We start from the raw sequence: 143,302 nt of genomic DNA on the forward strand, positions 1-143,302 counted from the left end.
GGGGGGATATAAAATATACCAAATGTTTCTTGAATTGTTAGCACAAGTGTATATGTGTATGTATCTAGTCGAGTTTATATGCAGTAGTGCTCACTTGTTTTCTTTCATTTTATTACTTAACTGTATTTCATGTAAGTCATTGATATTAAATATTGATTTTACAGAGGGGTGGTAAGAGTTTGGTTTGAGATTTTCCTGTTAATATTTGGATATTTTTCTTGCATTAACAATTTTTTGATTAGAAAAGCAGAATAAAATGTGCAAATTAGCTTCATTTATAGTTTGTTATACTCCTTCCCTCTAATACAAATATTTCATTTCTAACTCTGAGTGTAAGTGCATAATTTAATAATAAGTGTTTCTGCTCACAAATGTCCACGAGCACAGACATGCACGCAAAAACTGCGTGACTCCTCGCTGGCTGTAACTCACCGCGCGTGTTCACCTGGAACGTCCTCTAAGAAGACGTGTGACCATTCTGATAGCCGTCTGTGTCTGCAGGTGAATGAGTGAAGCTACATAAACAGTTAAATTAGCATAGCTTACCAGCCGTAAACCCGACAACAACACAGTGGGTGAGGGTCGGAGGGGGGGTCGCTTGACATTCTAACTTTAAAGGAAGGATTTTAACAGTATTTGCTGTGGGTTAAAGCAGTGGACCAGCAGGCTACATGTTTGAATCCAAACAAGTTTCACTCAATCCCAACAACTGAGGATCGCCATTGTATAGCGGTCGCTAGGGTAACGTCACGTCGCCGTCATATCGGATGTGGGCGGGGCTTAGCGCTAGAATCCCTTTGATCCTTTCATGTCTTGTGTGACATCACCTTGGTAAAAGTCTATAAATAGAACCATTTGCACAGGGTTAGTCACAAGGTAAGTTTAGTAAGAGGGAGTAAGAGGCATTAATGTCTGAGACACAAACTCAGCAACTTACACAAAATTCAGAATCAAGTCCAGATTGTAAAAAAGTTATATCATTTGAAAATATGAATTCTGCCATTGAAACAACCGATGCGATTCAAAGCTGCGCCACTGAAGACGACTCTGAATGTAGTGTCGTCCCTGGCGTAAACATTTTACGGAGCGACGAGGGGAAATCGAAGCACTGTGTGTGCTACCCTCAGTCATGCAACCAGCAACAGAATCCGGGGGATCCAGAGTCAGTTGATCTCCAGGAACCTCCGGTGTCAGAAGAACAGCTGCTCGTTAAAGAGCTAATAAATGCTGTTATTACACGTGCCTCCAAAGAGGCAAAGGTGTCGCCATCGGAAATGATTCAGCAGCGCCTCTTCACAGCTCTGTGGGCACAAGTTGAGCAAAAGCCTCTCAAAATCACACACAGGGGGATTAAAAAACTTGAAAAGGTGATTTTTAAAGACATAACAAAGCGGCTGGACATTAGCCCTGATCTCGTGATCATTGCGCTAGCCGTAGGTCAGCCGTACCTAGAGGTGATCATTTCCATATTTGAAGATCACCTCTTCCGTAAAAGCCTGCTGGCAAGGTTCTTCTCGTGGTGCGTTAGAGCCGAGGATGACGAGGACGAACAAACTAAAGCCATGTCTGAAACACGTTTAGAAGAATTTAGAAGTAATATATTTCGGATACTGGAGAAAAAATCATCATCTGGCATTAGTGTCAGCGATTATGATGATGATGAAGAAGAACATGTGAGCGCACTCATTGATGCTGTGCTCACACGAGCTGCAAATAAATCGCACTACAGACCTTCTAAAAAACTCCACAGGTATCTGTTAAAACACGTGTTGTCTGACAACAGGATCAAAGATCTGCATATACATGAAAAAAAACTGAAAGATCTGGACAGGGCCATTTACAAAGAGCTACGTCAGAAAACATTCTGTAAAGAAAAACATTTACTGATGTTACTGAACGACGAGGACCCAGTGTTGAGAAAACTGACGGTCGATATCATTAAAAATCACCTGATCGACACTATGCAGAATCCAGCCCTGTGTGATGCTGAAGAGGCTGAAAATTACAGGTTATCTGTAGAAGCCTGTATCAAGAAGGTGGTGACACGTGTCAATAAAAATGTCAGTTCACCTTCCTCTACTGAAAAAGTTGATGCCATCACCCAACGGCTGTTCATAAAACTCTGGCCTAGACTTAAAAAAATCAAAGTTGATAATGTGATGTTCATCAGTGATATGGTTTACAGCTCTTTAATACAGAAATGGAAAGAGCCAGATGTCATACTGACATTCATGGAATTAGACCATGAATATGCAGATGATATAATTATAAAGGTTTTCAAGGAGCATGCCATCACTGTATTGGAAAGTGAACATTTCATGACAAGCTTCTTTCTCTGTGCGGGTCATGCTGTATGGATCGCAGGCAGAAAATACTTGGTTACTGTTATGTAAGATCCTAAAAGTAGATTCTGTTCATCTGGACGTAGCATTTTCAGTTTCAATTTATTTAACATCTAATCGAGTCATTTTAAAAACCCTTGACCGGTCGAGGCAGATGGCCGTTCCTCACTGAGCCTGGTTCTGCCGGAGTTTTCTCCCTGTTAAAAGGAAGTTTTTACTCCCCACCGTCGCCCAGTGCTTGCTCAGAGGGAATTGTCAAATTATTGGGGTTTTGTGCCATCTAATACACAACTTATCGTATTGGGCACTCTAAATGTATTTTTAATCAATAAAAAGATCCAAAAAAGATTATATTGTGAATTCTGCGTGTTTTCATTGTCACACAAATGTATACATTTTCAGCTTAGACTGAACGTGTTTGTTTGTCATTCCTTTCAAATCAAAGATTTTAGTAGCAATTATTGTATTAAAACATTGCACAGGCGTTTTACTCTGATTACACAAACCTTATGTAGGAGTAGGTCACAGATAAGAGGTACTAATTTGTAAATTTGACCTCTGACCTCACAGAGATCAAATGTGACAGGATATTTGTGCTGTAATTTTCAGACTGTAAGGATTATTTGTATGTAAACTATAATTTCATATTAAGAATCCACATCAACACATTCTCACTCTCAAAGTGTAAAATGTTACACTATAGGTGACAAATCGTCAGTATGTTACGCTTTTGGCCACCCAACATGTCCCTGTGTTACTTGTTCGGAAAAATGAGGAAACATGAGAACCATTTCGAATCAATCTACACGTGTATGTTTATTTTACTGTAATTGCTTTGGAAAACACTATCTAACACGATTAGGTTATGATACGGGTTAGGATTAAGGTTAGGGTTATGGCTGGAATACACAGCTGGAACGTGTATTACACCGGGAGCGTCATTCTATTGGATGTCATCCACAATCCGGCGCGTATCAAATGGATGCGGAAGGTTACCTTTCACGTGTCTATGGGACACCTCGGAGCGCGACTAATGGTCGGTATGTTACACGTCGGGAATGAGAACGGGCTGTCCACATATATTGGTATGTCATCTACTAAATTTTGCCAATACAAACAATGGCAGTAATGAATTAATTCATCAATATAATAATTAATATATATAAATATAAAAACACATTTACAAAAAAAAATTATTCACTGTCTACTTTAGCAGAAGGTTTCTAGCTGAAGATAGTTTAACCAGCTGTTTTGCCAACACCTTCATCTTTATCATTTAGCATCATTTTAGAATATAATACATTACTGTAGATCAGGGGTCCCCAATCCCAGTCCGCGAGGGCCGGTGTCCCTGCAGGTTTCAGATCTCACCCTGGGTCAACACACCTGAATCACATGATTAGTTTGTTACCAGGCCTCTGGAGAACTTCAAGACGTGTTGAGAAGGTAATTTATCCATTTAAATCAGCTGTGGTGGATCAAGGACACATCTAAAACCTGCAGGAAACCAGCCCTCGCGGACTGGGATTGGGGACCCCTGCTGTAGCTCAAACAGCATATGAAGCATTTAAATTCAGACCAACCTTGTAACCGTATAACACCGATGGGGAACAATGTGTTCTGCAGAATACTCTTGATACTTTAAGAGCAATTTGCCAATAATACAGATTCATGTGTAGTAAGGTGGTTTCATTGCTACTTTTATTAAAGGAGTGCTTCTAAAAATTGAGGTGGTCATCTCCGCTTGCATTTCTGTAAAAGCCACAGCATGCCACCTTGGATGAGAATATGCATTCTTAACATTTTGCTGTCACAGTTTAGCTGTTTTCATTTCCACTGACACATCAGCTCCTAAGACCACAATACTACTACCAAAGTACTACAAGGATCCGGAAAAAAGGACAGAGGGGGGATATAAAATATACCAAATGTTTCTTGAATTGTTAGCACAAGTGTATATGTGTATGTATCTAGTCGAGTTTATATGCAGTAGTGCTCACTTGTTTTCTTTCATTTTATTACTTAACTGTATTTCATGTAAGTCATTGATATTAAATATTGATTTTACAGAGGGGTGGTAAGAGTTTGGTTTGAGATTTTCCTGTTAATATTTGGATATTTTTCTTGCATTAACAATTTTTTGATTAGAAAAGCAGAATAAAATGTGCAAATTAGCTTCATTTATAGTTTGTTATACTCCTTCCCTCTAATACAAATATTTCATTTCTAACTCTGAGTGTAAGTGCATAATTTAATAATAAGTGTTTCTGCTCACAAATGTCCACGAGCACAGACATGCACGCAAAAACTGCGTGACTCCTCGCTGGCTGTAACTCACCGCGCGTGTTCACCTGGAACGTCCTCTAAGAAGACGTGTGACCATTCTGATAGCCGTCTGTGTCTGCAGGTGAATGAGTGAAGCTACATAAACAGTTAAATTAGCATAGCTTACCAGCCGTAAACCCGACAACAACACAGTGGGTGAGGGTCGGAGGGGGGGTCGCTTGACATTCTAACTTTAAAGGAAGGATTTTAACAGTATTTGCTGTGGGTTAAAGCAGTGGACCAGCAGGCTACATGTTTGAATCCAAACAAGTTTCACTCAATCCCAACAACTGAGGATCGCCATTGTATAGCGGTCGCTAGGGTAACGTCACGTCGCCGTCATATCGGATGTGGGCGGGGCTTAGCGCTAGAATCCCTTTGATCCTTTCATGTCTTGTGTGACATCACCTTGGTAAAAGTCTATAAATAGAACCATTTGCACAGGGTTAGTCACAAGGTAAGTTTAGTAAGAGGGAGTAAGAGGCATTAATGTCTGAGACACAAACTCAGCAACTTACACAAAATTCAGAATCAAGTCCAGATTGTAAAAAAGTTATATCATTTGAAAATATGAATTCTGCCATTGAAACAACCGATGCGATTCAAAGCTGCGCCACTGAAGACGACTCTGAATGTAGTGTCGTCCCTGGCGTAAACATTTTACGGAGCGACGAGGGGAAATCGAAGCACTGTGTGTGCTGCCCTCAGTCATGCAACCAGCAACAGAATCCGGGGGATCCAGAGTCAGTTGATCTCCAGGAACCTCCGGTGTCAGAAGAACAGCTGCTCGTTAAAGAGCTAATAAATGCTGTTATTACACGTGCCTCCAAAGAGGCAAAGGTGTCGCCATCGGAAATGATTCAGCAGCGCCTCTTCACAGCTCTGTGGGCACAAGTTGAGCAAAAGCCTCTCAAAATCACACACAGGGGGATTAAAAAACTTGAAAAGGTGATTTTTAAAGACATAACAAAGCGGCTGGACATTAGCCCTGATCTCGTGATCATTGCGCTAGCCGTAGGTCAGCCGTACCTAGAGGTGATCATTTCCATATTTGAAGATCACCTCTTCCGTAAAAGCCTGCTGGCAAGGTTCTTCTCGTGGTGCGTTAGAGCCGAGGATGACGAGGACGAACAAACTAAAGCCATGTCTGAAACACGTTTAGAAGAATTTAGAAGTAATATATTTCGGATACTGGAGAAAAAATCATCATCTGGCATTAGTGTCAGCGATTATGATGATGATGAAGAAGAACATGTGAGCGCACTCATTGATGCTGTGCTCACACGAGCTGCAAATAAATCGCACTACAGACCTTCTAAAAAACTCCACAGGTATCTGTTAAAACACGTGTTGTCTGACAACAGGATCAAAGATCTGCATATACATGAAAAAAAACTGAAAGATCTGGACAGGGCCATTTACAAAGAGCTACGTCAGAAAACATTCTGTAAAGAAAAACATTTACTGATGTTACTGAACGACGAGGACCCAGTGTTGAGAAAACTGACGGTCGATATCATTAAAAATCACCTGATCGACACTATGCAGAATCCAGCCCTGTGTGATGCTGAAGAGGCTGAAAATTACAGGTTATCTGTAGAAGCCTGTATCAAGAAGGTGGTGACACGTGTCAATAAAAATGCCAGTTCACCTTCCTCTACTGAAAAAGTTGATGCCATCACCCAACGGCTGTTCATAAAACTCTGGCCTAGACTTAAAAAAATCAAAGTTGATAATGTGATGTTCATCAGTGATATGGTTTACAGCTCTTTAATACAGAAATGGAAAGAGCCAGATGTCATACTGACATTCATGGAATTAGACCATGAATATGCAGATGATATAATTATAAAGGTTTTCAAGGAGCATGCCATCACTGTATTGGAAAGTGAACATTTCATGACAAGCTTCTTTCTCTGTGCGGGTCATGCTGTATGGATCGCAGGCAGAAAATACTTGGTTACTGTTATGTAAGATCCTAAAAGTAGATTCTGTTCATCTGGACGTAGCATTTTCAGTTTCAATTTATTTAACATCTAATCGAGTCATTTTAAAAACCCTTGACCGGTCGAGGCAGATGGCCGTTCCTCACTGAGCCTGGTTCTGCCGGAGTTTTCTCCCTGTTAAAAGGAAGTTTTTACTCCCCACCGTCGCCTAGTGCTTGCTCAGAGGGAATTGTCAAATTATTGGGGTTTTGTTTTGTGCCATCTAATACACAACTTATCGTATTGGGCACTCTAAATGTATTTTTAATCAATAAAAAGATCCAAAAAAGATTATATTGTGAATTCTGCGTGTTTTCATTGTCACACAAATGTATACATTTTCAGCTTAGACTGAACGTGTTTGTTTGTCATTCCTTTCAAATCAAAGATTTTAGTAGCAATTATTGTATTAAAACATTGCACAGGCGTTTTACTCTGATTACACAAACCTTATGTAGGAGTAGGTCACAGATAAGAGGTACTAATTTGTAAATTTGACCTCTGACCTCACAGAGATCAAATGTGACAGGATATTTGTGCTGTAATTTTCAGACTGTAAGGATTATTTGTATGTAAACTATAATTTCATATTAAGAATCCACATCAACACATTCTCACTCTCAAAGTGTAAAATGTTACACTATAGGTGACAAATCGTCAGTATGTTACGCTTTTGGCCACCCAACATGTCCCTGTGTTACTTGTTCGGAAAAATGAGGAAACATGAGAACCATTTCGAATCAATCTACACGTGTATGTTTATTTTACTGTAATTGCTTTGGAAAACACTATCTAACACGATTAGGTTATGATACGGGTTAGGATTAAGGTTAGGGTTATGGCTGGAATACACAGCTGGAACGTGTATTACACCGGGAGCGTCATTCTATTGGATGTCATCCACAATCCGGCGCGTATCAAATAGATGCGGAAGGTTACCTTTCACGTGTCTATGGGACACCTCGGAGCGCGACTAATGGTCGGTATGTTACACGTCGGGAATGAGAACGGGCTGTCCACATATATTGGTATGTCATCTACTAAATTTTGCCAATACAAACAATGGCAGTAATGAATTAATTCATCAATATAATAATTAATATATATAAATATAAAAACACATTTACAAAAAAAAATTATTCACTGTCTACTTTAGCAGAAGGTTTCTAGCTGAAGATAGTTTAACCAGCTGTTTTGCCAACACCTTCATTTTTATCATTTAGCATCATTTTAGAATATAATACATTACTGTAGATCAGGGGTCCCCAATCCCAGTCCGCGAGGGCCGGTGTCCCTGCAGGTTTCAGATCTCACCCTGGGTCAACACACCTGAATCACATGATTAGTTTGTTACCAGGCCTCTGGAGAACTTCAAGACGTGTTGAGAAGGTAATTTATCCATTTAAATCAGCTGTGGTGGATCAAGGACACATCTAAAACCTGCAGGAAACCAGCCCTCGCGGACTGGGATTGGGGACCCCTGCTGTAGCTCAAACAGCATATGAAGCATTTAAATTCAGACCAACCTTGTAACCGTATAACACCGATGGGGAACAATGTGTTCTGCAGAATACTCTTGATACTTTAAGAGCAATTTGCCAATAATACAGATTCATGTGTAGTAAGGTGGTTTCATTGCTACTTTTATTAAAGGAGTGCTTCTAAAAATTGAGGTGGTCATCTCCGCTTGCATTTCTGTAAAAGCCACAGCATGCCACCTTGGATGAGAATATGCATTCTTAACATTTTGCTGTCACAGTTTAGCTGTTTTCATTTCCACTGACACATCAGCTCCTAAGACCACAATACTACTACCAAAGTACTACAAGGATCCGGAAACAAGGACAGAGGGGGGATATAAAATATACCAAATGTTTCTTGAATTGTTAGCACAAGTGTATATGTGTATGTATCTAGTCGAGTTTATATGCAGTAGTGCTCACTTGTTTTCTTTCATTTTATTACTTAACTGTATTTCATGTAAGTCATTGATATTAAATATTGATTTTACAGAGGGGTGGTAAGAGTTTGGTTTGAGATTTTCCTGTTAATATTTGGATATTTTTCTTGCATTAACAATTTTTTGATTAGAAAAGCAGAATAAAATGTGCAAATTAGCTTCATTTATAGTTTGTTATACTCCTTCCCTCTAATACAAATATTTCATTTCTAACTCTGAGTGTAAGTGCATAATTTAATAATAAGTGTTTCTGCTCACAAATGTCCACGAGCACAGACATGCACGCAAAAACTGCGTGACTCCTCGCTGGCTGTAACTCACCGCGCGTGTTCACCTGGAACGTCCTCTAAGAAGACGTGTGACCATTCTGATAGCCGTCTGTGTCTGCAGGTGAATGAGTGAAGCTACATAAACAGTTAAATTAGCATAGCTTACCAGCCGTAAACCCGACAACAACACAGTGGGTGAGGGTCGGAGGGGGGGTCGCTTGACATTCTAACTTTAAAGGAAGGATTTTAACAGTATTAGTGTAACACACTTAGAGACAGTGTGCGCACCGCGGATGACGTCAGTGCGCACACTGTGTCTGAGGAGGATGTGCGGAAGTGCTTCAGGAAGGTGAACGCACGCAAAGCTACTGGTCCGGACGGGATTCCCGGCCGCGTCCTCAAGTCATGCGCGGCTCAGCTGGCTGGAGTGTTCACGCACATCTTCAACCTTTCCCTCTCTCTGTCTGTAGTCCCAGCCTGCTTCAAAATGGCCACCATCGTCCCTGTACCCAAATCCTCCACCATCTCCTCATTGAACGACTGGCGACCTGTAGCCCTGACCCCCATCGTAAGCAAATGCTTCGAGAAGCTGGTCAGGGACTTCATCTGCTCTGCACTACCCGACTCACTGGACCCTCTACAGTTTGCATACCGCCACAACAGGTCCACTGATGATGCCATAGCCCTGACACTACACACTGCCCTGTCACACCTGGAGAAGAGAGACACGTATGTGAGGATGCTGTTTGTAGATTACAGCTCAGCATTCAATACCATCGTTCCCTCGAAGCTGGACAGGAAACTGCAGGATCTAGGACTGAGCAGCTCCCTCTGCAGCTGGATCCTTAGCTTCCTGTCTGACAGACGCCAGGTGGTCAGACTGGGCAGCATCACCTCATCCCCCATCACACTGAACACTGGTGCTCCACAGGGGTGTGTACTGAGCCCTCTCCTGTACTCACTCTACACCTACGACTGCACAGCCACTAACAGCTCCAACATCATTGTGAAGTTTGTGGACGACACTACAGTGGTGGGTCTTATCACCAACGGTGATGAGACGGCTTACAGGGAGGAGGTCAGCGCCCTGACCCACTGGTGTCAAGACAACCATCTCACCCTCAACGTCGCAAAGACAAAGGAGTTGATAGTGGACTTCCGGAGGTGCAGAGAAGTACACACCCCCATCACCATCAACGGCGCTGCTGTGGAGAGAGTGAGCAGCTTCCGGTTCCTTGGTGTACATCTGGCTGAGGATCTTACGTGGTCAGTACACACAAACAAAACAGTGAAGAAGGCGCAGCAGCGCCTCTTCTTTCTCAGGAGACTGAAAAGATTCGGCATGAGCCCCCGCATCCTCAGGACCTTCTATCACTGTGCCATTGAGAGCATCCTCACTGGATGCATCACCACCTGGTATGGCAACAGCACCGCCTACAACTGCAAAGCTCTCCAGCGAGTAGTGCGGTGCTCTGAACGGATAATTGGAGGTGAGCTTCCCTCCCTCCAAGACATCTACAGGAAGCGCTGCCTGAGGAAAGCGGGGAGGATCATCAAGGACTCCAGTCACCCCAGCCATAAACTGTTCAGACTGCTTCCATCAGGAAGGAGGTTCTGCAGCATCCGGTCCCGTACCAGCAGACTGAGAGACAGCTTTTTCCATCAGGCCATCAGACTGCTGAACACGTCATAGACACCTCAGCTTCACTACTGGAACTTCAACATTATGCACTCCACACTGTATATAAATGCCACTTGTTTTGCACATATTCAACTCTGTATATTTTATATATTTTATTATTATTATTATTATTATTATTATTATTATTATTATTTTACTATTTAATTTGTAAAAATGTGTATACACACACACACACACACACACACACACGTAGGAAAATATTTAGTATACACATCCAGAAATGCATACACTATTATATATTGTACATATATTTATTAGTGTCAGGTTGGCCATTCTTGTATTTTGCTCGTTTGTGTTGTTGTGTTTGCATATCTCTGTTGCTTGTGGGGCTCGCACACAAGAATTTCACTCGCATGTGCTGTGCCAGTGTGCCTGCACATGTGATGTGACAATAAAAGTGATTTGATTTGATTTGATGATCATTTCCATATTTGAAGATCACCTCTTCCCTAAAAAAAAGAAATCTACTGCCAAGGTTCTTCTCGTGGTGCGTTAGAGCCGAGGATGATGAAGACGCAGAAGCTAAAGCAATTTCTGAAACACGTTTAGAAGAATTTAAAAGTAATATATTTCCAATACTGGAGAAAAAAATCATCATCTGGCATTAGTGTCAGCGCACTCATTCACTGTAAAAAATCAAACTTGCTTACAGTCATTTCTTTCACAATTCAACAATAAAAGCTGAGTTGCCCCATAAACTCAAATACATTAAGGGTTTCAACTAATCCTTTAACGTTTTGGAGCAAAAGTTGGTCTCAGATGAACTTTATTGCTGGCAAAATGAATGAATTCAAGTTTTACATGAGTTGAAGCTGTTGGCGCCTTTCTGTGCCTGAGCACGCATGCGCATGTCATATTTTTGGATACTACGGGGTCTACGATGCACTTTTGCAAGGACTGAAAGCCACCTGGCCGTCTGCCTTAATGCGAACACGAGGCTTTTTACGCCAGGAGCTGGATGCAGCTAAGGTGTTCATCTCAACTTTCTGAAGGCAAGTACTGTTTCTTTTAATGTGCATTTATATGTGTTTACTACCTCATTTAAGATCCCCCCTAGACTGTTTTACTCAATCGTGCTGCTTGAATGCCCTCGTGAGCAACTTTAATGTTTTCCATCATGAAATAGTGCTTTAAAGTTTTCGTATAAAAATCGCCATGTCACAAAATAATGTAAATCCGACAAGCATCCCTTCCAAACAGGCGCGCTCATGTCTGACAAGCCTCCACGACACCCCCTACGTGTATTTCATGTAGGGGGTGTTCGCCATACCACCGAACGAAAGAAACCCGACAAAATAAGCTAGCTCGCTCATGGCAAACCCCCCACCGCTTTTTAAAATAAATAAATAATTTCGGGGGCCCCCGCTGCCATGTTGTTTAATTTGTTCAAATCATATTTAGCCAAAAAAATGTGGTTTAGTTTCTGTGTGAACGGGGTGGTGGAGTCCTCCACCGAGAACACTCACGTTAACTTTATCGAGTGGGGGAAAAAAAGTTAGCTTGTTTATATTATGCTAACATAGCTGTGTCGCTAGCGGTCACGTAGCACATCATTATATACCAGCTAGCCCAACTTCAGTAACCCTACAAACGTCACTGCTGTTTAGTTTCCTGTCTTCATTTATGCTGGAAGTGATAACAGCTGTAGGGTTTAATTTGTTTCCAAAACCCCGCAGTCAGGACATGCTATATTGTATTTAGATAGAAGCTAGCGAGCTAACTCCCTGCTAACTTCTAACTCCGTTAAATGTCATAAATTTCGTTTTCATGGGTGCCTGGATGTTAAACTCAATTGTTACACCTGGTAGAACAGAACGCTGATCATTTTATTAAAGATGAAAGACTTTAGACAGTTTTTCAACTCTCAGTAATGCCATAGTGATCGTTTGACATGTGAACCTGCAGCGGAGTTTAGGTCCAGACACGGCTAGTGACGTCAGACTGAACAACCGGATTGAACGAGGAGGACCCAGAATCCAGCCCTGTGTGAAGCTGAAGAGGCTGAAAATTACAGGTTATCTGTGGAAGCCTGCATCAAGAAGGTGGTGACACTTGTCATTAAAAATGCCAGTTCACCTTCCTCTACGGAAAAAGTTGATGCCATCACCCAACGGCTGTTCATAAAACTCTGGCCTAGACTTAAAAAGATCAAAGTTGATAATGTGATATGGTTTATAGCTCCTTAATACAGAAATGGAAAGAGCCAGATGTCATACATATTCATGGAATTAGACCATGAATATGCAGATGATGTAATTGTAAAGGTTTTCAAGGAGCATGCCATCACTGTATTGGAAAGTGAACATTTCATCACAAGCTTCTTTCTTCATGCTGTATGGATCGCAGGCAGAAAATACTTGGTTACTGTTGTGTAAGTCCCTAAAAGTAGATTTTGTTTATCTGGACGCAGGATTTTCAGTTTCAATTTATTTAAGTAATTATAATAAAGGTCAATCAAATGGACCAATATGGCAAGGCCATGATGATCCACTTGGTAAAATAAATCCGTTTGGCATCTTTCTTGGCCTTAAGACAACAATTCTGATGGCTAAAGATCCAAACGGGACACAAGAAAAAAACAAAACACGTGTTGTCTGACAACAGTATCAAAGATTTGCATATACATAAAAAAAACCTGAAAGATCTGGACCGGGCCATTTACAAAGAGCTACGTCAGAAAACATTCTGTAAAGAAAAACATTTACTGATGTTACTGAACAACGAGGACCCAGTGTTGAGAAAACTGACGGTCGATATCATTAAAAATCACCTGATCGACACTATGCAGAATCCAGCCCTGTGTGATGCTGAAGAGGCTGAAAATTACAGGTTATCTGTGGAAGCCTGTATCAAGAAGGTGGTGACACGTGTCAATAAAAATGCCAGTTCACCTTCCTCTACTGAAAAAGTTGATGCCATCACCCAACGGCTGTTCATAAAACTCTGGCCTAGACTTAAAAAGATCAAAGTTGATAATGTGATGTTCATCGGTGATTGTCAGGGTCCCTGAGCAGTTATGAATTATATTATTATTATTGTTATTGTATGTATATTTGGTGTTGCTTTCCTTCTCCCTGTGTGTGTGTGTGTGTGTGTGTGAGTGTGTGTGTGTGTGTGTGAGAGTGTGTGTGTATGTATATGTGTTTCAGTGGGTGCCTTCAGGCCTGGTGGGTGTGGCCCTGCTGATGGTCTGGCCACACCCGAAGCCACACACTTGCTGCTGGTCAGGCCTCGTCGGGGGAGCTACTTGGGAGAGTCTTGGAGCTCCCACCGACGCGGGATCATTTCGTGAGTCTCCACGTTAGTCAACAAAAACATTGCACAGGCGTTTTACTCTGATTACACAAACTTCATGTAGGAGTAGGTCACAGATAAGAGGTACTAATTTGTAAATTTGACCTCTGACCTCACAGAGATCAAATGTGACAGGATATTTGTACTGTAATTTTCAGACCATAAGGCGCACTCAAAATCCTTTAATTTTCTCAAAAACTGACAGTGCGCCTTATAATCCGGTGCGCCTTATGTATGAAGTTTAGGTCCAGACACGGCTAGTGACGTCAGACTGAACAACCGGATTGGTGTTAGAATTTACCATGTCAGCCAATCAAAAAAATGATATGGCAACATGCGGCACTTGGTTGTTTAGGGAGAAGGTGCAGTTTTAGGAGTGACACCCGCGACGGAAAGCAGCGAGCAAAAGAAAGAGAACGCAAGTTTTCATATGTGAGACATTAGTGATGTTTAGCGTTTTTGGAGGCTAGAGTTAGTGTGTAGTGTAGTTATTGTTTTGTATTGTGTCAGTTATACTGCTGAATGTCACATTTGCTCCAAAAAAGCCATCAAAAGCAGATTCTAGTGTAAACGCTGTTCCCACAGGGAAAACAGGACTGATACACCTCCTGTTGTCAGACCTGCAGGGTTTAGGCCTGTGCTGTTCTCTTCTGTCTTATACTGAACACAAACTTTTTTTTTCTTTTTTTCTTTTTTTTTTGGACCGGCACAAATAATTTGTGTGCCTTCTTATTTGCTGCAGAACACCTGATTGTTCTGTAAATAGATTTAGATGGTTATATAAAAAATGCCTGAGGCCTTGGCTGCATTTTTAGGTAAATAGTACCATATAACTTTGTTTGCAAAACTTGTGCATGAACCTGAAGTTCCCAAATTGATATAAAAAAAATTTTTTTTAGCAACACTAAATGCGTTTTTAAAACAAAATGTTAGGTTTCAAGTTTAGGAGAAAAGTTGCTTCAACTAAGTTATCCATCAGAACCTAAAAATCTAAATGCAGTGGGTTGCCTTGAGTTTAAGTTTTCGCAACAATTTTTTATTTTTGTATTTATTAATTTTACAGTGTTGATGCTGTGCTCACACGGGCTACAAAGAAATCGCACTACAAACCTTCTAAAAAAAACTCCACAGGTATCTTTGACGAAACACCTGTTGTCTGACGACACAATCAAAGATCTGCACATCAATGGAAAAAAATCTCGAAAGGGCCACCTAAACATAATATATAATGTTCTGACTGAGAGACGTTTTGAAAAAATTTAAACGTACAGCTCTGCTATCACTTCCAACATAAATGAAGACAGAAAACTAAACAGCAGTGACTTTTTGTTTTTTTTGTTTTTTGGGTTACTGAGGTTGGACTAGCTGGTACATAATGATGTACTACGAGATCACTAGCGATACAGCTATGTTAGCATAACATAAACACAGTGAAGCTGGAGGATGAAAGCTAACCTTTTTCCATTCGATAAAATTTATGTGAGGGTTCCCAAAGGTTAGGGACGAATTCAATCGCATGGCAGGATGCTGTTGCAGATTAAACAGCGCCTCTTCACAGCTCTGTGGGCACAAAATAGAAGTACTACAAGGACATAGGGAAAAGGGACAAAGAGGGGAGGGATATAAAATATTCCAAATGTTTCTTGAATTGTTAGCACAGTGTATATGTGTATGTATCTATCCATCGATTCACTTACGCCAGGGGTGGGCAAATCCAGGCCCCGAGGGCCGGTGTCCTGCAGGTTTTAGATCTCGCCTTGGGTCAACACACCTGAATCGCATGATTAGTTCGTTACCAGGCCTCTGGAGAACTTCAGGACATTTTCAGGAGCTAATTTAGCCATTTATATCAGCTGTGTTGGTTCAAGGACACATCTAAAACCTGCAGGGACACCGGCCCTCGAGGCCTGGAGTTGCCCACCCCTAACTTCCGCTTTTCCTTTTCAGGGTCGCAGGGGGTGCTGGAGCCTATGGCAGCTATCTCAGGGCGAGAGGCAGGGTACGCCCTGGACAGGTCGCTAGTCTGTCACAGGGCTAAACATTCGTACTCACATTCACTCATACCTATGGGCAATTTAGATTTTTCCAAAAACAATGGGCAATTAAGATTTTTCACGTGCCTCCAAAGACGCAAAGGTGTCGCCATCTGACATGATTCAGCAGCGCCTCTTCACAGCTCTGTGGTCACAAGTTGAGCAAAAGCCTCTCAAAATCACACACAGGGGGATTAAAAAACTTGAAAAGGTGATTTTTAAAGACATCAAAGCGGCTGGACATTAGCCCTGATCTCGTGATCATTGCGCTAGCCGTAGGTCAGCCGTACCTAGAGGTGATCATTTCCATATTTGAAGATCACCACTTCCGTTAAAAACCTGCTGGCAAGGTTCTTCTCGTGGTGCGTTAGAGCCGAGGATGACGAGGACAAAGAAACTAAAGCCATGTCTGAAACACGTTTAGAAGAATTTAAAAGTAATATATTTCCAATAGTGGAGGAAAAAATCATCATCTGGCATTGGTGTCAGCGATTATGATGATGATGAAGAGGAACATGTGAGCGCACTCATTGATGCTGTGCTCACACGTGTTGAAAATAATTCGCACTACAGACCTTCTAAAAAACTCCACAGGTACCTGTTAAAACACGTGTTGTAATTATAATAAAGGTCAATCAAATGGACCAATATGGCAAGGCCATGATGATCCACTTGGTAAAATAAATCCGCTTGGCATCTTTCTTGGCCTTAAGACAACAATTCTTATGGCTAAAGATCCAAACGGGACACACAAAAAAACACATGTTGTCTGACAACAGGATCAAAGATCTGCATATACATGTATATAAACTGAAAGATCTCGACCGGGCCATTTACCAAGAGCTACGTCAGAAAACATTCTGTAAAGAAAAACATTTACTGATGTTACTGAACGACGAGGACCCAGTGTTGAGAAAACTGACGGTCGATATCATTAAAAATCACCTGATCGACACTATGCAGAATCCAGCCCTGTGTGATGCTGAAGAGGCTGAAAATTACAGGTTATCTGTGGAAGCCTGCATCAAGAAGGTGGTGACACGTGTCAATAAAAATGCCAGTTCACCTTCCTCTACTGAAAAAGTTGATGCCATCACCCAACGGCTGTTCATAAAACTCTGGCCTAGACTTAAAAAGATCAAAGTTGATAATGTGATATTCATCAGTGATTGTCTGGGTCCCTGAGCAGTTATGAATTATATTATTATTATTATTATTATTATTGTATGTATATTTGGTGTTGCTGTCCTTCTCCCTGTTTGCGTGTGTGTGTATATGTGTTTCAGTGGGTGCCTTCAGGCCTGGTGGGTGTGGCCCTGCTGATGGTCTGGCCACACCCGAAGCCACACACCTGCTGCTGGTCAGGCCTCGTCGGGGGTGCTACTTAGGAGAGTCTTGGAGCTCCCACCGACGTGGGATCATTGCGTGAGTCTCCACGTTAGTCATCCATTTGAACTGAGTTAGTGTATGTATGCCCGCGGTTATGTGTCCTGACGGCTGCGTCTATTGTGTCCCCAGGAGAAGTGTGGAGCGCCAGACAGCAGCCAGCACGAGGAGTGCTGAGACACGGGAGCGGAGAGCACTGAGACACGGACTGGTCACGGAGAGACACGACACGGGAGTCAGGGGAAACCACGGGGATTTATTGTTGTTATTTCCACACACTGTAAATAAACGTACTGCTTGTACATAGAGCACCGCGCCTGGGTCCTCCTTCCCCACACCCCCCACGGTTTGCCATGCCAAACCGTGACAGTGATATGGTTTACAGCTCTTTAATACAGAAATGGAAGAGAAATTATTCACTGTCTACTTTAGCAGAAGGTTTTTAGCTGAAGATAGTTTAACCAGCTGTTTTGCCAACACCTTCATTTTTATCATTTAGCATCATTTTAGAATATAATACATTACTGTAGATCAGGGGTCCCCAATCCCAGTCCGCGAGGGCCGGTGTCCCTGCAGGTTTCAGATCTCACCCTGGGTCAACACACCTGAATCACATGATTAGTTTGTTACCAGGCCTCTGGAGAACTTCAAGACGTGTTGAGAAGGTAATTTATCCATTTAAATCAGCTGTGGTGGATCAAGGACACATCTAAAACCTGCAGGAAACCAGCCCTCGCGGACTGGGATTGGGGACCCCTGCTGTAGCTCAAACAGCATATGAAGCATTTAAATTCAGACCAACCTTGTAACCGTATAACACCGATGGGGAACAATGTGTTCTGCAGAATACTCTTGATACTTTAAGAGCAATTTGCCAATAATACAGATTCATGTGTAGTAAGGTGGTTTCATTGCTACTTTTATTAAAGGAGTGCTTCTAAAAATTGAGGTGGTCATCTCCGCTTGCATTTCTGTAAAAGCCACAGCATGCCACCTTGGATGAGAATATGCATTCTTAACATTTTGCTGTCACAGTTTAGCTGTTTTCATTTCCACTGACACATCAGCTCCTAAGACCACAATACTACTACCAAAGTACTACAAGGATCCGGAAAAAAGGACAGAGGGGGGATATAAAATATACCAAATGTTTCTTGAATTGTTAGCACAAGTGTATATGTGTATGTATCTAGTCGAGTTTATATGCAGTAGTGCTCACTTGTTTTCTTTCATTTTATTACTTAACTGTATTTCATGTAAGTCATTGATATTAAATATTGATTTTACAGAGGGGTGGTAAGAGTTTGGTTTGAGATTTTCCTGTTAATATTTGGATATTTTTCTTGCATTAACAATTTTTTGATTAGAAAAGCAGAATAAAATGTGCAAATTAGCTTCATTTATAGTTTGTTATACTCCTTCCCTCTAATACAAATATTTCATTTCTAACTCTGAGTGTAAGTGCATAATTTAATAATAAGTGTTTCTGCTCACAAATGTCCACGAGCACAGACATGCACGCAAAAACTGCGTGACTCCTCGCTGGCTGTAACTCACCGCGCGTGTTCACCTGGAACGTCCTCTAAGAAGACGTGTGACCATTCTGATAGCCGTCTGTGTCTGCAGGTGAATGAGTGAAGCTACATAAACAGTTAAATTAGCATAGCTTACCAGCCGTAAACCCGACAACAACACAGTGGGTGAGGGTCGGAGGGGGGGTCGCTTGACATTCTAACTTTAAAGGAAGGATTTTAACAGTATTTGCTGTGGGTTAAAGCAGTGGACCAGCAGGCTACATGTTTGAATCCAAACAAGTTTCACTCAATCCCAACAACTGAGGGTCGCCATTGTATAGCGGTCGCTAGGGTAACGTCACGTCGCCGTCATATCGGATGTGGGCGGGGCTTAGCGCTAGAATCCCTTTGATCCTTTCATGTCTTGTGTGACATCACCTTGGTAAAAGTCTATAAATAGAACCATTTGCACAGGGTTAGTCACAAGGTAAGTTTAGTAAGAGGGAGTAAGAGGCATTAATGTCTGAGACACAAACTCAGCAACTTACACAAAATTCAGAATCAAGTCCAGATTGTAAAAAAGTTATATCATTTGAAAATATGAATTCTGCCATTGAAACAACCGATGCGATTCAAAGCTGCGCCACTGAAGACGACTCTGAATGTAGTGTCGTCCCTGGCGTAAACATTTTACGGAGCGACGAGGGGAAATCGAAGCACTGTGTGTGCTACCCTCAGTCATGCAACCAGCAACAGAATCCGGGGGATCCAGAGTCAGTTGATCTCCAGGAACCTCCGGTGTCAGAAGAGCAGCTGCTCGTTAAAGAGCTAATAAATGCTGTTATTACACGTGCCTCCAAAGAGGCAAAGGTGTCGCCATCGGAAATGATTCAGCAGCGCCTCTTCACAGCTCTGTGGGCACAAGTTGAGCAAAAGCCTCTCAAAATCACACACAGGGGGATTAAAAAACTTGAAAAGGTGATTTTTAAAGACATAACAAAGCGGCTGGACATTAGCCCTGATCTCGTGATCATTGCGCTAGCCGTAGGTCAGCCGTACCTAGAGGTGATCATTTCCATATTTGAAGATCACCTCTTCCGTAAAAGCCTACTGGCAAGGTTCTTCTCGTGGTGCGTTAGAGCCGAGGATGACGAGGACGAACAAACTAAAGCCATGTCTGAAACACGTTTAGAAGAATTTAGAAGTAATATATTTCGGATACTGGAGAAAAAATCATCATCTGGCATTAGTGTCAGCGATTATGATGATGATGAAGAAGAACATGTGAGCGCACTCATTGATGCTGTGCTCACACGAGCTGCAAATAAATCGCACTACAGACCTTCTAAAAAACTCCACAGGTATCTGTTAAAACACGTGTTGTCTGACAACAGGATCAAAGATCTGCATATACATGAAAAAAAACTGAAAGATCTGGACAGGGCCATTTACCAAGAGCTACGTCAGAAAACATTCTGTAAAGAAAAACATTTACTGATGTTACTGAACGACGAGGACCCAGTGTTGAGAAAACTGACGGTCGATATCATTAAAAATCACCTGATCGACACTATGCAGAATCCAGCCCTGTGTGATGCTGAAGAGGCTGAAAATTACAGGTTATCTGTAGAAGCCTGTATCAAGAAGGTGGTGACACGTGTCAATAAAAATGCCAGTTCACCTTCCTCTACTGAAAAAGTTGATGCCATCACCCAACGGCTGTTCATAAAACTCTGGCCTAGACTTAAAAAGATCAAAGTTGATAATGTGATGTTCATCAGTGATATGGTTTACAGCTCTTTAATACACAAATGGAAAGAGCCAGATGTCATACTGACATTCATGGAATTAGACCATAAATATGCAGATGATATAATTGTAAAGCTTTTCAAGGAGCATGCCATCACTGTATTGGAAAGTGAACATTTCATGACAAGCTTCTTTCTCTGTGCGGGTCATGCTGTATGGATCGCAGGCAGAAAATACTTGGTTACTGTTATGTAAGACCCTAAAAGTAGATTCTGTTCATCTGGACGTAGCATTTTCAGTTTCAATTTATTTAACATCTAATCGAGTCATTTTAAAAACCCTTGACCGGTCGAGGCAGATGGCCGTTCCTCACTGAGCCTGGTTCTGCCGGAGTTTTCTCCCTGTTAAAAGGAAGTTTTTACTCCCCACCGTCGCCTAGTGCTTGCTCAGAGGGAATTGTCAAATTATTGGGGTTTTGTTTTGTGCCATCTAATACACAACTTATCGTATTGGGCACTCTAAATGTATTTTTAATCAATAAAAAGATCCAAAAAAGATTATATTGTGAATTCTGCGTGTTTTCATTGTCACACAAATGTATACATTTTCAGCTTAGACTGAACGTGTTTGTTTGTCATTCCTTTCAAATCAAAGATTTTAGTAGCAACTATTGTATTAAAACATTGCACAGGCGTTTTACTCTGATTACACAAACCTTATGTAGGAGTAGGTCACAGATAAGAGGTACTAATTTGTAAATTTGACCTCTGACCTCACAGAGATCAAATGTGACAGGATATTTGTGCTGTAATTTTCAGACTGTAAGGATTATTTGTATGTAAACTATAATTTCATATTAAGAATCCACATCAACACATTCTCACTCTCAAAGTGTAAAATGTTACACTATAGGTGACAAATCGTCAGTATGTTACGCTTTTGGCCACCCAACATGTCCCTGTGTTACTTGTTCGGAAAAATGAGGAAACATGAGAACCATTTCGAATCAATCTACACGTGTATGTTTATTTTACTGTAATTGCTTTGGAAAACACTATCTAACACGATTAGGTTATGATACGGGTTAGGATTAAGGTTAGGGTTATGGCTGGAATACACAGCTGGAACGTGTATTACACCGGGAGCGTCATTCTATTGGATGTCATCCACAATCCGGCGCGTATCAAATAGATGCGGAAGGTTACCTTTCACGTGTCTATGGGACACCTCGGAGCACGACTAATGGTCGGTATGTTACACGTCGGGAATGAGAACGGGCTGTCCACATATATTGGTATGTCATCTACTAAATTTTGCCAATACAAACAATGGCAGTAATGAATTAATTCATCAATATAATAATTAATATATATAAATATAAAAACACATTTACAAAAAAAAATTATTCACTGTCTACTTTAGCAGAAGGTTTCTAGCTGAAGATAGTTTAACCAGCTGTTTTGCCAACACCTTCATTTTTATCATTTAGCATCATTTTAGAATATAATACATTACTGTAGATCAGGGGTCCCCAATCCCAGTCCGCGAGGGCCGGTGTCCCTGCAGGTTTCAGATCTCACCCTGGGTCAACACACCTGAATCACATGATTAGTTTGTTACCAGGCCTCTGGAGAACTTCAAGACGTGTTGAGAAGGTAATTTATCCATTTAAATCAGCTGTGGTGGATCAAGGACACATCTAAAACCTGCAGGAAACCAGCCCTCGCGGACTGGGATTGGGGACCCCTGCTGTAGCTCAAACAGCATATGAAGCATTTAAATTCAGACCAACCTTGTAACCGTATAACACCGATGGGGAACAATGTGTTCTGCAGAATACTCTTGATACTTTAAGAGCAATTTGCCAATAATACAGATTCATGTGTAGTAAGGTGGTTTCATTGCTACTTTTATTAAAGGAGTGCTTCTAAAAATTGAGGTGGTCATCTCCGCTTGCATTTCTGTAAAAGCCACAGCATGCCACCTTGGATAAGAATATGCATTCTTAACATTTTGCTGTCACAGTTTAGCTGTTTTCATTTCCACTGACACATCAGCTCCTAAGACCACAATACTACTACCAAAGTACTACAAGGATCCGGAAAAAAGGACAGAGGGGGGATATAAAATATACCAAATGTTTCTTGAATTGTTAGCACAAGTGTATATGTTTATGTATCTAGTCGAGTTTATATGCAGTAGTGCTCACTTGTTTTCTTTCATTTTATTACTTAACTGTATTTCATGTAAGTCATTGATATTAAATATTGATTTTACAGAGGGGTGGTAAGAGTTTGGTTTGAGATTTTCCTGTTAATATTTGGATATTTTTCTTGCATTAACAATTTTTTGATTAGAAAAGCAGAATAAAATGTGCAAATTAGCTTCATTTATAGTTTACACCCACTGTGTTGTTGTCGGGTTTACGGCTGGTAAGCTATGCTAATTTAACTGTTTATGTAGCTTCACTCATTCACCTGCAGACACAGACGGCTATCAGAATGGTCACACGTCTTCTTAGAGGACGTTCCAGGTGAACACGCGCGGTGAGTTACAGCCAGCGAGGAGTCACGCAGTTTTTGCGTGCATGTCTGTGCTCGTGGACATTTGTGAGCAGAAACACTTATTATTAAATTATGCACTTACACTCAGAGTTAGAAATGAAATATTTGTATTAGAGGGAAGGAGTATAACAAACTATAAATGAAGCTAATTTGCACGTTTTATTCTGCTTTTCTCATCAAAAAATGATAATGCAAGAAAAATATCCAAATATTAACAGAAAAAAGTGAAACCAAACTCTCCCATATTTTATATCCCTCCCCTCTTTTTCCTTTTTTCCAGATCCTCCACACGTGACACACGGGCAGCATGGTGGCACGGTTAGCACTGTTGCCTCACAGCAAGCAGGTCCTGAGTTCAATTCCACCATCAGGCCAGGGTCTTTCTGTGTGGAGTTTGCATGTTCTGCCTGGTTTCCTCCTGTGGTCCAAAAGACATGCAGTTAGTGGGAATGGGTTAATTGAAAAATCTGAATTGCCCATCGGTGTGAGTGAATGTGAGTACGAATGTTTAGCCCTGTGACAGACTAGCGACCTGTCCAGAGCATACCCTGCCTCTCGCCCTAAGATAGCTCCCATAGGCTCCAGTGACCCTGAAAAGGAAAAGTGCAAGTGAATGGGTGGATAGATACACATATACACTTGTGCTGACAATTCAAGAAACATTTGGAATATTTTATGTCCCTCCCCTCTTTTTCATTTTTTCCAGGTCCTTGTAGTACTTCGTGGTCTTAGGAGCTTGAAAGAGGATGACTGGACTTCTTTACGTTGTTTGAATACACAGGAAACAGACATTAGCAATAGAAAAACAGGATGACAAACATAACAGCCTTTACTTATGTAGCAGGTTTGTCAGAGAAACTCGAGAGAATTTTCTCCAAGAACAACATCCCAGTGCACTTCAGACTCAGCCACACCCTCAGACAACAACTGGTTCATCCCAAGGACAAAACTCCACGACACGGGGTATGCCGTGCAGTGAGGAATGCTTGGACTTCTACATTGACTGTAGAAACCAGAGAGCCACTCCCTATAAACGCATGGCACAACATAGAAGAGCCTCCTCGACAGGGCAAGACTCAGACTTGCATCTGCAGGACAAAAGTCACACCTTCAGATGGTTTGAAAATCAGCCCAAATAATCACCCCTCCACCCCTGTGCTTTATGGTTAGCATGACGTGTTTGGTCTCGCCTGTGCAAAGGACATTTTACCAGAAGTCTTGTGGTTTGCTCAGATGTGGCTTTGCATACATACATACTGTATTCTTTATAGACAGAAGAGGCTTTTAACATGCTGACTGAGGCCTGTAGAGTCTGAGATGTGGCTCCTGGGGTGAATTTTGTTCCAGGAAGATTATGGCTTTGTGTTAACACACCTGAATGCTCCCCTTCAGAGGTGACAGTCTGCTTTAAAGTAGATGCTCACACTTACTAACGCTCAACTAACCAAATGCATTTGATTACCAGCACCTGGAAGCAACTGACCAGGGGAGCCACCATAGGGGTGGGGAGGCACTGGCCTCCCCTGACAAGACTGCCTTATGTTGGTAATAACTTTAATAAATGTAAGCACATGAGAGAGTAAGACACCATACAATGAACTTGTCATGGGGTTAGTGTTTCACAGGACTGCAGAGAGCCCTGTGAAAATGTTCTCTTTGCTGTTCATCATCTGCTTTTTAAATGAATAGTTTATTAAATATGAATGTTCACTTGTTCTCTTTTAAATTTAAAGACAGGTGGGTTGTGAAGCAGTTGTTTTGGGCTGTAATTTGTGACCCACCAACTGAAATGAGTTTGACAGCCCTGCCCTAATCCAGAGTGAAATGCAAAATGAGCTGTTAGTATGTATCTAGGGGTGATTTAAAGAGCGTTGCCCTCTCAGAATCAATCCAGACTGATTTAAATAGATCTCAGTGAAGTTGGCTTAGTGCAGGTCAGCGTGTGTAGAAGATCACATGCTCCCTGATGCATACCTGAACCGCAGAAGGTGTTTGAGTGTATTACTGGTGACAAATTGTCCTCATGGCTCATGTGAGTAATGAGGACTCATTATTTGCGAGAGTCACAAGATGAGAGCGTCCAGTACCGGCTGCTCGGGTCTGCTGCTGGCTCAACATGTTCTCATCCAACAGCTCAGCTCGACAGATTAGCCAGAGAGGGGTTGCTGTCGAGTTACTACCCTGGACCTAAATGAGAAGAAGATACTCAAGTATTAGTGTTTTTGTGAACTGCAAAAGCCCCAAATCACTTTGTGTGAACCAAAACCTCGGTGATTTAAGCTAATGTAGTGAATCAACCCCTCTTCTGACAAGACTTTAAATGGTTTTCAGCTCATTAGACACAAATTGCAGACCCTGTTTAATCTTTTGTTGAATGCATACACCTTTGATTTTCATGCATTTCCTCTGAATTATTGCTTCATGGTTATGAGGGAAAATAACCATGAAAATAAAAGGAGCTTTTATTTTGAGTGTGTGTTTGAAACACTGAGAGATGTTAGTGTCTTTGAGATTCTTAATTTGTCAGCTTTGTGTAGACACCTCAGGACTTTGTAGGTGTTTGGATATAAAGCTCACTCTGATCTGCTGATGTCTCTGTGTCTCTCCAGCAAAAGGTGATCTGATAGGGCTTCAGGATGTAAAACAATGCATCTCAAAGGTTGTGGCTCGAGAAGCAAAGAGAGCAGTATTTCCCAATGTTTCCAACATAAATAGGTCCTCATCTGAGTGGACAGAGGCTCTTCTTGGATTTTAACTGTCTCATGAATTCTGAAAAGCTGAGCAGATTTTAGTAAACTTCTGTATGTGTAACTCAACACTTGAAACCTCATGTGTGTCACAGTCCTCTTGTCCTCCTGTGGCAATCTGCATCTCTTTCCTCTCTCTGTGTGAGAGTGAGTGTGGGTTTGTCTCTTAACCTGCTTGTGTGTTTCAGAGATGGCGTTTGTTCCCATGGTTACTCTGGCTACACACCTGGAAGCTGTTTCGTATCATCCACAATCATCCAACTGTCTGCAATCCAGTGATTACCTGCCTGCTCTTTAAGGCTGAAGAGTCCCCTCCGTCGATGCCAGGTCGATGTGTAGTTCGGCTCTGCTGTGGACGTTTCCTCATCTCTGCCAGCCCGTGTGGTGAAACGAGAAAAGAAAAGCTGCGGACGAAATACCTCTCAAGATGACTCTATCTTCAATAAGCCTGTTAAACCTTTATTCTGGTGTCCTGCATTTTGAGTCCAGATCCTTCAAAAAGTGATTGTCTTGCAATTCTACAAAAAATGCAAACTAGAAACGGGAATGGACCCAACACTTGTACTTTCAAAGAAAATAATACACCATCAGACTTCTTTGTCTTAAACTGTGGTTTACCGGCTCCACATTTCCTTCATTCAACCTTGTGTGCACTTGATTCATACTTATATAACATATAGTTATGTTGGATGACCCATCTGCTTTCACACGTAAATTACAGTGTGACACATAAAAGAATTTAAAATAAGCCACCATGATCTTGAACCTCTGTTGTACTGCGATACTGGAGGAGGAGGGAGATGGCAGTGGAGGACTGCCACCTCCCTGTTTCTGGATTTCTGTTTTTATTTCATACTTTATCATTTTTGTAGGATTATAAAACAACCACGAGTCTGGAAAGACCAGAGTTACGTGTCAAGAACACTGTTTTTAATTTTTTTTATGCAGCGTGTCATGAATGCTGAATGGTGTTTATATTTTTATGGTCGTGCGTGTGATCTGAAGATTCATGTGTAGTTCTGAACTGTGAGGGTTTGCCTCACAAGAGGTTAAAGTATTTTGAAAACAAGGTTTTATGTTTAAAGCTTTGAGAAGACTGAGAAAAGTTCTAAGAAATGTTTCATAGCAACTGAGAAAAACTGTAAGAAAATACAAATCTCAAATGATGAAACGGAGTAAGCGGTGAAATTAAATCTTCTCTCTGCTGCTTGCCACAGCAGGTCGTCTGTCTCCATCCCACTCCGTCCTCAGTATCCTGTCACGCCAACCCTCTGCATGTCCTTCACTACATCCATGAATCTTCTCTTTGGTCTTCTTTTCTTCCTCCTGCCTGGCAGCTCCATCTCCATCCCATTATCCCTCCCTGTGCTAAATTAAATAGTAAAATATCACCATGTGGGGTAAGTGGCTGGTCAAAACAAATTATATCACACAAAAGGTCTCAGCTTTACCAACATTTTGATCCAACGCTCATCTTCTAGCCAAAGAATCGGGAGCATCAAAGATGACTTGCACCAAAGCCTCCGGGTTTATTCACAGGAGAGATGGCACCATCTACTGAGCAGAGACGGCTGCTGCAGATACTGTGTGTGTCCACCAGCTTTATCTGTGAGATTTCCATTCATTGTTTTATGTCCAATCACGTCCAACTAATCTGTCAGCGTAGCTGTGTGTGGGCAACACTGATTCACAGCCTTTATAGTTAAAAATAGTTTTCTTTTGCTTCATTTCTGATGATTATTGCAACATCGAGAGTAAGAGACTGTGGTCATTGTGTGGTCACTGTGGTGGGTTTGATAGTTTGTGTGTTAAATATGCAAACCAATACTTGTAATGCACTTACATAAGAGAAATATGCAAAATGAAGTGAAGTGGGAGTCGTTGTATTATACAAGCCAAGTCGCAGTGAAGTTTAATGTTTCGGCTGCTGGCACAAAAAGCGTGTGGTATCAATTGTATGACAGAAGTGAGGCAAGCATACAACATGTGAGGCCTTTTAAATGAAGTTTTACATTTTTTGTAAATAGCAGGCCTGGAGTCATCCAGCGTCTCTGCCTGTTAGAGAGTATGAGTCAAGCCCTGAAGCAACATTAACAGACAGGGAGGAACAAAACCCTCATATTCATGATGTGTCAGTGGAAATGAAAACAGCTCAACTGTGACAGCAAATTCAGAAACAAACTAAGCCTGCTCAGTAAAAACATTTATCACACAGGGTGTGCACGAGAGTTAAACTTAGTACCTGAACTCAGAAACAGCAGATAAGAAAACAGCTTTTCACGATTTTCCTTATGGAAGTAATGAACACGATGTATTGAGATAAACAATTTGTCTATTATTATGCTGTTTGATGATTAAAGTCAGTTGACCCATCATAGCAGGCTGGAGACCAACAATGATAGGAATTAGGAACCTCAGAGTCTAGATGGTGGTAATGAAGATGAAGGGGGGGATGATAGAAAAGCAGTGAGATTTACAGTAGACAGAATAGCGGCTGATTGGCTCACAGACGGTGGGCAAGAAAAAGACTGGAGTAGAGTAATGATTGAGTTTGCAAGCGTGGGAAAGTGGAAGTGATGAAGACAAGCAGCTCGAACACCCAGGAAAGCAGGCGGATGACTGATTACAGCTCTTCCTTATTGAACTTACGCATAAGCTTCATTTAGATTCATGCTTGTATATGTTTATGTTAAGAATACATATTCTTGCTCAAGGTGGCATGCTGTGACTTTTACAGAAACGCAAACAGAGACGACCTCAACCCCCTCCAAAAAGAGAACATCTTATAGAGTTGAGAAATACTATTACTTATATAGATGTCATCTAAATATTTGTTATTAGGTGACAATGAAGAGTGATGGAGGAATTTTTAGAAGCACTCCTTTAATAAAAGTAGCAATGAAACCACCTTACTACACATAAATCTGCATTATGTGCAAATTGCACTTAAAGTATCAAGAGTATTCTGCAGAACATTGTTCCCCATCAGTGTTATATGGATTACTGCTGTAGGTGTTAAAGGTTGAGCTGAATTTAAATGCTTCATATACTGTTTAATAATGCATTATATTCTATAAAATCATATATTTGCCCGGGCTGCTTTGTGAAGACCACTTATCTTTAAAAACAGGTTTTAATGAGCTCAGAAAAATATACCTACACCTTGTTTAATGACAAAAGAATTACTGATGAATTAAAAAGTTTGTCCACTATCTAACACTGACTGTCAATACGTACAGGAGGATTAAAATCTTAATTAAAAATGAAGGTGCTGTGTTGACAAAACAGCTGGTTAAACTGTCTGTCAATCAAATGATTTCTCATAAATACTAACCTGAAAGTGCGGAGCCTACATCTCTGACTTTTCTAAATCACACGTTGGTCAAGGTGGTTCATATGAGGAAACTTATCTGTGAAGTTGATAAGTCACAGTCATTTACTTCTGTTCCCACACGGCCACTGATGGAAACTGATCTCAGAGCAGTGAAACCAGAGCAGTAGTTTGTCTAGCACATTGGTCCCCCATTGGTTTCACATCAAACCTGCTGGGTTCTTAGCTTGACAGGGTCCAGCTGTTGTTTACAGGACACACACATGTCCATGAAATCAAAGGAAGCTAAAGATTCCAGTGGCCCCATAAAGCAGAGTTAAGCCTGCTTCCAGAAACAATAGCCAACTGCTGCCATAAGATGGCAGTAATTTTAAGGATGGATGCAAAATGACAGAATGTTTTATAACAACACAGTTTGAAATGAAAGCAGAAAGACTGATTTGACCTTGGAAAAAATTCTTTAATATCTATTTTTAGATTTCACCAGACAGGCAGTGCTTATTTTGAAAAAAATGTCAATAGTTCTAGTTTATCTGTTATATTTAGCCTGCAGTTTACTTTCTTTATCCATACTAAGAACTGTAAGTGTTAGCTTCAACATTAGTTAATGATTTTGGATTTTTCAGCCAGCTATGTAGCTACTTTTCTGCAAGCTGTCAGGTCTGTTTAGCTAACAGTATTATCTGTTAGCTAAACAGGTTATCTGTTTAACCTGATTTTAGCTAATGATTACAGCAAAGGTTTAATCTATAATTGTAGTTGTTACAACTGCTCACCCCAATAACTGTATAGCATAATATTTTAGCTATTAACATCTACCCTTTTGTTAGATATTGTAACTGCAAGCTATTCAGCTAATGCTGCACTAATTTATGACTTTTTTTCTTGTTTGGCTAACTGTTTTGCCTATTTGATGTCAACCGCTAACCATAGTTTTACTTAAAAATGATCAACTTTCTTTGTTCAGTTCAATCAGTATGTTTAACTAACAATTTATTGTTTATACATACTGTAGGCTAACACCGTCAGCGGTCAGCTATACTCGAGGTATAACTTCAGTTGTTTTTTGTTAATTTTATCAAGCTATTTTACTTTTTTATCCATACTGTAAGCTAACAGATTCAGCTGCTTATGCATACTACAGAGACTTTCTGACTTTCTGTAATCATTAGTATTAGCTATTGATTTCAGTTGTTGGTCATCATTTTAATGATTTATTTCAACTTTTTATTTTTTTATTTTTTATTTTTGGTCAATTAATCATATTTAAGTCATTTATGTATTTGCTTTAAACTGTTCTAAAAAGGACAAACAAAAACCATCAAAGGTGACGGTACAGTCAGCTTATTTTAGCTTGTGTGCAGGCAAGAAAAAATGGTGTTGTAGTCCACACCTGTTGTGGAGTGCAAATGTGGTCATTAAATTTATTTTTATTACAAAAACAAACTAAAAAAAGCACAAGGAGGCTGAATTGAGGACAAAAATATATTCAATATACTGCTAATACAGCTGTTTGCAAACATCTGCACATGAAGCATGCTAATGCAGAGCTAGCAGAGAACCAGGAGCGAGTGTATGCTGACCCTAGGCCTGCAGCCAGATCCTGATCTTCAGCAGATAACAAAGACAGGTTTACAGCACTGTAACCTCCATTTCTACCTGTGCATGTTTCTACTCAAGAAACACATTGCATGAACACTTTGAAGTCTCTTTGAGCTGGTTTGCAACATTACTTTGTGTTGTCAGCTCTAAGTTCAAACGCTAAAAGAAAGGTCATAGGTGTGTCATCAGCATATTCATTTGCGTCAGTGTGTGGGACGCTAGTCTGAGGTTTATACTGGCAACTGTTAAATATGTGACAATAAATTTTAGGACATGTCACAATGTACCAGAAAATAATGCAGTGAGCTGTGTAACAAATTACTTTCTTCAGGGAGTAATTAAGTAATGTGTGATACATTGCTTTTTCTTTTTTTTTTTTAAATAATAGCCCCAACACTGCTTTTAATTCAATGATAACTTTTCTGCTGAAAGACATTAATCTCCTTTTAAGTCTGCCTGAGATGATTATCCTGCAGTGCACTGAGTATTGCAGTACTCGGTATACAGAAGTAATACATCATTAACTACTATGATATTTTCTACTTATGTTCAACCAAGCCTTAAAGTCAGGTTTAGGGTTATCCAAGTTAGGCAGTTTACAAAAAGGAGGGTTAGCGTCATGTTAAGCCATGAAATTCAAATGAAATGGTAGTTGATAAGCTGCAGGCTGAGGTAATATCACTCGGCGCATAGCAGAAATGTCTTTTTGTTTATTTAAAAGGTTATTGTACTGTGTGATGTGGAGTATTTCCACATATTTGGGGACAACCTTATTCATCTTAGACTGGAGAGTTATTTCAAGTTTTGCAGGCTTTTGTAGATAATTATACATGCATTATCTATGAGTGACTCCACACTCGTGTCAGATTGTATTACTCACACCCCAAGTGCAGGCTGTTAAATCTACTGTACACCTATTCAACTTCAAAATGCTGGGCAGGGTTGGAGAAGAGAAGTGCTGGACTCATCTCACTGGCGAATTGTTTCTTTTTTTAAAACACACACACACTTGAATTAGAGCATTTTAGAGTGTTGGGTCAGGCACAGTGCAGGGTCCCTGGAGCTGTTTAGCAGCTAAGTGGCCATAATGCATTTAGTGTAAAGTGACTGGGATTGGGGGGGCTTAGCCACAGCTCTCCGTCTCATTCTTAGAAAGTGCTCAGAGGTGCTAATACCGTCCAGATTTATGCCGCTCATTCACAAGCAGCTCGACTTCTGCGACAAACAGCCGTTCTCAGTCTGAGAAGCTGTCCAACAATTTCTTTTTTTTTCGTACATGATTTATACCTGTCTCTTTGTCTCCCTTCCCCCTCTCTTTGCAGTCTCCTGTCCTTCTTTATTCACTCCACCTGTCTCACTTCCACCTTTCCTTCACATTTTGATTTCCAACCTCACTCTAAGCATTGCAGAGACTTAAATCTCGGGTTTCCATCTCACTCTAATGTCTCTCGACGGCGCCTTACGAAACCAGCCACCCCTCAAAGTTGCTACTCGCCCTACATTTCTTGAATACACACTTGTCTACAGTGAATGAGCAGAGGAAGAGACTGCAGTGCTTCACTATACAGGGTGTTGATGTCTGGAGATCCCACTCACTCTTAAGTGTGTGTGTGTGTGTGTGTGTATCTGATTTGCGAGTCACAGGTTCTTCATATGTGTACAGTTAATACATGAAAGCTAAGCCCGAGCATGCGTGTGCAACCTAACACTTAGAATAAACCTGTGTTCTGTTTGTTGTATGTGCAACAGTGCCTGTTTGCATGCTCGAAGAGGCTGTACACACACAAAAGTCGGTGCGTATATATGTGTGTGTGCTACAATCACGCACAGCTTATGTAACGCCCAGGCATGTTATAACTTCACTGCGCCTGCTGTGTGTGTAGGTGCCTGTGTTTATGTGTGTGCCCAGTTGTGTGTAGCTATGGAAGCGTGCCCGCTCGCCTGTGTGTACATGTGCGTGTGAGTGCGCCAGACAGACTGCAATGCCGCAACCAGCCAGCCAGCCAGCTCTGTATCATCACTGACCATGCTCGCCATCTGTGCCTGTAAGCTATAGAAACGGCGTGCCGCACTGCTACACAGCAACGCCATTAGTGTCTTAGGAAACTATGCCTCTGTGCTTTCATCACGTTCCGTGTTGTGCTGTATTCCTCAGGGTATATGCTCCTGCAAACATCTCCCACAGTGTATGTGTGTGTTTGTGCAGGGAGGCCCACAGTGTATATGGGTCACTCTCTCAGGAGCCATAATCCCATGTTTGGACCAACTTACTCACTGGGGTTTCACTCCTTCTGTTTGGCCAAGCTGATGGCAACAAGCATAATGACCTCACCACACCACTCGGTCATTGGCCTGCAGACCTCGGGCCTCTCAGCCAATAACAGATGGCTCTGGTGACGTATAGCCTCCAGTGGCTGTCCTGATTGGCTGAGGAGGCGGGACAAAGGGGCACTGTGCTTTTTAGAGCGCCTCTGATTTGCTTAGAGGGTGAAAGAAGAATGGAAGAAGGGAAGGGAGAGAAAGCATGAGAATTTGGGAGTTGGTGTTTTTTTCTGTGTGGCTCCTGTTGAAACTACACTCAACCTGTGGCTTACATGGATCACAGTGCAGCTGTGCAACACATGGGAACACATGCATATACATAAATAGCACACATGCAGCTAACGAAGCCTACTAAATCTGCTTTAGAAACTATGAGCTGAAGCTGGTGACCTGACATTTTGATCTTTATTAAATCTGATAATGCCATGGCAGTGATTTTTTTTCTTCACTGTCCACTAAAAGAAAGTCTAACCTTTAGTTTGACAAGCCACAGCCCATTTTTCTGCATTAATGTTTATAGCCAAATGTAAACGATAAATAAATAAATAAATAAAGGCAGGAGGAGAGAAAGGTTTCAGTCCCGTCCTGCGTGCCTGTATAGAGTCGCAGACATACCCACATAGCAGCTCTATTGGACGCAGCAGCCTTGCTCTCCGAACAGCTGTTCTGTGTTTTCCCACACTGTGATTGGCCACGATGTGCCGTCAATCAAATTTACTTTGACGTGCGGCCTCGCCCCTACTCGCCTTACGCGGCATCCTATTGGCTACTGTACGCGTTCGTGTTCCGCGATTGGTCGGACGGGCTGGTTGTCAAGGCTTTGGGGCTTCATTCACCATTTTGCGACTGTAGTGTAGAATGTACAGGGCAGTAGTTTTTCCTCCTTTTAAGTTGCTTTGCCGGAGAAACATGAACGACCGCTAACTGGCAGCTGCGGACGACTGGACACCCTGCCCTATTTTACCCAGCAAACTCATCAGAGAAACACACCGGGGTACTATACATGAGCTCTGGTGAGTACAGGCTGCCTACAAATCTTCTCCTGCAGCACTGCAGTGGGGCTTGTTGTGCGTTTGCTAACGTTGTTCATGTTTACCACAAACAGTATTAGCAGAGGAGCTGATCAGCACAGTTTGCGATATCTGGGTGGCCTGCGAAGAGACCGGAATGGGTGTCTTCTGCGAGAAAAAAAACAGGGAGCGGTGCGGCTTAGGCATAGTGAGCCTGAAACTTTTCCACGAGAAAATAGAACGCCATAACAGCCGTTGGACTTTCCAGAAACAGCGCTTATTTAGGAAAAACCTCGAAAACTCCTCGCTTGTCATGCTTTCTTCCTGTTTTTTATTAAATCAGCGTGGCCATTTGGATTGATATGTGGTTTTAAAGCGCTTGTAGAGGCCTTTTTTTTCTCCCCTTGGGCTAGTTTGTGGCAACACACTGACACTAACCCCCCTCAAACCACCCCATGTAACACGGCTGCAATTATGCTAATAACGACGAGGGTGAATACTAAATTATCCTGGCAGCTTCAGCTATATTTTCACATGGTTGTCACTTTCGGATGGGCCAAACAAGCGACTTTGTGTAGCTGTTTGTCGCTTTAAGGTCGTGTAAGCTGGCAGATATGGGCCATATATGGTGGCATTAAGGGTCAGTATGCCCGTTAAACCGGTTATTTCCCGGTTACGGTGAGTAGAGGATTTCCAAGAGGCCTTGTGTGTTTAGTTGAGGCCTGGTCGGTGCACGCCACGGCCTGCAGTGTTTGGAGTAAAACTGGTAGTAATCGCGGTACTACGAGGGCTTGACACGGCACTATCCAGCTAAAGCAGAGGTGACATCACCGCTTGTTGTTTGCATTTTGTGCTCTGGGGCCTTGTCTTGGTAAAGTTAACAGCTGTTATCTGCTCGGGTTTATGATTATGCATATATTGACCTGCCCTATCGTCATTACAGCTCTGTAGTAAGCCTGTTATGAACTTGAAAAAAACTTTTAGATATCTGTCCACTAAATGTGGATTAGAAACGCACTTAGAAGAGACTGAAAGTTCACTCTGTCTATATTGTCATAGATATTACATTTTTGTATGCACACTTACTAGGAGTGTACTTGAGGTGCCACAATAACCTCAGTATTTAAGAAAATGAACATGTCAGTAATGCATGCATTGTAATATGGTAAATAATAGGTGAATTATTCTATTTTATATTATTTTTAGTATTACAGACTCTCATGCCCATCTCCATTCATAGGTATTTTGGTTTTCATTAATTTGCGAGAAAAGTCAATGTATAGTAAACAAAATTATAGATGCATTTGTCTGATAGCATTGCTTCTTATTTTAGTATTGGCCTACCCTGCCCAAATAACTTTGTAGACGTGCTGTGCAATGTAAGAACACTATCGGATATCATTTATTACAATGCGGGTTAATTAAATCTGGTTACGAGAGCCAAAATATCTGTAAGAGTTCACCTCTTGACACTATAAACACTAAGTGTGACCATAAACATCCTGTAGGGCATACAGTTTTGTATGTATGGGGAATATATGTCCTAGAAGGGTCACAAAAACCATGATTTTGAAAATTAAATATCAATAATGTGTAGTTCTTTTTTAACCAGTATAATCCAAAGCTGCAGGTGTCTTCTATCATATTATGCTTATACATATGACCTGCCCTGTTGTTATTGTAGTTTTGTAGTGATCCTGATATGAACTTTAATCATAGGCTCTGCATATAAGAAAACTAAAGGATATTACACATTGAAGACATCTCTAAAAGGTCACAGCTTGACATTAGAGATCCTTGCCACATATTGTAGTGAGGTTTATGGCAGTGTTGGCATAAATGTTATTGAGGACATAACGTTTTGTGTGCACAAGGAATATATGTACTAGACAAGTCATGATAACCATGATTGTATTGTAAACACCTGCATTTTCAAACTCTCTCATAACCTCCATGCACTTCTAGTTTCATTAAAATATATTTTAACTACTTGCAGGATATCTATTTCAGTGTATAAAATGCCTAGAAAAAAAAATGAAAAATGGTTCAGTGTAACACAGATTAATTTCCTTTCCTATACTTGGACCCATGGTGCTTTTACATGCACTGGTATGCATACACCCCTCCTCAAGACTCATTCCAAGCTAGGACAACCTTGTTTGGGGTAATTTCTGATAAGACTGGGAATGTTTTATATCGATTAAAGTAAAGTAAAAATCACCCTATGATTCAGTTCATGCGTGATTTCATAATGATTTTGGCACAGTTATGGTAGAAAAGTGGCTTACACTTGAACAGACGCCTATTCAGACTAAATGATCCGTCAGTCATGTTTTTCTCTTTCTCTCGTATGACTTATATCAGCTCCATGGGGCCTACAGTGGGTATTCACAACAGCTCAAATGCTATTCTGCAAGTAAATTACGACTGAACTTGTTACCCCGCTCTTTATGTGCGTCTGATGATTACATGAATGTGAAACATTAAAGCCACAGACCTACTTTACCTCCCATATGGACTCCCTTGCACCATATTTCACTGAGGTTACTGTGTGTTGTTTCAGTTTGCCTTTAAGCTCTTATCGTACGGCCCATGACTCTGACACCAGCTGTTGTACACAGTGCACTACTGAGTAAACACATGTAGCATACCTCTATCGTGACCAAGTAAGGCCAGCTGCCAAATTATTTTATGGTGTCTGCTGTACAGTTGTCTGTCCTAAATAGGGATTTACATAGAGGCCAGTGATGGCTATGAGCTCTCAACCTCTCCGTGTGCACTATCAGCTATCAGCACATAGATGTTTGCTTTGTGTGATGTGTGTGTATATGTGCGTGTGGCCTTGAGACAGGCGGCACTCATCTCTGAAAATGGATTTCTCTCCAGCCGATATGATGTGTCAGATATTAAAAGGACCTGAATGAATGCAAGCCTTCACAGACAAACAGGAAGGCAGCAAAAGGGAACAGAGACGAGCAGACAGAGAGACCGAGACTAGTGGGAGGACGAATGTAGAAACAGGGACAGGCAGGCAGACATGTAAGTTAACAGCCAAACTGTCACTGACAAGTAGACATGCCTAGTGGTTGGTTGATAGACATCATAACAGAACATTTTGACAGTGACCATCACAGCTGGAGTGAGGAATTACATGACAGAGTATATAAGGGCTGTGTTGACACTCCCTCTTATATACATGTTTCTGTATCTATGAAGACTTCACTTCCCAAAGAGATAAGCTAGAGACCACAGCAGCTACAGCCTGAGGCTAGTCCAGCGCACACCAGCCACACAGCAAACAAACCAGCTAAGTGATCACAGCTAAATCAATCTGTTTTACTTTCTAAACGTGAGTCTGAGCTGTGGATGAGGCTGGTGCAGAATAAGAGATAATCTGAATGACTCTGGCACGGCTAAGAGCGCTGCTGAATGACTCTGGTGTGGAATAGCAATTATTGTGAACAACTCTGTGTTTCTGGATGACTGCGGCACAAAAACGAGTATAGAGACTAAGTGGAAGGAGAGGAAGGAAAACGGGGGAGATGAGAGGTAAAAAAAAACCAAACAAACAAAAATCGATATTGTGGAAAGAGCGAATGCAGGCAAGGAGGATAAGAAAGAAAGCATAGCAAAGAGAGAGGGAGGAATAAAGTAACGGGAAGTTAGGTAATGGTCTTCCACAGGAAATGGAGTTAGTTGTAGGGGCGGATTGCTCTGCTTTGAAATACATAGATAAAGGTCGCCACTGAGAAAGAGAGAGAGAGCGAGAGAGAGAGAGAGAGAGAGAGAGAGAGAGAGAGAGAAAGGGAGGGTTTCAGTATGTGAGCAAAGAAGGAATTCCCCCGCCTCTACTGCCCGGGCCAAGAAGTAGTGTGTGCGTGAGTGTGTGAGAGAGGATTGCATGCAGAAAGGCTTGTCTGGGCAAATTGCAGAATGCTCCTCACTATTTCCATGCTGCGCTGTAAGCCTACATTGTGTTTATCCTACAATATGGCCTCCTGTTTTCAATATGTACCTGGTATGGCTGTAGGTCTTGTGTAATGTGAGTAGAAACTGTTATGTAATGAATTAATGTGTAATGAATTTGTAGATGAGTCATGTTCATTACTACTCTAATACGATGGTGCATCATTTAGCGGGGAATACATTTCTTTGAATTATAATTTAACTGTTTGTTACAATTTTTTTTTTAATATCGTTGCTGTGTTTTTGTTTTTGAATATTTGCCGTTTTTAGAATGTTTTCAGAAATTACTTTGAGTTGTGTTTCTGTCTGAGTGTCTTTGCTGCACAGGAAACCCACACTCACCTGTTCTTCTCCTCTTTTCAGAGTCTCTGGAATAAGGTGGGCAAGTGCCGAAGTCGCGCAACGAACACGAGACAGGATGAGAGTGAGAGGGCCTGGCAGAGAAAGAAAATAGAGTGAAAGGAAAGGAGGAGGAAATAACGCTGCAGCGCAAGAGAGGAACGTCAAGGAGAATCTCTGGGATAAATAAATAAAAGAGTTGTTTTGAGAAAAAGGAACTAGATGAAAAGATGAAGCCAATAAAAAAGCGCTCCCCTCCCTCCACCCGGGCTAAAGGAGGAAAGCGGCGAGGAGCGGGGGATACCTTGGAAGGAGGAGAGAAGAGAGACTCAGATGAGAACAGAGACAGAAGCAGATCTCCGCAAAACCGAACTCCCTCCTCCTCGTTATCTTCTAACTCACATTCAGAGTCTCCACAGGCGGACGCATCCAGAGCGCGGGACTCTTCAGATGGGGAGGGGAGGTCTGCTGCCAGCAGCGGTGGTGGCAGCAGCCACTGTGACAGCAGCGGCAGCAGTTGTAGTAACAGTAGCACACCAAGCGCCAACAACAGTCCAAACCCCGCCTCCAGCCGGAAAACAGCCACCTTCAAGGCCCGCGTCCCCAAAAAGAAGTACACCTCCGAACACTGCTCATCTAATACTGCTGGTAACTATAGCAACCCTGCATCCAGCACGCCCCCTCCTTTTTCTCTGAGCCAGGAGTCAGCGGGTCCAGGAATCGACATCAGCGTCTCGCATTCTGACGGAAACGGTCAGAGTAGGAGCTTGATGGATGACTTCCACAGTCGTACCACCAGCAGGGAGGGGTCTCAGGACTCCCCAGGACCGCCAACCCTGTCGCTTGGAGGGGAAAAACCCAGAGGAGGTGAAGGAGTGACAGATGCAGAGCAGGTGTCCCCAAGCCCGCTGCCCCGCTGCTCCTCAACAGACACAGCCAGCGAGCACTCGGCTGACCTGGAGGTAGTTGGTGACACACCCCCTCAGATGTCGACACACAGAACGTCTAGTCTCCCTGACGCACTGTCCGATGCTCTGGCCAAAGGCCTGAAGAATCAGCGGATCCTCGCCCGCCAGCTCAGGAGAAGAAGTGATGAGGAGGGAGGAAGTGACAGGAGGCACGACTTGGTATTCCGGGCTGGCGTGGTCCGTAACGTCAGTGGTGAATATGGAAGCCTGGAGGTTCAGCTGAACGGGGAGAAGACGTTATGCCGCTATCCTTACCGACATGAGAGCCCCCCAGGGGTGGTGGACATTATCCTAGATGCCCCACCTCCTGGTGTGCATCCAGTACCTATAGGCACCCGTGTCTGTGTACCATTTGGGAACGACGAGGGCAGCGAGAGCCAATGGCAATGGTACCAAGAAGGTGTGGTGACACAGGTAGACCCACACCCTGCGGTGGCTAACCGCTACCGTGTCCTGCTGTCTGAAGAAAGGCCTCACTCTCTAGATGATGAAGAAAACAACAGGGGTGCTACCCAGGCAGTATGGGTCTCCAGACAAACACTCCGGCTTCTGGTGCCACCCTGGGACTTGGATTTGCCTTCTGCTGGTGGACATGAAGTAGAAGAGGGGGTAAGAGACAAGGAGAGAGATCGGGAGGAAAGGGAAGAGATGGATGTGGAGGTGAGACGTTTGAGTCGACAAATGACCCCGAGCATGGGATCAATGTTAGGGAGAGGAATGCCCTACCCAGGAATGGTTCCCGTTTCCTCCACATCGGGCCACAGCATCACCTCGCCCGTTACTCCGACTTCAGTCCTCAGCCTGGCTCCTGGGCGAGAGAGGGAAATCGAGAAGGACTTAGAGTGGGAGTCACAGAGAAACCATGGAAGAGAGAGGGAAAGAGAGCGAGAAAGGGAAAACAGTGTCAAGCAGCAGCAGCAGCATCACCCATATATGCCCCTCACCCCTGAAGAAGACATGGAAGTGTCCGGCATCAACATGGTCCAAGTGGGGCAGATTATATCTGGGGGCAAGCCTATGGCAGTTCCCCAACATCGTCACATTGTTTCTAAGACCCCGTCTGGCTACCTCAACCCCCATCCCCACTTGTCTGTGGTGCGAGGCATCGGGATTCCCCCTGCTCACATGACCTTGAATCCCCACCCCTCTCCTTCACCTGTCCTGTTAGGCCTTGACCCAGCAGCTGCAGCAGCCGCAGCAGCTGGAGCTGTCATTACCACCCCTCAGCTCCATCCTCTCCCTCCCATCACCTCTTCCACTACATCCTCCTCCAGAGTGGATAAGACATCAGGGGGAGGTTCTGCCAGCAGTGGAGCAGGTGGTGGATCCGGATCAGGATCGACATCCTCCTCCTCGTCACGTTCCCGGACTCCGCTGACAGCTGCCCAGCAAAAATACAAGAAGGGAGACGTGGTGTGCACGCCGACAGGTATCCGAAAGAAGTTCAACGGGAAGCAGTGGAGGAGACTGTGCTCTCGGGAGGGCTGCTCCAAAGAGTCCCAGCGGCGAGGGTACTGCTCCAGACACCTCTCCATGAGGACCAAGGAGATGGAAGCCAGTGGAGGGGGCCGGGATCGGGGCGGCGCCAGCAGCACAGGGACCCTAACACCATCTGACCTCCGACTCAGCGGTGGGAGAGCCAGTTCAGAGTTTGACTGGGATGAGACATCACGGGAGAGCAGTGAGGCCAGCAGCCGTGGAGGAGACTCTCGCCCCCGCCTCGTCCTTCCCTCGCTGCTCCCCCAGGACCTTTCTCGCTTCGACTTCGATGAATGTGAGGCGGCAACTATGCTCGTCTCTCTCGGGGGCTCTCGTTCTGGCACGCCTTCATTCTCCCCCATCTCCAACCAGTCACCCTTCTCACCCACGCCATCCCCATCACCCTCTCCGCTCTTCGGTTTCCGCCCTGCCAATTTCAGCCCCATCAATGCTACTGCCTCACTTACCCCACGCCGCCCCCGACAGCTAAGCGGCACTAAGATGGGTACGCCAGGCGCAGAGAGAGAGCGCCATCTGTCAGGGATTGTGCCCACTTTTCAGACCAACCTGACTTTTACAGTCCCGATGAGCCCCAGCAAGAGGAAGTTCGACTCCCACCCACCCCCACCGCTACCTGCTGTCCAGGACTACCAGACCAAACCTGAACAACAGCAGCTGGTGGGTGTTGGGGTGGTGGGAGACCCACCCATGGGCCATAGCCCTGCTGCCTTCAGAGTGCTCTCCCCCCAGAGTCAGCCCACAACACCTTCCTCACTTTCCTTCTCTCGTCCTCGTAGCGCCACCAGCAGGCCACCATCCTCTGCCGCCTCCACGCCTCCACCCATGTTAGTCTCTCCAACTCCTCCTTCACCACTTCCCCAGGAGCCGTCCCCACGCCGCATCGTGCCCCTCCGGGACTCCCCAGTCATTGTACGCAACCCAGATGTCCCCTTGGCCAAATTCTCCGATGGCCCGTCGGGAAAGAGAGAGAGAAGCAGGTCGAGGGAGCACAGCCAGCACACAGCTCCCCCAGGCCTGCAGGCCCCCGTCCCCATCAACGGGGCAGCCACCAACGGGGCAGTTCTCCTCCGCAATTCCACATCCACGCTCGTCCTGGTCACATCCAGCTCGGTAAGGACGTCATTCTTTTTTTGTAATATATGACTATGTACTACATAGGGTCATAGGTTTGTATTTTATATCTCTAATATTTTAATTATGTCTTTATTAGCTCATATTATAGAACATTTATAGGTGTTAGGGCAACAGAAATAAAGTGAGAAAGCTTTCTTAAATAACATACAACTGGTGTGACCACCATTTTCCTTCCAAAGAGTGATTGTCAAGCTAAAAAGAGCTCACATCCCAAACCCCACAGTTTTTATCAGTTTACAATGAAAAGGATCCGAGCTGTATTTTAGTAAAATAAATATAAGAAACCTTTGTTTGAGTGTTTTACTTATAATGATTCATTCAGCTTGTTTTCACTCCATATTTCTTACACCAGTTTGGCCCCAGTGGGGCTTAGTCTAGTCCTTCCTTCTCTTGAATTAATAAAATGTTACTTGCCTTGTGGTTTTCAAATTGCTGAAAACAAAAGATCAAACAAAATACATTTAAAAGTGAGCAACAATACCTCTTTCCATGACAGTTACTCAAGAAAATCCTGAAACCTTGAACACTTTAATGTAGCGACTTGTCATTTACTTTCTGCCAAATTTTGAACCACATCACTGTGTAGAAGGAAGCAAACATCCAACCGTGAGCATTAATGGTGACCACTCTGCTAAGCTGCCATGTTTGCCATCTGAGCACTTCTTCTGACTGGCCGGTGTGCTTCAGTTGGAAGAAAACATCAATGTTTGTGATTTTTTTTTTTGAGTAACTACGTCACAGGGCTGTAGACTTAATTGAATTTTAATTTAGAGTAAAATTTTGGTTTCTCACAGTAATAAAAACAAGACAATCGAGACAAAACACTTATTGTCCCACAATCTATTTTGCTGCAATGTTCTCCAGCCCATCGTTTTCCTTTACTTTTTCCTGTCCGTGACAGTCCAGAGTCACTCTCCAATAGACTGCAGGAGGTTTAGTTCATATGTATTTATTATTTATTTAGTTTTTAGTTAGTTTTTTGGTAAGTGAGGATCCCTAATGGCTTATGATTTCCAGAAAGAGATTTTCACATGTATTTTTGCCATTTTGCCTCTGTCAGTGAGAGGGTGGCTGTGGCTACAATGTAGCTGCCATCACCAGTGTGTGAATGTGTGTGTGAATGGGTGGATGACTGGTTGTGTAAAGCGCTTTGGGGTCCTTAGGGACTCGTAAAAAGCGCTATAAAAATACAGGCCATTTACCATTTACTTTGTTACCACAAACGTTTAATGTCATTATATTGAATAAAAGGCGTGTGACTTCTTGACAACTCATACCAAAGCGATCTAGATGGACAAGTGAAACTATAGGCCAAAGACAAAATAAGTAATTTCGAGGTGATCTGTCTCTTTAAAACAGCAACAATTTATGCAGGTCGATGTTTGTTTTAAAGATATGACTGGTAGACTGGTTTGCGTGCATTCCCAGACTGACTTCATGACGTTGACGTCAAGTCTCTGTTGGGGCCTGCTTGTTCCAAAGGTTGTTCTAACTAAAGAATAAATTTGGGACCAATCAGGTGCCTCTGATGATATTCGTGATGAATAAGAATCTCACCCTCTAAAATAGCCTACAATTGTGCATGGGACTGCACATCATTATCACCTAAACCTTGTACATTTTGTATTTTGAGCTGTGACACCCAGAGTTGGGGTAAGGAATCCATTAAAATGAGATTAAACAGTTTTGAAACCATTTCGCACCTGGAAATGGCGTTACCAGCTGCAGGATGTTTTGAATAATCCGAGTTTCCTTAAAATACTATAAATATTTTTTTTGATGTCTCTTCCCCAGTCCTTGACTCCAGCCACAGGGGGCCACGCTTCCCTCTCCAGCCCCTCCACTCCTGGGTCCATGTCTTCTTCATCAAGCTCTGTGTTCTCCTCGTCTGGTTCCGGAGGCAGGGAGAGGGAGAGGAAACCCGAAGGGCATCAAGACGCCAGTGGTGGGGCGCTGCCACAGCCGGTAGCCTGTCATCCCACACCAACAGCCCTGCTGCCCCTCATACTACCAGCAGAGTCGCCTCACCCTGCTCCACGCAAGCAAATCATCATGGGACGCCCAGGGACCGGTAAGAAACGAGGGGGAGGGGGAATGGGAGATCATTTCTTTGTGGTCTGAACCTCTGTTCTGTCAGATTTAGAGTCAGCTGAGCCACACAGCCTAAAGTGTGAAGAGATGTGCAGCTTGTGTCTTATGCACTCTGGCCCAGTACCTCTCACTTTCAGTATCTCTCTAGGATTACAGCTGTGTCATCAATGCTTTGGCTATGACTCATGTACACTTTACTATTGTTCCCTTGCTTTCAGATGGCTTTTTGTTTGTTTGTTTTTTTCTCTTTGTTTCTGTTTTCAGAAAGTTTATAAGAATTTTTCCACTGCTTTGGGCTTCGCAGAGGACTGGTATCTTCTTAGAAATGCTAGAATTTCACTTTTAAAATATTACACAGGCTACAACACGGAAAAGCAATTCCATTAATGTGAAATATACTCTTAGCAAAGAAGTGGAAGAGTCACAGATGAATAAAATACAGATGAAGTGGTTGTTTGTGTTTATTCAGAAGCATTTTCGACCCAAACTTTAGTTCATTTTGGGTCACACATGCAGTTTTTGTTGTAGACTAAGGATATCGTACAGTACGGGGCTTTAAATTTGAATTTTAAAAAAGAATGCCTCCTTTAATTACTTCCCACAGGGGGGATTTATACACTTTGGGGACAGGATACTACATTGTTCTGTTCTTACCTCAGTCTGTGTTGTCGTTCTTCACAGAGTAAATCATTGCCATTCATCATTTCTACTGTCCGTGTGTTTTATGGCTTTCTTTTCCTCTTGCCTCCATGGCTGCGCTGGTAATTTTATGGCTTAGCTCGCTCTTAATGGCCATGCATTCATTACTGGTTCTGCTCAACATTATTATATCTCTGCAACTGTGTGTTAGAATGTCCCACTTTATATGTGCAGGAATTGTTTAAATCATATGCAACACCCACAATCCCACCCTGACATTCCAGCGGTGATATATTTATTTTCCTTTTGGTTATCAATGTTGTCTTAAATTGTACCATCGGGAGAGCCTTTAAAATACCAGCTGTGCTGTAGTTGTGTGAAGATGCCGTTTTGCATGAGGGAGAAAGGAAAGAGAGATTGAGTGCTTGTCCATAATTGGTAAACATAATGAGGTCTGTAAGCTGATACTTATAAGAAAGAAGAATAGCTTAGAAAACTGCTTTCTAATGAGGCTTCTATATCAAGCAGGGTTCAGAAGTAGTGAACTCCATGGTTCTCTAAAGGTTGTAGGCCTGTTATAAATCACTCTTACTAAAGTCTAATAAGACGTGGATAACTCCGGTTCTCAATTGAGACAGATTGTGTCACTAATTATATTCCATTTAAGAGTCAACAGTACCTCACAGATTATCCATTATAGGGCAGATTTGCTAATGACAGAGAAAGTGCAAAACCCCCAATGACTGTTGGGATTTACAAAAGAGGTGCAGTGAAAAGTTAGCAATATTTGGAGGGGTAATTTTATACTCAATGAGGTGTTCAGTGCTCGAAATGGTTGCAGTAGTTGCCACTATGAGTGTTTTTGAAATTTCAGGAGAATCAGGGATATTTTCCATCCTTGTCCTTCCTCACATGGAGTGAATAGTCTGTTTCAAACACATTTGCATTACTGGAACTACGCCTTGTGGTTTAGGTGAAGGAGCTGCCTGCAGAGAGCACGCAGGAGGGAGTGCACATGACACCCACTCTTTAGTAATGAATGCACTGGACAATTATCTGCTCTATTCTCACATCAGCACAATCTGACATCGCACAGATGTTGTATTGGGGAGCTGGCAGGTTGAAGACTGGCAAATGCCCGATCTGCATGTGTCAGACTTTTGCATTCTCACGTGGATTTCTGTTGGGTGATGTGAAGAATTCAGGGCTGCACTGCATGTGTGAAAACAGCTAATTTATTTGGAATAAGTGCGTAATCGCTGATCAAGTCTGAGTGTGTACCTTGGCTATCCACTGGCAGTAAATTTAGTCTTTAAAGTAAGGGCGCAGTTGAAAGTACCAAGTAGAAAGCTTCACTTGAGTTGTTAGCAGATTACTCGAACCTTCATCAAGCGTGCTCTTGGTGGATTATGCTGGTGATTACTGAAATGAATCAGCTCTTCCTGTGTTCATAAATCGCCCGCCTCAACTTTCCCCTTCCTCTGGACCTTATTTGTGATTTTAGCTGCACACTAATGTGCACTCTGTAAGCTGGATTTATAGTACTATGTTAAATCTGTGGTTTAAAATCTATGCTACAGCCTACAGTGTAGCTTGATCTCCACAGAAATGTAACTACAGGTTACAGCGACATGGATCTCACAAACTGTGACAGGTCTGTTCAGTAATAATATGCAGCGCGAATGCATTTTATTTTCTTAGGGTTTTAGTTTTAGCTATCTTGCTCAGTAGGCTGTAGATGTTAGTTTTTTGCCAGTGTAGACATATACACAGAATATGTGTAGACTCTGTTTGTTCTTTATCCTTTTCTCCTTCCTGTGATTCAGTAATAGTAACTGTTGTTAAAGATTTATTAGCTCCAAGCCCATCATGAACGGCTCGCTTTCACTCCTGATGGCAGAGCAATGCAGACACACCAGGGTGCACCAAATATAAATGCAAACAGTACTGCACTACTACTACAAATTAGTATTGCAATATTCTAACTGTTGTTATCCATGTGCACTAAAGATGGGGACGTAACAATTCTGAAGCTAAGACCAAAACCTCAGTAAAATATTTTGCATTATCCATTGTTCCCTGACCCAAAGCAGAGCTGGTTGCCTGACGAAAGCTGTAATGTTCATGCAGTGAGGGAAATATAAACACATCAGAATGACTGAGTTTATTCTTTGTTTAAGAGCTAATTATGATCAAGTGATGTGGACTGTGGTAAAAAATGATTCTCTATTTTTTGTTGTTGCTTGTGTAATAACCAGAGTTGCTTACAGTTTTGTATATTTTTATTAGTTACATTGTTTAAAAATGTTTTGTTTCTATTTAGTTTTATTTAATTTTTGCTAGTTTCAGTTTTGGTGATTATTATAATTAGGGGCAGATTTAAAGAGTCCAGAATAGCTGGGTGATAGGTTACAGTCATGCAGTGATCCCGGTCTGAGAGGACTCTAGTTGTGTTGGCAAATGTAACCGTGCTGACAAAGACTAAAACGATAAAACTGGGGAAAATTTGCCGAGAATTTTATTTTATTTTCAGTAGTTTTGTTTTCTTTCTTTTCTTTCTTTTTTTTTCAAAATCTAATTCCTATCTTTATTTCAGTTAGGTAAAAGGTTTTTTTTTCACAGCAACTTTTAGATTACTGTGTTTAGTTCACTATTATAACCTTGGTTTGAACTAAGTTGTAGTTTTTGCAACACACCTACTAGGCAGCTAGGAAGAAACCAGAGCACCAGCACTGATCCAACAGAAATTGTTTATAACACATGAGACAGAAAGTAAAATTAATATCATTTTCTAATTTCACTCGACTGTGACTCTTCTACCAGAAGCTGAGACCAGTTTAAATGAATCTTCTCACCCAGTCAGGTGGTGGGATGTAAGAAAATTGGCTAGCGAGAAATGTAGGTGCTTGGGTTCATCATCTACTTTGTGCTTGTTTCCATGCCAACTTTGTGATATTACAGCCTGGGCAAGCTCAGAAATGTTACTTTGAATATATGAATGACGAAGATTGTTTCCATTTAAAATGCCTGATTTCTCATTTTGTGTCATTTTGATGCAGCACTTTGTAAATCTGAAAACTGAAAGTGGAGGATATTGGCAATTTATAGGTTGGTTGGTTTCACGGTTGATAGCGAGATGATGTAGAAGCAGAATATTTTGCACAGGCAGTCACGTAGACGAGGATAAACATAGACATAGCTGCAGATTAGTTTAAGGCAGGGGTTCTTTAAGTTTTAACGACTGAATGAAGGGAGCCATGATACGAATGAAGGCTACAGAGGATAAATGCACACATCAGACAAAATAACGCTAAAAGCTGACATTTATTTATTAAACATGAAGATAACAGAAAGCTTCATGAGAACCTGCTGACAGAGAGAGTAAGAGATTGCCTGTATACCACATGAACACGTTATTTTTAATCATTAGTTTTATTGGGATTAGTATTAATATGCTTAAATGATTGGAGAAGTTCAGCACATCAACATAGCGTCTCTTACCTGTGGCCATTTCCTCCTGGCCAGAGTTTTCTTAAAGCCCGTCTCCATCTCTGTCTCTGACATGTCAAGGGTGGATTGCATGCGATCTTAGCTTGGACTTGTTGATGGTGGAGAAGGTTTTGTTTTATTTATATGTCAAACAGAGAGGCCACTCTCTTTGTATGCTTGTTTAAGTGCAGAGTGTCGACACTCGGAGTCCGTCAGTGCTACGTAGAGCTTTGTTCAAGGGGCAGTGTCAAAAATATGTGCATTAGCTGGTAATGTTGGGTGCTTTTATTCATGTCTTTGTTCCTAAGTAAACAGCAGTTCTGATATATGTATAAAGAACGTCTTTGTCATAAAGTAAAAGTGTATTAACAGCAAAAATTGCGCAGTAGAGCCACTATCTGTGGTTCTTTCTCTTCATCGTGAACTTTGCTTACATTTCCTTTCCTCTTTAAACAATTAATTAGCATTTGATCCACGTGTGATGTCATCCCCATCAGGCTATGTGTTTTTGGCTTTTTGGTATCTGTAGCCTTTGCATTAATTGTACTGGTTTTATCGTGTGTGCAAATAAAATGAACCTTGAATTTGGTGCACCCACAGGTCAGTAAAATATTACTGAGGGCCACCAAAAAAAATTTGTTCTTCTAGTGGGCACTTGAAAGTGGCTACAGAAGCAAGTTAGTCCCCACAGATAAAATGTTAAAATGTTGAACTCTACATCAGAAATAAACATGTTTACACCCTGGCACCGCAAACTATTTTGGTCTTTATTGATAGTTAACACATATATATAAACTGTATGGGGGTGATTGTTTTTTAACTCATTCTCTTGGATGCTGGTGAGGCTGAAAGTTAGGTTCAATTTCAATTCAGTTCAATTTTATTTAGACAGCGCCAAATCACAACAACAGTCGCCTCAAGATGCTTAGTATTATAAGGTAGACCCTACAATAATATATGCCGAGAAAAACCCAGCAATCATATGATCCCCTATGAGCAAGCACTTTGGCAACAGTGGGAAGGAAAAACTCCCTTTTAACAGGAAGAAACCTCCAGCTGACCCAGGCTCAGGGAGGGGCGGGGCCATCTGCTATGACAGGACAAAAGAAATGCTGTGGAAGAGAGCCAGATATTAATAACAAGTGATTCAGTGCAGAGAGGTCTGTTAACACATCGTGAGTAAGAAAGGTGACTGAAGAAGAAATACTCAATGCATCATGGGAATCCCCCAGCAGCCTACATCTAATGCAGCATAACTAAGGGAGGATTCAGGGTCACCTGATCCAACCCTAACTACGTGTATGCTTAGAGGCTTGGCTGCTTACATTGACAGCTCTCCTCATTAACTGGACGCATTGAAAACTGGTCCGATCCGCTGTGATTGGGGCATTGGTGCCTTTATAGCAATTTTAATGCAGTTGTCTGACAAATAATATGGTTTTGCTGTGTAGTTATTTGTCTAGTTTGTGCTCCAGTCTGGATGAGTGAAATTGTGCAGCTTAATTAGTATATTACTATTACTAGGTAATAGTTTATGGATGCAGCTCAACAGAGTTTCCCCTCATCCAAATATGGTAACTTCCTGAACCAAGATGCCATTTTCCCAGATGCAAAAATGCAGGATTCAAAAGGTGGAGTCAAGAAAATGATGGATGGGTACAACTGTGTCTTTATCCATGTTTTATGTTCAGTCTACACTTTAAAGCCATGAACACAAGTGGCAAAACTATCAGCTTTGCTTCTCGAGGATCTTTGAGTTCCTTATGTTAGGATTTCATATCCTCCTTTGTGATTAAATGATAATATCTTGTCTTGAGTCAAATGTTAAAAATGACTTTAAAGTGAAACAGTTTCTTCTGAGGAATGAATATCGAAAGCTTTGATACATCAGTCGCTCTGGCAACCACTCAGACCCGCTGCTCGCTGTGTGTAATCTGTGACTCAGTGTGTGTAGTGTCACAGTTATCGAGTGTGCAGCGGGTGTCACCCTTTTTATATGTGTACGCATGTGTGTGAGCACGCGTGTGTGTAAGGGAGTGATAAGGGGTGTTTCACTTTAAACTTAAAAAGGGCGAGAATATCGACATGTCTAGACATGCAAGACTGAGAGCGGGAGTGCAGAGAGCAACAAGGACATTCACACCTCCTACACACAATACACACACAGACACACACACACAAACAAACATGCAAGCACGCACACTCGTTCCAGACAATCAACAACCTCAGACAGGGCATTAAGGGCAGGTCCAGCGTGATATGAATGTGTTTCATTGCTCTCAGCAGAAAAAGGAGCAATCGTATTGCTGGCGTGTTGTCATGGATACACTGTTTCCACCGGTAGAATTAGTGCAGTAAAGCGTTCAGGCCTGAGCTGATTACTGGTGTGCACTTTTCTCTCCCCCCTCTCTCCTTCTCTCTCCCTCTCTCTCCCTATCACATCCCTCGCACTGCTGCTAACAGCCACCTGCCTCTGTAGCGTAACGTTTCCTCCGCCATACATTTTTTAAAACACCTAGAGCCATCGCGGGCCCAGAAACAAACACAGAAGAAGGCAGAGCAGGCCCCACGGCTGAGATCTCTCCTAAATATAGCCCAGCTCAAGTGCAGCTGCATTAGCATCACAAGTTTCATTACTGCTCTCTTTGAGTGCATCTGCAGTCTTCAGTGACGGAGAAGAAGGAGGAATAAGAGCTCAGAAGTAGCTCAGGAGCTGTTTTATTGCTATACTTTCCACCCACGGGAGTGATTATTAGGAAAGGTCTAGTGGTAGTAACGTGCAGTCATGGGTCAGATGCATAGTTTTCCCCACTTTAAATCGTGTGCAAGTCTTTATCAGTTCAGCCTTTTGCTTGTCACTAAACCAAGTAAACCAATAAAAACATCTGATGTAGATATCCGAGCAGTGCTTCTCTGTGATAGTTTCACAACTCACTACTGTCAGTAGTTGATCAGTGCACTTCACCTCTTCCGGGTGTTAGCATTTCCTTAAAATGTTCAAAGTATCTCTAGCCAGGTTTTTCATAGCTAAAATAACCTAAACCGAAAAATAAAACTACCCACCGTTGCATTTGGCCATATTCTGGTATGTCACAACCACAGAGAGTATAAAACGTGGACATAATCACCATGACATCACCCACTGGTTTGTGAAGGCAGTTATGAAGCCTTGCGCCGAGCATTTTCACTGTCGCCATCTTAGTGTTTTGAAACTGGATGTGATGAGTGAGGGTTAGATCTCGCTAATGGCTTGTAATTCACAAGAGACAAGAAACCCCCTCCCTGCTCTCACCAGTGAGCTTCAAACTTTGCTTTTTTGACAAAGCTAATGGTTAAGACCTCCAAGTATGCCTTCGCCTTAGTTATCCCGCTATAGGCTCATGCTGCTGGGGACTTCCCCTCTTTTTACTAACCATGTTTTATATACCACAGCTGCATGTCTGTCTTTGTGTCTCTCTTTTTTCTCTCCCTTCAACCCCAAACTGATCACAGCAGGTTACTGCCACTCCCTGAGCATGGTTGTGTTGGAGGTCTCTTCCTGTTAAAACAATGTCCTTCTCCCCGCTTTTGCCAAATAGTTGCTTGTGTGTCTGTTACAATACCATGTTTGCAATGTAAAGTGCCTTGTGTGTACGATATGTTTAAATTGAGAGATTTTAGCCTTTACACACATGTACTACACAGATGAGCAGGTCGTAGTAGTAATTATTGTAATTGACCACATCTGTGGCTGGAAACAGCAAAATGTGTTGCATGTCGACAGTTTGAAATTCACGCTTCTTTCTATTGTTACAATAATTCGTGACATTATAACTGTATCCTATTGAGCTGCTCTTTTAAACTAGCAGACTGTCATTAGTTACACTTTATTTGAAAGGGTCTTAATTCTCTTAATTTGGTCTTATAGCCAATTCAAGAAATGTCTTCACTGAATATTCTACAGTAACAAATGTCTGCATCAGGACTTATTTGATTATTAGGATCCCCATTAGCTGTAACACAAAGCACAGCTATTCCTTCTGGGGTGGGCGTGTATATTAACACATTTTAAAACAGTGATGTAAAACAGTGTGACTTCTTTTAACTTGTGGATGAGGTGTAACCAGTTGCCCAGAAGTCATGTGACGTGTCATATAGCTGTGACAGAAGTCTGTATGAATCGGTTTATCACAAATGAAGTGTGTCATGTGTTTCAGTCAAGCAGTACACATAAATAGCCATAGACCTGCCTGTAATTTGCCACACACAGAAATCCAGTGTAATTTTGTTTGGGATTGTTTGTTTATGTCTTGTGTTTATATAATGAACGGTTGCTATGGTTGCTATCAAATGTTGTCTCTGCTCTTCCTTAAAATGTCTGCATCAGCTGATTTGTCCTCGATTGAGACCTTCAATCTCGTGGGTTTAAGAGCAGTGCAGCTGGATTTTACCTTCAACCGACTAATGAGGAAAACAACAATAACGTGTGTGAATTGTTTTGCATTTAAGGACTTTCCCGGGCATCTTAGCAAAGCGTCTTGTGGTGTATAAAGAATTTGAATAAGCCTCACTTCCTCAACTGAAGTTCCCTTTACAAACAGTAGTATAAACTTGGAGAAAGAAGTACGGAGTCCAGAAGTCTCAGTGCTGTGATGCTAGTCATGTGATCCGAGAATCTGCATCTAAAGGATTTCTTAAACACAGTGAAACTAACAGCAGCTACAGTACATCCAAGATGCACTTCTTTTTCTTACTTGTCTAGCTCAGCAGTATCTAGATCTTCATTTAGAAGAGCAATAGCTGGCAAATGGTTAGCTATATTTAGACCATTTTAATACTTAATTATATAATTATAAATGGAAATGGAAACTGGACATGTCAGTGCTGCAGCGAAGAGTTCACCACCAGTTCGTTTCCACCAGGCTGGACTTGAATCTGGACTAATGGAGGCAGGGGAGGAACAGGGAGCTGGGAGGAACTGAAGCTGAACGCTTTATCAAATAAACTCAGTAAAGATGTCTAAAATACCATGCCTCTGTAATTAATATAACTAGAAAGGTTAGTGGTGTATAATTCAACAGTTTAACAAGTTTATGTAGCTTAGTTTCCATTAACCTTGTGAGTCTCTTCTTTTACATGCTAGCTTTGTGTTTATCAAGTTTATGTTTAGCAGGTTTCGTTTCTGCTGAGTTTACCACCTTGGTTAAGGATATCAGCATGTTCACGTTCACTAAGTAGCCTGAAACACAAAAAAACAGCTGTGGTGAATGGGAATGTTTTTGCTTTTACAGGATCAGTCATTAACAGACAACCGTGCAGGGTTTTTCTCCATGCAGGAATCTTTTGTGCACCCCAAAAATGCTTTAACCCAGAAGGATATTGTAATAAATATACTGAAATCAAATTATGCTTGAGCTTTTCATTCGCTCAGCAGTAAAACACTGTAGAATTTGGTCTATAAAATGTTCAGAAGGAGCATAAGAAAGCATTAATTTATGTCATGTAAGGCCAAAGAATCACTTACTTTATGTGAATTAAACATGCCTACTGGGATCCCCATAGACCCATTTCAGCCATCTCAGAATGAGTGGTGGCAAACCAGTGTTTACCAGCATCCAGACTCATCCTCTGTGAGCTATGAACACTGAGTAAAAAATGAATGTTAGTCCAATGTTGTTGAGATGTTTTAGTCTTTAACAATATCCTGGTTCAACACAGTCGTTGCCATTCCAGGGAAATATTGGAAATACATAATTATTAGGGCAATTCATTGGACTAGGGCAGTTCTTTAAATTATTTTATTTGTATGTTCAAACATATTGTGAAATATTTGTATTAGGGAAAAAATTTTTTGTAAAGGAAATTACTCCAGGAAAAATATGTACCCAGTGAAGGCTTGACTATAAAATTTACAGTAAATGTATGTACGTATGAACGTTATGGCATTCTGTTTCTTTTTTTAAATATTAATTGTAACTTCTTTTCAACATCTCCTTTTATTTTACTTAAGTTACTGAAGCAACCTTGCAAACAGGTGTTGTAAAATTACTGTTAAAAGAAAGACTGAGCAACGAGTTTTAGTTTTGAAAAGTCATCAAACTGCCTCTCGTGCCAAGCTCCTCTTTCAACCTGATATCAGCAGGAATATATATCACGTATGGTCAAACAACAACTTCTCTGTGATTTTACAGTATGATTTAGGGGAAAAATACTGCTGGGTCCTTATTTTGGACCCATGATGCATTGTGACTCTGTAAGATGGCAGCAGGAGAAGTTGCTCTAAACTCTTTGAATTTATTGCATTTTGTTTTACGGTGTCGTTTGTGTCAGCTTGAAATAGATCCCACTACAGAGAGAGTTCAGCTGAGAGTCTGAAGTTCGGCAGGGGTCTAGACAGCGAGTAGACTGGAGTCTGGAATCTGTGTGGATAAAATAACAGGTTCCCTCGTCACATCGCACACCACATGACCCCTCAACTCTCATTATCCTGAGGGCTCATCTGCATGTGTGTGTGCTGGAGACAGGTGCTGACTAGGTGACTGAGTACACAACTCCATTCATGGTCTCCAGACACATTTTGTCAAAGTGTGGTTTTTAGTATCGCTTCAACAGCAGTGATGGTCACACAAGACTTCACATGCTGCCAGCGGGCAGAGTGATACTTTCTGTTTACAGGCAGTGATACTGAGGCAGATAAACATGATGACATTTCACTTTTTCTCTCTCCCTCTTTCCCTTCTCTTCCCACAGTTTGGACCAACGTGGAGCCTCGGTCGGTGCCAGTGTTCCCTTGGCATTCGCTGGTCCCTTTCCTGGAGCCCAGCCAATCGGGAGCAGCTGCCCAGCCCGTTGATGGCCAACAGCTTGTCAATCAGAGCAAAGGTACCAAATGACCATATTCCTTTTCTGTACACACGACCTCGTAAGGTTTTACCCAGGAGAGGTGTGCCGAAGATGGATTCGTGCCCTAAAAACAGTTTTATAAACAGTTTTCCCACAATAAAATATTCATAACAGGAAACGGCATGCAGGGATATGTTCTCAAATAACGCCTGCCAAAACAATCAAGTACAAATCAACAGCCAAGTCAGTGTTTCCCAAAACAGTTGCGACAGGATTGCAAATCACCACAGTTGGTGTTCACACCATTATTATTCTCGTAACATTGTTGATAACACTATTTATTGAGTCAAGTACTGAAATCTATTCAAAGACTGATTTGAGCAGGTGGGGATTGTCAGTAAGCTACAAGCTAATTTGGAAACAGAAATCTCTTTTGTACACATCTTAATGGGATTTTATTTTAGGCCCTTTAAGTCATATTTTTAAGAGCTGTAGGCTGTTTAAAGAGGTTCTGCTTACCACCTCTCTATTTATATCTGCTACTGGAGTAGCTTTGCATGATTCACAGTTCAAAATAAACAAGTAGCTTTAGCTCCTCCCTCTTCAAGCCAGCTTTCATCTGATTGGCTGCTCCTTACAAATAGAGGTTTGAACAGCAGGAGGAAACCAAAAGTACTAAAAACTGTCTCACACCCAGCATTTTGAGCTGTCTGAAGCCTGAGCCTTTCAGCCACAGGGATTTTACATGTTAACCTCATTATTTGAGACTTCATCCATGTTTAATATGATCTCTACCACTTTAACAGTGCATACCACATATGAGAGAAAATAAGGGTCCACTTTAAGACCTGCTTCGAAGGTCACAACTTAAAATTGCTTGTTTTATCTGCTCAGAAAATCAGAGTAGCTGGTGATAATTTCCCAATGAGCTGACCTGCTCATGAGTGTTTAGCAGCATTTGCTGCACACACCAGCATTTTCAGCCAATGTTAATGTTTTTATAAATACTTAGCCACCTAGACATCACTCATTAGTTTTTGGATTACCAGTTTGAAGGTTAGAGTTTGACGTTTGGCCCAGTGCCATCTCGGCTCTGTGAAACCGAAAATGACTATATTTAGATGAGAGAATAGAGCTAATCAGCTAATGCCTAGCTAATTTGGTTAGCAAAGTGTATCTGTTATATACACAGACTGTATAAGTGAAGACAGTGCAGTTTTGATCACTAGTTTCTACTTCTACTGAAATGCAGCACAACGTTTATTGTGCAAATTAGAGTTTGAAAGCAGTATGAAGCATGGTGTGCTTTAGGGTGGGCCTACTAAGAGTTGCTGTGTAAGCATGCAACGCCTCTTAGTTTCTCTGTGAAATCCACCATCACTTATCATGTGTGGTTTCAAAACATCAAGATTACGATGCAGAAATACTGAGCTTGAGGCTTCACAGTAATGGTAAACGGTAAATGGCCTGCATTTGTATAGCGCTTTACTTAGTCCCTAAGGACCCCAAAGCGCTTTACACTACATTCAGTCATTCACCCATTCACACACACATTCACACACTGGTGATACCAGTGGCACTGAACTGCCCATTTGGTGACAGTCGGTGGTTATTTACAGTAAGTGGCTTTATTATCTTAGAAGTCAGCAGGGTTAAAAACAAAATTTTCCTTGCTGAAGAAAGTGAACAGCCAACTCTTTTGATGATACTGAGAAATACTTTTGCTAGAAAATTAGAGAAATAACATCGAGAAAACAAAAGTAATATTAAGAGAGTGAGCAGAGAAAGAAAACCCCACTCTGCTTCGTATCTGTGAAAGTGGAATAGATAACTTCGTTGGACCCAGATCACCATGATCAGACTGCACCAAGTTACAAAATGAACATCATGCTGTATTAAATAAAAAATAAAATTAGCTTTGGAGACTATAAACTCATGAGGACATTATTTGCTGAGGCCTTAAATCATGTAATTTTCTCATAAACGTCTGCATCATAAGACTTCTGTTTTTGCCACTCCTGGATCCACTTTTTAGACCCAAAAGCTATGTCTTATTTTATTTTGTTAGATTTGTTCACCACACAGCCTGACTGACTAAATGCTGCAGAGAGTGTTAGCTAAATAAGTAATGGTGAATTCAGAAGTTGAAGCCAGTCTCTGTAAACCCGTCAAACCTTGAAAACAGAATAAATACAAGGAATACTCGGCTAAATCTTTCAGTCTGTGGATTTAATGGACGCACTTATTTGATGTACAGATTTAGATTTTAACTTTTCAGAGAACAGTTTCTTTATGTTTGCCTCCATCTTACACAAGTATTTTTGTTACTACAGCAATAGATTATAACATAGATTGAGTCAGAGCTTGTCACACCTCCCACAGACAGTTGGCCAGAATACCTGCCATCAGCAAGCTGCATGCAGAGTAGCCCCGTGTTTACACATACGCCACTGTTACTTTCATAAAGCTTCTCCACTAACTGGCACATAAATCGCTTTTTTTGGATAATATTTTCAGAGCCTCGCTGTGCTGTAGCTCTGGTGAGTGACGGGCGGTCAGGTCCTCCAGACCTGGAGAGAGGATCGCCATCATGTCCACCCCCAACGAATGACAATCCTCCTACAGACAGGGGTGGGGTGGACAGCGAGATGGAGAGTGACACAGATGACCCGTAAGTACAAAATGTTTGTTTGTTTTTTCATTTTATGCAGAGTTTCTTTCTGGCGAGTGATGTTTCGACGCGTACAGGGTCTTTTCATATGTTTTATTTGCTTGGATATTGAGGATTAAAGCCATAAAACGCACTACAGTCAGCTGACTTCAGTTCCTGTGGGCATCAAAGGACAAGCGCATGATTTGAAAGTGCATTAAGACCAGGAAGTACCCACTGCTGTTAAAGTGACCTGGAATTTCTTAATTGTTTTTTCTTTCTTATTGTTTTAAAGAGTTTTTATTCCTGTGAAGCACTTTGAACCTTTATATATGATTCAAGACTATAGAAGTGGTTGTGAGTGTACATGAGTCCAGGAGTGCCATGGGATTTTAAGTCAACCAAGCTTTATTATTTTAACTGCACAAATGGAATTTACATACATTCAGTGCCCTGAATGACACATCAAAGGTCCTGATTGGTAGAGAGGACAACATTTGTGAGGGGGAAGATTTCTTGTGTGGAGAAAACAAATAAAAACCCCTAAAGATGAAACAAAAGCTATCAGGAGAAATTACTCCAAAAGTTTCCTGTTTATGACTTCAGCTGGACTGGGGGTGTCAACGGCTTTCAGCATGAGTGTGTCATTTGTTTTTGAGGAGGTAACCACTAATGCCATTGTGCCAAATGAGTTAGAAAGGCACTTGAAGACCAAGGGTCCCCTTTCAGAGAAAGTTTGGCTACTGTAAAAGAGCACAGGATGTTAACTAGAGACGGCAAGAACGTGTGCTGGATTGTGTGGAACTGTCAGATGATGAGGAGTGGGGTTTTAGTTTTAGTGGGGCTTATTGCAAAAGCGTCTTCATCTGACAATAAAATCAAAATTGTCATTCATGTCATTCTGGATAGCATAAAGGGCTTTTTCTCTGCAGATGAAAGCTTGATTTCTCTTTGAAGAAAAGCTAGAAAACCACTGAGCTATACAAATAAAAATGGCCCGACTCTTTGCAAACAACTGCAAAGAAGGCATGCGAACAAAAACACTAATAATGATGTGCCTGCTGACCTCAAACAAGCAGCCAAAGCCTGATTTTTAACACGTAACAAAAGTAGAGCTGAGGCTTGTAGCCTCCATTACAGCACAATCTGCATGGCCTCAACATTTTCCTGCGAAGTGCACTTTGTTCTGTTTGCCCTGTGTTGATACTTAAACACTAAAAAAAGCTCTTGTGTGTAACCTCATTAGGATAGAGGCTTGAGCCTGTGTGTGGGACTGTAGCCTAGGATTCATGTGGTTCACTGGTAATGATGCAATAAGTCGTCTCAGGCCGTGCACACAAAATAAGGAACCACAAGGATAACGTTGTGTCTTTAAAGTCTAAGCTCTTATCGATGATGACCCCAGCCCATATTCTGTGCTATCAGAGTATGTAAATATTGCTTTTGTTAAGCCGTTCTTCCAAGTGTTGGCAATGAGGAGGGGGGGAAAAAGTCATTCTAACTGATACGCTTAAAAAACAAGTTGCTTTTTGCTTTTCTCCAAAATATACAGTTAGAGTTTTAAAAAAAATAGCAGATTATATGTAAGATATTACTTTTTTGAGTACAGAGGCCAACATTTATGAGTGCTGTTGGAGAAGAAGTGGAATAATCACAAAAAACAATAGATTGAATTTAAATTCAAGTGTAGAGGGTAGCGTGGTCCCCTGACCAATCAGAAGCCAGTCGACTGCCGAAGCGGTTTAGGTCTTATTTACATGCAAGTGCAGTCTTTATATCTGTCTGCTACTCACATATGAACTCAGTCACTTCTTAGAGCGAAATAGCAAACAGTCTGGAAATCTGTTTATCAGTAGCTGCTTGCTGGTCCCCTCACTTGCTGCTGAGGATATTTTATTCTAAAGTTTTTGTGTGTTTTTTTTCAGAGTCTCGCTGAAACAACAGAGTGTTGTTAACCAGGGACCTTCTGTCCCTTCGTGCTCCATTTAAATGGTGTCAACTCATTTTGAGCAAACACTTCATACATAGTGTTTGTTTCCTTTCTGCGACTCTCGGTATGACTCATGAAAGCGGGTAGTAACTGTGGATTATATTAGATGCAGTTTGTCGGTATAGTTTGAATCTCCAGCTTTAAAACTCTCAAGGACTCTACACTTGGAACAGGTGTATTGAAATCCACCTTTGCCAGCAGAATTCAAAAGAAACAAACAACTTTTCTATCAGCTGCATCGGTGTGTGTGTGTTTAAGTGTGTGTGTGTGTGTGTCTGGCAGGAGTTGTATAGTCTGTGCTTGTTCATTCCTCTCAGTCTCAGGCTGTGTCTTTACATCTGGCGGGGTTATTGCTCTTTCAGAGTGACTCAGACGAGCTGCGCGGCTGTCTGGCTGGTAGTGTGGTTATGAATGTTTCAGGGTCACTAGGCTCACAAAGGCTGCTGTCGCCAAAAGAAATAGATCAGCAATATCTTAACGTTACACTGCTTACACCTGTTATCTGCCTACATCTCAATGGAGAGGACAGCGGCATTAATAAAAACAAAAAGTCTGCACATTTAAAAAGAGCCGGTATATTAGCTCCACTACCCTGTTTTTATGTTATTCGTTATCAGCCTCTTGTTATCGGTCCATTCCCAGTCTCTTGCTTTCTTTTTCTGCTTTTGTTCACTGCCACACAAAAGTGAAACATCCCCCTACACAAGCACATTCACACATACGCCTATAAACAGTACTGACTTTACCCAAAGTCCTTCTAGAAGAAAGTGTCTCCACTTGGCAGTTGTTCCTGTTAGCAAACACTAAGGCCCTGTCTGAGCGAGTGGGGAGAGAACCATAACATTTGCTGCATGTGAAGAATCGGTAATTAAATCTGATTAAAAACTGGCTTAAAAGTCAAAAAACTCCCGACGTTGTTTCCGTGAAATCTGCCAAACTCCCCGACGGAAGCTTGTGTGCCATGTTTAACGTGTGGTTTAAACATGACCATGCCATGAGAAAAACACTATTTAAATTATTTAACCCTCAAGTCGCCGAGCTATTTTAGTTTTAGTAACTGTGACCTCCTTACCTTACCGTTAGTTGCAGGCTTATATTTAAGATTTTTGTTTGTACGTGTGCAGAAACATCTTCTGCAACAGCAAATGTTGCTACGCTAAATCTGTTAGCGTAGGTTTGCTTCAACACACAGACGTGGGAAATTCCAATCAAATCAGTAGCTGTGATGTCAAAAAGCACATATATATTACCGTTGGCCTTCCCACACCAATGGACCAATTGTCATTAAAAACAATGAACAGTTGGAGTAGAGGTGAAAATATTTCCTCACATAAATTTATGTCGGGAAACTTTTTTACAGTCAAAACTACCACATCAGCATATTTACATATGTGTCTGGGGCAGTGTTGGGGAGTAACGGAGTACATATGTTATGCTATGCCCTCTATATTTTTGGTAATCCCACGCCGGTGGAAACCCCAAACAAAACACGCATTAAGAGGCTCTAATGCCTGTGTCTCAATCTCACGGCCTATGTCACCTCTACTTGCGGCCTGCATAATGACGTGACGAAATATTTTTAAAAATTATTGTTCAAATAATTATTTTTGTGTTACAGGCATAGCCTCATGGGCTAGTAACCTTCAGTAATAGTAATAATTCACACAGCAATAGTACATTTATGTAGCTGTAAAAAACATGATAATATATTACATTACTCTCATTGAGTAATGTAACGGAATACGTTACAAAATACATTTGGGGCATGTAATCTGTAATCTGTAGTTGAATACATTTTAAAAGTAACCTTCCCAACACTGGTCTGGGGTCATGAATTGTATATTTGGCTACTTGAGGGCTAAGAGCGAGTATCTAATTTTGAAGACTTTGTACACTGTATGGACAAAAGTACCGGGACACTTATACATGTCACCTATAGGAGCTGCTCAGCCTTCACAACATGGGTTTCATGCTGTGAAGCTCCCAGTGCACAGTTTTCATGCTGATGTTAATACCAGAGGAGTTTTGAAACTCTGCAGACTGTTGAGTCAGCAGAACGGCGGTAATTTTAACACCCTTTGCGCCTCCACACTCGGCGCTCTGTAGCTCTGCGTGGTTTGTCACTTTGTGGCTCAGTTGCTGTGGTTCCTGCAGTAATACTACCTTCATTTGAGAGTGGAGAGAGGAAATCTCACAACGCATCTTATTACAGCACCACGCTCAAACTCTGCAGTGTAACCCATACTTTCACAGATGTTCGTAAAGGCAGACCTCATGGCTCTGTGTTTGTGATTTTATACACCTGCGGCAACGAAAACACCTGAATTCAAACATTAAGAGATGTTTTTACATTACTTGTTGTCCATATAGTTACTCCTTCATTACCAGCTCAGTCCAAGTCTCAGCAGAAAACCTGAATAATTCTGCACTAATCCACGTTATGGGCCACAAACACTGAAGATACAGCGAAGATACCTACACCTGCACTATAATATCGAGTTACTGTCATGAATATGAGTAGCCCACGTGTTTCCTGAATCAGCCATCGATCGGCTCTATGAGGACAACCACTGTTCCAAACTGCCTGATTGAGAGTCTCAGAGTACCATGTCTCTGAGTCAAAACTAACTTTATGTTCTTCAGCATCAGAAACAGAGACAGTACTAAACCAAATAAGTTACATTTAGATTTCATAATGCCATGGTGTCAGTTATATATAACATTCCTGTTTTGGGTGGCTTTGGCATTTAATATAATTCAGCAACACCATCAAAGAGGTTTTCAACCTTTCACAAAATGACTGTGTTATCAGAGCTTAAAATGTGTTTTTCTTCATCAGATCTTCAAAAGTAACAGGAACACAAGTCTCTTTGTTTGGATCAATCATGCTTATGTATGTAACCTTCCCCAAAGGCTCAACCCTGATATTCTAATCAGTTAATAAAGTAAAAGTCTTAATTATTATTTTCCATACGATGGTGCTGTGTTGTTTAAAATGTGCTATAAACTTGGCTTTGTTAATGACTGTTTTGAGGGGTTTTCTGTGTAATATCTTGGCAGACATTTCTTAAGCTTGTTATTCCGATAATATCTTTTTACCCCATCCTAACTCTCTGACTCATTATTGTGTTGTTTTTTTTTATATTTCCTTGTTTCCCATAGCTTAATCATTATCTCCATGGACACTGTAAATATTACTCTTGTGCCTTCATCTGCTTTTGTTTATTTATTCTTTCTTTTTCTTGTGTTTGCCATATTTGCCAAAAATGTTGAGTAGAAAAGAAAAGGAGAAGAAAAAAAACACCATATTCATGTAGTCACAGCTTGACACCGAGTTCACTGTCTAACAGACTTTCTGTCTGCCTGCTCACAAAAGCTTTTCTTCTAAACAGAGTTTTTTATTATTATTTCCTTTTATCTGACACCAAGTGTAGCAACAAGATTTCCTGTGTTTCCTGTCGCTCTCAGGAAAAAGTCTGAGAGTCAACACTAAACTATTATTCTTCTGCAGACGCCCTCAGATAATCTTTTCTAATACTGATAACTGGTATGTTCACATTTTAATTCTTAGTATTTCTACATTCCTGTAAGTTTCATTACTTTCCCCCTACGTCAAGTTTAATATCATAATTAAAAGTTAAATTTTCCAATTAATCGACACTAAATCCGTCTTTTGTTTTTTCTCATAAAATGACCAGTCATGTCTTTTGAAGATAAGGTTAGCGTTTCGTTTACTTGTCATTATGAAACCGCTCATTCATACGTAACAAAAAACTGTCATCAGCTGCAGCAACAGCTGTAAAATCATGTTTTTCTATTGTTGTGTTGATAAAAATAATCTAATATTGTACAGTTTAGTTAGGTTTCTGTACTTGAGTACAGTGAACTCTTATCAACACCTGTACAGTTCTTAATAAATTCATTAGACCACCGCACAATGAAAGGTTTATTTCTTAGCTACACTAAATTAACAGTATTAGTAATGACCAAAATCATTTTTTATGTTTCTGTAGTGGTTGTTCCACCAGTATGTGCAATCTCTTTAATCAGAATTGTATTTTTAATACTAAAATGTACATTTTCAAATGTACTGCTTGACGAAAAACTCAAAATATAGTAATGTCCATGATTATTTTTTGATTCACATGCCGAATTACAGTTATTTACACGCATTTATGAGAAGAAAATTTTGTTTTAGAAGTTAAATGTCACACTTGATTAATGTCTGACTTTTTTCTGAAACTCAGTTAGTTTTTTCTGTTTTTTCCGCCTAATCAATACCGATATAATTTTTAGTTTTACACAAAGCTTTGACAGATTTTTAAAAATATTTCTGTTTTCTTGGTGGTCTATAAAAAATCGTGTCAAGCAATGAATGCATATGGCTTATTAACACTTTCTCATCCCTGTACCGATACCCATGCAGTTTCTGCTGATCCAATACAGTCTTTTTCACTTTCGTGAGCAACTAAAATACTAATACAAAGAAACAAAAACTAGATAGAATCAACACTCAGTCTAACCACTATCTAAATTCACAGATTAGTTAAGCTTTTGTGCATTCTGTCAGATTTCTTTTTTCTTTTTATTATCTGATGCTTGTTTTCCTCTGACACCACTGCTCAAAACAGCAAGCAAACACTTTGATTCAGCAATACTTGGAATTTAAAAAAAATGCATTCAAACCATTTTTTTAGCTTGTGAAAGAGTTTATTTTTGGATGTTTCTTCCTTTGGTGATAGTTAATACTTCCAGTATTGTATTCACAACAACAATCTCTGTTTTCTGCAATCACGATCACCTTATACTCATGGATGATTATTCCATGTAAGGTTAAACAAACCTGATCCCACCTGATACCCTCATAATCAGCTAATTTATTTATAATTGTAGTTAATGTGAGTTATATAATAATTACAAAATTTGAACTTCATATTATGAAAATGTTCTGAGTTTCAGGCCCTCAGAGTACATAGAGGTGGGTAGTGATTTGGTCCCATATCTGCCATGTGTGACTGTTAAAAACTGTAACCAAATCTAAAGCCAAAATCATGTTTTAGCCCACCATGTTAGAGACTCAAAGCAGCCTAATATAAACAACAGTAATGTTGAAATAATATTAAAAAAAGTAAAGCACATCACTGCATTTACCATTTATTTTAACTGCTGTTTACAGCAGCAGGTCAAACTAATGTATGTTTATGTATGTTTGGTTCCCTTTTCCCAGAACCAGTTCAGTGTCTCGGGGGGGAAATGCAGTTTCGTAGCAGAAAAAGCCGTTTCAGTGGAACTCACTGAATACATTCTCAGTAGTTAGCAGGCTTAATGATAGCGACGGTCGCTTTGAGGTGTCTGCACAGAGCTGAAATGCTACTAAAAGACAATATCAGCCACAGTCTGATCACCCTGCTGCCCTGTGGCAAGGGATACAAAAGTGTTTGCTGCTGAACCACAAGACTTTGAAGCCGTTTGTTTCATCAGTCTGAGACGACTCATCCACCACATTCCACCACAAACCTTTATTTCTATGACTTAATTATTTATTCATTAATTTATATCTTTTGTTTGGTTTTTTGTGAGTAGCAAAGGGGATTTTTTTAAAAACCCAGCCTTGTTTTGATAATTAGAAATTACCACCGAGTCTCGAAGAGGTGAGAAACGTCGTGCCAACTAAATTTACAGCAGATGAAAGATACACGAAGTGGAAAAAGCAACACAGATGGAAAGAACTGCTCCATTATTTCATGATTGCATAGAAAACTGCAGGTAACCACTAAAAAGGAAACATTTTTTGTGGTTTCTGCAGCACGACATTTCATACTGGTTAAGTGGTTACTTCATATGAAACGCCACAGTGAGCTGAACCTTCCCTTCCTGCAGCAAATTTGTGAAACAAATTTAAAACATATGAGGTGGAGGAGTGAGATATCTGAATAAGCAGGCACTACTGCATCAGAGACCCTTCTGCTGCATTGCTTTCCTGACTTGGAGTATGTAGCCACACTAGTATGCTTTTATATTTAAAAGGTGTAAATGTTACTCCAGAAAACCCTAAAACACAGACTTGTGATATCAGTGCTGACCTAGTTTTAGTTTCCATACTCTGGGATTGTTTTATAGTTAGACTGGAGACAGATTCGCTCCCTGACTGGGGCTTATCGCTCTCAGAAAATAAACATTAAAGCCAGGCTCACATATGCCTGGCGATGTAAGTCTTCTCACGTCTGTATTCATTTTACATTTTTGTGTCATCACTTGATGATGGATACTCATCCCAGTAGGACTCTAATGTGTTGCTATATTCGCTTTGTAATGACGAATATATTTCAAGTGTCACAATTTCTAGCCAAAATCACATTTTGTTAGAATGACTTTTGCCAACTTTGAGGATCAGTATCATAAGCTATGTTGAAATTTAAATAGCAAAACTGAACTGCATTTTAAATGTTCCTGTGGGGTAGGGGGCTGTTCATGAAAGGTCTCCCTTTTACATTTATGATACCAGGATCATCTTCTATCTAAAGTTATTGTAGGGAAAAATGGGAATGTCGAAGGTGGTCCTCACAAAGGAATCTCTGGTCTTTCTTTTGAGTTCTTCTCCTGTAATATTTTCTGTGTCACTCTGCTTCCTGTCAATGCAGTCATTCGTGGATGGATATTATTTTTTGGGAAACTGTGGTAAAACGTCTGGACAGAGGATAAAGCCTCAGACTGAGGAATCTCCCTTGAATTCCCGTCTCAGTCAGAGTCTCAGTTTCACTTTTCTTTTTGTGTGGATGCAGGTTTTCCCCGGGTTTGGCCAACGATCCATCGCCTTCCACTGGAACCATTAAGAGACGCACACAGTCCCTCAGTGCACTGCCTAAGGACGGAGACAGAAAGGTCAGTCCGGAGTGCACCCAGTCAACCAGCAGACAAGATGTAAAAAATAGAAGTGGAACACCAGATGGTGATTGCTTGTTAAATGTCACTACAATAAACACTCGTGTCCTCTGCCAAACTTTAACCAGAGGGAAAAGGACCACATCCGCCGTCCCATGAATGCCTTCATGATCTTCAGTAAACGCCACCGAGCCCTGGTGCACCAGCGACATCCCAACCAGGACAACCGCACAGTCAGCAAGATCCTGGGCGAGTGGTGGTACGCTTTAGGGCCCAATGAAAAGCAGCAGTACCATGATCTGGCCTTTCAGGTAAACAAACACCCTCAAATTCTTCTTCTTTCCTCCTACTTTATTACTTCTGTGCTTTTTCTTGTAATGAATTGGTTAAATGTTTTGAATTGAGTTTACTGCTAACAAGTCTAACACATTAGCCGCTGTAAACATCCAGTTTCAAGTGGCTTCTCTGTAATTATCAGATAAAAAAAAACTGGGGGAAATTTCACGAGCTGTGAAATCTGCACAGCTGGTATTCAGAAACTGAAACTGCATCAACAGAAAGTTGAAGACCTTTTCTCCTCCTCCTCCTCCTCCTCCTCCTCATCTTTCTCCTCATTCAGGTGAAAGAGGCCCACTTCAGAGCCCACCCAGACTGGAAGTGGTGTAACAAGGACCGCAGAAAGTCTTTGTCAGAGGGCCGGGGTACCCCAAAGGAGCCACGGGAGAGGAGCATGTCAGAGAGCATAGGTGTGTGATGATCACCTCTAATCTGCATTTTTAAGCTAAAGGGAAAAAAAACATCTGTGAATCGCTTCGAACCTTCATAAGTTCTACAGTGAATTTTAATACCAACTGTTGCTATGAAGCATTGGTTTTTTTAGATCTTCACATAATTTATATGTATAAAACGTATCGAGTTTGCTAGCTGTAATATAGTAATATTACGAAATTTAACAATTTTTCCAAGCAAGTCAAAAAAATACTGGTGAACTGTACAAATCCATTTCTTACTCAGGTGATTTTACATTTTCATACCCACAAAAAAAAAATCACCACATCAAAATGCAAAGCAGCATGAGCAGATTATAGAATGACCCCAGTCAGCTGGCAAGTTCAGATCAGGGGCCATCAGCACTCTTACTCTCACCTTTTTTGTCTTGGTGTGACATAAACACACCACTTTAGGTTACACCTGTGGTCTTTTACCCCTCCCTAAAAGCTCAAACTCACTCTGTTTTCAGGAAAGACGAGTCAAAGAGAGCTGTTGTTTAAAAAGCTCCATCTAGAGGAAATAAAACTCACAATGTTTCTCTAGATGAGCCAGGGGAAGGCTGAATATCAGTATTAAATTATCACAAAGTCATTGTGATTAAGATTATTTGCTATAATGGAGGAGCCTCGTCTTCAGTAATAAAGGGATTTGCTTGTATTTTATTATAAAATGCACAAAGCGTTACACACATTTGTATCAAGTGTCAGGCTTTTGTTCAGTATGGACAACAATAACTAAACCCCTCGACTGTCAGAATATAAAGGAGCGTTTCTGAGTATAAACGTATTGATTTGAAGCTGTATTGATCCGCTCCTTGATGATTCAATGTGATATTTGATCTTTGTTCTGAGTCTGCTCTTCTCTCTTCCCCAGATGCCCACTCAGAGTCCCAGGTGCTGGAAGGGAAGGGGGGAGGCTCGGGATGGCCGGGGGCATCGGAGCGTCGAGGAGGGATGTTTGGGGGGCCGTCTCACCGTCCCCGAGCCTTTTCCCAGAGTGCAGTGCACACCCTGGAGCAGAGGGAGTGGGAGAGAGACCTGGAGAAGGTGCGAGGTTGTTAATCTGTAGCTGCCAGGCAGCAAACAGACTCAGGAGATTTAAGACTGTGAAGAAAGCTGTTTCAGATCACTGGATACCACCAACTGGTTACTTACCAAACAGTGTAATTTCTCAGAAAAACACCCACGTAAATCTATTTAATGTGTCAAGTTGAGTGTATTTAACAAGTTTCTTAGAGAAAAATGCATCCCAGAGTGAAATGAAGAAGCAACAGAGTGAAGTAACTTAAAGAAACCCACATGAACTCAGCGGTTGCAGTGTTTGTGTGTGCCTCTGCACGCACACCGCAGACGTGTGTCCCTCAGACCGCAGAGCGTTTTGGCCGAATGCTGTTCAAAAGCAGTTCAAATGGACTCGCTCGATGCTTTGTGTGAGGGCTCGAGTTGTTGCTGCTGAAAACCCAGTGGAAGCTCTGGGGGAGAGCAGCCTCCAACTTCAAAGGTTTCGCCTTCTACTTTTTGTGTGCCTTTGAAGGTATGAGACTGGTGTTTGCTGCTTCGCTCCTAATCACAGAGGAGTAGGCCTACATGCGAGCGCTTTTGTCTGAAGGCGTTCATCTGATGCCACGGGCGTAAAGAATGTATGCATGCTTTAATAATAGCTGCATTACTTCTGTCTGATTTCTTTAGAGTTTATAAACAGCACATCTTCCAACACTAACACTTTTTTCACGGGTTTCTCCCATATTTTAAGACAATCCTGTTTTCCTCCATCTCTCGGGGAAACTCCTGGGAATTTGTGCGAGTCTCAGACTTTATTGTAAATAACTGGAACACATGCATCTGTTACCAAGGTTACCTCGTCTGCCAGATTGTTTGTGAAATGCTGTCTACATACAGAATTCACACACCACATGTAATTTTAATGAGATTTTAATCCATCTGTAACCCACAACATGCATTAAGAGGTGTCTGTTTCACAGCAACATGCATCAGAAAGGTGACTTTAAAACACAGCAAAATAAATAATAATGCCTCGAGCAATGTGTGCGAGTTGCTGACTTCAGTGAAGTTGGAAAGAGGAACCTAGACCAGGATATGTGCACACATTAAACTAATGTCTAGGTCTGCTTTCTTTCATCTGTGCAAAATCTCTAAAATTAGAAACATCCTATCTCAGACGGATGTGAAAAATGAGCTCTTGCATTTGTTACTTTGAGACTGGACTGTTGTAATTTCTTACTATCATTAGGTTGTTCTAAAAGCTCCTTGAAAAGCTTGAGCGAGGCTCAGTTGCCGCAGCGAGAGTACTGGAAAGAGAGATCATATTTCTCCCGTACTGACTTCTCTTCTTTAGCTCCCTGTTGAATCCAGAACTGACTTAAAATCCTTTTTCTCACATACAAAGTCCTAAATGATCAGGTCTTGCTGTAGATTGAGAAGCCTCATAGTATGATATTATCCCAACCGAGCACTTTGTTCTCAGACTGCTGGCTTAATTGCGGTTCCTCGAGTTTCTAAAAGTAGAATGGTAGGCAGAGCCTTCAGCTATCAGGCCTCTCAGCTCGCAGTTTGGATTCAGGAGAGAGACACCGGCTCTACTTTTAAGATTCAGCTTCAAACTTTCCTTTTTGATAAAGCATATAGTTAGGGCTGGATCACACATTCCTGAACCATCCCTTAGGTACGCTGCTATAGCCTCAAGCTGCTGGGGGACTTCCCGTGATGCACTGAGCATTTTGTTCCCCCCTGACCTTTTTACACACTTTTCACTGCATCTCAGTAATGTTTGTCTTCTCTCTCCCATAGTCTGTGGTATTTATTTGTCTTCTATGCTTTCCCTTTTTTACTTTTCTCTCCCCCGACCATCCCAGGAGATGGCTGCCCTTCCCTGACCCTGATTATGTTGCAGGTCTCTTCCTGTCAGAAGGGACTTCTTCCATCCTACTGTCATCGAGTGCCGCTTATTTATCTTACAGTATAAAGCACCTTAAGGCAGCTATTGTGAATTAATGCTATAGAAATAAAACTGAATTGAACAGCCACAACTTGAGGTTTACAAATCAATTACTCATACATGAAATATTGTAAAACCACCAAAGATACCCCTCCCCACTCATATTAAATTACACAACTAGTTGCAACCAAATTAGGACAAATAGTGATATCTCTGTGTCATGAGAAGAATGTGCAGGGACCAAAAACACAGAGTAGTTCCAGATCACTGGTTATACTGCAGGACGTAGCTTAAAAATGATTTATTTTACATTTTTCAGGGCAAACTTTATTTAAACATTCAGTAACTTTAGTGGCACTCTGTGTCACAATCACTATAAAATACTCTTGTCGTCCTAAAAAAAATAAATCTCCCATATTTTGGACATAAATGTTGGCTGGTGTCATTCAGTGTCGGTGATATATTTTAGAGAAATCACTTCATGTGCCGTCTTTCTTTCTCCACTTTCAGGAGGACGGCACAAGTTTGTTTCGCGGCCGTCCACCGCCTCAGTCGCTATACCAGGGTGGGGCCAGCGAGGACGTGACTAGTGATGAGGAACGCATGGTCATCTGTGAGGAAGAGGGAGACGATGATGTCATGGGTGAGTGAGATTATCTGCAGAGTGATTTTAGTGAGGTTACAGTTTCATAACCAGAGAGTAATAGTTTCAGTTCCCATGATGGCCAGTAAACTTCTGTTTTCTTACTCAGTGTGACTCTGTCAGCAAATACCTAATGCTTGAAAAAAAAAAGTGTCTCTGTCATGCAGCCATAACACTTCAGCTGCTAATTGCTAGTCTTAAAATATCACGACCACAACAGCACATAATTCCCAGTGTAGCTGTGAAAGTCTGCAGGCAGCCTTAACAACCTTTGTCTCATTTGCTCTACAGAAGAAATCAATTCATAGTCATAGGTGTAGATTTTCCAGTCAACCTACAGGATACTTCCTTTTCACTATTATAAACATGTGTGTTAAGATAAGATAAGATAAGATAAGATAACCTTTATTAGTCCCACATGTGGGAAATTTGTTCACTACTATTGTTTCACTACGCCCAGTAGGAAGCTGAAGACTTTTGTTGTTAAAAAAATAATAATAATGACGTGACTCATAAGTATAACAATGCCTCTGACAGGGCAGGTCTCTTTCTTCATCATTAATCTTCCTCTGTGAGCTCACACAGCTACTAGATCTTTTGTGACACAAGTAAATATCCCTGTCACGCACACAAACACATGGTATTAAGGATCTGCAGGAGAGAGCATGCAAATGCAGGAAACTGAGGCAAGATTAATAAACAAAAGGCAAGGTTTAAATGGCTGATAAATACTTAGAAGAGTCCAGTTAGGTCCAGTATTTCACAATAAAAGCAGAAATCTAAAGCAGACACATAGAAGGAAAAACCATAAATAGCATTAAAAAATGGATGTAGCCACCATGATGTCACCCACTGGTTGGTGAAATCCCACCGTTTTGGTGTGACGAGTGTGGGAATGAAAGGGTTTACAGCAAAGGCCGTTTTCACATGGACGTCTATATAACTGGAACCAGAGGCATCACCCCCTGCTGGTCATTAGAAAGAATGCAGGGTTGAAGCTTCACTTCTGAAGTGACGTTACCGCCATCTTTTTTACAGTGTGTGGATAATACTGAGAAAAACTGAAAGCTGAGAGTGGAGAGACAAGAATACAGTGGGTATATACACAGGACTGAGTGGACACAACTGAATACAGATGAAACTAATGAGGGCGGGGCAGCAATCACAAAGGAACAATAGGCAAAGAGAACGTCATCACCAAAATAAAACAGGAAATAAGAAGAAAGAAGGAGATTGACACATGGACAAAACAGGAGACAAAGACAAGGAAATATGACACACTTTGAAATAGAAGAAAGAGTATCAGTTAAATCGAAACAGGGAACATAAAGGAAAGGAAAAGGAAAAAAGACCTGACTTAGAATAGAAAGAATTCATTCATCACTGAGGTGAATACGGGACATAAGCACAATTAACAAAAGACCCAAAGGAGGGCAGAGTAGTGAATCGTGCCTGCGTGTGTGGATTCAGCAGGTGTATGTGAAATAAAACAGGAATAAAGAAATCAGAAATCCTCAGAGCCTCTGTTCTATTTTTAACTGTTATGAACTGTAATAAAGACATTTCAGCCAAAAATTCATGAAAAAGCCTTAAAGCGCTGGATGCTCTCACACATGAGACTTCTCAATGTGTCCACCACTCGCAAACATCCAAACAAAATCTAAACCCATGAAAGGTTTGAAGTGTGCTGTGTGCGTTTTGTGCACTTGTGCCGATATTTTTTGAAGAGAGTAAATAAGAAAGAGATCAATGAAATTGATAAGGCTAAAATGTTTTGTAGGTGAATAAAGAATAATTATTCTAATAATAAAAGGGGTTGTGTGATATTTCACCCTCAGAAGATTCATGTCCTGAAGGCTCCATCGACCTCAAGTGTAAAGAGAGGGTGACAGACAGCGATGAGGATGAACCAGATGGACAGGTACGTGCAGGGTTTAAAGAGATGTTCATTCAACATGTGTTTGTCTTATTTGACTTGTTCTTGGAGTCTGTAAAGTTTGAAATTTAGCACAAAGCTCTTTCTGTTTGATCGAAAGTGATTCTGAGTCATCAGCGTTAAATTAGCATCATATTGTTGGTGCTTTATTTTAAGGCTTTTTCTGCATTTCTTTATTCCCATCGAGCATTAAAAACCCACAGACTTTTCAAAGTTACTGTAAGTTGAGAAGAACTTCACATATTAACTTTCCCCCTTTGATCTCTGTGCTTCTCTCTTCCCTCCAGCATGGCTTCCAGCCTGTGGCTCGCTCCTCTCTCCCCTCCTCCTCTCCCTCCATCATTCACTCCGACTCCTCCTCGGCTAAAGGGAACGGTGGCGGTAACGGAGGAGGTCCTGAAGACGGGTCAGAGAAGAAGAGAAAGAGAGGCGCAGATGGAGGAGAGGATGAGAGCGAGGGAGCCCTAAAGACAGAGCAAGCGGCAGCGGGTGGAGGAGAAGGAAATGGAGGAGGTGGGCAGGGTGTCTCCTCTCTCTTCATCGCCCAGCCTCCTCCACCGCTGGCCCAGCAGAGTTTGACCCCGGTCGGCGTCCGCATGGCCCCCACGATGGTGACTAACGTTGTGCGCCCCATCGCCAGCACGCCCATCCCCATCGCCAGCAAGCCGGTGGAAGGAGCCATCACCCTCAGCACCCTGCCACAGGACAAGAAGGCCACTCTCCTGATTGGGGGTGGAGGTGCTCAGCAGCTGCCGATCACAGCAGGGGGTGGGTACCTGTCGTCCTCCTCCCCTGGTCCAGTCAGTGTAACCCCTGTAGGAGGCAGCAGCCTGCTCACTAGCCTAGGTCTGGGACCCGCTCAAGCAGTGGAGCTCCTCTCCCTACACATCCAAAGCCCCCTACCTGTCCTCCAGCTCCACCCCACTGCTGCCACCACCTCTTCTCTCACACCTCCCGCCTGCCCCACGACCCCGGGACAGGCGCAGTACATCCTGCCCACCGAGAGCCCCTCCTCCCCTCAACTCACTCACCAGCAAATCCTCTCCCTGCCCGCAAATGCCGCCCTGGCCAATGGCGTGCACTCGGGGGCGGGAATCAGAGTCAGCCCCGGGACTAGAGGTGAGACAGAGAGCAACGATTGGCTGAGAGAGAAAAAAAATGGCAAAAAAAAGTAAAAATGTCTTTCTTTGATTTTTCTTTCTGCTGCTCTTTCCTTCACTACAGTAGATTTGATTGGCTTACATAAACGGGAGATACATGATTGACATGAGTTATGAGTGCCCGCCGCCCGCCCACGTCCTAATCACTCTCTGTTCATAAGAAGCAACAGGACGTCATTCCACCTTGTTATCAGCAAGGAATTTCACTAGCATCTGTAGCTGAAATGTTCCCTCCGTCTCAGCGTGTCTCCACCCACCGCCGCTCCTCTGATGTCTTCACCTCCCCTCTTTTGACTCGATTCATCTGTTCCTCACGCTGAGTGATTTAATTCTCTCTCTCTCTCTCTCCCTGCTTCTCACTAATCAGTCCAAACCCAGTCGCCAGTCTTGCAGAGCAAGATGTTGGTTCCCATGGCAACAGTGAGAACCGGGTCTACTCCTCCTCATCCTTCCCTGGTGGCTCCGCCTCTTCCCGTGCAGAACGGCCCTGCGACAGGAAACAAGGTAAGAACACGGTGTCAGAGATAAATACCTGCCAGCCCGGTGGCTCGGAGCAGCAGCGACGTTAAAACCCGAGTGAGGCGACAACAAAGCAGATGACACGAGGACGTCCACGCGTGTTTTACTCATCTGATTTGGAGCAAAATTTTCTTTTTGAGTAAGAAAATTAGATTCACACATTACAAGCAGCCTTTTACTCTTATTTGTGAAGTTGTGTTGAGCGTTATTTAAATTAAAAGATCATAAAAACTCCACGTGTAGAATCATCAGTCAAATCTGATGTCAGAGTGCTAAATTTGCTACAAAATGAGGTTTTAAAAAGCTTTCTTTCCTCTGAAAGTGAAACTTCCACCTCTTACTTCAGCCCTCTTTGTGTTGCAGACTTAGGGTATTTTTCAAATCAGAATAATTTGAATGCCATGTCTCCTTTTTATAATATCTCTTTCAGTGCTCAAGGACACCCGATTTGTATCGTTAATCAGGGGACCTATTATGCTGATTTCCATCTCCATGTTTCTTTCTTGGACTTTATTTACAAGACAACTCTTATCTTATACTGAGTCAGTTCATGCACCGTCTGAAAGAAGCTATTTTATCTCTGTGATGACCATATAAAGATATCAAGTCTTTTGACAGATCTCTGTAAGCTTTTTAATTAGATGATGGTCGTTAACATTAGTGAGAGGGGCTGTCACATTTGTGGCTTTGTTTCTAATTCTTAGGAAGGAATTAAACTTTCTCACAAGAACAGAAAAGTTTAGTAATTTGCTTTCACACCGTGACCTGAACTGAGGGCGAATTACATGTACGCCATTGCTTTCTTTGTTTTTCGAGCTCAAAGGTCTGCTTGAGATGTTGTTATAGGCTCAGAAACCCGGCTTTAATTCTTTTGATTTCTCACAACCATGAAAATACATTGTATGTTTATAGCTTTTAAATACTGGATACATGACAGAGAGATGATAAAATATGAAACCTGTTCTCTAAAAAACTGAAACCTGGTGAGGAATTAATGGTGTTTTTCTGATTCCCCCACTCCAGATCATCCAGATCGCTTCCATGCCTGTTGTGCAGACCAACGTCCACCCTAGCGGTGCAGCAACAGTACATCCTGGGAGCCCCTATCCTGTTTCCATGGCAACGGTGATGACTCCCGGTGCTGCGCCCCCACAGACCGTTCTCCTGACCTCTCCACCCACCAGGTCAGTAACACAGGCCTAACACCTGAAAGACAAGCAAAACGTGCCCTGACTAAACTTTACTGGACTAATGAGTGAGCTGGTCAGAAAGGACTCAGAGACACTGGAGTTCAACAACTTTAAAAGATGCTGTCAGATATTGATTTTAGCTGGGTCATGCCATCGCTTAATGTGCTGCAAATGCAGATAAAGAAAGTCAACACTTTGAGCACGATTTAATTCTCCATTATCCCTTGCAGCCATGTGAACTATGACACCAACTATAAAAAGCCTTACACTTTGCAAAAGAGAACTGCTACATACGGAGAAGTTTCTGAAAGTTTCTTTAAAGCTGGAATCATGACTGAGTATTTTATAGACAGTAAACAAATTTACACCCAACATTTAAACCATATTTATTAAAACAAACCCAATAGTTATCTGATCCAGCTGCAAATAAATATTTTCTTCATACAGACTGTACAGGGGATGAATTTTGACTTACGTTTTAAGTACTGTTAGCGTCTTAAGTTATGTAACTACACAACTAACGATACAACTAATGAGACAGCAAGCAGCTAACTGATCCAATTTTAGAGCCTTCTGGAGAATTTTAGTGCATTTATGCAACACATCACATGGTTTGCTGTGCAATTAATTATACTAACAGACTGTGTGAGTTAGCTTTGGTGAGTTAAATTCTAGTATGCTGTTAGTCTGTTAGCAGATATGTGTCTGTGCATTGCAACCATACAGTTCATGGATGCAACTGTCTATTCAGTTACTTAGCTCTCCACTCGCTTGTCTTGTAAAACAATAACAGGGCTAGAAAACAGCATGGGAAAGGCAGGATAAGAGGGCATGAACACAGTCTGACAAAAAACAGACACGTTAAATATACACAGAGGGCTGACTGGGTAGCAAAGCAAAGGTGAAAGCAGTTAAGAAAGGCAAGTCAGACAATCAGGAAAGGAGGGAAAAGTAACAAAGGCAGGAAGTTAGATTGCATTAAAACACATGACTAGATTGCATTAAAACACACGACTAACCTAACTTTCAGAGTAAAATAGGCCAATTACTCACTGGCAAACATGAAGTCAAAGTCAGATAACGCAGAAGGAACTAGAAAACACAAAACCGACAAATTAGGACCATGATGCCGGTGGCTACGACCGTCTTTTACGTACACTAATCATTTTATTATTATTTTATATATTTTTTCTGGTCACTACTGATATGGCTTTTTTCTCGTCCAGGATCACGTATGTTCAGTCAGGTCCAGGTGTCACCACGGCAACGCACCAGCAGGGTCCACAACCCCCTGGTCCTGCATATCTCCAGTCTTCTCTGGCAACCCTGGGCTTCACCGCCATCGCCCCAGCTCCACAAACCCTGGTTCAGCCAGTCGTTGGTCAGCCTCCGCTACTCGCCCCAGCTCAGCCTCTAAGCTGTCAATCACAGAGCTCTCCGGGACAGACAGCGGGCACCACCGGTCGTCAGGTAAAAAGAGATTTGCACAGTATCAAATATCACTACAGTGTAGAGGTGTGAGAGAGAAAGTAATGATAAAGATGTGAAAACAATTACAAAATCAGTCTTCATGTACATGTTTAAGTACCAGACTTCTTCTAAAACAGACCCCAGACAGTTCAAAGTGACTGTCTCACCTGCTGAAGGAGTTCAGGGTGGTAACGCCCTCCTGTTTGTACTCTACATCCATGACTGCATTCTCAAACATGTCGCCATCATTGAATGCATTAGAATTCATATTAGAGAGGAAAATCAATAATTACTCAGTGTGGTGCACAGAGAACAAGATGCACACTGTAGGCTTTGTAGCCCCTGTTTTGGATGAATTCCCACCATCTCTCTCGGCAAAGTCTAAGTCACCACAATCATTAATCCCATATTTGGACGTGGCTGTTAATTTTAGAGAAAGAGAGGCCTTATTCTAACTGGAAACATCACAAACCAGTATGAGATGTGGATTTCCAAAGATCAAAAGGCTCAGCGGGTGAATAAACCCACCCAAAACATCACAACATCACTGGGATCAGTGAACCAAAAAAAGAAACCGTCCAACCTGCTGCCATCTGTCAAGCAACACAGAAATAAAGTAAAAATAACTATATTAACCCAACTTAAGTAATTACTAATTTATTTTATTAAAATGCTAATAAAAAAAAAGTACTTCTGTAACTCGAGGCTGTAGCTTACTTATACCACTTTGTGTTGCCGTCAAAGTCACTGCTATCTTTTGGTTTTTCTTTTTAAAACACACACTACAGACTAGTTTTCCTCACTCGCCAGTGGAATATGAAATAGTTAAACGTCATCCGAGCACAAAACAAAACAAACACACAGTAATCAGCCTCAACACTAAGCCCACTGACAGGTGAAGTGAATTAGATCATCTGGTTACAATGTGATGGTCTTCTGGGAAACCTCGTGTTCTGGCACAGTCCACAAAATCTTCCCGATCAAGCATCAAAACAAGCTGGACATACAGATCCCAAAAGTATCGTTGCCATTGTCCAGGAGTTCACGGGACGCCAGCAAGGACCCGGTGCAGGGAGGGGTCAGACCTGTTTTTGGCAGCATCGGGTGGAGTGTCTTTTCAAACACTGTTGTTGTTCACTTCAGTCTATTTCACCCGCTGACATGCCTGGTTTCCTGTTTCCTTCTTCAGGTACTAACTGCCATCTACCCTGCACCACCCGTTGCTCTGCCCACTGGTGTGGTCTCAGTGACGCCTGTGCCGCCTGCAGGGGCGGCTCCAGCTCAGGACGTGGCGAACCCTCCCTCTCCGCTCGCTGTAGGGCTGCAGGGTTCAGCGGTGGCGACCCCTCACCCTGGCATGGGAACAGAGGTGGAGGTGAAGCACGAGAGCCAGCTGGATGCTCAGAGTGACGCTCAGGGGTTGTCGAGCTGTGTCACCAGCTCCTCGATGGGCACCTGTACAAGCAGCATCATCGCAGGTAACGGTCCACTGATTTAGAACACTGGTGGATTTATTTGTACTTATCTTATAGTGTAGTGTGGGCTTCATCAGACGTCCACTTCTAAAGGAAAATTACAGCAATGTGCAAGTTTTTTAACTGGATAAGTAATTTGGTAAAAATGATCTATTTTGTGTTTTAGTGAAAAAAGAGGAGGACACCACTTTGCGCATCAAAGAAGAAAATTTGAGGGATGGATATGAGAGAGAGAGACAAAGTGAGATGGACGACGAGCGAGAGAGCTGTGAAAAGAAGCGAGGCAGAGAGACGGAGAGAGAGGAGCTCAGCACGGGCAACAGCAGCAAAGAGGTGAACAAAGCCGCATGGGGCCTTCACTCATACTATAATAATACTTTTTATATCTGAAGTTTTTATCTGTTTACCATATGTTTCTCCGAGTGAATCAGAATCAAATCAAAAAATATCTGTGAACGATACAGATTCTTTTTCAGAACTTGTGTGAAGTGATTTTGGAGGTTTTCACAACAAATCACAATTTTGAAATACAATTAAGAGATTTTTGAACAACCACAGATCAAATCATGGTAGTCGAGATAAAGTGATCATTTTTTACATTTCACTTTTCTCCCACGAACCGAGTTTCCCGTCCTGAAAGGTCATGCCAGCTCCAGATGCTGCCTTCATCTACCACTATAAAATTAAAAGGAGGACTGGTGATATTTCAAACAACATATAGACAGATGCGCCTTGAGATTTTGGCTCGCCCTTCAGTGTGCATTGGGAGTGTCTGTAAGTCATTCACTTAGAGGAAGTAAAATGTTTCGACATTTGAGCCTGAGAGAGAATCAAAACTGTTGCAGCTGCTTTTGTCTCTGAATTGCATCAAGTGTCCGTCATGCAGTCTAATTCCAGCAGCTCTCCTCTGTCATCCTGCCCCCCGTCCTCCACCACAGACATCCTGCAGTGGAGGTGTGAGCCAACAGAGACCTCTGCTTGCCCACACAAGGCATCCACACATCAAACCTTTTTATTTTTTTATTCGAGTTACGTTTAAAGTTCTTTGAACTTTAAACCTTAAGTTATTACAATTATTACAATTATTGGCCAAAATCATTCTGCGTTCACAGGAGAGTTTAAAAAGCTCCTCATGTCCTCAGAAACAACCACACAAACAGTGCAACCTTTAACAGATGAAAACCTCTCACTCTGTTCCCAGGCTGGACCTCGTTCCCCACCTCCACCACTACCCTCAGGTTTGGACCCCCCTCCTCCTCCACCTGTAGAAAGAGATCCTCCCTCTTCCTCAAAGAAGACCAAGTTTCGGCCCCCGCCACTCAAAAAGACGCCTGACTCTCATGACAAGTAAGTGGGCTGATAAACCTTTATGTCAGAGGACTCCTGAGATTCTAACGTTGCTTCTTATATTTTCTACAACTGTGTGGGTTTGTTGGTTTAAGCAACCTCAGATTCGGACTGTATAAACTGATGTGAAACAGGTAAGTATGCATTTTAATGAAGCCAGATTCCATCTCTGGCTGCAAGAAAAGCTTTTATTAAAGTCCAGATCTGGTCTCGCCGTGGTCAGACTGAAGTTTCATAGAATCGTTGCCAAATCAGAGAAAAATAAGCCAAGTCTGCCAGCTCTTTCTGGCTTTCTGGTCTTGGTAAAAATAAAAAAAATAAAAAGACTTCCTTTCATTTTAACAGTTTACATATTTTCAAGCTGAGAGAGCGCATACAACAGGAATGAATCTTATGTAATTTTGGCAGCTTGAAGGGAAACTAGCAGCACCCTGGACAGGACTCCATTTGTTGACTTTATTAATGAGCACTTGTTTTAAAGCGTAGTGGCATCCAGGTCTGTTTTTAGTGCACGGCCAAACCTCCAACTTTCTAAGATTATGGTGGAAACTCTGTTTACTGAATGTGAGTGGGCAGAGTGCTTACTCTTGATGTTCTTTATTTAGATGGTAGGAAAGTAGCATGGAAGCCGCAGAGGCGAGAGAGTCACGGCAGAACTCAGCCTTAAGGAATGCGAATACATTCAGAAGTCGTCCCTTGATACTTGAACCACCGCACAACTGGACTGTGTTTGTGTGTGCAGGCTCCTCTCGGAGACGTACTTTGAGGAACGCTTTGCTGAGCTGCCAGAGTTTAACCCAGAGGAGGTCCTTCCCTCGCCCACTCTGCAGAGTCTGGCCACCTCACCGAGAGCAATCCTGACCAGCTACCGCAAGAAGAGACGCAACTCCACGGGTACGAGTCAGAAATTCAGAGATGACTCCAAACTTTAGATCTGAACAACTGATATCCTGTGGAACAAAATCTCCACATTCAAAGTCTCTGTTCTTCCTCTTTTCCTTTGCTTGCCTTTCATTATTCCTCACGCGTCCGTCTCCCTCCAGACCTTGAGCTGACTGGGGAAGACCCGAGCTCCCCGAGGAGAAAGACTCGTCGCCTGTCCAGCTGCAGCTCAGAGCCCAACACCCCCAAGAGCGCCGCCAAGTGTGAGGGAGACATATTTACCTTCGACAGAGCAGGTATGACGTGTACGGCACCTACAACCTATCGAGAGATGCCGAGATGGCCTGACGCTGGTCTGATGGACCTTTCTGTGAAACCAGGTCCAGAAGGCGAGGTTCCCCCGGGAGAATTGGACAGGGTTTCGTACTCGTCTCTGCGCAGAACACTGGATCAGCGTCGGGCCCTCGTCATGCAGCTGTTTCATGACCATGGCTTCTTCCCCTCAGGTAAGCTAACAATAGATAAGACATGACGTCACAGGAGAAGCAACAAACTAAAGCTAGAATCATTATGTAGTGCAAACCTGTTAATAACAAAAGCAGTAATGATGAAAATATGTCACAGCTGTGTGCTTCCACCAACAACTTAAAAAGCAAAATCACTGTCAGACTGAAGCAAGGAAAGAAGAATTTGCATTTTTCAAATTATTATTTAATTATTTATTTAAGTGGGAGTTTCCATTGCTATTTTTTCAAGAAAGATGTTTACAAAAACACAGACAACACAGTACAGACACTTAATACAAAGAAATACACCAGACTTCAGAATAATCAGATAAATTACAGTCCAAATAAATATAATCCTTTAAAACGCTGTAATGAAATAAGAAAATGTAGCTTCATACATTTTCTTATTTCTTAGCTCGTCCCATTCGCAGGCAGCAGAGCATTTTAATGTGTCTATCAGAGGTCTACCTAATGTTAAAATGTCCTGTGAATGGACTTTGGTATGCTATTTAAACGTCACAACAAGGGTGCGGAGGTAGACCTTCCCACTTTTTTATAAAAGATACAATGATGAGTGAGAAAAGCAGCAGTCTGTGACGAAGAGAATCGAGGGGCTTTCAAAGTGCACAAATGACATAAACATAATTTCCTTCTCACTCTCCTCTCTCCAGCTCAGGCCACAGCTGCCTTCCAGGCGCGCTACTCAGACACGTTTCCCAACAAGGTGTGCCTGCAGCTGAAAATCCGCGAAGTCCGTCAAAAGATCATGCAGACGGCCACGCCAGGAGCCCTCGAGCCCGGAGCGTTGGCCGAAGCCAGCCCAGCCTCTTCCCACAGCTCCTCTTTTAATCAATCAACCCGGGAGGATGCAGGGGTGGAGCAGCAGGGAGACAAAGGGCGGAGCCCCGAGGAGCCGAAAAGCGAAGGATCGTAAGCTGGAGAGGGCGACGGAGCAGAAGAATGGCGGAAAGACAAAGAGGGAGAGAGAGGAGTGCGTTAACCAGTGAGGTCCTATCTACTGGCGCTAATCTCCATCAGACCTGGGCAGAAATGTGGAATGTGGTCACAAATAATTCAAACTACTCAAGGCGCGCTTGGATCATCTAATCAGACCTTTAAAAAAAAAAATCAAAAAGCCTCAAATATGGTCAAATCACATGCAAGTCACGATGAGTCAAGTGCTTCTTGTATTGTTTTCGCTGTTTATTTTCCAAGTATCCAGAATGTCTTTAGTTAACCCTTTTGCCCGGGTCTGCTCTCAGCACATTTGTACAGTAGTTTGTAGTTTGACACACAAACTCTATCTCTCTGGCAAACACACACATGCGTACAGACACACACACCAGCCCTGGTGCATATGTAATCTCCAGCATGCACATGATCCCACAGAAACACGCATACACGCTTAACAATCAGACTGTTACTCTTGGTTGGCAGCCCCCAGGAGTTGCTACCAAGGACCACGACACACAAAGGCACTTTGTCACTTATTGTGCAGATGCAGTTTGCTGTTGCCAGCCAGCCAGCCCTCAGATGCCATTGACTTGACCTCTTTCTCGTCCTCCCACTCCTCAGCACAGTGGTCAGGACATAAAAACACAACCCCAACGACCTCCACTGATATTTCACAGCCCCTCGATGCTGCAAGACAGACAGCACACACACATACACAGTACACACACACAAACACGCGTCCGTACAGCGTGAGTACACAAACACAGTCAAACACCACCACCAACCCCGCCCCTTGGTCTGACCAAGCCATCGGCCTGCACAGTTTTTAGTGATTGTAGTGAGAAGAGAAACTGAAAGCATGAAATTTTATTCGCTCCTGAAAAGAAAAACAAAACAAACAAATAAAAACAAGAAGGCAGGAGTCGTGATGTAGTGTGACCAATCTTTGCACCTTCAGTTTATTGCCATTATGAAAGACTCGAGTCCTTACTGGCGGGAGCTGATGATCTATATGTCTGTATGTCTGCCGGGGGTCATGACCCCCAAAACCTGTGCGAACAGGCACCATAAAGAGATTATGTAAAGAGACTTTTAGGTTGTGAGGCTTTGAAGAATCAACGTTAAACTCGACACCGACCAGCTCCCAACAGAGCACGGAGAAAAAGGGCGGGAGAAGGAAAAACTGGATGCAAGATTCATATTCCAACGATGGGAAGACGTGATAGCGGTGAATACGGACAACATGACGAGAACCAAACTTCTCTGAATCTCCCCCTCCCTCCCCCCATGGATATGATGTTGCTTTCTCTCATTATCGTGGAAATAACCAGTTTTAACGTGGCCTGTTTTTCTCTCTCGTGGCTCTATTGTGTTTCTTCTCCAGCATAAAAAAATAATAACAACAACAACAACAAAACTCTGGACAAATAAGGGGACAAAAATCAGCGTGTGCCCCGTCTCTCCCCTCCCTCCCCTCCCTCTACGATTTCTCACCAGACACAGAAGCGGGGGAGCAGGGGCGTTTGTCGTTTTGTAAAACGTTGAAATCAGGTGTTTGCACAATTTGTGCGGCCCTCTCCGTCTGGGGGCCGCCACAAGTTAAATCAGGAAAGTATTGTTTTTAGAGATTGTTTTAGTAGTTAAAAAATAATAACTTGTTCCTTATGTTATCAATCACCCTTTTCCTCCTTCCCTGCTTTCCTCCTCAGCCCTCTCTCTCTCCTTCTCCCCCCTTTACTGCTCTCCTCCCTCCGACCCTCAAGTGTTGTCTGAAAGTGCCCTTAAGCACTGGTCCCGGGTCAAGCGCTATGTAGCTCAGGATGGTTCTGGTTAGGGTTAGTTCAGGGAAAGCGGATCCTAGACCAGCACTGGAGGGCAGTCTCCGGAGCCCTCCCCTTGTCCCTCTCTTCTCGACACTTTATCCTTTCCCATCAAATGGTGCAATAGGACTTTTTTTTTTTTAAATGGGTGGGTTATTTTTTTTTTTTTTCGGGGCAAGGCTCTGTGCCATAGATATTAAACCCAGTCAGACAGTGAGAGGGATGAGCTGTTGTCTATAAATATGGTATAAAAGAAAACAAAAAAGAATCACGCAATTATTGTTCTTGTTGAAGCGATAGAAAGTATAACTTACTAAAAGTCAAAGACAATTTTTAAATAGCACTTTTTGGCTCTTTGCTTCTCGAGTGAAGAGTGGGGGTAGTTATTATTATTATGGGTATCTCTATAATTTCTCTGTATACAGTTGGATGTGTGAAAAACAAATATATATACCGGTATTTCCATATATGTGCATTTAGGTCTGTGTTTGGGTGTTGTGTGTATGTTTTGGCACATGCAGGTAGCGTGTTATCACGACCAACCTCTCGTTCTTTCACCACACAGCAACATTATCAATAGTATATTTTTCATTGTATCTACATTCTATATTCTACTCTAGAGACAGTATTTTTATAGTCACCATGACTATTTTGTCTGCCATCTTGACTGTTATCAAACCCAGTTGATTCAGGATATATGTGAAATATATATATATATATCTATATATATAGATATGTAGATATATCTATATATATATATATAAATACACACAGGTAAGAAGAAGACTATCAATTCACATTACTTCGGGGTTAGGGCTGTAAAGTGTCTGTCTGCATGCATGTGCAATCACATGCACGCGTGCACACACCCACACAGACATATGTGCATACACACACGTATGCGTGTACACTGTATGATTGTGCTTAAAAATAAACTGTCCTTACTTTGGAGAAGGAAATTTTAGGATGAGCGATGTGAGTGTTATCTCATAAGCAGGCATGTTGACCATGTGCAATATTTCTAAACAACAAAAAAAGACTAAATATTGAAAATATTAAAGTTCTAACACAACCTCTTATGTGCTTGCATTTATTTCATGTCCCTGCATTTCTTGAGTCTTTTATAATGTCGTGTGTCTTATTTGTGAATCTGTGTCGGTGGGAGATGAATCTCTGCAAAAATCATAATGGCAGCAAAATCCCAAAATCCCTGGAACATACAGTGTGTGCTTCTCCAGCTGGCCTTTATCGAGCATATCAGTGTTGAAAGTGCTTATTGGATTAGAGCAGCCTTTGAGATTCAGGTCATATTGGGCGAGAAGCTGGGTTAAGTTAAGGAGACCTGGTCAAAGAGCTTTCAGTACAGTAAAACAGATGCTCTGTGGGAAGCTGGAGATAACACCTGGCTGCCCACTTCTGAACCCTAAATAAATCCATTGGCCTTCATTAGTTCTTTTTTTGTTTTTGTTTACCCAAGCAAGACATAACACCAAAGGCATGAAATAAAATGGAAAAAATACATTTAATTTAAAGGATATGCTGTTAAAGATTTAAACGGCACAGCAGTGTTGAACCTCACAGTGATCGGTCATTGAGTTTTATTTGTATTTCCAATATTTATGTTACTTTTATTACATTTTTACAAAGAGAAAAATTAATATAAGAGTCCAGGCTGTAATATGAACTAAAGTAAAAGGGTGTGAGTTATTTCCGAGAAAAAAAGCTAAATTCTGTGATGTATCTTGAATTTTTTGTTGCTTTTCTACAAATGTTATAGTTTTAAATTTAAATTTAACTGTAGCTGCGGCTCTTTCTGGCCTACATCCCTCCTGTTAATCCAGTTGAAATTTGTAGTTGTTTTGATTTGTAAAATTCAGAGCGGCAAACCTAAGTAGCGGTTGGCTCTAACTCCATCTCCCAGGTGTCATTGCGTGCGGTCTGTTTCTAGGTGTCTAGCAACAGCTATAAGCCCAGACAGCCGGCGGCAACGGGAGCGGTGTTTCTTGGTGTGTCTTTGGTGTGATTGTTCGTTGCCGGTTGTTCATAAGTAATAGTGGTTTAGCTGAAAAAACGGTGAAACAACAACCCTGACCCCTGCACAGAGATATGAGCGGCAGCGGGCGGCCCAGGACCAGCTCGTTTGCTGAGCCGCCAGGTGTTCCAGGAGCCGCTGCTGCGTCCGCCGGATCAGCCGCTGCCGTGGGGAGCAGCACAGGAAAGACCGGGGTCTCGCAGGCCTCCGGTAGCAGCTCGTCAGGATGCTCCAACCTTAAGCTTGCCAGTAAGTTGTAATTATCTACTAACTCCTTATCAGAATGTGCTGAATCAATATGTCATATTACAAGTTACAAACTAAAAACTACACACCGTCGTTATGTGTCACAGCGCAGAGGAAAGTCGTTATTTCTCCGCGAACTGGCTAGCAAGGTTACTAGCCTGCTAACGTTAGCCACTTGTTTTGTACATTACTAGTTCCCTGTCCGGCCGATGGCTCTTTTCACCCCGTCTGGTGTCAAGACTGTTTCACATGCCATCATTTTAATCGAGCAAAACTAAAGCACATTAAAGATTTGAAGTAACTAACTAATATGTGTTTAAAAGCTGCAAGTGGGTTGGATTTTTTTATTGTGGTCATTGTGGCTGCTGAGCTGTTAAATCAGCTCCGTTGTTCTTTGTGACCAAGCTAGACTGTAATACCCCAAGTTGAGTGCTCAATTGAAGGGTCTTTTGTAGGTGTAGCTGAGAGTGCCATTAGCTAACAGTCTGAATCCACTGGTGGAGGGTCAGGGCGGAAAAGTTGCATATTCACCAAGGTCACCTGCGGGGTAGTGTTAAAAAAAGAAGCTTAGCAGCAGGTGGCCGACGCCTGGAGGATGCAAGTGATCCACGTCCAACAGCAGAGCCCAAGGAGTGGGTTTCCTCAGTCTGAGGAGAAATAATAGTATGCCCTTTTATCACTGTAGTAGCGGGTGTAAGCAGAGATCTATGTGTGTGTGTTAATCCAAACCTTATCATCCATTTGCAGCCACTGCCGCGTCTCTTGATATTAGAGCCCAAAAGGGAGGTCATCTCCAGTTCAAAGCCATGTGACCCCTAGTTTCTCTGCAGCAGAACAACACAGACTGATGTCCTATCAAATGTTGCCTTTGGCAATTTAAAGATACTCTTTTGAATGGTTGATCAGGTGTTTTTTTTGTCATGTTTGAGCAACCTGCAAGCTATACCTGGAGGCAGAATTTCTGTCAGTAGGATTTTCCTGAATATATCACCAGGACTGTGATATTTATTTATTTTTATTTTTTTAAACAAGTTCTTTTTGTAAGTTGGGTAAAAATACTTTAATCCATTTTTGTTCATCAGAAATAATAATAAAAAATTTAAAAAAACACCTAAACCTCTGATATGCTTAATTGTATAGCCAGCCTCACTCCCAGCAGACCACAGTGAACCCGGAGCAACGTTGACACGTGAGGGAATGAAGTGATTTGGGGGATTAAAATTAAACTTGGACATGGAGCTTAGTCAATGCAAAGTTGAATTGTAGTGCTTCACAGATGACTGACAAGCCTATAAAAAAAATAATAAAACAAATGAAATAAAAAGTAGAGAGTAAATTATAAAACCAAACAGAATAAAATACAATAACTTATTTTATTTATTTTAAACCATACATGCCTTTTCAAAAGGAGAAGGGAACACAGGAAGGTAACGCCCGATAAATATTTGAAAGGGATTTAACATTAATTACATTATGAAAACTAGATACAGCAAAGCCAATTTAAAAAGTGGTAAGCTATGTCTATAAATCATACTTAATCACAAGCCAGGCTGAAGAGGCCGGTTTTAGATTTTCTATTTCAGTGATTGTTCCTGTGATTTGAAGCATAAAAAGTAAAAAGCTGCCCCACCTGGTATAATGGCGTATACTCTGAGAGCATATAAGACACATTAGGGCTTTTTTCTGGCTAAAAATGGACCTTTGGGGCAGTGATGACTGCAAATATAATCACAATTTCTTCCAGTATATGTAAGGCACAGAATCTGTGTTGCCTTACTAAAGTCTACATTAAACATTAAACACCACTAACAAGAATTTAAAAAAAAAAAAAAAACCAACAACTTTGAAATCATAATCCTGCTGATCTTTCTTTAGGTAGAAAGCCAACACTTTTTTTGTTTTTTGCTGGAAAACTCCTGGATTTGTGCAGCAAAGGACCGTGTAGGGCCTTAATGCGTACCATCCATCTTGTCCAGATAAGCACTCAGGCTGCTGTTTTTTCAAAGACTAGATAGCTGAGCATTTTTCAAGCCTGCTTTAAAAGCTTGGTCACTTGGAGAGATAAAGAAATGGTTTCACTTTTGTGGCATTTTTAAGGAGATAAATGGCAGATCTGGAGATAAATCTCACATGAGAAAAGTTCAGCTCTGAGGCTCCGTCCACACTAATGCGTTTTGAAAACACATCGTTTTCTCTCCATTTTGGCCTCCCATCCACACCGGATGGCGCTTTCCCCAAGGAAAAACGCAGCGTTTTGAAAACGCTCTGGAAAACGAATACAGTGTGTTTGCGTCGCAGTGTGGACAGTGAAAACGCAGACTTTCGAAAACGATGACGCATTTTAGTCATGTGATGCACTCATGTGACTAATTAAACAAAGATAGCGGAGGGCATTATACAGCAGTTGTTTTATTTGCTCTCAATTTTGACAGCCCTTTTAAACATTAATATCAGTTTGTACATGCTCCAGATAGCTTTTCTTCAAATTCTTTAATTCTCACTCGCTTTTGCAACTTTGTACTTTTGTGTTACTTGCAGCAACATCTCCACCTCATTGTTAGTCCATTTGAAAAACTCGGTGCTTTTCCTCGACATTTTGCCGCGACATTTCAACGAGCCGGAAAGTAAATAAACGGCTGACAGAAATGAGGCAGGCCGAATCTTCTTGCGCTTCACGCATGCGCGGTACTGGAACGTAGGCGTTTTCTGCCGTTTCAATGTGGACGCACAACTCTGTGAAAATGACTGAAAACGCTACTGTGGACTCCGAGCGTTTTTCAGACGAAAACGCTGTTTTCAAATCTATCCGGGCTAGTGTGTAGCCTGAGTCAAAGTCCACAACTAAATCTCTAACGCGTTGGCTTGTTTTTCAATGGATCTGTCTGTATAAAGACTGGAAAACATGTAATGTTGAGGCATTTCCTTGATGTTATAAAATACCGGTATTGGTCTAATTTCAGTCCTTTGCTCTGAATATGGTACTTGTTGTTGGTAACTCTTAAAGATGACATTTTTACCTCACTGTGTATTAAACAATGAAGAAAAATGCACCTCCTTATAGCTTAGATTAAATAACAGGTTGCTTACCCACCTGGTTACCTGCCAAAATAGTTTTAATTGGTGTGGAGATGTCCTGAAAACCTTAGTTTTCTGCATTAAGGCCCTGTGTGAATGTACCTCCTGAGCTGACAAGCCCTGACATGTCTTTGAAGTGAAGGAGGAGGACTAAAGACATGCTGTGTACAGTAATCCTCTATGATTACATTTTTGCTGAAATACGCTGTTATTAATACTTATATAATCACTAAAATATTTCTCTCTTGGAAATTAGAGTACCAGCATCAGAATTGATGCTAATATTATGGGATGCTTGACAGTGAATTAAATTTTTTTGTGTGTGTATGTGTATTGTAGAGTTTTTCTATTCAAAAGAGGAAACAGGTCCTGCTTCCATGAAGCAGAACATTTCTTCACATCGTTGTATAATTACCTTGTCGGCTGCTGTCACCGCTGCATCCAGGAAGATGTTCTCTTTTCCTGTTTTGTTTTGTTTTGTTTGTATGGTCTGTGAGCAGCACCAGGATTTATCTCAGGTCTGCTTCATGCATAAAGTGTAATTCCTTTGCAGTGTTTGAAGTTTTATAATGCAAAATACAGTTGAGGATCTAACTTCTAGTTTCGTGCTCATGGAAATCCGATGTCAATGCTGGATGAATGATATGAGGGCTTGACTTTTGCAATGCAATATATAAAATTCAGAGCATCATACCTGTACAGTGGAGGTTGAACATGTAGGACACAAGTCAGGGGCAAGAGACCGTTCGCCTTCCAAGTAAAAGTTGTGATGTTTGAAATGTGTTTATCCATCGGTAAAACTGAGAAAGAGTTATCTATTTTCATTTATGCTTACTGCTTATTCTTAGCAAGCAAGTTGGGGAAAAATGCAATTAAATTAAATCCTGGATGTTTGTCCTTCACACGAATGATGCCACACCTGTAACTGTGAAGCTTTTGTGTAGGTTAACAATGTCAGTATTTCAGGCTGTCTTTTAACTGTAGCAGGTGTTTCCTGGCTTAGAATAGGCCTTGCTGTTGAATAAGTCTGTTAACTTATTCAACAGCATTCATGCGTGTTTCTACCCTTTGAAACATTGTTAAATACTAATGTTGTTAATAAACGAGTGCATAATTCCCAGTAACACACATTTAAAACATTTTTTTTTAATCTGATCCACACAAATATTTATTTTGTTAGGATTAGGTCACTCTACCTGTGACCTGGACAAGCTTTAGAAAACGGACAGCTCAGTGTCAGACTGTCAGTTTGATAAAGTAGGAAATGTGTGTTGAGTCACTATCTCTTCTGTGAAACACTGCAGAGGCGTTTCTGATACAATCATGTGATCACCTCAGGCATGAGGGTATCACAAGGTTGGTAACAGCTACATTGATTTTATGTAAAGTTGATGTAAATCAGCTTACAGTTTACTCACAGATGTAACCTCAGTGTACCGGGAAGTGGACATGTTTGTTTTTTGGTTTGTTTGTTTTTTTATGGACATGTTAAACATAACATGAGTGCTATACTCTAAAACAATAGAAGCCTCTTTCTTCCACCAGCAGTTCTCCCCACAGAGCAGATGCCCTGGTTAGATTTTTTGGAAGATGCTGCTGCATTAAACTGCATATTAATAAGGTAAACTTAATTCTCTTGAACTACTTTGCTTTAAAGTGTGGAGTTCATCTAAGTGCAGTTTGTTTCTTGTGTGTAAAGATATTAACACAGAAACCTGCTGCTTAAGTGTGGCAATTCAGACTACTTCTTGCATAGTGTAACCCTCAGCTGACTAAATTATTTGGCTTATAAATTACCAAGTACGCTTATTTATGGTGCCCATTTTATTCTGTATGGGACTTCAATGTATTTACATTTTGTTTTCAAAGTTTAAAAGGTGTGAAATTATCTTCCATTCAATTAAACTGTGTCCACACCAGAAGTGATTTGCTGCACTGTAGTGACCAGAGATCACAGAATGTACATATTTGGCAACGCAAAAGTGGGCGGGACCTGGGATAAACTTTTCTCAACTTGCAGCAAATGACTGAAGGGGCTACCAGTGAAAGTGTCAAATGTCATATTTGTCATAAGACCTAGTGGTAAATAAGGTAGAGGCTTACTAGACAAGATGGACCTTGTGATTTCCACAAGTGATCATCATCAGTTTCAAAGCGATGCACAGTGAGTGAATGGTTTTCTGTGTGCATATGAATCCTTGTTTACTCAAGTTCTGTTTCAACTGTGGTGTAAAAATTTTCAAAAAGGAACGAGGGGCAAGCTTATTGATGGCATTTAAAAGCAGCTGGAGATGAATGGTTCACGTTGGGTTTTCAGACAGACAGGAAAAAAAGGAGAGAACTGAATAGAAGCTTAACACTCGGTGGTTAATGCTGACAATATGTTTTGATTCCAGCTTACTTTTCCACTGGCTGCAGATATTTGTAGGTTTCTAGCACAACTCTATTTCCGCAAGTAACATGATGGGAAACTTGTTGTGATGCACCATTACCAACTACATTACTAAATCTATTTGTGTCAGTAATACTAGAAAAGGAACACTTAAGGTGGGTACAGTGTGCCCTTATTATTTTAACACCAGCCTTTTATCCTCTGTTGTGCTTCTGTTTCAGAGCAAGTCTAAACAAACACATGGTTTTTAGATGTGTCGTATTTAAAATATTTGCAGAGAAACATTCAAAATCAAGAGTTCTGCAGCAGTAAATCTTGTTCTAGGTCTATTATCATATATAACGATTATGGGTGGGAAATTACAATAAAATCAGAGTGTTTATTGTCGGGACTTGCATGCAAGTGTTCATTTTCCTTGCCACAACAATGAGCCACTTGCAGTAAAATACAACGTATAAATATACAACCAAATTCCTGTTAAGAAACATTTTTTGATTAGAAATATCCCAGTGGGAGATAAATGTTCAGCTGAGGTCATTATTAATTTGACTTGGAGGTTAGGAGGAGTAGATGCAACACGCATTTTTTGATCTGGCTACAATGTATCAGCCTTTTTAAAAAAAAAAAAAAAAAAAAAACTGCAGCTGAATTGGTGTTGGTGTGACAGAGTTTGAATAATGGCATGCATGCAGGGATTATTTCCTCCTGGAGACGCGTGTTTCCCGTCTGTGAATGTCAGGTGAAAGACAGGAAGCCAAGCGGTGACACACAATGCAGCGCTGGTATGAAAACACTGAACCGTGAAGCGGTGATAAATCAGGAACTCTGACGAAGACTGAGAAAAGGCTTCATCTTTATCGTGATAGATTAACAGCCTCGAGCAAGTTACAAGCCCGTGGAAATTATTTTTCATGCTATGAAAAATAAACAGCAGCAGAAGGGGGGGGGGGGAGCAGCATCTAAGACAGTTGCCCTACTTTTAACCTGGACAAGTGAGTGTGTTCATCAGGGTTCAGAGCTTGAACCCAGTCAATGAGGTAGGGAACCCACTGACACGGTCACGCTGCAGGCCTCACGGTTTCAGCTGTAACAGATACTGCCATCGTGTCATTTGGATAACCAGGACAGTTTGCTGTGTGGACACAGACATGCAGGAACACTAGGGTATGCAGTTCTGTGTGAACGAGAACAATATCAATAAGTGCATTGTCTTGTTTGGTAAACAGAGCATTAAGTGTGTGGACATAGAGTGGTAGTGACACAGAACCATCATAGCTACATGACAGTGTTGCCCCATTATTTAGACTGCACAGATAACACAGGAAAATTAAATTTAAAGTTAAAGCAGGGTTGTCATATTAAGTTTAACCAATGGCCACACAGAGAAATGGGAATCGGATCAAGGTTCAGACATAGATTAAGCCTAATCGCAGACCGTCAACACAGGTTTTCATTGAGTTTTTCGTTTAGACTGGGCCTAGGCCTAATCCATGTCTGGGAAACCTGCTGATGCAGTTTATTCGAGGTTTTTCCAGGCTCAAATGAGTCTTTAAGGGTATTGCATAAAGGCATGATTGATCCACATATACTCAAAACTAAGACCCGTCAATTTGCCAAACAAAAATGACATTTTTAATCTTGAGTTTAGTAAACCCCACTGAAAACACAGTATTGGTGATTTTCATTTGGTGGAAACCCAAAACTACTTTGGTCTGTACTGGAAATTTCAGAACTAGTTGACAGGAACAACAGATGATTCCCAAATTTTCATATACAAGACAGTGACTTTTCTGCACGAGGCATATCTTCCTATGAGAATTAGTACTTCTAAACTATGATTCTACTTGGACTGTTGAGGAAACGTTTTGTGTGTTTGTATCCCCCCCCCCTTTTTTTTTTTACTTTTATCTGTTTGTTTGTGGTGGTGGTGTTGATGATGATTGATTGAAGTGTACATGCTAATTTATCAAACATTTTGACACTTAGAAACCTTGTTGGTAAAAAATAGATGTGAAAGGAAATTGGGCCGATGTTGGAGATGCTTTACACTTTTCTCAACTCCAAGGCATGCCTTATCTGATAGAGAACAACCCATGCATTTAATTTCTTTTTGCAGTATTCTGATATTTCTTTCTTTGTAAGAGACTGGGGCTCATCGGAAGAATGTCACCGTCCTTCGGTCTGTGATTCAGTTTTTGCTTTCACACCTCGACCAGCTTTGACCTGAGAGAGAGTCACGGTTTCAGCCACGTATGCAGGATTTCTGTTCTCAGGATTATTTTTACATGCAAAAAATAGCCTCTTTTCCACCAGCACCTACTCAACGTGACTCTACTGAGTTTCGATTCTTTTCCATTATAATTGATTACTACCTCAATGTGGGTGGTGGTATTATAGCAAGGTCCTGTGACATTTTTATGCAAAACAAACACAAAAATGGAGGGCACTTGTGCGTAGCCATTTTCATCATTTCCAGGTTTCCACAAATGACTGGTTTTATTCCTGAAAGTTGCCCTCATGACTCATTGACTGACGTCACTCCCTGGCCAATCAGTGGCGTGCAGTCTGTTGATGGCACATTTTCGGCTCGACTCGGCTCACTTGGAAATCCGTTCGAGTAGGTACTAAAAAAGTACCTGGTACCAGGTTGTACTACCACCTAATGGAAAAACCTAAAAACAGTCGAGTGAAGTAAGTGCTAGTGAAAAAAACGGGCTTTAGTGAGCGAACATCTAGCTGACAGGAAACGAGGTGATGGGAAAAACATGAAATCATGTGTGCAAACCAAAGTCACCACCTTAATGATTGAACCATTCGGGTAGGTTAGATGTCTGGGTAATTGAACCTCAATCTGAGGCTCACGTGTGAAAATGTTAATGGCAGAAAAGTATATTTCCTCCATTTCAGTTAAACAATAATTGAGTGAAATGCCACAGTCTTCCCATTATACTGGAGGCTAATATATGGCTGATGATGCTACAAAAATAATCCTTTTATGTTAGGCTGTTATGACTTAAAAAAAATTTATGAAGACAAAGAAAGTGGCTGGCCTATTTTTGGGTCCATTCCCACTTTAATTAGTCACAGCGTCTTGAATATGAACTCTGTCTTTCGCTCCTTCTTCCTTGGAGGGTTTTGTAAAGTTGACAATCATTCACAGGCTGTCATTAACCTAAATAATCACCCGGCCAGTGGAGAGACAGCCCAGATGTAAAGGCTGTTGGCAGTCAGTTGAATGTCAGGAGTGCTGTTTAGTTTGTATCCTAAAGGTCTTTCATTTCTTTAAGTCTCATAGAAATGAGCCAGAGGGATGACAGGACATTTAAAACCTCCTTATAACTGTTCTGTGGTCTGCAGCACAGTTAACCGCACTATACCTACAATTTTTAACATGCCTCTTCCTGCTTGTTTCCTAGGAGACAGCGGGAAGGTGACAACAGTCGTGGCCACACCGGGTCAGGGACCAGACCGCCCACAGGAAGTCTCCTACACTGACATCAAGGTGAGAAAGAAAGAAAAACTGAAGCTCTATGAAATTACAACTTTCTTTTTCCAAGTCTTCTCCTCATTTTTGTTTTGTCTGTTGAGGATGGTTTTACTTAGTTGCTGCATATTAAACGCACAGTTGTGAACAGCACATGTAAAGCCCCCAGTCTATGTAGCAAGTAGAGACCAAACACACTTGTGCAGAACCAAATGCTTATACGTCTTCTTTGGTTTCTTTTGGATTTTTAAAAATCAGAACAACACAATTTCAGTTTTCTTGAAACTAAAAGAAAATGTATCAAAATCAAACCACTTTTAAGGACTTCTGATTGGTTCTTAGTAGCATCCAGGTTTTCCCCCCCCCCTTTTCTCCAAGAGCAAAATGAATTTATAGTTTATGTAGTTTGTAACAATGAGAAACTGAAGTTGAATCAAACAGTTGGCGAGTACAGTGCGCTTGTCCTCCATTTGTCATTGTTGGTGACGCCACCAAAACATCCAGTCTGTAGGAGAGTTTCAGCTGATGGGTCATCATGATACAGCATCAAGCAGATTTTTCACTGAAGCTGAAATATTTTCAACCCACACAGACGCATTATTGCCACTTTTCTTATTGTCTAACAGAAATTTTTGGCAAACCAAATCGTGCATAAACTTTGTATGTAATCTCAGCAAAAACTGCCCTCGTTTGGTATGACAAGGGCGTTAAAGACGTTAAATGGGATCTGTCGTTCTTATTTCCAACTTTATATTTTTATTGGATTCTCGTGATTAGTTTTTGATGAGTTAGTTTTCATGAGTTTTTAAACGTCACAGGTTTTAGTCCTTGAGGGCCAGTGTCCTGAAACTTTTAAACGTGTCCAGCTGCAACACAACGGAATAAAATAAGTAGGTCATTAGCAAGACTATAGAACTGCATGCTGAGGTGGCAACCCCTAACCTAACTCAAGTAAATTAAAATACATGTGTTTGGAAAAATGTACTCCTAAAAGTACTTTAATTGCACCATGTTCATTCACTCATGAGCTACTGTAACATCACCACCTCAGCATGAAGTTTCAGAACACTGGCCCTCAAGGACTGGAGTTTGACACCCATCCTATAGAGCTACCAGTGGAACAATCTGAATCCTGAGCTTTTGGCTCACAGGGATAAGTCAAACGTTATTTGAAACCTTAATCACTGCATGTGGAATTAATAAGGGTATTGGTCAATGCTGATATTTCCATAATTATTCTGCCAAGCCATAAAAATGCATGATTTTAAAGGTGCACATTCTTTTGCTTGTGTCTTTGGAAAAAATGACATAACTGTGTCAACTGTAGCCTGAAACTACATAAAGAAGAGTGTTGCACAGAGCCAGGCTGTTATCACTTTTAAGATTACTTAATGGCTCTGTAGGTGTGTGTAAATTCAGATTTATCACACTTTTATCACAAAGCCAATAAAATCGTCGTTTAGGCTTATCAGAAATACTTAACTTGTCTGATGCCTGCAGCAGTGGAACGTTATCATTATATTTGTATAATTTGGCAAGAGTCTTAAGCAGAAATAAAATCTGACTACAAACATCTCAATGTGCTTAATCGCCATTTTTAATACCTGTAATTTTAATACCAAAGGATTTAAATGGGAAAATTGCCAAAGAATTTTGATTTATTCATGTACTGTTTCTGTGCTCATGTCTGACTATCCATCTATCTTTTGTGAAACAGTCACAAGATTTAATCTATTAAAACATTTTCTTGATCATTAATTTCCCCTCTTATTTATTTTTATAAACAAATTTTCTACATATGTCCACATAGTTATCATTTCACAGAAGTCCCGCATGAGACCCTTAACACTTCTGTTAGATTACTAATGGAATTTGGTTGGACACCATAAATCGTTAGGTTTAGGCATGAGAAACTACTTCATTAGTTTTATAAGAATAGGCTGAGGTAGGATTAACAAAAAAGGAAGATTGTTTGGATTTAAATACATAAGTTGCTATTTTATAATTTAAATTTTGTGGTTGTTAGAGTGACAGATCTCCACTGAAGAGTCATCATATGCGCTGTAGGCTTGAAAAAGACTTTCAGAAAAAAACAGACTATCAGTCAAAGATGGATAGAGCCAATTTATTACTGTTAAAAGAATGGAAACACCAGCAGCTGCAGCTTTCAGGAAATTAAATAAATGTTTGTGGTTGATCACCTGATGGGCTGTCCTTCAGTCTGACTCTCCTGTTCTGTTAAAACCTTGCAGGTCATTGGGAATGGGTCGTTTGGTGTGGTGTACCAAGCTCGCCTCATCGACACACAGGAGATGGTGGCCATCAAAAAGGTTCTGCAGGATAAGAGGTTCAAGGTAGGCGTGTAATTTAGTTTCTGTAATAATCTTATCAATGGCACCCCCCTCACCCTCCTTGTTAATAGTTTTCGTGATCACTTTGTTTACTTGGTTTCCCTCATTGACTCATGTGTCTGTTTGTACAGAATCGGGAACTACAGATCATGAGGAAGTTGGACCACTGCAACATTGTCCGATTACGTTATTTCTTCTACTCTAGTGGCGAGAAGGTAAAAAAAACCCCAAAAGGGTCATGGTACAGACTACTCTAAAGAGAGCTGAAAGAAGAGATGGTGAAACAAAACTAACATAAGTTAAGCTATGGTTTATAAAAAAAATAGACATAAAATAATTAAACCTCTCTAAACTCCCAGTAGTTTCAGTATGTCGAAACTATAAATAAAAGGAAATGGTGCATGTCCATAATACATATACAGATGCTCAGATATAGCATTAAAAAAATAACCCAACCCTAAAAAGGGGAAGAAATTAGTTTCTTTTACTGATAAATATAGAATCTGATTTAATGTTGCAGAAGTAACTTACTGGAAATGTTTTGTATCAGCGTGCGAGGTTATGCCAGGCTTGTCTGTCTGTTTGCTTAGCTGTCTTAAACCATAAATGCTTTAACTACAGTTACCTTTGTGTCAATCCCTCCATCCTTTGCAGAAGGATGAAGTGTACCTCAACCTCGTGCTGGACTTTGTCCCCGAGACGGTCTACAGGGTTGCCAGGCATTTTAACAAGGCCAAGAGTATTATTCCTATCATATATGTGAAGGTAATTCTGCCCCTAATTTCCTTCCAAAACATTTCCATGTTGTCCAAGTCACAGTATTTTTCTGTTGAAGTTTTTATTCTCCAAAAACTTCAAACATTGTAAAGTTCAGAATTTCCTTCTTGTTTTCAAGAATCTCCTCAGGTCTCCAGTACAAATACCAAGCTTTATGCTATTTATGCCTCTTAATAAATTATTTCTATGTTGTCTGATTTTTGTATTTTGTGTTGACCTCCAACAGGTGTACATGTACCAGTTGTTTCGCAGTCTGGCTTATATCCATTCCCAAGGTGTGTGTCACAGAGACATCAAGCCCCAAAACCTGCTCGTCGACCCAGAAACTGCCGTCCTAAAGCTGTGTGACTTTGGCAGGTAAGCTAAACCAAAAAAATTTCCACACAAATCAGAACTTAATTTAACAGTAGTAGCAGGATTACGTTTATCTGCCTTTTAAGTATATATATTTTTTCTGAAATCTAATATGGGAAGAATAACAGCATTTCTAATGCTTAACACTTAGATTCTGTTCTGTGAATCAAGTTCAACATGCATAGGACTGCAAACAGTCTGAACAGGGTAATGAAGGTGGTTGTCACCTCAATTCAACTCATCTAATCTAGCTATGAGCACATTCATGTGAAAGACTTGGAGTTTGCTGCATGTGATTAATTGGAAACGAGGACACGTCAATGGCTATTAGAGCATTATACTTCACAAAGGAAAAGCAAAGAGTAATGTTGTAAAAATACAAAAAAGTTAACCATAAAACAAGCAGAAAGTAACACAGCTGCTGTAAACGTGTGCTGAGAAAAGCCCTGTACAGAGTGTGAAGTATTAAACAGTGATGTATGGTTTCATGCGTCTTATATTAGATCCAGAAATGACAGCTGGCAAAAACTCAAGTTTAGCGTCAGGAACACGGCTCTGTTTTTATTTTTGGTAGTATTTTATTTTTTTTATTCAAATGCTTATTTTTCTGTTTCACAAGCGCACACGTCTCTCCCAATAGCCTTTCTCCTGCACTCAAGCTGCATTACTGATCTCCTCTTCAGTATCTGCAGATGATGATCAGGCATTTGGTTGAAGATCAGACTTTAATTACAATGTTTAATTAGTTAAATTAAGACGTTGTTAAATGAAAGGACTCATATGGTGTGTAATAAAGTGTTAATCTTGCTCTGCCCAGTTGTGTTAATCTGTCTGATAGAAATAAACTATAATTCAAAACAGCAAATGCCTGATTGCAAATTTTATAAAAGTCATCAAGTACTCTTTTAAGATTATATTGCTTTATGAATGTTTGTATATCATAAAAATTGTTTTCAAATTTTGCTTGCTGACAGAAGGGGAAGGTAAAGGAAAGAAGTTAGTCCTCAGAGTCTATATTTCTCTTTGATGCTCAGGGAAATATAAAAACTTCCGACCCTCTTACTATCTGCACACAGAGGCATCTTCCAGGAATAGTGTCACTATTTTCCAGACAACTGAGTGCTCAGTAGGGAGTCGTTTGGTATATATTGATCTCCTATCTTTCTTTTTTTCCTGCCGTCTTTGTTACCATTTAACGTGATTCTTGTGCTTCCTTCAGCGCAAAGCAGCTTATCCGGGGTGAACCAAATGTGTCGTATATCTGCTCACGGTACTACCGCGCCCCAGAGCTGATTTTTGGCGCCACAGACTACACAGCAAACATCGACATCTGGTCAGCTGGCTGCGTACTGGCAGAGCTGCTGCTCGGACAGCCCATATTCCCCGGCGACAGTGGAGTGGATCAGCTAGTGGAGATTATCAAAGTGAGTTGTTTGTTTGTTTGTTGTTTTGTTTTTTCATTTAAGTCTTTCTGCACCATTCATTTATACTATTAAAATGTAGTCTTGCAAACACTCTGTTTGAAGTAAATGTCTTATCCTCCTCTTCTGTTCTCAGGTGTTAGGAACACCAACAAGGGAACAAATTCGAGAGATGAATCCAAACTACACAGAATTCAAGTTCCCTCAGATCAAAGCGCATCCTTGGACCAAGGTAAATAACACCTGAGGACGAATAACAGCAGCACAGTCAGTTTTCTCCAGGTCTATGCTCTCTGGAAGCAGGTGCACTGTGAATAAGACCGATCTTTTGTCTGAAGTGAGAAATAAAAGTTATCACAGTTTCATCAAGTAAATGAAAAATGTTATGTTGGTAGTTTCTTGTTAATTATATTGATGGCACTGACTTAGATGTCAAGTAACAGTCCCAAAAAATGAAGTATTGTTGTTCATAATGTTAAAAAGAAAATGGCAAAACCAGCAGTTACAGCTTTTATACTTTTTCAGACAAAATGAATCATTTCTGCAAAAGTAAGTTTTAAGAAATGATTTAAAAGTAGATGCAGAATTTGCTAACCTCGGTTCTTTTGCAAAACAGTTCCTCAACTGCAGGGTGTCTAAATTTCCTTTAGTCTGACCCGAGGAACTTGGGCAGTGACTCAGTTTTTGAAGGGGAGTTGATGTGTAATATAGTCGGCGAGCCCATGAAATGCTTTACATTTAAAAGTTTAAAGTCATTTCTGTATCTTAACTGGTAGCTACTGTAGTGTAGCAGGGATAGGAGTCATTTGGTCTTTGGTGTCATTAAGTGTATTTTCAAGTGAAGTCTCGTTCAGTTTGGTGCCCAACGTCCTCTGTAAGCCTCCTTTATGGTTACTGCAATGGTATGCATGACATCATCACAGCCCTGGGAATATTTACATTGGTGTTTGTGGCACTCTGGACTTGCTAGTTTTCTCCAAAACAGTAGGTGTTGCAACCTTTTCACCAGCGCTGGTGCAGAAGAAGTCAAAACAGGAAATGAAGCAGTCACAGAGGTTTTCTCCAGCATGTCTCATATTTTCCAGCTGTTGCAGCTTCTCTCTGTGTGCATTGCTATATGTTGCTGTAGAGCTGTAACACACTCGTAGACATGGCACCAGGTTAGAAAAACTGAGATACCAAAGCACGGGGCACCTACAGCTAGGACATCATTTTTGTTGATGTACCGACTGCTGCTTCCAGTGCAACCATAAAGTGCTGCCACTCAGAAGCAATCATTAGGCTCATCTTTATTGGTAGGTTTATTGAATTTTAAAGCCCTATAATTTATCTTTTCCCTTAAAAAAAGGACCTAAGGAGGAGGAGAGTAGAAAACCTCTTTTAGGTGCACAAGTTTATTAGAGTAAAAAAGAGAAATCCTGTGGTTGTGAGGATGAGGCCACATGGACTTGAGGTGTTTTTAATGTTTGATTAACTGAGATATACAAAAAGTATATACTCAGCATGCAGCCAAGAGAAGAATCCCTTGTAAATTTACTACAAAGCAGCTGGCTCTACTTCAAAAGCTGCCTGCTGTTGCCTTTGTAGATGCAGAACTCCTGCATAGAAATGACTGTCTGTCATTTTGGGTTAACTTTGGGTTAACTTCCAGAATGGAAGAAACCCTGCATTGCATGACACTGGTTAAACATACTGGCATATGGAGCTTGCCAGTATGTTTAACCAATGTCTTGCCAGTATCAAAACATGTTGCTTGATGTCGGAACTTTTGAAGAAAAGCTCTCGTATTTCCTCAGGTGTTTAAACCTCGCACCCCTCCAGAGGCCATTGCGCTTTGCTCTCGGCTGCTGGAGTACACGCCAGCCTCACGCCTCTCCCCGCTAGAGGCCTGTGCACATGCCTTCTTCGACGAACTGCGCCAGCCAAACACGAGGCTGCCCAGTGGACGAGAACTGCCGATGCTCTTCAACTTTAGCACCACAGGTAGCAGAGTTAAAGTCTCGTTTCCTTCCCTTTTTTCTTTGCTAATTGTTCAGCTAAGTTGTAGCTGCTCTGCATGATGATTCTATGTCTGTAACACGACTTTAAAGTCAGTTTGTTCTGCGACTGCTGAGGTGTTCCGGTTAATTCAGTATGCCTCTTTTGTTCTGTTGAATGACACTGCGCTCTCCTTATGACTCAGCGCTAAATAAAAACTCTCCTTTTATTCTCTGCAGAGCTGTCGATCCAGCCTCAGCTGAACTCAATCCTCATTCCTCCTCACGCTCGCTCTCACACAGCTGCTTCTGCACACGGTGGGAAACTCTTATTGTAATTTTACTGACACTGTCAATAGCAGCTGAGAGGGAAAAAAACTGAAATATATTTTTATGTTTTACCTTTTTGATTTTATTTTTTAAAATCCAGACACTGAAGAATTAAAACTCTTAAAATTGTCTTTATATTTTTGAAAACCATCTTTATATCTCATGGAAACATTTTAATAAGCACACCTTATTTAAGTCCCATCCTTGATGTCCCCATCAACATCGTATATTTGTATAAATTTGAACACCTCTGTTATTTTTAGTTCATACAAATCCTTAAAATGCCTTGTAGGGAATTAAACTCATTCACCTGAAAAGTTTATGATGGCCATTTGGTAAAATTGAGACAGGCTGCACAAAATTCTCTAAGTTTAAATGCCTTAAATTAGTTCTTCAAAAGTCTTTCAAAAATATTATGCTGTTTGTACGTCTCAGCAGTAAAAATCTTATGGTTTTGTTGTCACCCTGCTGGGTGGGTGGGCGGTCACCATGGACACCAAAGTTTGTAAATCCGATTACTCGAGAAGGAAGTCGCCTAGGACTTTCAAATTGAAACTTAAGCTACTGTTTTGTACAGATTTAAAATAGATGCAAAGTTGATTTTAAGGCCTTAAGAAGTTTCTGAAGATCTTAAGAGTCACCTTGTGTATTTAAAAAAAACAAACATAAATCTGACATAAATAGTTTGAAATAGAAAGTTTGGGGGAGCGGGTGTTTTTATTTTGTTTTTTCTCTCCTGACACAAGATGGCAGCACTACGCATAAAATTTCAGACTGATTATTTTCTATTACACTGTCTGATGTTTACTGCTCTGTAAAGCTGTAAAGCTTCAATTTAAAGCTCACTGTACCTTTTGCCTCTTCTTCCTCTCCCCTTCAGATGGTACCGGTTCAGATTCATCTCAACACAGTTCAGTACCAGGATCTCTCAACAGCATCTGAAGCAGCTTCTCACCCATCTGCCTGCAAAGCATCACCACGTTTTCTCAGACACACACACACTCTGTGTCCACAGCTGTCCACCATGCTGCTTTGCTATCTTCTTCCATGGTCTGTTTCTGTACAGTAAATCCACTGAGCAAACCCTTCGTTGTTTAGGTGTCAGGGTCGAAACTACGACAGGAGATTGTTACACACACCGAATCGTCCCGCTGCTGCTCGGGTGGTTTTAGAAGGTTCAATAGTCGGGGCTGGTCCTCTGTATTATAAGCTTTTGTTAACCATTTTTTTTCCTTTTTGTTTTCTTTGTTTTTATTTATTTGGCTAGGTAAAATCATTATATACCTGTTTTTCCCCCCTCACTTTTAAGATTATTTTTTTATTCAGTGTTTTTAAATGAGTGCACGCTGCCTGAACAAGACTAGAACTGGGCCCCTCATCACAGGTCGTCACAGTAGGACTTTAATTTAACTCAGGATGGGAGAACAGTTGCAGGGACATTGACATTATTTTAGTCCAGTCCTCTACCTAAGTTACAAATCAAACCTTCAGCTGTTGTTGTTTTAGCTGCAGATGGAAGAAAAAAACAGGCCAGTGCCAGATAAATGTCAGTTTGCCTCGTGTTGGAAACGAGCATCCTTACAGGTGTGTCTGCTAAAGGAACTAAACGCTTCTCTGACTAAACTATATATACCCAACAAGGAAGGAGTCTTAATTTTTTTGAGGCTTGAGACCCTTTCTCAGTTTTTAACCATGTTTTTACTTTTAAAATTAGGTCCCACATTGTCGGCCACAGAGGCATATTTGTAGGAAAGGGCACTTAAGTGCAACTCGAAAAGAAGGCATCACTTTTCAGGAAATAGTTTTAGACCTATTAGGGTTGGGGGAAAAGAAATGGCCTCCTCAGAAATGTTTCTAGATGGCTGGACAGAAGCGTGGCTGCTCGTTCTCCTTCTTCACAGGTAATTTGGCTGCGTTCGCCTGATCATGAAATGTCAGGAAAAGGTTCAGACAGTACTTTTAGTCTTAGATCAGTGTTGTGAAAGAAGATTGCAAAAGTTCCCCATAATGTGCAAGTGGAGGTGGAGACTTTATATTAAAAAAAAAAAAAAGTCTTTTCTTTAAGCAAGAAGAAAAGGAAAACTTTCAACCTTCCCCAAAGACATGTTTGAATTTCAGCCTTCTCTGGAAACGGCTCTGTGTTCTGCTGTTTTAACTAAACCAAAAACGTAGTTATTTCTTTACTATATTTCCATATTTGCTTCCTTTTTAAGATTCAATTCTGTGATATGAAGTCAGTGATATGAACATATAAATTGGTGTTACAGTCTGAAATTATTCAGACTTTTAATGGCTTAAAAACAAGAAGCAGAGAATTATCTGATTGGTCCCTCATCCGGTTTTTGTAGTTGTGTGGATATGAAAGCCTCGAAACTTCAGTTAAAACTTAGCAGAAAAATTGATTTAGATGCAAATCATGTCCAGATATCAGAAAGCTGTTTTTGTCTTTTTTGGGGTTTTTTTTTTTTTTTTTAAATCCTCCTTGGTTTGGAAATGTGGCGCTTGAGTATTTGTCTCACTGTTGATTAAAGGCAGCAGAGAAACAAATGAAAGCTCCGGCGAGTTCGTGTTTATTTATAAGGTTGTCTTTGGATGAGATTGGAGTTACTCTAAAGTCGTGGTGATGGTGCGAGGATAAATGGAGCTGGGCTATCAGCTCATCAGTGCTGACGTAAGAGGAAGCATATCTGTAGGCAAGCAGGGAAATCCCTTTAAGCTGAGTGTGTGTGTCTGTGTGTGTGTGTGTGTGGTACTCCTGTGTTCTTGAGGACCAACTCTGATTTAACCCCCGTGATGGTGAGGATGTTCTTCCTGTCCTCACTGCATTGTTTTGTTTTTTTTCTTTAAGTAGTTGGAGCCCAGAGAGTGAGTGTGTGTGTGTGTGTGTGTGTGTGTGTGTGTGTCTGAGAATACTCCCACCTAAAGTCTGAACAGCCAGTGTTTTAGGAATAGAGCAGCCAACAATACTGATTTTTAGTACGCAGTACAGACCACTTGAAAGTTTGTAGTATAGTATATTTGATACTATTGTACCATTGCCTCCACCTGCTCTTTTCCTCCACCCCACCTTTTTTTTTTTTTTTTTTTTTTTTTTTAAATTGCTCCACACGTTCACATTAATTTTACACAAGGAGAATCACTCTTCCCCGCCAGCCGCTTCATTTGTTTGTGGCGCGTTAAAGCCGGCTGCATCCCCCTTTCTCTGCTGTAAGAGCCCAACCAGCACGTTTGATCGACTCTGCGGGTCGACAGCGTTCACACGCAGAGCTGTCAGTCTTTTCTGACGCAATGAAAAGCTGTGACCAAGCCTGAGGAGAGGACTCAAATGTGGCTGGTTTCAGAAGCCATTTTACTTCCTAACTCCCCTCCTCCTCTTATCGCACGTGTAAATATCACTGATTTTTATTTGTTCCTCTTTTTACTTTTATTACAGAGTTGTTTATATCTTATTTCCCCTCATTAAGCTGTCTTAGTTCCTGCATTTTTGTAAATAATTTTTTTCACTATCCAAAATGTAAATACTGCAAAAGTGAAAAGGAAAAAACAAAACAGCCACTCCTCATGTTTGTTGACGATCTTTCTCTCTCCTTCTCTTTCTTGTGTACCAGTGAAACTGTTTAGTAGCTCGTCCTGTTTCTCCTTTAGTCCTCTGTGGACTGACTGACTGCTGAATGAGCCTCTTATAAGGGTTCTGTTCCATAATGCTCTCTCTCAGCTCACAGAGTGTGAATATAATCAGCTAATCTGACGCCTGTAAAGGACTGAGCCATTTAAAAGCAGCATCCTGAGTTTGAGTCTATCCCGAGAAGCCAGCCAGTGACGTCAATAAATGTGAAATGTCCAGAACATTAAACCATTAAAGTGAGACTTAAGGGGTTTATTTTTGATTTAAGTGTGATTATATCTAAAAGAGCTGTTTATGTACAGGATGTTCCACTTACTCCCACCTGCACTAATTCAATCCTCCAACAGGTCCTTTTCCTGCAGCTTTTCCCAGAAAGAGGAAAAACATAAAAAAGCAAAAGAAAATCTCTTTGCAGGTTGTGCAGGTCATATTTACAGTAGTCATTACCTTTTGACTGTAGATGGCGAACACCAGCAAGCCTAATCCTTATAGCACAGATAAAGTAATGCACTCATTTTCATTATTAGGCTAAGTAATTGCTCCTGTTACTGCTTCACAGGGGGTAGAGTACAAAGTACAAGCAGCCCATAACAATTCAGTGAAGGTCAGTGCACAGTGTAGTTATTTTATTCCTCACACTCAAACGCACCACTCTCACTCATTTCAGTCATAGAGTTTGGTTTGTTAAGCACAGACTGTATGTAAAAGATGGACGTAGCCGCTGATTCTGAAAAGCGAAGCCAAGGTTCTGGTTGCTTAGATGACCCATCAGTGTATTTATCACCTCTTCACACGTCAGTCATTGGTATCCTTCGTTTCAGTCGCTTCAATCACTCGTCTTGAAGTGTAGTTTGTTTTTGGACACGCCCACTTGTCTGTTGTTACTGCAAGTCTCTGAACATGGTGCTTATTGGTTAACAAGTTGCGATCTTGCTTTTCTTTCATTTCACAGTCGGGTCTACCCCCTCACTATGATGTCTCGTTACAGAAAGCTAAGATGGCGACAGTGAAAATATCTGCTCAGGGGCTTTATAACATGACCTCACTAACCAACGGGTGACCTGACAGGAGTTATGTCCATCATTTATTTACAGTCTGTGGCATAAAGTTGAAAGTGAACTCTTAGCTTCTCCAGCTCCAGTTAAGAACTTTTATCAGAGTTCATAAAGCTCTTTAGTGTTTTTTGTTTATTTTTATGTGTGGTTGTACTTCCTGTATTTCTTGCCTTGTAAGTGGAGCAGGTTTAAAAAGCACCTGAGATTTACATGTCCTACTGAGTTATATGATGGTGCTTTATTAGGTGCCTCTGTGTCTCCCCCATTATACGAAATGTGTCCTTCAGTGTTGGCGCTCTGAGGCTTAACCACAGCTCCAGTTGTCATCGTCATAAGGAGCTTGGAGGAGTGTTGGTGACTTTCCAGGATTAACAGGTTTTCACTTTTGACTTTCACTTGCCTCAATCTATGCGTTTATAAACTGCTTGGTTATGGTTTCGGAAAATTTTCGTGCTTTTTACCCAGAGCATCACAACACAGATGCCAGCAGGTTTGACAATGCAGTCTTAACTGACGCCTCGGGATCAGAGCGAGCGTCTCATTAATTCTCATTTTGGAACAGAACTCTTTTTGCTTGTGACAGTTTGCAAAATATGATTACTGTGCAGTATCGAGAGGAAAAGTGTCGAGCGATCTCACAGGTGTTTAGTTGGGTTAGAGTCCAGCTAGTACTCAACATGTGGGCATTTTTGTGTTTATGCGCTGTGTGGCATTCAGAATCGCTGCTAACGATCACAACAGGGTGGACATGGGCGCCTGTGTTACGACAGACCTATCAGGTGTGTGTGGATGTACATTACTGACAGTTTCATGAAGTCTGAATCTCAGAAATTGTTCTTAAATTCTCTGAAAACTCAGATGTTAATATTACCTCCTTTAAAAAAACAAAAATCACATCTGTTAATTTTTTATTTAATCTGTTTACTTTAGTGTCACTCTGGCCCGTAGACCACTGAGCCTGAGTGCTGGAGGGAGAGGGAGAGAGAAACAAACAAGTCTGTCTCTGTTCTGTGTGCGTACGATATGGACTCATTTACTGTAATAAAGTGATGAAACTGTGTCACAGCGTGGGTTGTCTTGTTTGTGACTTGGATTAAAAGTTAAAAAACATTTATCCACAGCTCGAGCTCTTTGTGGGCCAAACCTGCAGAAACAAGCTTGTCCTCAGACTGAGATGTCTCACTTCTGCTTACTTTGGTAGACCGTCACCTAATACATCACTTTAAATCACATCCCTGATTAAAGGGTGAACAATTATATTGGGCTCTGTCTGCGAGTAAATTTCAGTGTCTTGGTATCTTCCCCCCCCCCAGTTCCTTGCTTAAAGACCTACTGTGGCTTGAAGGGCCACAAACACAAGTTGGGGGCCCCACCCAAGAGGGAAAATGAAAGGGACACAGTTCAGCATCAAGTCTGTTAAGCTTCACGAATATTGATCTTGTCAGTTAAGTAGCAGAGAGGGTTTTAATCACTTTAAGCTTCTTTGCTGTCAATTAAATTAACTGGTCCACTAGAGGTTCAACAATCAGACAACCCCCAAAAGGAATGGTTTCACAGGTGGAATCCACTGACATTTTTTCCCCTCCTCATCTACTCTGGGGGGTTGTTTTCATGTTTTGCATAGTCTACTGTCACTACTGGTAGCTGTACCCTACAGAGGTTGTGCAAGTAGTCCAATTTCTGGATTCACAGAAGTACGTCCCATTGCTAGGTTTGCTATGTCACCCAGCACAGCACATAGAGGAGAGTCCAGGAGACGGACAGTTACTCGACAGCGTGTTAGGTCCTTATCAGTGTGACCAGTATCTGGTTTTACAAGTAGAGACAGAATGAACACAAAACCCCTTTTTCCCTTTGATAATTTTCATTTGTATCACATGATGTTGCATCCTTTTGTTGCTAACACATCTATCTAGAAGTATATATATCCAGGAGTCTTCCTGTTGAGTTGTTTTCAAAGTATTCCTTTCTACACAGCATCTCAAGGGAGGAAACTGAGTTTGGTGATGTCCCTGAGTTCTAGGCTTCAGGCAGTCATTGACTGCAAACTTTAATCCAAGTATTAAAAACAATCATAGAAATACTGAATTATGCTGGTTTGTTCAATCAAATCTGCATTGTTGGGTTTAAAATCCCCTGTAGTGATGTACGCAGGCAAAACTACAAGACTTCTGTGTTTAGGGCCATAATTTGTTGGACAGTGGCGTACCTATTGAAGTGGTCAAGAAGTGAAGACTTTGCAGACGCTACAGAACTTTCATGAATTTGCTTGGTCATCGGTGCAGGTGTGCACTTTTTGGAACAAAACACCTGTTTTGGAGTCTTCAGAACAGTTAATGATTTATTTATTTATTTTAAGTCATTTTTTAACCGTGCCTAATTCAATCAGTAACCATAAGTAAAAAATTGTTTCCTTGTTTCTTCTTGTATATAAGAGTTTGTTATTTCACAGGACTCCAGAATTCAGCCGAGAGGTTAAACTTCACTGAAGCAGGTGCCTGAACTTTCTGTTCTTTCCTTTGGGTTTGTTTGAATTTGTATTTATTAATTTTCTTTGCAGCAGTCCATCACCCAAAACAAGCTATGAGGGTATTTTTCCTTCTTTTTGCCGGCGTTGCTTTGTGCATCACAACAGGTGAGACTCATCACAACAAAGAAAACCATTGAACAGAAAAAAAATCATAGCGACATATATGATGCACGTCTTTTCATAAACTACTTTGTTGTTGACAAATGCTTAACTTCAGTCTAAATACTCTTTGACAGCAAATCCAGTGCCTGACATGAAGCAAGGTAAAAGTCCTTGTGATGCATCTTTAACATTAAGTAGGTCAAAGTTAGTTACTGCCAGCACAGAGGCTACATAGAGGTAACTTTTTCTCCAGATAAGTATTTTCTATGTTTTGTGGCTTTGTTCGTGCAATAACAACTGGAAGAAAATGGTACAAATGTGTAAGTAACTGTGTTCCCTGCAGGTTAGTGCCACTTCTACTGTCCTGCTGCACATGCAAGGCTGACAATGTACATTAAAACCTACATTTGATCCATTCTTGTTATGTTCTGTACTAGAGTCACCACTGGAGCTGATCCCTGCTCAGCAAAACAGGACTGATGGTAAGGGAGAATATTTCTTAACTTGTCTGTCCTTCAATCACGGGTCCTCTACCGGAGGCCTGGGAACTTCAGGGTACTGTACAGTATCCATGCTGCTCCTAAGACTTTCCTCTTCTATACAGAAATCTCAGATATCATTCTGAGTTTGGGGGTCACTGCACCAAATGCTCTGATTACTACGAGGAGCAGATCTTCTGCACCAGCTCTCTCAGGTATTTCTCAAGCTTCTCATGTTCCTTCTTCCTAATGTTGCTATCACTACGGCCTTCTTGCTCTGCTTGTCCACCACTACAATGTCCATTTAATTAGCCATAACCAGTTTGTCCCACAGGATCATTCTCAACCACCTTAGGGGGTGTATCTCTTTGGGACATTTAGGCCATACTCAGCACAGATGTTCCTGTATATTGTTATGTAGTAGGACTCCAACTTTTCCCTATTCTCATCCCCTGTGCACTTATGCCATAGCCTTGTACCAGTAGCCTCAACACCTGACGTGAGTCTTGCTAGTCCAGGCAACTTCAGTTATATATCTCCCACTCATGTACCGAGGTAGGCTTTGGGGGGCTTAACCTACAGCAAGCTGGACTTTGGTTTGGTAGCACAGGAACAAGCTCCAGCTGTGTAAAGAAGCCCCTGAGCAACCCAGCACATAACAGCAGGGTGCAAGAAGCTAGCAAGATTACATGCTTCCAAGATACAGGCGGACAAACTCTGATGATGGCTAACCAACTGGGCTCAGTAGTGGTGAACAACCAGAGGAAGATGGCTGTGGTGTTAGATGTAGCTATACAAAGTGCTAGCAATATCAAGAAGAAGGAGCACGAGAACCTTGAGAAATACCAAGAGCTGAGAAAGTAGCTGGAGAAGATGTGAAGGGTGAAGGCAACAGTGGTCACCGTGGTAATCCAAGCCCTCGGTCAGTGACCCCCAAACTGAGCGAGCGACTCCGGCAGATCACAGGAATGTCATCCAAGATCTCTAACAGGAACAGCAAACAGTGCGGCACTAGGAACAGCAAAAACCTCAAGCTCCTAGGCCTCTGGTAGAGGACGTGAGCGTGGAGGATAAAGACTCGCCTGCATGGCAATTGTGTAATTTTTTTTCATTATATATAAAAAAGAAATTATAACTTATATAAATTATAAAATGTAGAGAAACTCTCTGAATTAAGTCTATTGTCTATGGAATACCAGCACTTTTCCTAATTTCGAACTTCTTCATCTCTGGTCAATTCAGGATGTAGTTCATTAACTATTTTTTAACCAGAGATGAAGAGAGGGCAGCCGCTGCAAAAAGCAGGAAGGACGGCTGTAGGGAAAGAGGGATTCGCTGAGCCTCCAAACCAACATGGAGGGAAGTGTCCCTCTGAGTTTCCTGAGCGATGCTTCGGCTTCTTTAATATCCCCCTGGCTTGGATAGATGCCGAGGTAACCGTGTTACATCATAATTCTACTGAAGACCTTTAGAAATTACTCAGAAATCCATTATTTTTATTATTTATAAAAGTAACTTAAGCGTGCAGTTACCATTGAGGTCTGAGGCACTGTGTTTGCCTGTGATGTGTCTGCTTTTACAGGAATATTGTCGGTCATTTGGTGCAAACCTTGCCTCCATCCATGAATGGGATGAGTATTATTTCGTAATAAATCTCATGAATGAAATGGGATACAATGGTCCGGCCTGGATTGGCGCCTTTGATGCTGTCAGGGTAATGTAAAATGCAATTAATTGTTATTACAGCAGAACATTTATGCTAAAGAATGAATGTCTCCCTGCTTGTTGTAAATACGTGCCTTGACTGTTGTTGTGATTTTATTTTTACAGCTGAATTCTTCTTACATTGCTTGACGCTGCTTGTCTTTTTTGTTTTTTACAGTTTGGAGATTGGCTATGGAGTGATGGTTCAGTAACTGATTTACTCATGGCCCCTGACTTGCTAAAGAGCTGGAATAAATGGGGACGTTGCCTTGCAATAGGTATATTGTAACGTGACTAAATCAAGTGACTGCAGAAATGCATTTTGAAATATAAAGCAGAATGGTCACTCCTCTTGTTTTCTTATCAGATTACCCCACACTGAAACGTCATCCTTGTGGAGAGAGTCTTCCTTTCATTTGTGCATTTAGACCAGGGCTGTGTTAAGCACTTACCTGCAATCAATCACATGAAACCAAAATCTAAAATTCCTTTCCTTATTTGCAAAATAAAAGTGGTTTCTCTTCAATCATAGCTCAGTTCTGTTTTATTTATTTATTTATTTCTCTTCGTGCATTGCCCCGGGGTACATCAGCATAATATGTATATGAATGTCATGGGTACAAAGCAGGGTTGATACAGTCTCATATATGAATCGGGTCTGCTTTTTATTTTCATAAAATGTCGACTGTTTGATGAGGTCTTCTCTCATGGTACCCCCGGTATAGATCAGTGTCATCAGCATACAGCAGGGTCTTTACATCAGGATAAACAGAAGGACATGATATGATCTAAACAACACACCCAATAACACTTTGCCTTGTGGCTTCCCTCATGGTTAATGTACTCCTAGACCCAGTGCCAAGCCTGGTTAAATGGTGAAGGCTGCATCAGGAAGGGCATCCAGTATACAATCTTTCCCAAATCAAACATCCAAAATCACAGTATTTCTCTACCAGACCAGATGGAGCCCTGATTAACAACAACTGCCTCCTGTGCTATTGGCTAATAGTATGCCAGTGGAAACGGTGATATTGTTGACACTTAAATGTAGAGACTATGACTGGTTAAGAGAGAGAGCAGGATGATATGACATGGAGAAGGAAGGTAGATGTGTGAAAAAAGACCAAGAGGAAGAGAAACAAGGCTGGGAGCGTTAGAAGTAGATTTAAGGTGTTCTATCATGCTGTAGATAGGAAGAAAATGGGGTAGAGTTAATCTTGAAGGAAGAGCATGTTAGTAATGTTCTGGAGGTACAGAGAGAGTCAGACAGGAGTTTGAAACTAAAAAATTGAAGGGCTGATGTCAGTGTATATGCCCCACAGATTGGATATCAATTAAGAGAAAGAAAAATTCTGGAGTAAGTTGGATGAAGTGATAGAGATTGTAAAATGTAGCTAGGCAGCATCAGATGATAGTCTGTCGGACAACTTTAGAAATCCAAAAGAAGAAGTGGGTGAAGACAGAGTCAAGGATTAAATGGTGGAAGTACAAGAAAGGAGAATGTTGAGAACTCTTCTAAACCACTCTCTGAGGTGTTTGAAACATCCTCTGGACAGAGGAAAGAAAATAAGGAGACTTGGTGATGTAATGAGGAAGTGCAGGAAAGTTTTCAAAGGAAAACAGCAAAGAAAAAGTAGGATAGTCAGGAAGATGCATAAAGTTGACAGGAGTACTGAGAGGGGCCATGTACAACAGAGAGAGAGGAGGAAAAACAAAGGCTTAAAAATCAGAATACCTTTATAATCCCTAAGGAAATTATGTGAAAATTAGAGTAAGTTGTATCGGAGGCAGGACATTAAGGAAAGAGAAAAGGACTTCCATTAATTGGGTGGGCTTTTGTTTTACAGATTGAAACCAAGCATAAAATGAAATAAAAAAATCACAACTATAATAACTCAGGTGTATCACAACGTCACTCGTTCGGGGCTAGATAGTTATATTATCTCTAGATGAACGTGAAGCTCCGCCCCGGTCCAGCAGGGGGCGCTGCTGGTCTCGTCGCATTTCAAAGCTTAGATAAAAGCCTCCGCAGCTTCCTTTAGCACATTAAAAAAAAAAGAGATAACGACAAAGGAGCGAAGGCAGAGCCGCATCTCGAAGGTAAAACCACAGAAAAAAATCTTCCTGTTAGGGACCTGTTATTTATTCTGGCGTATTTTAATCCGGATTTGTACTCAACACTGCTTCGTCTTTAGTATAAAAACACCGCACAGCTCTGTAACTCGCGATCACGTGTAATATCAGCTTCCCTAGCTAGCTCAGCTAACAGGGTTAGCAAGGCGGCCCCGGCTGAGGAGAGGCCCGCTGGCGGTGATGACGGTTTTCAGCTGTTTATTTAACATTTTGTCAGGAAAACAATACAAAGTCAGTGGCATCAGTTAGTTATTAGTAACCTGTTAGAGGCTCTCTCCTCGGTCGTCGAGGGTAGCTGCTGTTAACGATCTTTAAAGGACTGAAAGTTGTGATGATTTGACGCCTTTACTTTACTTTACCATCTTAGTAACGCCCCCCAGGCAGTTATGTTTGAAGTGATAAGTAAATCAAGTTTGGTTGTTGGTCCCCGGGACCATAAAATCTGTGTTGATGCGTTTGGAATCGCTGTATAATTCAAATCGTTTAAAATGTGTGAAAAGTTGTATCTGCAGTCGCATCCAGACACTGCTACAGCAAGTCACCTGAGAGATTATTTTTGAGTAGATATATAATATGTTATAACGACTAACCTGCCTAAATTTTCGATGATTATATCAGTAACTCTTCTTACTACTGACACCGTAGTACTGCAGTCACATCATCTAGTTGATCTTCTGAGGGTACGTGAGGTCACATAGTCCGGTTTCAAGCTTCGGTCAGTTCCTCTCGCATTCAGTGATCCTTCTTCTATCGCATTTGGGGTGATGATATCTCTCCCTTGCCGTAGCACGTGTGTTGTACCTTGTCAATCTCTAGCTGTGAGAGCATAGGGGGGTCTAACCTAGGTGGGAATCAAACGTGCAACTCCCGCTCCAAAGGCGTGAAGACCATCCGACTCTGCTAGATCAAACACACCTGGTGACCCCACAATAATAAAGGTCCGCTCAAGAAGAGATTGTGGCTGCTGGATCACTTTGACAATTAAAGAAGTCCGTAATCATATAATACAAATGTTTATTTCTGAAAGGTAAAATCTGGCACTTATACAGAACTTTATGGAAAAAGTTGATAAAGTAAATTTTTACAAATGTATTACAGCTATGCCACAAACATTTCAGTCAAGCTCCCTTCACCAGAGAGTAATTCAGTGTGCCAATAATCCAAATCAGTTTGATTTTAAGCCTTTATTGTCTGAAGAAATAAACTCTTAACATGTGGTTTTCAGATCCCTGAAGATACTTCGTTTAATGCAAAAGAAATGCACGACTATAAGGTAGGTTCTTGCGCCGTTATAACTTGTTGCCGGTCGTTCCTGCAGGTTGAAGCTGAGGGCCATGGCTCGTGGGCAGCAGAAGATTCAGTCCCAGCAGAAGAACGCCAAGAAGGCAGCAGAGAAGAAGAAATCTCAGGGCGCTGACCAGAAGACTGCAGCCAAGGCCGCCCTGGTCCACACCTGCCCTGTCTGCCGGGTAAGAAACAGCCACAGCTTCTGCCGAAGCTCGCAGAGGCCTTTCACCTTTGTTTTTAAAATGTTGATGCTTCATATTTTAAGATGTTAAAACAACCAGTCAGCAGCTGCATACGTCATGTGGCTGGGTTTGTGCATGTGAGAGACGAGGGAAACTCTTTAGAGCAGTGATTCTCACCAGCACTGTAGAGATGTAAGACAGGTTTGTCTGTATGCACTAATTTCAGTAATTGTCATAGGTTCAAGTTAATTGCATGGAGTTTATCGTAATGGTCACATAAATATCTCGGTTAAGTGCAACCAGGGCCAGAGATGGAAAAGGTCAGAGGTCATTTAGCTGGGTTTTTAAAATGTAGCTGTTCTGCTTACAGAGTCTGAAGTGATTGAAAGTGGAAAGTAGTTTGCATCCACTTTGGTAATTATTCAGCTGATGGCCACAGATTAGGTACGTTTGAACTTTCTTACCTCCTCAGGTTCATGTGCACATGTGAATTATTAAAGAGCAGGTGGATCAGTCCAGATGTTACACCTTTTTTTTTTTTTTTGTTTAAAGGGTGTCATTTGACATCTTCCACTGTTAGGCTGTAGCTACAAGCTGCGACAGTCTCAGATGTTAATAACTTGTTAGCAGGATTGATTTTACATGAATTTTAGACAAGATTTTTTTTTTTTGTACTGGAAGCTTTTTGGCTTCTGTTTGTTGTCTAATGTTAACCAATCATGGGAAGGCTTTACCTGCAGGTAAATGGTCTATGTGGAAAGCAAGAGAAACACAGTGGCTGAAATTAACTGTAGAAATTTGTCAGCTTAGCTTTTTAAAATCTGCATCCTAGTTTGAACTGTAAACACTGAAACACAAGACAGGAAACCAGGCTTGACTATCTTTCTGCCATCAGCACCGGAAACCCCAAAACTTTGAATTTCCCCCAGAGGCTCAGTCAGATGATAGCTGATAGTTTCAAACATTGTTAAACTCACAGTGCTGGTTGGTGCATTTTCGGTTAAGTATTCTTTAAGGGCTTTGCCCCCAGTCAGCAAACACAAAGTGGTCTGAAACACGTAAGAAAATAGTTTATCTGATAAAGATTTTCCTGGATCAGAATCCAAGTACAGTAAGCTAACATACTTAGTTAAGTAAGGCTGCTGTTGCCTTACTTAACCTGCTGTGCCAGGGGAAGTGAAGCCCTGTTAATGGTTGGAATGAGACCTTTTTGGTGTTTTGTTTCTCATGCTTTTACTGTCCTCCTCCTTTCAGACACAGATGCCCGACCCCAAAACCTTCAAGCAGCACTTTGAGAGCAAACATCCCAAGTCCCCCATGCCCCCCGAGCTTGCGGATGTTCAGGCATAAAGGACTGCTGACTGGACCTGAATCTGGGTGAGTAGTACCTGTAGTGTTTTAAAAAAAACAGTGTTTCCCACTCTCCAGGTTTCAAATTTAGACCAGAATTTGCTCTGCCAGGTTGCTTACTGGTCAGATTTGTGTTGTATGATGTTGGATGCACTACAAGTCCTCCTCGGACTGCAGCTGGCGTCGGTAGTCCTCGTTTCTGCTTTGGAGACCGGCTGTGAGTTGACGGGACACTCCAGTTGGAACCGAAAGCAGATTGAGAACTTTCTTGATTCTGTTTAAATTAATATTGGAGTGAAACTACACAGCAAACATGAGGAAACTGTGTTTAAACTGTAAACATGACCCCACAAACTGTTGCTTACAGATACACAATGACTACGGATTAAACATCGACTCGCGGCACCTGAAGGACGTTGGCGACGAACGCTGGGACCTCTCAGAATTCACGGACATCGGGTTGGGAAGGCGGGACGGGGCGGATGTGTGTATGTGCTGTGTACGTACATGTTTGTGTAAGAGAAAACAGTAATGATGGGGCAGGCGTACACCAGCAGCCCAATTTTATATTTATTGTGTACAACTACCTTGTTATCCCAAGTTGGGGAGGGGGGGGAAGCAGAACCAGCAAGATTATCTGTCTGCTTACACTGAATCAAAATTGTGACTAATGACGGGGATCTGGAAAAGCTTCAATAGGATGTAAAATAAAATTTCTGAATGTGTGTCTACCTGACAGCCGGTTCTATTGAAACGGTGTCGTCCAATGAGGCGACGGCACATTCACTTCACTCCCACATGGACGTGGCTCTGCTGTCGGGTCAACTCTTCAGCTCTGATTTTTCTTTCTCTCCCCAAAAAAAATCCCAAAATCGGCTCCTTAAGGCGACTAAACGTTTCCTTTAACTTCCTGTCTGTATGGTCGGACTCCACAGCTTTGCCTCCTCTATGCTGCTGCTGCTCCACAGGTGTCCACACTCGGTAACACCTTACAACAGTACCTCACGTTAACCACACAGCAAGTCTATAACGCACTCTTTTTCAAATCTCTTCCACTTGGACTTCTCAGTGTCATCCTTCTTGGCAATAACACCCCCCATCTTTGTCCCGCCTCAGTTAAAGCAGGAGTTGTTCTGTAAACCAAACATGCAGCTCTGTGCTCAGCGATGCTTTCAGCTGTAGTTTGAAGAAGCTGTACGTAGCCCCAAAGGACTGAGAGAGAAATCATTTAGTTCCGAAACTGCAAAAGATAAGAGTTAAGGATTTTCTTTTTGGGTCTTCTTTAAATCACTAGCAAGCAAAAATAATTTGTTTTCACTGTAACTTTTTTTTTACCCTTTTCAATAAATTGAAAAATGTATTTAATGTGATCGGTCTGCTCAGATGCCTTTTATTCTGCATGAGAATCGTTTTTGTTTTTAAATCAATACAGTTAGTTTGTGTGTGTATTACTCAGACTGTGACTATTAACTGTCTTTAACTCAGACTTGCTACTTCAAGCTAACATATAAAGAGGTTAAGTTAAAAGTTTGGGATGGATTTGCATGAAATTTTGTTTTAGAGGCGATGATTTCAAGACCATTTAGAAAATATCAACTAATCTGGATCCGGACTCAAAGCGAGGTGTGGAGCAGTCTTGGTCTGCTCCTGCTGAAATAAATGCAGTCTATTTAATTTAACATGAGTATGCAGATATTTATAGACAATAGAAGAGTTCTGGTAATAGACATGTTCTGGTTTGAATTATTAGTCTGAATAATGTTAATTGGACAGTCATGTGATCGGAGAGACACTGGTGACAATAACAGGTGTGACTCTGTAATTCTAGCAAGACTTAACAGCTTTTTAAGCTTAATATATTTACGCATTTGCAGCACTAACTAAATACAGGTAAATTCTCATGGTTGTTGGTGAGATACAGCTCAACAGTTTACTTATATAAAACATGCCTTCAGGATAAAATCTGTGTTATTGTTAAAGAATCGGAGAAACCGCAGAGCTCCAATTTGATTTTCGAGCAAACATAACGTGCTCCAGACCAGCTACATGTTCAGCGTAAGTCACAGTTGTGATTTAGCCTTGCTAAAAGCAGCACTCACTGTTCCTCCACAGATTTACCAGGGTTCAGTCTAGAACCCGGTCCTCACATTTTCACCATAAAATAATTTATGATCCCAGCGTTTGGAGCACTGATGTTCTCGGCTACTGCAAATACTCCAGTACACCCTACTGTTTCCACACCGGGTGGAATATTGCAGCTGTGTGCAGGACTGCTTATACATAAATGTGAAGGCACTTCCTCCGTGGAAAGCTCGTCTCTTCTGTCCTCCAGATGCATTTAAGGACTTGAGACATCCAGGCGTCAGGCTGATTTCCAGGTTTTAGGCAGGATGATAGAGACGCTGGTAAAAAGCCCATCATCACGTTTACTTTCACACCCGTTGAGACTCTGGTTTCACAGCAGCTGGCTTCAGATTGGACTCAGGTTACAACATGTTTGCATTTCACTTTAGTGGAATAACTAGGATTTGCTTAAAACTTGCAAAAATAAAATTAGATTATTTACACGCCTCAATCTCAAACTGATAATAAATGTACTGTTTATTTTATATTAACTGAATACAGTTTAATAATCTCTTCATATAGATTTTTCTTATAACAACAGTAGTGCTGTCAGTTAACAAAACCAAAAAAAATTATCAGGCATCACTGATGGATTTCCTACCATCTAAAATCATCTGCCTTCATGAGAATTTAAACCTTTCTGTAGTAAACTAAAGTTTGTGGTTTGATGCTGATAGATTAGCTTTTTTCAATTTGAAAATGTATCAAAATAAGAGAAATGCCCAAACATTTGCTCGTAACTTCCCTGAAGAAGCTAAGCGATGTTCAATGTGTACATTTATGCCATTTCTGCAATGTAATCGTGCGCCGCGAATCGATTGTTTTTGTGAAGCCAAAGAGTCTCGGAAAATGCTGAAACACTGACAAAGGAGAAATCTGCGAACTTTAACTCTGAAAAACGGGACCATTCAGACCTGCTGGATGAGATTTGTTGGTCCATCATCATCCAAACTGTTCATGTTTCTGCAGCGTCTGGAAAAATAAATCACCCTTTATACATTTTCTTCTAAGCGGGGCCTCGGCCACTCATAGACAGCCGCAGGTCTTGACCACCATGTTGCGATGCTTTTTGAGGATGACGTTGTTGTTGTCGTCGTAGAACAGGACTGAGATTGGGCTGAGCTTCGTGGGGGCGCAGCACGCTTTGGGGACCTCGTCAGGCTTCAGGATGTGAACCTGCCAGAGCAGAGTGAAATACAGTTAATGCTGTTATACTAAAGTATGTTTTAGATATGTAACAGAGAAGGGACAAAAGTAAAGTCTATTATAATATTTAGGTATGTTGTAATCAGGTGTTTACAGGAGTTAGAGTCTGTTGGCAAGTTTTAAGGACTTTTATTTTACCAAGCTGTCCAACTGAGACCCAGATCTGTTCTGCAAGAGAAGCTGGTCAGTGTGGCAGCCATACAGACTCACAATATTACCCTTTCTTCATGGTACCCATCCCTCGAGCCTTTCTCCATTTGAAGCAATGAATTATCAGAGATTGTAACATCTGGTCCTCTTACTGAATCAGTTCGTGTTTCTTTTGTTATTTCAGTTAAATTAATAAAATAAAAGGAAATGCTCCTAACTGAAAAGATCCATTTCATACACTCCAAATTTGTCCAAACACTGAGTGATCATATAAAAAACAATTTGGATGTAATTAATGACCAGAACATTTGTGATTTTCCTTCCTGCAGCGCAACAATTGCCCACAACTAAAGAAAAACAGCCACATGCCTCCTTCACCACATTTATTACAGTGTGTAAATTCACAAACCAGCTACAAGTGCAGATCTTTCTGTAAAGTTTCTGCAATGTTTGTTAAAATAAAAACACTTCAGATCTGAAATCCCACATAAAAAAAGAATGACCTGAAAAAGTAGTTCAGCTCTAAAAGAATGCAGTAAGAGACTGCAGAGGCGCAATGATAATATATCATAGGCACAAAAGTAGAGGCCACAAATCCACACCTGCGCAAACCCAGATGTATGCATCAGCGGTACTCAGTAGTGTTCAGGAGTTTACCCAGTGGCACATTCGGATGCAGGAGCTGGGACTGAACCATCAGTCGCCTCAGTGGGGTTAAGGTCTGGCTCTGTGATGGCCAATATGTGTTTGAAATGTTCCTCAATGATTCCGTCAGGGAAGCAAAAATCCACTGATGGAATAAACATGGTTGCTCATTATACTCAGGTGGTCAGCTGACCTCATTTTTTGGAAATGTGGTGTTAAAAATGCACAATGTTGTTTTTGTTGGTCGAGTAGTGCGTACACACATCACCATGACACACATCAAGCCAACAGGAGCTGACTGAGATTACTACACGAGGGGCCCGCGGGGAAAGGTAACAAGCTTCACGGTGTTTATTTTATCTGTATCTGTATTCTGACATGGCCGAGGTCAGGATGTGATTGACTCGTGTGTACTGACCACTTGCTGGATGAGGGCGTGGTTGGTGGCGTTCATGCAGGCGCCCAGAGGATAAAAGCACTCTCCATCACAGTAGTACGCCGAGTATCCAGTAGGAGCCAAAACCCAGTCCTGAGCACAAAGACACAATTATAGTTTATGATACAGAAGCTACAAGTTTTATCTAATCTATAAAGAAATGTCACGTATGAGAGCGACACATGAGACGTTATATCAAAGATGATTTAACTTTTATAGGTCACTAGTAAACAGATGATTAACACCACGAGTAACAGGACTGACCTTCCAGCCCAGATCGCTGAAGCTGACGTAGAGTTCGTGCTTTTTACAGGGCTGACCTCTGTTTTCAGAATTACGTTCTGAAGGAACAACAGAAAAAAAGGTGAAAATTATTTGCACGATAAAACAACGAGTTAAAGGTTTCAACACGGTCATCAGTAAGGCCTGTAATCCCAGAGTGTGATTGGCCGGAGCCTGACCTTTGAAGTTGGGGACTGGGAGGTCGTATTTGGGTTTCTTCCTGCGGGGATGAGGTTTAACGGCTCGCGGCGGCCGACACGGGACCTGGTTCTCCCTGAAGAAGGTGACCATGAAAGGCTGCTTGGAGCGAGGGCCCCTCCGACCCACCAACCCAATCCACCCTCCAGCCAAGGAGCGGTCTGAAAGAAAAGTGTCTCGTTATATAAAACATATAAAGGTAAAGAAGCTGGCTAATAATTATGGAGACCTTGATACAGGGTGTTGACCTCCTGAGGCCACACCCTCCCTCATTACATAAATACACATCACCTGATCTGCTTAAGTCCAATAAGCGTTTAAGTTTTTACAGCTTGGAGTTGGAAAATATACATAAAAACTGTGATATGGTCAAAATACTCCCTACTCACCAAGCCCAGTATAAGATAAATACGGATTATTTTGAACTGACTCATGCAAAGCTACACTTGAGGAGTCCAAGGGTGAAGATATGGAGCTGGAAATGAAAGTAACATGACCTGTTTAAGTATTTTCCACTGATTAAAACCACAGGGCAGGAAAGCAGGAGATAGTTGGAGGTTACAACCATATAAGGCGAATTAATGGATCTAATGGCACTGATAGAAATGAGCATCGGTGTTGGGCCCAGAGGCGGACCCACCTTCTTCTGTCTCTACGTAGAGACGTATGCCCATGTTGCTGCGGGGGTGGACGAGCCAGTGGTTGGAGGCTGAGGTGACGTCAAAAGCCAGCCAGCCCTCCTGCCCTGCAGGTACCGACTGCATGTCCAACAGCACCAGCTCTGGCTCTCTGCAGGAAGAGGACGTATAGAAATTTAGAATTTAGAAGAACAGCTTGGTGGTTTCACATATTTTGATTGAGCATACAATCACCAAAATTAACTATATGGTCAAAGGTCTTTTGATCTTTTAGTTGTTTTACACTTTACGTAAAAATCTCTGCAAGGTTAGGATCTGAATGCTTCTTCCAGCTCTGGTGTTTTTCTCCAGCACACGCAAGTAAACTTTATCAGTCTAGACAATCGTAAACACTCGAGTCAGCCTGTATTTATCAGTTTGACAGATGACGTCCTTTACGGCTGTTATAAACAAGACTTCAGATGGTCTTATTTTCACAGACTGCAGCCAGGCTCGCGATCTCTGAATCTGTGTTTTCAGTGTTGCTTTGATCTGATTTGACCTGCTGATTTCATATAAGGTTATCGGTCTAGCTTTGTGTTTGAACCAGTTAGTGTAAAAGCAAAGTAGGGCTGAGGCACGGGGGGGGGGGGGGGGGGGGGGGGGTGTTTATAGGCTTATACCCATAAATTTAAAACAACATAAAGACGCTAAAGACAGGCTAAAGCGTCAGAAGGCCTAAAGCTGGCCGTGTGGGACTAAAATCAAGTAACTGAGACCAAGACTGAGAAGGAGAACTACCGTAAAGGAAGAAAGACATAAAAGTGAGAGGAAACCTCTGTCTATTCTCTCGTTTGATCTCGTAGACGGAGATGTGCAGCGTTCGGTTTGCCCTCTGACCCACCGTCAGCGTCTTATAGATACGAAACTCTGCCGCAGTCACCGTCTCACCCTTGGGGAGAGGGGTGAGGTCAAAACGAAACTCCTTCCAGTAGGGACGAGGCTGCAGGAGGTCACGCTCCTGCTCCACTGCACACGGAAAGAAAGAATAGGGGAGATTCATCAGCATGGCTTTTCAGAAGGAACAGATTTGTTTGAGAACTTTAAATAGAGTTAGATTGTAAACATTTAGATGATTTGACAGTAATGCTGAAGTATTTCAAGCATACATTCTGGAAGATGGAGGCACAGATGCTCAAGCATCATTCCTGGTCAGTGCATGCTGGTCCTGCACATTCATACAAGTTTGTAAATGAGGGCAGTTTCTTTCAGAACACCAGAATAAAGCAAACAATCAAAGAAAAAAAGGATAAACTAAATAATGCGATAAACAAAAACAAAAAAAAACTCAAACAAGGGGAAAAAAAGCTACCAGGTGAAGGTTTTTGGACCAACACCAGTCGCTGTCGGTGCCAACATCAGATTACAAACTGTTCCTGTTGTGCAAAGAACTGGGGGAAAATGGTTTCATCCAACCAGATCTGAACGGTTTGTCTGAGGAGTTTTAGTTAACAGCAGATGAAAGAGGAGAAAATGTGTGTAACTGTGGAGCATAAAGGAGCAACAAAAGTGAAGAAGAGGAGCAGCAGTGAGCTCATCAGGAAATGAGTCAGAGAAAAGGACAGAGGGAAACAGTGATGAAAGAACTATTCACATCTTTGTAACACAAGTAAAAGATCAGACAGAAAGGTGATCATTACAATTTATTCCTCATTATTTTTATTAATGATAATTTACTGCTGTAGCTGCAAAATGTAAAAGACAATTTAAACTACTGTAAAGTGCAAAAAAATAAAACAAATAACTATTATATCCTTCACACAGAAAAATCATACCAACTAACTGCACCCGAGAAGCAGAACTCAAGCAAACATTTCCCCCAAATGTATAAAAGACCGACGTGTTTCTGTTCGTAAGGTCGCAGTTTTAAAATTGCATTCTTTTATTGCCCACCAGGGGGCGACAGCGCTGCCTGCAGCTCCGTCTCGCCGTGACCCGATGACTCATCGGCTCAGTTGCCAATGGTGATTCCGTGATAAAGGAGGGTCATCCAGGGACTGTCAATTACAAATCAGGTGACTGCTCCCACCTTTTGTGGCCTGCACTACAGGCTGCACGTCGTAAACACATTCTTCTTAAAGGTTTCAACTATTTTTTCCTTCATAGTATTAAATAAATAAGCTGTTCGGTTCTGTCATTTATTCTTCTAGCGAGGAACAAGCGTTTCAAAATCATATAAACACTGGAAAATACAGAAAAAAGACAAATAATTACAGGAAAATGTTGTTTACTGTAGTTTGAATACAGTAAACACCGGTCATCCTCAACATTAATCTGAGGTCATCATATCTTTTGAGCACTTTCGTTTGTGAGCTAGGACAGTAATTAAAACTCGGTCTGATGTATCTTGTGGATACTCAAAAAGCCTTTGTTGAGTTCTTTAATTGGACAAAGTCTTTCTAGAAGCAGGCCCCGAGAGTCTGCAGCCACCCTGAGAGTGATCTAAGATCCCGGGATCGCCTAGTGCCGACATTTATGACCGTTGTTATGATTTTTGTCATATTTTTTAAATCATAAAAATGTTTCTTGAATTTATCAGTTTACTTCACTCATAAAATGATCAATAATCACAAAGCAACGATTGAGTAAAATGCAACTGATTTATAAAATGAAATGTTTATTTATTCAAACTTGTATAAAATGAAAATTTACCAATCAAGTACAATTCATTTGATCAGATTCCAATAAATTACATTTTTACATATATTGGGGGAAAATGCCAGTTTTTAAAACTCACAGATTAAGTTGCAAAGACTCACTTTTAGTTTAGATTTGGGGATGGACAGTAAACCCTGATCAGAAGATCTACTGGTAACATTTGACTGTTTGGCTTTACAAACGGAGCCATTACGAGATTTACTGTATAAACTATAATGGTAGCTATAAATGACCACACTTGGTGACTTGAGGGTTCAGCTGAGGTGCCCTGCTGAAGGGCACATCAGGAGCTGCTGAGAACATGCGAGCATGAAAAGTCCTTCAGGGTTTGATCGTGACTCACAGGAGGAAACCCAAAACATGACACGAGGTGGAAAATGCAACTGAGGCCTGAATCTGTAAACGCAGAGGTGAGCAAGTGAACACACGCCCTCATACATCAGCACAGCGAGTGTGTGTGTGTGTGTGTGTGTGTGTGTGTGTGTGTGTGTGTGTGTGTGTGTGTGTAGACCAAACCCCAAACACACACACACACACACACACACACACACGCACACAGAGCATGTTAAATAGAGATACTCAGCAGAGGACACCCCTCATGGGTTGGGCGTGCGCATATCAGCACGCACACACACACACACACACACACACACACTGCAGCAGTAATTAGAGACACTTAGTGCTCTGAACCGCAGCAGCTGCTCCGCACACACACCACTAATTGCAGCCCTGCCTGGTATTTTTAGTGTCGCTCCCTCCACAGCAGTATTTTCATCTCAATTCAGACCGTTGGCTTTTTTTGTGTGTCAGTGGGCCTTTAATTCTAACCAGCTGTGTCTTCCCATTACATATGCACAGACACACACACGCTCGCCTGTTTCATTCAGCTTACACGAACCACACGCACTGATTCGATTAGTTATTCGAGGAGCTGCTAAATATATTTGGTGTGTGGTTGGATGCTTCGTCTTTTTGTTGTGTGAAAGTTCACACACTCAGCCTGAGGTCTTTATTTCCTGCACGATATCTCGAATGTTCTCTGTTCGCCTGATGTGTTTTAGCCGCCCTTTTAAGTACGTTCAGTGAAGTTTTAAAGGTTTTCTCCAAAGGAAACTCTGTCCTGAGCTGTAGGTGATTATTAAAGATATGAGTCACCTCTGTTTACGAAATCGTGCTGCTTTGGGAGATGACACGCTATGTTTCTGCAGCGCCGACTGATAAATTTCAGGGTGCTTTTTCTTTTCCGTAGCAGAGCAGATTTATGTTTTCTTTTCTGAAAAAGCAAACCTCTCATTTGAGGCAGTTCATTAGAGACCCCGAGCAGAGAGGGGGTGACGTTTCCCACGGTGAACTGGGTGCAGATCACCATCGAGCAGGAGGAAGGAAACCATCGGGAAGAGGATGTTTAATGTTCAGGCTCGGACAGATAGGCATCAGCGGGGCTGCGCTGTCGTGTTGGTGGACGCATAAACATCCACACACGGAGGCCAAGAGGCAACTTTCAGCAGTATATTGTTTTCGGTATTAAATGTTATGAATTTTCTTAATGGATTAGTTTTTTGTTTGGGCTGCAAAATGTTAGAAAACACTGAAAATTCCAAATCAGTTTTTCATTTCTGTTCAGCTTCACTTTCCTTTCTCTGAACTGTATAAACACTGTCAGGGCCATGTCAGTTAACATATAGTACAATATAAACACAATCTTCCTCATGCTGGTCGTGTTGCAACATTTAACCAAACTGCATTAGTATTTTTTTAACCACATAGTATCATTTATTCCCATAAAATCTATAAAAATGTTTTTGTTTGCTTGCTTCTTAAATAATATAGTTGCTTAGAACCTTTGTTGGTGATGGTAAACTACATGAACTCATGTAGTTTACATGAACACTTTCTTGGTGATGCTCTGTTTTTGTCCCCTATTAATTGACCTCCATCGAGTTCACGCTAACCAAGATTTCTCACCATAATTAAAAGATGGGCATAATCAGTGTGAGCATCTCTGTTTTTAAAAACGACATCATGAGAGAGAGAGAGAGTGCAGTGACTTTTCAATCACACTGTAAACAGCTGCAAACCTGCTTTATTGACCTTTTTTATTGTAAAGGGGACATAATTTACCAAATTGACATCATGTAATATTCGATGAGACTTTAATTTAATGATCTTGACCATAAACGTATCAGGAAAGCGTTTACTGGGGTCATAAATAAAGCCAGAAGCACGGTGGTTTTACAACCCAGTCTTCAGCAACAAGGGGAGTCGCCCCCTGCTGTCCATTAGAAAAAAAATGCAGGTTTAAGACATGCTCTCTTCCACAGCATGTCTTTTATCCTGTCTTCCTTCTCTCACCCCAAGTTTCTTCCTGTTAACCGGGAGTTTTTTCTCCCCACTGTCGCCAAAGTGCTTGCTGATAGGGGCTCAAATGATTGTTGGGTTTCTCTCTGTATGTATTATTGTAGGGTCTACCTTACAATATAAAGCGCCTTGAGATGACTGTTGTTGTGATTTGGTGCTGCATAAATAAAACTGAATTGAACTGAATTAAGGCTCAACCCAGCAAAATGTCTGAACTAAACTAAAAATAACAATAAACTTAATTTCATATGCAACTACAGTTAACACTATATTTTAATGATAATTACTAACTTCCTGCTTGAACGTATTGAAGATTATGCCCAGTTAATCCATGCAGCCATTATTAATGAAAGCTGAGTAAAATGATCTAAACAAAGGACATTAAATACGTGGATCTGCTTCAGAGTGTGGATAAGAAGCAGCCAATAAAGGGTTTAATTCAGCCCACTGGGTGGTTGAAAAGTTTTATATGAAGAGAGGTTTACTTAAAATATACTTCTTAGTGGCTCATAGTCCGTTTCTGTCATGTCAAAGCTGTCTTACAGATAAATACTCAAAGTATGGCAGGCCTTTATAGCTGACAGATCTGCAAAGGAACTGTGGTGAGGTGTTTGACTTCCATAATAATGTTTCTGTGTGATTTCGACTGAGTGTGGAGAAACAGACATTTCAGGCTGTTTCATTCTGAACAGATGGTTCAGGATGTATTTCTTTACACCAAAGGGAAACAGACTGGAGATGTTTTAGGTTGTTACGGTGTTTTGGTGGTCTGGACCACATGTTCAGACAATCCCTAAATTTTGATTGCAGTTTACAAAAGTCCACATAAATCTGCTAAGACACGAGCTGAAACAGAGATGTGAGGATCTATGAATGAGTTCCTGCTGAAGCCCAAAGATGATCAGCAGGCAGAAGAGCAGCTGAAGTTTGTGACCATTCCTTCACATCATCAATGCCAAACGTTTCACCTGCATAGTTTGTGTGTGTTTAAATCAACAAACACTTTGCATGCACCAGGTTTAGTTTTTTCACCCTACTTAATGTTAAATTGGGCTATTTGTGCCCTCAGAGCTAAAATTAGTTTGATGCCCCTGATTTGGACAGATTTTCACCTCTTACTTTAAACATCAAAGTCCTTCATCTAATATCAGGGGAGCAGCAGGGGACTGAGGCTGGTGGATTTTAGGAACCATGAACTGAAACGTAAACCTACCAATAAAAATCTGTTGTACTGACAGCGGGTTTAATCCGCTCTGCTGGGGGGAGAGTTAGAGGAAACTACATGAGACTAAAAATTATGGCACTGTCAGAGTCATCAAGCTCACACACTGTGTAATTTCATTCCTCTGAGTTTGCGTTTTGTAGCCAAACCACAAAAAGGCAAAAACTGTCCTGTCATTCAAACCTGATGATAAACAGCGTTCCTCTCTTTAAGCTATAAGGAGCAGTCCAAAGCTTAGACCGTTTAGTGATGCCAGATGAGAAGACCGATGCCACAGCTTTACCTACAGATGTTAGAGAATGAAAACTGGAGGGGGAAACATCTGGGCTGGTTCAGTTTCAAGGTAATAAAATCTACTTGATGCCAACTGTGACCCTAATTATTACCAATTAACACTTTAGATCTTGTTTGTTTAATGGCTATAATAAAACGAAACTCAAACCTAGAGATGCACCAACATATCAGCAAAACACTGCCATTGGTTTTGTTGGTAATTCGATCACAGTTACTGCGATGAAGACTTTAAAATGATTCAGTTATTTTTCTTGAAATTTCTTTGTTTCTTTGACATGGGAGAAATATGAAGACAAACAAAACAGAAAGACAACTTCAGAAAACTCTGGCACATCTATCAGTTACATTTTTCCTGTAAATATCTAAAGAGGCTGAAGCTCCAGAAACACTCGTGGCTTTCACCGGGGTCAAGAAACATCAGTACCTGCTGAGAATGACATTTCCTGGTTTTAAATGTCTCGCAAGTCTTGCTTTCACAAACATTTACCTGACCGTTTCATAAAGCCAGTTCTACTGGCCTTTTTGATTCTAATGAGGACCATAATTTACAAAGTGAACATCGCATTGTATTAAGTAGGACTTCAAATTAGAAACTGAGAACATTAAATCATCAGGAAAATGTTTCTTGAAGTCAGAAATCAGGTGAAAAGTAGGGCTGTTTATCTATAGACTTCTACAGTAAGCAGAGGAGTCGCCCCCTGCTGGGCATATGAAAGAATGCCAGTCAAAGACACTTCCAGACCTGGACGTTAGGTGCATATTTTATATATCAGCTACGGTTATATTAAATGATTAAAGGTACATTTTGTAAGTACTCGCTGCAGAATTTAACTAAAATGTTTACCACCAGGGGGCAGCATTTTACACAATTTTCCCTCAGGTTTTACATCACACCAGGCTGCCATTGTGCAATTTCTCATTGACTTACATGTTATATAAAGGTGACGCTGATTCACTGCACCATCTTGTGGTACAAATTGGTATTACACAAAAGAAAAGCATGGCTCTAGTTTAGCTACACCTGGTAACGCTTCACCCAGTCGCTGATGTTTTGGACATAAAGTCATTGTGTTGATTGCCTTAGTTTTAGGAAAACAAGTACCTTTAACAGTTTTATGACTCACCCAGGTTGACGAAACTCATCACCGTGTCAGCCTCGCTGACTACCGTCCCCAGCGGCGGTGTGTGCGTGCTGAGGGTCGGCAGGGCCCCGCGGTTGACCTGAGGAGTCCCTTTAGATGACCCCTTGAAAGGTGTACTTGCAATAATCTCATTGCCTTCATCCTCATCAACCGACATGGCGTGGTACAGGTCCAGCATGAAGAGCGGCGCAGAGGATGGCGGTCGCAGCGGAGGATGGGGTCTTGGTCTCCCCGGGAGACCCAGGATGGTCAGGATCTCCTTCTGCATCTCCTTCTTCTCTCGTCCACTAAGCTTCCGGAAGCTGGAGGGGACCACGGCCTCGGCCTGCTGGCTCCACAGCGAGAGGGAGAGCAGGAGCAGCAGGGAGAGGAGGAGCAGGGTCCAGGGGTGGATGGCGGACGTGGATCTGGCGCTCCCCGTGTGCGTCCGTGTCATCTTGGTGAAAAGGCAGGAGAGGCTGTAAGAGACGGCCGAGGCCATGACTGTAGTCTGCCCCCGATTCTTCTCAAAGTTTCCCCTCACAAATAATCCACTTCCCTCCTCGCGTCCTCTCTCACCTCCACCAGTGTGACCAGCCTGACCACCACAGAGTGCCTTCTGCTCGCTCCTGTTTGTGCCCCGACTGCTTCAGAGTCACCACAGACAAATACAACCTTGATTTATGCCCAATGTGTTTAGAAAACAGCTGCCTCTGGACAGGATGTGTTTACAGCCTTAAACTGCCTGTTTATCCCTCCCTGCCTCCCTCTTCTACCTTCTCTAATCTCCTCTCATCCACTTCTCCCTCACCTCTCAGCCGTGGAGCAGGAGAAGCAGAGATAATGAGAGTGAGAGCATAATTACAAGCTTTTCAGATGTGTTTTGGATATAGACAAACAATGCCCCTATGGAAGATTGCTCGAGGCTTTGAAGTTGTAAACTTGCAGGATGGAAAGCAATTTCAGTGATGAGCAGGTGCTGCAGAAATTGGAGTGAAACCGGAGAGCTGTATCATCAGGTTAGCTCCGACTTTTTCTCCACCGCACAAGGAAATGAAGCTCGCACCTGCAGTGAGCCAAAGATTAACCCGGGATACCTCACGAGGACCATCTGCTGACGAAAAATAACTTCTGGAAACTTTTATCCAGTCTTCCGTGAGCACTTATTCATTCATTCAAGGCCGCTTGCCTCCCACACGTCTCTGGGGTGCCAGATGTCTCTCTTAATCCACTTTATAAAAATTGTTTCCTGACTGTAAATCCTTGAGAGGGGTGAGAGGTTTCTCCTGCAGTCCTTCGCTCAGCGTGAGCTGTGCAGCGCTCTGAGTGTTTGAAGCCTGAACAGTTGTTCAAGACCAGAAGGGAGTTTCCCTCCCAGCCTCTGCCTCTCCTCCTCTTTCAAGTCCTAAAACTTCTCTCTTGTCCTGCTTACATCTCGTCAACCTCCCCTCCCAGTGGTCTCTTTGGGAGACCTCATCTCTCTCCTCCTTACCTCCACCCATCTATCTTTTCATCCTCTTATGACTGCTTCCTTTCATTGCTACTCCGCTTTAAGTGTCTGGCTGCCAGCTGCCTTGTTTAATGCTAAAGCATCTCTGTTCGCTCGGTGAGTCAGAAGTCAGGAAGTCAGGGAGAAGCATTTCTTTACACATGTAACCCTGCACAGAGATGCCAAACTGACGGAAAGGTCGTAAAATAATAATATCAAGACAAAAAGGCAACGTTTAAAAAAATAAACCTTTTTAGAAGTTAGCAACAAGTTAACTTTAAATACACCTGCGAATAAAATGATACCCTATTTTAGTTTTCACTGATGGATTCTGGGGTTTTTTTTGGCTCTTTTTCAACAAAAACAACGGATGAATAATGACTGTAAATGAAAGTGCCAAAAACCGCATTTCCTCTCATGGCCACGTGAGGCCGGCTCTACAAACTCAAACTAAAAACTGTATAAAATCAAAGCTTCTCAGTCATCCAGGCTATGGTTGTCTTAAATGGTTAAAATGATGGCAGCTGGACAACTTTGTGGTTCATGAAGACGTCTCACCTCTCGTCCAAGAGATTTACAACCTGATGGAGAATCGTAAGGGCGTGGGAGGTGGTCCTGAGAGTCGTTGGCCCACCCTGTAATCTTCTGAGTCATTAGGAGTCACATGACCCAAGGCCAACCTGGCACCTAAAGGAGAAAGGACACTCGTTAGAGGATGCTAATCTTCACAGTTTGGACCAAGAAGGCAGATAGTTTGACAGAGTGAGGTGGTGGTTGACAACACCGACTATCAGACACCCACCATACTGTCTTGAGATCATTTTCTGGACGATTCAGCCGCCACTCACATCTACACCCACATGATCTTAGTAAGTCTCATGATGGCGGGTGGGCAGTGTCTCACAAAGGCTTCAAGTTGAGACATCGTCACAAATTAAAAAGATTAAGCCTCTGAAAGGTTTACTTGGTTTATCTGGAAAGCATGAAGGATGAACTCTAAAAAGATCTCAGCAAATATAGATGTATGAACCTATAATCCACGTTTACAGGCAAACCTTGCTGTTATACCCTCCGTTTCCACTGCATTTTATTTCAACTTGAATCCTTTCAGTTCACTTCTGTGAGTTGGATGAATGTTTGTTTCCCTCTGTTGCCAGTTTCAAAGCTCTAAAATCTCCAACATCGATGTGTTATCTTGGCTCAGAATTAACGTCTAACATAAGTCTGCTTTTTTTCTGAAGCTGCAGGTTTCCCGTTAAGCTATTCATTAGTTCACAGAGCCTGTCGTGCAGCAGGCCTAATGCAAACACACTGTGTGCATGTGTGCGACTCTAAATCAAAAAGACTTGGAGGGAAGAAGTGACTCAAATATAGTAGTGAGGCTCAGGCCTGTGCCAGCTCGTGTTTGTGTACTCTTTGCTTCAAAGCGGCCTGGTACTTGCGGTCACTTTGAAAGGCATGAATAACACTGACCAAACCAAAGTGACCACGGTTCATTCTGTCCTGGCCGAAAGGGCGAGTCCCAAATGCCAGGAATTAACGCTCTGCCCCATTTTGTTTTCTTTTGCTCTTCACATCTGCAACTTTATGGAAGCCTCGTCTGGAGAGATAAAGGGGAGGGGGAGAGGAGTGAGAGGAGATGAAGAGGCGGAGGTGAAAGAACAAACAGGGAGTTAAAGAGGAGAGAGAGGAAAAAAATGTGCCCGAGTGCCCTCAAAACCATACAAACCCAGCATAAATGAAAAATGACATTCCTGCGAGACAGAAGTGGTGGAACAGAGCGAGGACTGTCATCAGAGGGAGCAGTCTGGGATGACAGATGGACTGCAGGCAGGACGGGCGTAGATGGATTGAGAGTGGACAGAAAATGAGAGGAGTGCGAGTGTGAGTGTACACACAGCTGCAGAGGGTGGACTCAGACCTCATCATCTCCGGTGGAACCACCAAATAAACAGGACGGAGTTATTTTCAAATCCTCCATCGCCGTCTCACACCGACACAAACTGGGGAGCTTGAACACGACAAGAAACACATCAGGACCGAGAGGAGGGAGCTCAGATTATTGAGATTACTTACTCCACCACCTCCTCCCCTGGGGTTAGCGACTCATCGTGTACAGGAGAGACGATCCAGTCGGGCGTGCCCTTATCTGTAACAGCGTAATTACCTAAGAATGTCCGGTGTCTGTGGGCCGCTGTCTGCATGAGTGAGTGAGTGAGTGTGGGCACGCACATGCAAACCAGAGAAATCGGAGACTTAAAGGCCTTTTCCATTAATTAGACTAGAAATCCTTAAATAAAAACTAATGATAACAAAAAACAAGGAAAACAAGCTGGAAACATCACTTTAAGACCTGAAAAAAAAGTCAATGTACTCACAAAAATACCCCTAACTGACCAAGTGATGCTACCCATCTCACAAAATCAGCAGACTTTCATTTTTAATATCATGTAAATGAAGAAATATTATCCATTTATCGAGTGCAGTTATTATTTTTTTAAATGGTCAGTCATTCAGTGCAGGAGTATCTGACTCTCTGGTCTTTGGGAGTTTGAATTTAGGTGGGCGGGGCTAGTTAAAGCCATGCATAAAAGCCACACGGCTTCCATTCTTGCAGTGCAGGGGTCTCAAACTTCAATGAGCTGTGAGCCACTGCTGGCACGGTCACCTCATTGTTCATGCAGTACAAAAAGACCCCAAACAAACAAGAAAACTCCCACAAATATTTCCAAAAATCTAGTGTTTTGTTTTGTTAACTTTTCAAATATTGTGTAACAAGACAAAACTGCAAACGTGAACACATTTTTTCTCTCACCTCTTACTGAACTGAAGCTTTTCATTGAACTACTAAATAAACCAATGGCTACTCTTTCTGGCCAGACACGTGGCAGCACTTCTGCTATAAATTTGTTTGTATTTAACAAAACAAAAATGCAGACATAAGTGTGCACGTTAGTTTTGGACTCTCTCACTGAACTAACACGGCCAATCCCTCAACACGTTTGTGCTCTCTGCTCATGTTGCCTTCATATTAAATCATTTTTTACTTTTAAAGACTTTATTTTAACATTGCACTCAACAATACACAAATCCTCCCTGACAAAAAAAGTTACTTCTGGGGCCAAATTGCATTACATTTCTTCAGGTCAATATAAGGGCCGCAAGTAGGGGTGAGGTGGGCCGCAAGTGGCCCCTGGGCCACAAGTTTAAGACCCCTGTTGTAGTGTAAAGAGGTATTTTGGGAGCAGATTTAATAAACTGCCCGTTTACAGATCAAATGATCAGAGTACTCTTGCCCTTAACAACAGTATGGCTCTTATTTCTTTATGACCAGAGCTATGAGAGAGTCCTGGCACTCAAACATCCCAGCTCAGTTGTGCAGTGGGGCAGATTTGGTGCTAGCAGAATAACCTCCAACTAAAACCTTATCTTGGGGCAGCTTTTAAATCAGGTTCGTCCAGTGATCATAAACGTGAAACCTTTATGTACGGATGATCATTAAAATTAAAGTTACTTTAGATGTTTAATGCTTTAAATAAGTGAACACACACATATTAGTGTTGCTTCTAGGACTTTGGATAAGATTAAATACCTCGTAGAGATCAGGAAACACCTTTAAAGGGGTTTTGTGTAGTTCATGCATTAGAACACACAGAACAGCAGAGCACTGAGAATTTTCTATGATTTATGATTGCAAAGTCTGAAATTTACAGCAAAGTCATCTGCTGATGCATATGAGCCACATGTTTGATGCCCCTGACCTGGTGCATAAATCAGGGCTTCAGTTCAGGTTGGAGTTGTTGGGACCGGTGACCTCTTGCTTATATTAATAATAACTAATAAGTTGTGGGTGCTTCGGGTCACATTCACACATCAAACTCGGCTGCTCTTACATACACAGACGCAAAAGACAAGAGGTTTTACTGCAAGCATAATTTTAATACAAAAACAGAACAAAAAAATTGTTTATAATTTTAGTTTTTTTTTGTTGTTTTAATTTTACACAAGTGACTCATAGTAACACCCCCTCCCCTCCCTCCATGTTCTTATCACACAGAGTAGCACAGCATCAAAAGGTGGTGGACTCGTCTCCCGATCCCTCCCCCCTCAGAGAGACAATAAATAAATAAAAATCACCTTATGATGTCTTCTTCTTCTTCCTTATTGTAAATTCATTAGTTTTCATAAACTTCATCTCTTACACCGAGATAACACAGAGACAAACTCGAGCCCCGCCAAAGATGGAGCATTTGGAAAAAAAAAAAGAAAAGCCTAGAAGAAGAGACGCTGGGGAGGGACACGAGGGAGGACGCCCGCTCTCATTGGTCCGCTCAGCCCAGGTCCCCTGTCATTCATATTTGTAGTTCTCTCTACACATGAAGGGCAACCCCCTTTGGTCGTGGTCAGGAAAACTGTAGTCATTAGCTTTAAAGAAAATGTAACAAAAAGGCTGCCACTAGAATCAGCGACCTAGTGAATGATGTCATGTTACAACAGAGTAGAAACACACGTTACACACAGATCACGTCGAAACAGCGGAGTGGGCATCTTCTCGGTACAAAAAAAGAGAAAAAAACTTTCACCATAATACTAAATCACTCTCTGCCAACGGTGATATGACGTGAAAAATAAATAGATCTTTCTCTCAAGCTAGAAAACAAAACTGGATTATAAATTAACCAGAAAACAACGAGAAGAAAAAAAACAAAAAGACATTCGCAAATTAAACGTTTGCATACAGTGACTCAAGTCATTGACCTTTATTCTTTCCTATAAGAAAGACACACGCGACACACACATGCGCGCACACACCTTTTGAGTTTGAGAGTGCGCGTATGTGCTGCTGGGCTGCAGAGGAAGAGACAATTAGTGCATGCTGGTTGTCGGACTCTCCGAACGCGCTCGTTTACGTCAGGTTACGCATGTCGTGTATTGTCAGTAATGTGCTGTTAGTTGAGTGTGTCGCCATAAAAATAGTCCTCTCTATTGCCAGTTTGTGATTTCTTATTTCTGTGTGTGTCGGATTGTAACGCAGACATGTGACAAAACCGCCGAGACGCACACCCGCGAGGCCCGTCTTAACGTTCCAGCGGTCGGGAGGAGTCGGCTCTGCGGCGTTTGAGTGTGTGAGAGTTTGCCCTCAGCTGCAGCAGCGCCACCGCCGATCCTCCGAGTCTGAGGTTGGCCGCTGTGGGAGCCAGACAGCGTTTCCCGCCTCCGTAGATCTGCTGAGGTGACTCTTTTTCTCGCCAACCAACGCAGGGGAAGCGACATGGCAGTCGTTGCATATTTTCTTTTTTAACTCATCGCTGAGGCATCTGGCCCACAAGCCAAAATAATAACCCACAAATTCCTTCTTCTTTTTTTTTTTTTTTTTTTTCCTGAATGCCACTTGAGCTTTTTTTGTTTTTGTAGCTGTGGCGGCGGCGGCGGCGGCGTGTCCCACTCCCTGCACCGGCTCTGTGTTAAAATGTGTGTTTGTGTGTCTGATCGGGACAGGAGTTTGTAACACAAAGTAAGGCAGCATCACATCGGGTCGGTCTGTGTTTGGTTCCTCGCTGGTGGGGAACTTCTGAAAGACGAAGCAGGAGACTGGAAGGCAAACTGGGGTCGCTTCTTAAAGGGGAACAGTCTTTTTTTTTTCACCCCACAGACTCTGGCCTGAGACCGCCAGACCAGAATCTTCTCCTCTTGTGCAGGTTTTCAGTCGGCTGGGGAAAGAACGAGACGGAGATTCACTCAGCTCATCCACCTCCTTCTTTCTCCTGGAAAGTATCAGTCATAGTGCACACATTCTAGACAAGCCCTATGGATGGATGCTCAGAGTGACGCTGGTACACCCAAAATGGCAGATAATAGTGGCCCACCCACTGCAAGTTCCTCCAGTTTCTCTGTGGGTGGGTTTATTTCTTCGCAGATCCCGGGGTTTTTGGGCTGGGGGTCTTCTTGGAGATGGTGGGGATCTTGGAGGGTTTGGCCCCACTGCCCGGTCGTCGCGGGGTATCTGAAGTGTCGGAGCAGACGGACCGAGCGTCCTGGAGCTCTGATGCGTCTGAGGCGTCGCTGCCACGGCGACTGCTGGCCCTGCTGCCGGCTCGGCTGCCGGCTCGGCTGGTGGGACCGCTGGCTGTGGACCCCCCTCGCTTGGGATCTAACAGGAGAAAAGAGGGAAACGAGAAAAAAAAAGACAGTAAAAATGTGCTGACAAAAGCAGAGCATGCATTTGTGCAGATTCACATTTAGTTTGCAGCACTGTGGCTGTGGAGGCTGCCATGTCTGTGGGTTGGCCGAGACCACAGACTGCATATACAAGATAGACGCAGCCTCTTTGATGTCACCCAGTGGTTTGTGAATTTTCTTTGATCTTCAACCACAGCTGTCATCATCTTGGCTTTTTGTGGGGTCAGAGTAGCCATATTTGTACGAAAAGGGCAGACTGCTGCAGACTGTTGGCTAACAGTAGCTAGCCTGGTTTGTAAGCTTAATTTATGGACTAGACACAGACACCCAATAATGAATCTTAACAAGCAAATAAAATACTAGTATTTCACTCTCAGTAACAACCTGTGCATAAACCTTTTGGACATGGCCTATTAGTGCAATTAAGCTATTATTATTTGACATATAACCGCGTTAAAATGCTGCAGAAGTTACCGAAATAATTAGTCTACTACAACATCAACAGGTGACTTCACAACAGAAATCACTCAGTGAACAGCTGCCATGAAGGGGAAAACTATGACTCATGTTTCTTTCTGCTGTAACGCTGGACATTTTAACCCTGGAGTGCATGGAGGCTAACTCACTTCAGGGGACAGCCTCCAAGTGGCCGTTAGAGGAACTGCAGTTTTTGGCATTTTTACGTTTTAGTCTCAGATGTTGACACAAATTTATGAGTAGAACTGAATTCAGTTATCTGAGAGTAAATATCTCAGCAGCAACAATGCTGTGAATTGGCTGTGAATTAACACATTCGCTGACGTCTGTTGGTCACAGAAGTAGGAATTTTAAAACCTGCCCTGCATTCAAGGAGAGAAGCCCCACCCACTTTACAATCAAACCTCCTGGTAAGTCTGGTCTTAGCAGGGACAGGGGCTTACTTTGAACTGTGAGTCCTGCAAAGCTAATCTAGTAGAGTTAATGAATAAAAATATAGAGCTTGCAATTAGCAGGTCTTCCTTAATGAAGTAGATAAGTAGCCAGGACACATGGCTGGTGTCTCACCCGTCCGCGATGGTTTGCTGGTGTGCGTCGTTCCACCGTTCTCCCCGGTTAGCGAGCCTCGGCTCGAGTGGAAGGTCGGTCTCTTTAACTTGGACCCAGATGGCGCCCCCTGCAGGAGCACATGGCAGACGTCAGCTGAGGATAATTTCATTGTTATCACTTTAGACACGCACACAGACACACACACACACACACAGGGGATTTAACACAACATATCACATCCACATGGACATGAACAAAAACAGATCTACAAATAAATAATAAACAACACAAAGAAACGTGTTAAACACAAAAACACCAACAACATATGAACACTATATTAAACACTACTATTAATTGTGAAGGTATGTGTTTATAAAACTATGTGACCACATGAAACTATATGTAATAAATCTGCTGATTAGTCCTTTAATTTTTTTTCTTTATTATTTGCTCTTTTTTTAATACAGAGGATATCTCATCAACTTGCTTTTATCTAATCAAGAGTTAAAAGCCACAAAATAATAATTTTACTGTCATTTCAGTTAAAGAAATGAAGCGACTCAGCTGAGAAATGATAAATAAATGCACTAAACTGTGCAGGTTTTATCCTTATTCTCCTATTTTGACACAAAAAAAAACAAAACAATTCAAGCAAAGCTCAAAATCACCCCAGCCAAAGTAAAGCTTCCCATGTGAGAGCACCTGCAAGTGTGCATTAGTGCATTAGCGCGTTCAGTGGAGTGGGGTTGGGTGGGGCAGGGGAGTTGGTTGGGTGGGTGGGTGTGTTACCTCGTGCCCAGGAGTGGTGTGGCTGTGACCGAGATCTGGGCAGCAGTGGCACTTGGTTGGCGTTGGAGTTTTACTGTGTGCCAGCCAGGGCTTGGCATAGTCACGCGAGTGAGTATGGGACGACTGAAGGGAGGAAGGGAAGCAAGGAAGGAAGGAAGGGTGGAGGAGAGCAAAGCAGCGTAGGGAAGAAGCAAATGAAGGAGGGGGTGTGGGGAGGAGGTGTGGGGGCATTGGATGGACAGTTCAGCGCAGCAGATTAATGTGTAAGAGTGGATCATTCATTTTTTTTCCCATAAAGAGAGACCGCATCAATGCAGGAAGGACACGTTTGCAGCGAGGTTAGCAGGGTTGAATAAGAGGAACGTGGGGAAAAGGCAAAAAGATGAAAGAAAAAAGAACAAAACATAAAATTTCACAGTTAGGGATGCGGTGATTTCTGACAAACAACAGGAGGATGACAACAAATCAACTATGTTACAATGCATAAAAACACAGTTACAAATGTGCACCACCTCGCACACACACAGCGTTCACATGACAAACAGAAACATCACTGACATCAGATGACGACACTAAGAAATAACAATGGTCTGTTTGTCCTGACAATGACGATGTTTCCATTTAACAAACACTCCAACACACAACAGAAGATGAGCATGAAAGACTGTGTGTGTGTGTGTGTGTGTGTGTGTGTGTGTGTGTGTGTGTGTGTGTGTGTGTGTGTGTGTGTGTGTGAGCTACAAAAATCTAGGGACCCTAGGGAAGGGTCAGGGAACTCCAGGCCTCAAGGCCCAGTGTCCTGCAGGTTTTAGATGCATCCTTGATCACAGCTTGAACACAGCTGATTTAAAATACCTCCTCAACATGTCTTGAAGTTCTCCAGAGCTGATAATGAGCTAATCATTTGATTCAGGTGAGTTGACACAGGCGGATATTTAAAACCTGGAGGACACAGCCCTTGAGGCCTGGAGTTCCCCACCCTCGCTCTAGGGGGAGACTCCTTGGAAAGGCCGATCAGCCAGCTCTGGAAAATTTAAAAGCATAAATTTTGGACTTTCCTACTGACAAAGAGCTCCCCCTTTCATATTACACCAAAGTTATTAAGTAATATATAGCAAAAATTACATTTGTTTTTCTTGACATTCCCTAAACAGAATAAAACAGGTGGTTAAAGTAGGGCATGCTTTAAGGCGTGTCTGACAGCGTTCCCTGATTTCTCAGTAAGATCAACGCTACAATTATTACGTCTGAAAACTAACTTCATACTGCCAAGGCCATCTTTTATATCTTTAGGTCGAGGGCACTTCTACACTTCATGCAGAATGTTTGCTTTTAAGTAACAAGCACATTTCAGCCTGTGCAGTGGGATTCAAGGCTTTTAATGTTTTGGGTAGATAACTTGATCAAGTAATAAGAAGTTTCATTTCCTATGATAGTATCAGATGTGTGTTTAACCATATTTTCTAGTATTTTGAATATTACTTAAAAGTGTTACAAAACCAACTTTTAAACCACTATTAGTTCAAAATTTACTGTAAATGTTTATTACTCAGTGCTTATATCCCTGCTCTGTCATTAATGCTGTGTAATGACTCGAGGGAAAAACCTTACCCTGGATGATGCAGAGGCCGTCGGGGTGGCTGGGGCAGAGGGAGCAGAGGGGAGGGAAGCTCCACTGTGGGAGGCCGAGGAAGAGGAGCGGGTGGGCGAGGCGTTCCGAGAGCCCGGCTTGGAGCGACGGCCCCGGGACCGGAAGGCGGCCAGACCCTGAGACGCTCCTTCAGGAAGGATGAACTTCTCCCTTAGCTCCAGGTTGGTGCGACCTCGAGCTGGACATAAAGAGACGGACAGGGAAGGGAACAATGAGTCTGGGTTCGAGTCGGCTCGGAGGTTTCCTCCAGCAGGGGGCGGCAGAGGGAGCGAGCAGAGTGAGGGAGAAAGTCAGTGCTTCCTTGGCTGCAGACGTCAGAGTCGGTGCATGTTTCTTTGAGAGTGCGCGTGAGCAGAGCAGGTGTTTGGTCGGGTGGGGTTTCGGGGACTGAGGGACTGTTAAGTGCACTTCGGTTGAGTCATTTTTAAGGTGGGAGGCGAGCGAGGGGCGTGTTTTGTTTGAGTGCAAAGGTGGGAGCAAATTAATTACTGCGATACGCAACGAAAGTCAGCTAGTCATCGACACTGGTGGACACGAGTTCGGAGACACAATGCCATTGCTTCAGAGAAAGACTATAAAACTTGGTGGTTATTTCAAACTTATTTTCCTTTATTGTAAATAACTTCTTGAGGCCCACCTGCAGTACTGTTCTCACCCAGCAGGGGGCCACATTGCAAATCAGTTTGATACATCATTTATGAAATAAAGGGAAACTATCAATATTATTGGAAATGTAATGTTTATGCCAAAAAAATAAAACTGAATAAACAGGTAGTTTAATTGTGTGGCTAAGAAGCAGGCCACCATGCATGCTTCGTAACACCTGTATGAGCAAACTTTACAGGTACTGACAGCAGCCCACTCGCTGCTTCCTGATGCTGTAAACAGAGAAATAAGACTGATAGACTATTTTATAGATCACATATAAAAGTGAAAGACTCCTCCTTAAATAACTCCTTAAGCAACAGCACGCGTCTCTGCTCTCATAATCTGCAAACTGTGACTGAGTGCCACACTTTCGTTGCGTATCTGCTTAAAATCGTCTGAGCGCGCTGGAAGCAAAGTGCAGCTGCTCTTATGCTGTTTGTCAACAAGATCTCAAGTAGTTTTTCACTTCTTGCTGCAAAGGAGCATCTCAGCTCTGCTGTATACACACAGATTGTGTATAAATACATGTGGGGGTCATGCCTGGTTTATGCTTAGCAGGAGAGAACCCAGAGATTCAGGGTTTCTCCCGTCTTCAAAAAACACTCAGCGGCATTCTTGGACAAAAAGTGGTGCAGCAGCCCCAGCAGACAACAGCAAGCCTGGAGAAGCCAGCCACAAAAAGAGAGAGTGGAGAGACCGAGGACAACGGGAGGGTTCAAGAGAGAACAAATAAATACAGAAAGAAAGAGAGAGGGAGAGAGGACACAGATTCAGAGTGGAGGAGAAATGGAGTGAAAGAAAAGAGTGGAAAAAATCTTAAAAAGAAGAAGAAGGAGAGGAGGGCTGCAGCTAGCTCGTCCCGAGCAACTGAATAGCAAGGCCAGTCAATTAAACGGGTGCACCCTGTAATTATGTCCCCCCTCAAAGCCAGCCAGCCAGGTGCACCCTGTAATTGTGTCTCCCACCAACCAGCCATCACATTTAAAGGAGCCGCGTTGGAAAGCCAGCGTTATTAGAAACCCAGGCTGGC

General features: G+C 41.8%; 6 protein-coding genes and 2 long non-coding RNA genes across 17 annotated transcripts in view; 5 read left to right on the forward strand and 3 right to left on the reverse strand.

The window, feature by feature from the left end:
• The first annotated feature begins 13,471 nt into the window (after positions 1-13,471).
• On the forward strand, positions 13,472-17,604 carry LOC145423740 (uncharacterized). Of its 2 annotated transcripts, XR_013904780.1 has the most exons (3): positions 13,472-13,871; positions 15,825-17,335; positions 17,429-17,604. It is a non-coding gene; the product is annotated as an uncharacterized LOC145423740 (long non-coding RNA). The 2 variants fall into 2 exon arrangements; XR_013904779.1 differs by having other exon boundaries at positions 13,472-17,335.
• Positions 17,605-33,943: 16,339 nt separating this feature from the next.
• Positions 33,944-82,594, forward strand: cica (capicua transcriptional repressor a). 5 transcript variants are annotated; one of them, XM_026155874.2, is made up of 22 exons: positions 33,944-34,138; positions 38,465-42,018; positions 43,837-44,113; positions 54,991-55,122; positions 57,601-57,754; positions 66,506-66,605; positions 66,734-66,916; positions 67,225-67,351; positions 68,250-68,422; positions 70,842-70,974; positions 72,813-72,895; positions 73,198-74,029; positions 74,438-74,574; positions 75,613-75,773; positions 77,006-77,249; positions 78,439-78,727; positions 78,891-79,057; positions 79,926-80,071; positions 80,814-80,965; positions 81,115-81,249; positions 81,334-81,459; positions 82,131-82,594. In XM_026155874.2, the coding sequence occupies exons 2-22, from the start codon at positions 38,671-38,673 to the stop codon at positions 82,391-82,393; spliced, it is 7,362 nt and encodes a 2,453-aa protein (XP_026011659.2). In that variant the 5' UTR covers positions 33,944-34,138; positions 38,465-38,670; the 3' UTR covers positions 82,394-82,594. The 5 variants fall into 5 exon arrangements, with proteins under 5 accessions (XP_026011659.2, XP_026011664.2, XP_080152276.1 ...); XM_026155879.2 differs by having other exon boundaries at positions 73,198-73,678; XM_080296150.1 differs by having other exon boundaries at positions 81,115-81,459.
• Positions 82,595-86,180: 3,586 nt separating this feature from the next.
• Positions 86,181-104,381, forward strand: gsk3aa (glycogen synthase kinase 3 alpha a). Its single transcript, XM_026155884.2, has 11 exons — positions 86,181-86,514; positions 95,395-95,480; positions 97,715-97,816; positions 97,945-98,028; positions 98,468-98,578; positions 98,817-98,947; positions 100,164-100,368; positions 100,502-100,597; positions 102,162-102,348; positions 102,582-102,659; positions 103,552-104,381. The coding sequence occupies exons 1-11, from the start codon at positions 86,340-86,342 to the stop codon at positions 103,611-103,613; spliced, it is 1,317 nt and encodes a 438-aa protein (XP_026011669.1). The 5' UTR covers positions 86,181-86,339; the 3' UTR covers positions 103,614-104,381.
• LOC145423528 (uncharacterized) lies at positions 86,842-87,365 on the reverse strand. Its single transcript, XR_013904582.1, has 2 exons — positions 87,241-87,365; positions 86,842-87,158 (listed from the first exon to the last, which is right to left on the reverse strand). It is a non-coding gene; the product is annotated as an uncharacterized LOC145423528 (long non-coding RNA).
• Positions 104,382-109,788: 5,407 nt separating the features above from the next.
• Positions 109,789-112,697, forward strand: LOC113014838 (dromaiocalcin-2-like). Its single transcript, XM_080296155.1, has 7 exons — positions 109,789-109,986; positions 110,118-110,144; positions 110,421-110,465; positions 111,735-111,895; positions 112,045-112,176; positions 112,345-112,444; positions 112,534-112,697. The coding sequence occupies exons 1-7, from the start codon at positions 109,935-109,937 to the stop codon at positions 112,608-112,610; spliced, it is 594 nt and encodes a 197-aa protein (XP_080152281.1). The 5' UTR covers positions 109,789-109,934; the 3' UTR covers positions 112,611-112,697.
• A 1,443-nt stretch (positions 112,698-114,140) lies between these two features.
• On the forward strand, positions 114,141-118,488 carry zgc:91910 (Zinc finger protein 706-like). Of its 2 annotated transcripts, none has more exons than XM_026156335.2 (4): positions 114,141-114,266; positions 115,618-115,768; positions 117,023-117,145; positions 117,486-118,488. In XM_026156335.2, exons 2-3 carry the CDS (start codon positions 115,634-115,636, stop codon positions 117,116-117,118), a joined length of 231 nt encoding a protein of 76 aa, XP_026012120.1. In that variant the 5' UTR covers positions 114,141-114,266; positions 115,618-115,633; the 3' UTR covers positions 117,119-117,145; positions 117,486-118,488. The 2 variants fall into 2 exon arrangements, with proteins under 2 accessions (XP_026012120.1, XP_080152282.1); XM_080296156.1 differs by having other exon boundaries at positions 114,186-114,266; positions 115,525-115,768.
• A 1,213-nt stretch (positions 118,489-119,701) lies between these two features.
• Positions 119,702-131,139, reverse strand: bmp8a (bone morphogenetic protein 8a). Its single transcript, XM_026156334.2, has 7 exons — positions 130,493-131,139; positions 123,613-123,805; positions 122,800-122,948; positions 122,141-122,320; positions 121,944-122,020; positions 121,662-121,772; positions 119,702-120,418 (listed from the first exon to the last, which is right to left on the reverse strand). Exons 1-7 carry the CDS (start codon positions 130,989-130,991, stop codon positions 120,269-120,271), a joined length of 1,359 nt encoding a protein of 452 aa, XP_026012119.1. The 5' UTR covers positions 130,992-131,139; the 3' UTR covers positions 119,702-120,268.
• A 4,757-nt stretch (positions 131,140-135,896) lies between these two features.
• The window catches only part of macf1a (microtubule actin crosslinking factor 1a), a 235,137-nt gene continuing 227,731 nt past the window's right edge, over positions 135,897-143,302 (reverse strand). For all 4 annotated transcript variants that reach the window (XM_080296149.1, XM_080296146.1, XM_080296147.1 and 1 more), the window contains 4 exons: positions 141,585-141,802; positions 139,974-140,096; positions 139,203-139,311; positions 135,897-138,129 (listed from right to left, as the gene is read on the reverse strand). In XM_080296149.1, the coding sequence (XP_080152275.1) occupies positions 137,882-138,129; positions 139,203-139,311; positions 139,974-140,096; positions 141,585-141,802 (698 nt within the window). In that variant the 3' untranslated portion in view covers positions 135,897-137,881. The remainder of the gene's footprint in view (positions 138,130-139,202; positions 139,312-139,973; positions 140,097-141,584; positions 141,803-143,302) is intronic.

This window comes from Astatotilapia calliptera, chromosome 22, assembly GCF_964374335.1.
Source record: "Astatotilapia calliptera chromosome 22, fAstCal68.1, whole genome shotgun sequence".
NCBI lineage: Eukaryota > Metazoa > Chordata > Actinopteri > Cichliformes > Cichlidae > Astatotilapia > Astatotilapia calliptera.

What these genes read in the sequence shown, in the direction of transcription:
- cica (XM_080296150.1), top strand. Translation starts at nt 38,671, where the DNA reads ATGAAGCCAATAAAAAAGCGCTCCCCTCCCTCCACCCGGGCTAAAGGA. An exon ending in AGGATGAACCAGATGGACAG is followed by an intron (nt 72,896 to 73,197) that starts GTACGTGCAGGG and finishes TCTTCCCTCCAG; the next exon opens with CATGGCTTCCAGCCTGTGGC. An exon ending in CGGGCAACAGCAGCAAAGAG is followed by an intron (nt 79,058 to 79,925) that starts GTGAACAAAGCC and finishes CTCTGTTCCCAG; the next exon opens with GCTGGACCTCGTTCCCCACC.
- gsk3aa (XM_026155884.2), top strand. Translation starts at nt 86,340, where the DNA reads ATGAGCGGCAGCGGGCGGCCCAGGACCAGCTCGTTTGCTGAGCCGCCA. An exon ending in TCTACTCTAGTGGCGAGAAG is followed by an intron (nt 98,029 to 98,467) that starts GTAAAAAAAACC and finishes CATCCTTTGCAG; the next exon opens with AAGGATGAAGTGTACCTCAA. An exon ending in AAGCTGTGTGACTTTGGCAG is followed by an intron (nt 98,948 to 100,163) that starts GTAAGCTAAACC and finishes TGCTTCCTTCAG; the next exon opens with CGCAAAGCAGCTTATCCGGG.
- LOC113014838 (XM_080296155.1), top strand. Translation starts at nt 109,935, where the DNA reads ATGAGGGTATTTTTCCTTCTTTTTGCCGGCGTTGCTTTGTGCATCACA. An exon ending in AGTGCCTGACATGAAGCAAG is followed by an intron (nt 110,145 to 110,420) that starts GTAAAAGTCCTT and finishes GTTCTGTACTAG; the next exon opens with AGTCACCACTGGAGCTGATC. An exon ending in TCAGCAAAACAGGACTGATG is followed by an intron (nt 110,466 to 111,734) that starts GTAAGGGAGAAT and finishes TTTTTTAACCAG; the next exon opens with AGATGAAGAGAGGGCAGCCG.
- zgc:91910 (XM_026156335.2), top strand. Translation starts at nt 115,634, where the DNA reads ATGGCTCGTGGGCAGCAGAAGATTCAGTCCCAGCAGAAGAACGCCAAG. An exon ending in ACACCTGCCCTGTCTGCCGG is followed by an intron (nt 115,769 to 117,022) that starts GTAAGAAACAGC and finishes TCCTCCTTTCAG; the next exon opens with ACACAGATGCCCGACCCCAA.
- bmp8a (XM_026156334.2), bottom strand. Translation starts at nt 130,991, where the DNA reads ATGGCCTCGGCCGTCTCTTACAGCCTCTCCTGCCTTTTCACCAAGATG. An exon ending in GATGAGTTTCGTCAACCTGG is followed by an intron (nt 123,806 to 130,492) that starts GTGAGTCATAAA and finishes TTCCGTGTGCAG; the next exon opens with TGGAGCAGGAGCGTGACCTC. An exon ending in TCAGCGATCTGGGCTGGAAG is followed by an intron (nt 121,773 to 121,943) that starts GTCAGTCCTGTT and finishes CTTTGTGCTCAG; the next exon opens with GACTGGGTTTTGGCTCCTAC.